The sequence below is a fragment of the Oncorhynchus clarkii genome, chromosome 28 (genome assembly GCF_045791955.1).
Source record: "Oncorhynchus clarkii lewisi isolate Uvic-CL-2024 chromosome 28, UVic_Ocla_1.0, whole genome shotgun sequence".
Classification (NCBI taxonomy): domain Eukaryota; kingdom Metazoa; phylum Chordata; class Actinopteri; order Salmoniformes; family Salmonidae; genus Oncorhynchus; species Oncorhynchus clarkii.
The window spans coordinates 15,055,088-15,199,266 of NC_092174.1; the positions used below are offsets into that span (position 1 = coordinate 15,055,088).

The following is a 144,179-nucleotide window of genomic DNA, read 5'->3' on the forward strand; positions in this document are numbered from 1 at the left end:
ACCACGTTCATCTGTACAAACAATAGTACACAAGTATAAACACCATGAGACCACGCAGCCGTCATACCATTCAGGAAGGAGAAGCGTTCTGTCTCCTAGAGATGAACGTACTTTGGTGCGAAAAGTGCAAATCAATCCCAGAACAACAGCAAAGGACCTTGTGAAGATGCTGCAGGAAACAGGTACAAAAGCATCTATATCCACAGTAAAACAAGTCCTATATCGACATAACCTGAAAGGCCGCTCAGCAAGGAAGAAGCCACTGCTCCAAAACAGCCATAAAAAAGCCAGACTACGGTTTGAAACTGCACATGGGGACAAAGATTGTACTTTGAAGAAATGTCCTCTGGTCTGATGAAACAAAAATAGAACTGTTTAGTCATAATGACCATCGTTATGATTGGAGGAAAAAGGGGAGGCTTGCAAGCCGAAGAACACCATCCCCACAGTGAAGCACGGGGGTGGCAGCATCATGTTGTGGGGGTGCTTTGCTGCAGGAGGGACTGGTGCACTTTACAAAATAGATGGACTCATTAGGAAGGAAAATTATGTGGATATATTGAAGAAACATCTCAAGACATCAGTTAGGAACAAGGAGAGCAAGGAGGCCTACAAACCTGACTCAGTCACACCAGCTCTGTCAAGAGGAATGGGCCAAAATTCACCCAACTTATTGTGGGAAGCTTGTGGAAGGCTACCTGAAACGTTTGACCCAAGTTAAACAATTTAAAGGCAATGCTACCAAATACTAATTGAGTGTATGTAAACTTCTGACCCACTGGGAATGTGATGAAAGAAATAAAAGCTGAAATAAATAATTATCTCTACTATTATTCTGACATTTCACATTCTTAAAATAAAGTGGTGATCCTAACTGAGCTAAGACAGGGAAGTTTTACTAGGATTAAATGTCAGGAATTGTGAAGAACTGAGTTTAAATGTATTTGGCTAAGGTGTATTTAATCTTCCGTCTTCAACTGTAGGTGTTCCTTTTGTCCAGGTGTGAAAGGGCAGTGTGGAGTGCAATAGAGATTGCATCATCTGTGGATCTGTTGGTGCGATATGCAAATTGGAGTGGGTCCAGGGTTTAAAGGATAATGGTGTTGATTTGAGCCATGACCAGCCTTTCAAAGCATTTCATAGCTCCAGATGTGAGTGCTACGGGTCGGTAGTCATTTAGGCAGGTTACCTTAGTGTTCTTGGACACAGGGACTATGGTGGTCTGCTTGAAACATGTATATATTACAGACTCAGACAGGGAGAGGTTGAAAATGTCATTGAAGACACTTGTAATTGGTCAGTGCATGCTCGGAGTACATGTCCTGGTAATCCGTCTGGCCCTGCGGCCTTGTGAAGGCTGCGGAGAGCGTGATCACACAGTCTTCCAGGAACAGCTGATACTCTCATGCATGGTTCAGTGTTACTTGCTTCGAAGCGAGAATATAAGTTATTTAGCTCGCTTCCGGGTTTGAGTCCTGCTCCTTGAAAGTGGCAGCTCTACCCTTTAGCTCAGTGCGAATGTTGCCTGTAATCCATGGCTTCTGATTTGGGTATGTACAAGCAGTCACTGTGGGGACGACATCCTCAATGCATTGATAAAGCCAGTGACAGATGTGGTGTACTCCTCAATGCCATCGGAAGAATCCCGGAACATATTCCAGTCTGTTTTAGCAAAGCAATCCTGTAGTTTAGCATTTGCTTCACCTGACCACTTTTTTATAGACCGTCACTGGTGCTTCCTGCTTTAATTTTTGCTTGTAAGCATGAATCAATCAAATTCTGTTTCCAGGTTTCATGGGTGAATCAAAAGCATCTAAACGTTGTTATGATGAGAGAATCATTCTTAAGAATGTGTGCAACTAAATTTAACTCAGTACATGTATTCAAACACTTTCTCACCTCATGGGAAGAATGTAATTTATTGACTTTCTCTATAAATACAGTTTACAGTTTTGATTGATTTGGACCCTGAGTCTCTATTGGGCCTTCAAGCTATAGGGAATCCCTACTTTTAAATACAGTTTATTTCTCAGATTTCACAGCCGTATATCTCCCAGGGCCCTAAGGCTAATAGGGGTTAATTTCTATGAAAAATACTGTTTCTCACTCTGGCCCTCACATTATAGAGATGTTTTAACTGAGAAATACATTAACTCTTTGGCCTTGGAGCTACAGGGAAGCTTTGCTGTGAAATACGGTTTCTTTCTGATTTCACAGCTACAGGAGAGAGGGACACTTTCTCTAAAACATCACATCAATCTAGGGAACCAAGACATTAAGAGGGGTTCATTTCCCTGAGATAGGCTGTTTTCTCACTCTGGCCCTAAAACTACAGGCATGCTGAATTTCACTGCTATAAATTCCCTCAGGGACTGTGTAGTGAAAGGCCCCTGGTTGGTTTTTCTCTGGGTTTTCACAGTTACAGGGGCTACTAAACTTCACAGTAAAATCTGGTGTCACTGTGAAGGCTTGAAGCGACAGTACTGGAGGACTACTTACTGTGTGTCTCTCTCTCTTTCAATTCAATTAAATTTAAAGGGATTTATTGGCATGGGAAACATAGGTATACATTGCCAAAGGAAGTGAAATAGATAATAAACAAAAGTGAAATTAACAATAAAAAGTGAACAGTAAACATTACACTCACTAAAGTTCCAAAGGAATAGAGAAATTTCAAATGTCATATCATGGCTATATACAGTGCCGTGCAAAAGTATTCATCCCCCTTGGCGTTTTTCCTGTTGTTGCATTACAACCTGTAATTTTTATTTGGATTTTATGTAATGGACTTCTCCAAAATATTCCAAGTTGGTGAAGTGAAATATAAAAATAACTTGTTTCAAAAAATTCAAAAAATAAATAAATGGAAAAGTGGTGCGTGCATATGTTTTCACCCCCTTTGCTATGAAGCCCCTTAATAAGATCTGGGGCCTTCAGAAGTCACATAATTAGTTAGATTTCAAACAGGTGTACTTCATTTAAGTGTCACATGATCTCAGTATACAGTTGAAGTCGGAAGTTTACATACACCTTAGCCAAATACATTTAAACTCAGTTTTTCACAATTCCTGACATTTAATCCACGTAACAATTCCCTGTCATAGGTCAGTTAGGATCATCACTTTATTTTAAGAATGTGAAATGTCAGAATATTAGAAGAGAGAATGATTTATTTCAGCTTTTATCTCTTTCATCACATTCCCAGTGGGTCAGAAGTTTACGTACACTCAATTAGTATTTGGTAGCATTGCCTTTAAATTGTTTAACTTGAGTCAAATGTTTCGGGTAGCCTTCCACAAGCTTCCCACAATAAGTTGGGTGAATGTTGGGCCATTCCTCCTGACAGAGCTGATGTGACTGAGTCTGGTTTGTAGGCCTCCTTGCTCACACACACTTTTTCAGTTCTGCCCACAAATCTTCTATAGGATTGAGGTCAGGACTTTGTGATGGCCACTCCAATACCTTGCCTTTGTTGTCCTTAAGCCATTTTGCCAAAACTTTGGAAGTATGCTTGGGGTCCTTGTCCATTTGGACAATGTCTTGAGATGCTTCAATATATCCACATCATTTTCCTCCTTATGATGCCATCTATTTTGTGAAGTGCACCAGTCCCTCCTGCAGCAAAGCACGCCCACAACATGATGCTGCCACCCCCGTGCTTCACGGTTGGGATGGTGTCCTTCAGCTTGTAAGCCTCCCCCTTTTTCCTCCAAACATAACGATGGTCATTATGGCCAAACAGTTCTATTTTTGTTTCATCAGACCAGAGGACATTTCTCCAAAGTACAATTTTTGTCCCCATGTGCAGTTTCAAACCATAGTCTGGCTTTTTTTATGGTGGTTTTGGAGCAGTGGCTTCTTCCTTGCTGAGCGGCCTTTCAGGTTATGTCGATATAGGACATGTTTTACTGTGGATATAGATACTTTTGTACCCGTTTCCTCCAGCATCTTCACAAGGTTCTTTGCTGTTGTTCTGGGATTCATTTTTCACTTTTCACACCAAAGTACGTTCATCTCTAGGAGACAGAATGCGTGACATCATCATTTTCTGGAATTTTCCAAGCTGTTTAAAGGCACAGTTAACTTAGTGTATGTAAACTTCTGACCCACTGGAATTGTAATACAGTGAAATAATCTGTCTGTAAACAATTGTTGGAAGAATAACTTGTGTAATGCACATAGTAGATTTCCTAACCTACTTGACAAAACTATATTTTGTTAACAAGACATTTGTGGAGTGGTTGAAAAACAAGTTTTAATGACTCCAACCTAAGTGTATGTAAACTTCTGACTTCAAGTGTATATACATACACCTGTTCTGAAAGGCCCAGAGTCTGCAACACCACTAAGCAAGGGGCACCACCAAGCAAGCAGCACCATGAAGACCAAGGAGATCTCCAAACAGGTCAGGTACAAAGCTGTGTAAAGTACAGATCAGGGTTGGGTTATAAGAAAATATCCAAAAATGTGAACATCCCAGGGAGCACCATTAAAGCCATTATTAAAAAAGGGAAAGAATATGGTACCACAACAAACCTACCAAGTGAGGGCCCCCACCAAAACTCATGGACAAGGCAAAGAGGGCATTAATCAGAGGCAACAAAGAGACCAAAGATAACCCTAAAGGAGCTGCAAAGCTCCACAGCGGAGATTGGAGCATCTGTCCATAGGACCACTTTAAGCCGTACACTCCACAGAGCTGGGCTTTACGGAAGAGTGGCCAGAGAAAAGCCATTGCTTCAAGAAAAAAATAGGCAAACAGGTTTGGTGCTCACCAAAATGCATATGGGAGAAAACATATTTAAGAATGTACTCTGGTCAGATGAGACTTAAATTGAGCTTTTTGGCCATCTAGGAAAACGGTAAGTCTGGCACAAACCCAACACCTTTCATCACCCAGAGAACATCATCCCAACAGTGAAGCATGGTGGTGGCAGCATCATGCTGTGGGATTGTTTTTCATCGGCATGTACTCAGGAACTGGTCAGAATCGAAGGAATGATGGATGGTACTAAATACAAGGAAATTCTTGAGGGAAACCTGTTTGTCTTCTAGAGTTTTGAGACTGGGACAGAGGTTCACCTTCCAGCATGACAATGACCCTAAGCATACTGCTAAAGCAACACTCAAGTGGTTTAAGGGGAAATAATACAATTTCTTGGAATGTCCTAGTCAAAGCCCAGACCTCAATCCAATTGAGAATCTGTGGTATGACTTAAAGATTATTGTACACCAGTGGAACCTATCCAACTTGAAGGAGCTGGAGCAGTTTTGCCTTGAAGAATGGGCAAAAATCCCAGTGGCAAGATGTGCCAAGCTTATAGAGACATTCCCCAAGAGACTTGCAGCTGTAATTGCTGCAAAAGGTGGCTCTACAAAGTATTGACGTTGGGGGGTGAATAGTTATGCACGCTCAAGTTCTGTTTTTTTGTCTTATTTCTTGTTTGTTTAACAATAAAAAATATTTTGAGTCTTCAAAGTGGTAGGCATGTTGTGTAAATCAAATGATACAAATCCCCCAAAAATCTATTTTAATTCCAGGTTTAAGGCAAAAAAATAGGAAAAATGCCAAGTGGAGTGAATACTTTCGCAAGCCACTGTACATTGTTGCAACAATGTGCAAATATTTAAAGTACAACAGGGAAAATAAATAATCATAAATATGGGTTGTATTTACAATGGTGTTTGTTCTTCACTGGTTGCCCTTTTCTTGTAACAACAGGTCACATATCTTGCTGCTGTGATGTCACACTGGTATTTCACCCAATACATATGGAAGTTTCTCTCTCTCTGTCTCTCTCTCTCTCTCTCTAGGACAGATGAGCAAACACCCATCAACGTGACCAGGATGAGTCGCCACCTTAGGCCGGATTCTAATGACAGTGTTGTGTCGTGGCATATCTTAAACCATAGCTTCGATTAGACAGCAGTAGTAAATTGTGTTGTTGTCGGGGATTGTATCATATCCCGAAGTGGGTTTGTACCCCTTGTGTATGATACTTTACCTTAACCTTCCCATAATGCTAGCTACATGAATGACACAGGAGAAGTCAAAGAGGGGTTTTCTATTGTGGTGTGAATACAGTATAGGAAAATATATACAGAGCATTCGGAAAGTATTCAGACCCCTTCACTTTTTCCAGATTTTGTTATTTTACAGCCTCATTCATAACGACAAAGCGTTATTTACATAACTATTCAGACCCTTTGCAATGAGACTCGAAACTGAGCTCAGGTGCATCCTGTTTCCATTGATCATCCTTGAGATGTTTCTACAACTTGATTTGAGTCCACCTGTGGTATATTCAATTGATTGGACATGATTTGGGAAGGAATACACCTGTCTATATAAGGTCCTACAGTTCACAGTGCATGTCAGAGCAAAAACCAAGCCATGAGGTCGAAGAAATTGTCTGTAGAGCTCTGAGACAGGATTGTTTCGAGGCTCTGGGGAAGGGTACCAAAAACATGTCTGCAGGATTGAAGGTCCCCTGGAAGAAGTTTGGAACCACCAAGACACTTCCTAGAGCTGGTCGCCCGGCCAAACTGAGCAATCGGGGGAGAAGGGCCTTGGTCAGGGAGGTGACCAAGAACCCGATGGTCACTCTGACAGAGCTCCAGAGTTCCTCTGTGGAAATGGGAGAAACTTCCAGAAGGACAACCATCTCTGTAGCACTCCACCAATCAGGCCTTTATGGTAGAGTGGTCAGACAGAAGCCACTCCTCAGTAAAAGGCACATGACAGCATGCTTGGAGTTTGCCAAAAGGCACCGAAAGGACTAAGACAATGAGAAACAAGATTCTCTGGTCTGATGAAACCAAGATTGAACTCTTTGGCCTGAATGCCAAGTGTCACGTCTGGGGGAAACCTGGCACTATCCCTACAGTGAAGCATGGGGGTGGCAGCATCATGCTGTGGGAATGTTTTTCAGCAGCAAGGACTGGGAAACTAGTCAAGATCAAGGGAAACATGAATGGAGCAAAGTACAGAGAGATCCTTGATGAGAACCTGCTCCAGAGTGCTCAGGACCTCAGACTGGGGCGAAGGTTCACCTTCCAACAGGGCAACAACCCTAAGCACACAACCAAGACATTGCAGGAACGGCTTCGGGACAAGTCTCTGAATGTCCTTGAGTGGCCCAGCCAGAGCCTGGACTTGAACCCGATCTAACATCTCTGGAGACCTAAAAATAGCTGTACAGCAACACTCCCCATCCAACCTGAGAAACTCCCCAAATACAGGTTTTCCAAGCTTGTAGCATCCCCAAGAAGACTCAAGGTTGTAATCGCTGCCAAAGGTGCTTCAACCAAGTACTGAGTAAAGGGTCTGAATACTTAAGTAAATGTGATATTTCAATTGTTTATTGTTTAAAAAAAACGTGTTTTGGCTTTGTGATTAAGGGGTTTGTTTGTAAATTGGTGAGGGGGAAAAAACAATGTAATCAATTTTAGAATAAGGCTGTAAAATAAAAAAATTGGGGAAAAGTCAAGAGGTCTGAATACTTTCTGAATGCACTGTAATGGTGGCTGTTGCGCTGTTGCTATCTCAGCAGGACCCATATAGAGCAGCCAGGTCCTGATGGTTGGTTCTCTGAGTGAGAGAGTGTGTGTATTATTGTTAATGTGTAAGTGTAGGGGGGGGGGTCTTATGTGTGTGAGTGTTTAACTGCACACAAGTGGTGTGTGTGTTTGCACATCAGTGGGTTTATGAATGTATGTGTGTGGTGTGAGTTTAAATTAGTCTATGTGTGTGTATCACTGCGTCTGAGTGTTAGTCCCAGAGTGTGTGTGCGAGTGTGTGTATTAGTGTGTCGCTGTGTGTGTGTGTGTGTGTGTGCAGTGACAGGAGCAGGGCTCTCTCTGTGACACTCATCATGCAGCCCGCGATTGATGCTCTGCCTCTCGCCCTCAATGTCACGCTCCACACATCCGTCTCCCGGGGAACTGGGTGGTGTGAGAGCATGTGACACTTTTAAATCCCCTCAGGTGGAGAGAAGGACATCTGCCCCCCCTCCATTCCCCTCCTCTTTTCTCTCCTTCCCCCCTACCAACCGGTGTCTCCAGCACAGGTTACCGCGATCAATCACGCTGCCGTGACGGTCAGGCTCTGGGTCGTCACGGCGACCGCAGATGGCTCTTTATCTGCAAGGAGCAGAGCCCCCGCCACCATGGAGACCAAAGCAGGAAGTGACACATCCAGTGGGCTGAATGAGGGTTCATCCGGCAGGTCTGCACTGTCAACAAACAGCCGTCTGGACTGATTGGGACTGCAGCCTGCAGCAGTGTCTGGTGAGAGGTGGGCCTCTGGGCAGCTCTAGGCCTCGAATAGCTATTTAGCCTGCCAAAAGACTGGACTGAACAGATCAGTGTTGGGTAGTAGTGAACTACATGTATTTTAACTAGTACTTTAACTACATTTTGAAATAGCTTGGTGCTAGTTAAACTCAATTCAAATATCGGTAGTGTTTTCAGTAGTTAATTACTTGTTTGCCAAGTAGCGATGTAGCTAACTACTGGAATTAATGGAACACACTACTTTTTTGCTAAAATTAAGTATGGGTGAAGTAGGCAATAATTTATTTTTCACCATCCGACCTGCCTAATTCTCACTGCCTTTTTCTCACCCATTCTGACTCCAGAGTGATCTGTACTTGCAATTTTCCACAAAGTAGTTTTGATGTAGTGAATTACTTTTTCAAAGTAACTTTAGTTTAGTAAACTATATATTTGTAAAGTGTAGCATAACTTCTTCCAGTGTGAAGTAATTGGTAGCTTGGTAAACTATATATTCAGAGTAGCTTCCCCAACAGTGGCAGATCTAGTCCTGGGGTATCTATTTTATTTTGTCTAGATGGGCTGGCTGGATCTAGTCCTGGAATGTCTACAGGTCTATCAGGCAGAAAGGTATATACAGTGTCTTCATGAAGTACATTTTGTTGTGTTACAGGTTGAATTTAAAATGGATAAAAATTACATTGTGTGCCACTGATCTACATACAATTCCATACAATGTAAAAGTGGAATAATTGTTTTAGAAATGTTTACAAATTAATACAAACCAAAAAGTAGAAATTTCTTGAGTCTAAGTATTCAACCCTTTTGTTATGACAAGCCTAAATACGTTCAGGAGTAAAAATGTGCTTAGTAAGTCACATAAGTTGTATGGACTCACTCTGTGTGCAATAATAGTGTTTAAAATGATTTTTAAATGACTACCTCATCTCTGTACCCCACACATACAATTAACTGTAAGGTTCCTCAGTCGAGCAGTGCATTTCAAGCACAGATTCAACCACAAAGACCAGGGAGGTTTTCCAATGGTTCGCAAAGGGAGGCAGCTGGGTAAAAATTAAAGAAGCAGACATTGAATATCCCTTTGAGCGTGGTGCAGTTATTAATAACATTTTGGATGGTGTATCAATTCACCTAGTCACTAGAAAAATACAGGTGCCCTTCCTCTCAGTTGTGGGAGAGGAAGGAAACCACTCAGGGATTTCACCATGAGGTCAATGGTGATTTTAAAGCAGTTACAGAGTTTCATTAAGCACACCTTCCTAATATTGAGTTGAACCCTCCCCTTTTCCCACAGAACAGCCTCAATTCATTGGGGCATGTACTCTACAAGGTGTCAAAAGTGTTCCACAGGGATGCTGGCCCATGTTGACTCCAATGCTTCCCACAGTTGTGTCAAGCTGGCTGGAGGTCCTTTGGGTGGTGGACCATTCTTGATACACACGGGAAATTGTTGAGCATGAAGAAGTTCTTGACACAAACCGGTGTGCCTACTACCATACCCTGTTCAAAGGCATTTACATTTTTTCTCTTGCCCATTCACCCTCTGACTGGCGCACACACACAATCCATGTCTCAATTGTTTCAATGCTTGAAAATCCTACTTTATTTAATTTTCTACCTCGTTTTCTCCACAATTTTGTGATATCCAATTGGTAGTTACAGTCTTGTCCCATCACTGCAATGATGGAACAACTCCAAAACACAATCCTGCCAAGCCGCACTTCTTCTTGACACACTGCTCACTAAACCTGGAAGTCAGCCGCACAATTGTGTCGGAGGAAACACCATACAGCTTGCAACCAAAGTCAGCTTGCAGGCGCCCGGCCCGCCATAAGGACATTTCTTGAGTCTAACTATTCAACCCTTTTGTTATGACAAGCCTAAATACGTTCAGGAGTAAAGGGTGATGGGACAAGGAAATCCTGGCCGACCAAACCCTCTCCTAACATGGGCGACGCTGGGCCAATTGTGCGCCGCCTCATGGGTCTCCCTGTCCGGCTGTGCGGTGCAGTGCCTTAGACCACTGCACCACTCGGGAGGCTAAAAAGCCTACTTTAACCTGTCTTCTCCCCTTCATCTACACTGATTGAAGTGAATTGAACAAGAGACATCAATAAGGGATCATAGCTTTCACCTGGAGTCACCTGGTCAGTCTGTCATGGAAAGAGCAAGTATTCTTTGTATACTGAGTATAGTTACTCCACAATACTAACATAAAGGACAGAGTGAAAAGAAGGAATTCTGCACAGAATAAAAAATATTCCAAAACATGCATCATGTTTGCAATAAGGCACTAAAGTAATACTGCATAAAATGTGACAAAAAAAACAACTTTTTGTCCTGCATGAAAAGCGTTATGTTTGGGGCAAATCCAACACATCACTGAGTACCACTCTTCATACACTGCTCAAAACAATTAAGGGAACACTAAAATAACACATCCTAGATCTGAATGAATGAAATATTCTTATTAAATACTTTTTTCTTTACATAGTTGAATGTGCTGAATCACAAAATCACAAAAAAATTATCAATGGAAATCAAATTTATCAACCCATGGAGGTCTGGATTTGGAGTCACACTCAAAATCAAAGTGGAAAACCACACTACAGGCTGATCCAACTTTGATGTAATGTCCTTAAAACAAGTCAAAATGAGGCTCAGTAGTGTGTGTGGCTTCCATGTGCCTGTATGACCTCCCTACAACGCCTGGGCATGCTCCTGATGAGGTGGCGGATGGTCTCCTGAGGGATCTCCTCCCAGGCCTGGACTAAAGCATCCGCCAACTCCTGGACAGTCTGTGGTGGCGTTGGTGGATGGAGCGAGACATGATGTCCCAATTGTGCTCAATTGGATTCAGGTCTGGGGAACGGGCGGGCCAGTCCATAGCATCAATGCCTTCCTCTTGCAGGAACTGCTGACACACTCCAGCCACATGAGGTCTAGCATTGCCTTGCAGTAGGAGGAACCCAGGGCCAACGGCACCAGCATATGGTCTCACAAGGGGTCTGAGGATCTCATCTCGGTACCTAATGGCAGTCAGGCTACTTCTGGCGAGCACATGGAGGGCTGTGCGGCCCCCCAAAGAAATGCCACCCCACACCATGACTGACCCACCGCCAAACCGGTCATGCTGGAGGATGTTGCAGGCAGCAGAACGTTCTCCACGGCGTCTCCAGACTGTCACATCTGTCACATGTGCTCAGTGTGAACCTGCTTTCATCTGTGAAGAGCACAGGGCGCCAGTGGCGAATTTGCCAATCTTGGTGTTCTCTGGCAAATGCCAAACGTCCTGCACGGTGTTGGGCTGTAAGCACAACCCCCACCTGTGGATGTCGGACCCTCATACCACCCTTATGGAGTCTGTTTCTGATCGTTTGAGCAGACACATGCACATTTGTGGCCTGCTGGAGGTAATTTTGCAGGGCTCTGGCAGTGCTCCTCCTTGCACAAAGGCGGAGGTAGCGGTCCTGCTGCTGGGTTGTTGCCCTCCTACGGCCTCCTCCACGTCTCCTGATGTACTGGCCTGTCTCCTGGTAGCGCCTCCATGCTCTGGACACTACGCTGACAGACACAGCTAACCTTCTTGCCACATCTCGCATTGATGTGCCATCCTGGATGAGCTGCACTACCTGAGCCACTTACGTGGGTTGTAGACTCCATCTCATGCTACCACTAGAGTGAAAGCACCGCCAGCATTCAAAAGTGACCAAAACATCAGCCAGGAAGCATAGGAACTGAGAAGTGGTCTGTGGTCCACACCTGCAGAACCACTCCTTTATTGGGGGTGTCTTGCTAAATGCCTGTAATTTCCACCTGTTGTCTATTCCATTTGCACAACAGCATGTGAAATTTATTGTCAATCAGTGTTGCTTCCTAAGTGGACAGTTTGATTTCACTGAAGTGTGATTGACTTGGAGTTACATTGTGTTGTTTAAGTGTTCCCTTTATTTTTTTGAGCAGTGTATTTTCAAGCATAGTGGTGGCTGCATCATGTTATGGGTAAGCACAGGCTAAGCACAGGCAAAATCCTAGAGGAAAAACTTAGTTCGGTGTGCTTTCCAACAGACACTAGGAGACAAATTCACCTCTTAGCAGGGCAATTACCTAAAACACAAGGCCAAATATACGCTGGAGTTGCTTACCAAGAAGACATTGAATGTTCCTGAGTTGCTTACTTAAAGTTTTACTTAAATCGTCTTGAAAATCTATGGTAAGTCTTAAAAATGGCTGTCTAGCAATTATCAACCAACTTGACAGAGCTAGACATTTTGTTGAATAATGGGCACATATTGTATAATCCCGGTGTGCAAAGCTCTTAAAGACTTACCCAGAAATTCACTACCAAATGTGATTCTAACATGTTGATTCAGGGGTTTGAATACTTATCTAATCAAGATATAGTGTTTGTTTTCCATTAGAATTTTAACAAATTGTTCTTCCATTTTGACATTACAGAGTATTTGGTGTAGATTGTTTACAAAACAATGACTATTAAAATCAAGTTGAATCCCACCTTGCAGCACAACAAAATGTGGAAAAAGTCAAGGGGTGTAAATACTCTGTGAAGGCACTGTTATACTGGTATCTTACCTAGGCTAGGGACAAGGCTAATGCCCTAGTACATTCTCCAGTCATTTGAAATAGTCTGAAAAACATGCAGACCAATGGAAAGGTGCAGATGTAGGCCCTCATGGTATCCAGACGTGTAGCAGTCAGACCTGTTGAGGCGACTGACAATATCGCCTCTTTAAGGATGCAAGCATACCCAAATGAACTCACAATTAGGATTAGTCTCAGACCAGCAAGCCAGCCTTCAAATCAAAGTTGATTTGTCGCATACAGAGATTGGCAATGTTAAACTGACCCTGTATTTAGCTTACTTACTTCTTGTGTTCTTATTTTTGTTTCTTGTGTTTTTGTTCTACCTTGTTATTTTTAGTACTACATTGATATTGATGACTGCATTGTTGTGTTTAGAGTTTGCAAGAAAAGCACTGCACTTGTACACGTGACATTAAAACTTAAAATACCTGAAATAAGGCACTTTGCTTGAATCTCGCTCCAGCATTGCAGTAAACGTCTAACAGTATAGACATTTCAGAACGAGCAATATTGGAAAGTTTGGGGTCACTTAGAAATGTCCTTGTTTTTGAAAGAAATTCACCTTTTTTGTCCATTTAAATAACATCAAATTGATCCGAAATACAGTGTAGACATTGTTAATGTTGTAAATGACTATTGTAGCTGGAAACGGCTGATTTTTAATTAAATATCTACATAGGCGTACAGAGGCCCATTATCAGCAACCATCACTCCTGTGTTCCAATGGCATGTTGTGTTAGCTAATCCAAGTTTAACATTTTAAACGGCTAATTGATCATTAGAAAGCCCTTTTGCAACTGTTGTGCTGATTAAAGAAGCAATAAATCTGGCCGCCTTTAGACTAGTTGAGTATCTGGAGCATCAGCATTTGATTACAGGCTCAAAATGGCCAGAAACAAATAACTTTCTTCTGAAACTCATCAGTCTATTCTTGTTCTGAGAAATGAAGGCTATTCCATGCGAGAAATTGTCAAGAAACTGAAGATCTCGTACAACGCTGTGTACTACACAGAACAGCAAAAACTGTCTCTAACCAGAACAGAAAGAGTGGGAAGCCCCGATGCACAACTGAGCAAGAGGACAAGTCCATTAGTGTCTAGTTTGAGAAACAGACAACTCACAAATCCTCAACCGGCAGCTTCATTAAATAGTACCTGCAAAACACCAGTCTCAATGTCAACAGTGAAGAGGTGACTCCGGGATGCTGGCCTTCTAGGCAGAGTTCCTTGTCCAGTGTCTGTGTTCTTTTGCCCATCTTAATCTTTTATTTTTATTGGCCAGTCTGAGATTTGGATTTGTTCTTAACTGACTTGCGTAGTTAAATTTAAAAAATGGAGGGTAATATTGAATGATATGAGAAGTACTGAAGTCCAGCTGTTATGATTGTTTTTATCTCAATATCAAATAATTTCCAGGTAACAATTAGGTACCTTACTGTAATAGTTTTCCATAAAAAAGGACAAAAGTAACAAAAATAGCTTTTTAGCAAAATACTATTTATCTCTGGGAGTGGTCTGAGTGGGTAGGGTAAAGGCACCAAAGCGATGGAGGGGCTAATGGGAAGGATATGTATTCTTAAAACTAGCTGTTGTTATTATTGGAACTCTTAGTTATTGGTCTATTAACATATCGCTTGGTGATGTCACCAGGCAAGCCAAAACTCCATACATCTGAAACCTGTTGAGGTCCTGTGTAGTTTGTATTGTCAACCAGCAACTATCAGGAAATAACCCTGATCACATTTTTTCACCCTTCTACAGTGTTAGTTTCATCAGCTGTAGTACAATATATTAAATACAGAGGAAACTTAATTTTGACTGCACTGGGCCTTAAAATGAAATAACAGATTTGATTTTACAACGCTATCTGCACTATTTAATCTGTCATTATTTCTCAATATCTTTATATAAAAACATCTAAGTACTGAATAATTACAATTTTTTTCCTGGTCAAGTGTCCCTGTCTAACACTGAATGCTTCCCCGACACAATGCATGCTGGGAAATCACGGGAGTCCTATGGATTTCACGACCCACTTCATCGAGAGCGCACGATTATGAGAGACGTCTATCAGGGGAAAACCAGTCACCCATCCATCCGCTTGAGTAAACACACAGGGTCTCCAACTCCCCACCATACAGGCTGCTCTCCGCCACACACACACAGCCACACACACACACACACACACACAGTCTGCCCCTCCTGTCAGTTTGGGTCACATCAGCAGGTCCATTGGGAGAGCTGCCATTTATGACTGCCCGAGTTAGCAGACCGACAGCCCCCAGTCTCTGGAAGCGCTGTAGTGTCTCCCACTAGCCCTACCCCTCCTCTCTCCTGTGCCTCCACCCCACTGGCCCTAGACCCCACCAGCCAACATATGCTTCCAATGGCCCAGTTGGTTGGGGCAGTGTTTTGTGCACAAATCATAGATTTGATTCCTGCATGAGCCACACATACAGAATAAAAAAAAAGGTTGAAAGCATTATCGGAACGACTATTTTATATAAGGCATGAGTTCGAACACTCCAGTAAGAATCCAAGTTGGTTACCCTTAGGACTCTCAATGACTGGTCAAATTCTAAAATGGCCTAACCACATCCGTTGGCTTCTTCACGGCCATAAAGATACACCTAATTAGGGTTGTATCAGATTGCTTTCACCTATAAATACCTTTCTGATCACAGTCAGAGGTGAGCTGGCATGCAGCCAAGGTAGACATCTCAGCAGGGGCCCCTCTTCTTCCCTCCTGAAGGGTAGGTTGGTGTGATTGCTCTAGTTTTCAGCCAAATTATTATGCTTATTGCGCAATGAAATATTTCTAAAATGTGATTAATTGTAGTGGATTTTATTGAATTGTTAGTAGATATCACATTTGGCAAAAATATGTCCATCTGCACTTAAAAAGCCTTTATTTTCCTATTCTGGGGGTAATAACTTCACCACCATGAATCAACCAAGGTCATTTAACACTCAAAATAGACATGTACATTTAACATCCAATTAAAAAAAACAAAAAAAAAACTGGTCAACAAGCACTCCGGGTTTGGTTTCCTAGGCGAATATCATGATTCACTTTTATTAAAAGCATCATAACTACAGTTCATCATACATGATGTAAAAAAGAAAAAAAAAGAAAAAAAAAGACAAAAGAAAACATTTACAACTTATGTCTGTAAACTTCAAGGCTAGTTAGAATTGAGGTAATGCATTTCAGCTTGGTGGCTAAAAGTAACAAAAAGCCCATTCAATAGTTCTAATAAAGGTACCTGATTATTTTACTCTTACACCAGTGCATCAACAGGGATAGTGTGAGACAAATTGATTGCAGTACTTTTTCATGTCATCGTTTATATGCGATTTAGTTTCTCTTTTTCACCGACACTTGTGGTTGTGTTTTAATGGGAGAGCGATGTTTGAGACATTCAAAAGCTGCCTTAGGTTATTGCTGTCTCCTTCCGCATTGTGGAAGAGAGGTCTCTCCCCTGCTTGGCTTTGTCAGTGTGTCAGACTAAAAACAGTCAGGAGAGTCAGGGCCATCAGTGTGTGAGACTGGAAAACAGTTTTTATAACGAGTGTGACTTGGAAGAGTCAGACAATATGGGTGTTAGTAGTAGTAGTAGTAGGCGGCAGAAAACTGGAACTGGGAAGAGTTTGACTGAGAAGGGTAACGGGGTCGTTTCATAGACTGGGAGAGGAACGGTGGGTGAGGGTAAGACCGTCCGATTGAGACGGGGAAGAGTCAGAGATTAGATTGTTAGTGTGTAAGATTACAGGAAGAAACAGTCAGGTGTGTGTAGACTTGTGTGGGAGATCATCAGTGTGAGAGACTGGGAACAGTCAGATTATTAGGCCATCTGATAGGTGAGGACTTCATCCTGCTCTTCAAGGCAGAACAGTAAAACAGCAAAAAAAAACAAGATCCTTTTCATCAGCAGCATATAGACGCTTAATGCCGTTAAATTGTACGCCAATGGAGAGTTACGAGATGCTACTTAATTTCACAATATCAAGAGAGTAAAAAAAAATCAAAAAAATACAGAAACAGAAAAGCAGCATAGCACTATTGGAACGATTCATTCCTATAATAATATTTCGGAGGAAATGTTCCATCTCATCTAGTATGCACTGTTCAGAGAGCACAAAGACCAAAAATAACACCCTTTTGACATCTGCAAAACTCTAGTTCAGTTTGCTTTTTCCCTGACTACGCTATTAACGCTACAGTGAGAGCCTTTTAGTTAAGTATACTCTCCCTGATTTTCATTTTTACCTGTAAAAGAAACAAAGACAAATAAAACAAAAAAACTAATTTGGATATCAAGTTGGTGTGTAAACGTGTCATGAGAGCACTGGGGGGGGGGGGGGGGGGGGGGTCAAAGGCCAGTTTAGTTTCAGTCACTCTTCTCAGGGGCATCCTCTCCTTCCTCCTCATCCTCGGCCGCTAGGTCTTGTGGCGAGTCAGCTTCCTCAGCCAATGCGGAGGCCTCGTCTTCTAGGGCAGACGACTCGGCCGTCTTCTCCAGGCTCTCTGCTGAGTCACTGTCGTCGGCTGTCTCTGGGTCTGCGGTAGATGCGGCAGGGCGGTCCGGGGCGGGGCCAGCCTGGCCGGGCTCCTTCTCCTGGCCCTGAGCTCCAGAAGCAGCCCCCATGGCTCCAGCCATAGCGTTCTGCAGGTCAGCCAGGGTGGTGGGGGGAAAGCCAGGCATAGTGAGACCTCCCAGGCCAGGGGGCAGGAACATGTAGGGGGAAAAGAGCCCAGGGGCCATGGTGGACAGCAGGAAGGGGTTGAAGGCAAGGGAGCTGGCCGACATTCCGGAGGCGGCCATTGCGGCAGCGGCTGCGTTCAGAGCCGCGGCGTCCCTGTTAGCCTCACTCGACTCCGCCTCCAACCCAGTGTCCTTCTCCTTGTCCTCATCCCCCTCTTCTCCGCCCTCCCCGTCGTCTCTCTTTGACGTCTCGTCCGAATCGCCCTCGTCATTGGTGCCGTTGGAGGCTGTAGCGGGCGTGGCTGCAGCCGAGGCAGCTGCCAGGTTATTTCCGAACAGGCCTCCCAGGCCAAACATGTTTGGCAGGCCGCCCATACCAGCCATACCAGGTAGCATGAGAGGCAGCATGGCTGAGGCGTGTTTAGAGTCAGACCCCCCCATGCCGGGGAAGCCCATGAGCTGTAGCTGAAGACTCTGGAAGCTCTGTAGGCCCTGCAGGCTGGTGAGGTCCATGCCTCCAAACAGGCCATTCATCAGCAGAGGGTTTAGGCCCCCGGATGATGCAGCCTGGGCCTGAGCTGCCGCAGCAGCCGCCGTCGCTTTGGCGATCTCCGATTTGGGGCGTCTCCCCCGACGACGGACGCCCTCCTCGCGCACCACGGGCCCAGTCAGGAGACGGTCGAACATGGCCTCAGGGAGGAAGCCCTGTGGAATAGGGGAAGAGACCGTGGATAGTTAGTCAAACAGCAATTTTGCAATTCGGCATTCATTTCTCCTCAAACATCAGTTTCCAACTGATAAGGTTAAAATCTAAAACAAGTGCTGATTGGAATCATTTGAGGGCTAACCGGGAGAATGACAAGAGACTCACCGATTGCTTGACAATGTCGGTCCAGTCAGGAGCGATGGCAAACTCTGGGTTCTCCAGGAGCCATCGGGGCAGTTCCTTCATGGGCGGCGCCATGGCTCCACCCATCTGGGAAAAAAAGAGGAACAAATTGTTTGACAAGATAGCAATACCTTCAGTTTTGCTATGAAAGGCCAAATTGAAACTGTTGCCAAATGGCGACCAATGCATTTGTGACAAAGCTAATTTGTACTGTACTGAAAAGAACCCCTACCTTTCTGCCGTTTCTCCGGTTGACCACGGGAACCCTCTCTTCTCCGGTGAGAGTGTTGATGTCGATCTTGTTGGGGTTTCGGCAGCGGTGCCGCTTCTGCTTGGGTTTGGGGAACTGGGAGGAGAGGAGCAATTCCTCACTCTTCTACAGAGAGACAGACAGTAGTGTGGACAGGGATTAGGAATCACAACAGGACCAGACATGAAATTCTTGAATACTTCATGATAGACACTATAACCGTTACGAATTAGAATAGCTAAATGTTATATTCTGTAACCATATTTTAAATCACTGAAGGGGATGGTGTAAGATCTGATTTAGGAAAGGGAACAGGGGGTTGAAGGTAGGGGATATGCTCATATTCCACACTGATGGGATAGTTCTACTGTATAGGGACATCTGGTAAACAACTAGACTGTATTCCAGTTTATTGAAGTACATACTGGTGTGTATGCAGTAGGCATGTCCATTGTGTACGTGGGGTGCTGTCTGAGCCAGTCCCTCAGGTCCTTGTCAGAGGGGGTACCAGGGTCCCCGTCCTCCATAGCGCTGACAGAGGGGACGCGGGCGGAGGCGCTGGGACTGGGAATGTTGTGGCGGTAGGAGCGCGGGGGCATCTGCACCCCCTCCACTGACGCTTTGGTCCCCTCGGAATCCTCCTATAGAGGGGGACGGGGGACGGGGTGAAGACCGGGAAAGGTTAACTCAACATTCATTACCATGTCAAGTTGAGCTATTCAAATTGTATCTAAAATGTTTGATTTTGTATGAAATTTGATCAAAGTCCTGTCAAACTTGTATTTAAATGTACGTTAGTCTAATTGAGATATCCCAGTCAAACTCGTGTTCATTTGACAATTTCTAAAACTGAATTCAGACTTTTTCCCGTTGAACCTGTTTTCTATCAGGTTCCTTATAACCATTTATTAAAAGGTCCAATGCTGTCCGAAACATGATTTCCTGTGTTTTAAATACATTTTCGCACTAAGGTTGGAATAATACTGAAATTGTTGAAAATTATGATAATGCCCTTTAAGTGTAAGACAACATTTCCCAAACGTGGTCCTGGGGACCACAAAGGGTGCACATTTTGGTTTTTGTTCTAGCACTACACAACAGATTCAAAAGAATCAAAGCTAGATGATTAGTCGAGTCAGCTGTGTAGTTCTAGGAAAAAAAAGGGGGATCCCGAGAACAGAGTTTGGGAAGCTCGGTAAGAGCTGCTTGAGTGGAGCTGAAGGGAGGGACTAAAAATAAAATCACTAACGTAAAATATACTGTGTCCGTAAAATGTATATAGGTTCAGAACGTTTGTGAAACGCAACAGTTGAAAAATATATGGCAAATAGAAATCAAAACTGGATGGTCTTCAGATAGATGGGAGGGGTTGAGGGTAACTGAAGGTGGGACTAAAAACAAACAAAAAGATGACCATTGTAAAATGTATATAAGCTGGAAGTAGAAGCCTAAGTGTTGCTGTCCATTAGTTTACTGCAATTAACACATGTGGAATCATGCATTAACCAAAAACATGTTAAACATATGAGATTCCTCTAAGTAAACCACCCTTTGACTTGATGACAGCTTTGCACACTCTTGGCATTCTCTCAACCAGCTTCATGAGGTTGTCACATGGAACGCATTTCAATTAACAGGTGTGCCTTGTTAAAAGTTAATTTGTGGAATTTTTCCTTCTTAATGCCTTTGGAGACAATCAGTTGTGTTGTGACAAGGTACGGGTGGTATACAGACGATAACCCTATTTGGTAAAAGACCAATTCCATAGTATGGCAAGAACAGCTCAAACAAGGAAAGATAAAACAGTCCATTACTTTAAGACATGGTCAGCCAATCAGGAAAATATCAAGAACGATGAAAGTTTCTTCAAGTGCAGTCTCAAAAACCATCAAGTGCTATGATGAAACTGGCTCGCATGAGTACCGCCACAGGAAAGGAAGCCCCAGAGTAAACTGAGGAAATCAGCAATTAACTGCACTTCAGATAACTGCTTCACAGAGTTCAAGTAACAGACATTTCAACATCAAATTGGTCAAATTGCTGCAAAGAAACCACTAAAGGACACCAATAAGAAGACTTGCTTGGGCCAAGAAACACAAGCAATGGACATTAAACCGGTGGACATCTGTAATTTGGTCTGATGAGTCCAAATTTGAGATTATTGGTTCCAAACTCAGTGTCTTTGAGACAGTAGTTGAACAGGTGATCGCCGCATGTGTGGTTCCGACCGTTAAGCATGGAAGAGGTGGTGTGATGGTACTTTACTGGTGACACTTATTTAGAATTCAAGGCACACTTAACCAGCAAGGCTACCACAGCATTCTGCAGCAATATGCCATCTTATCTGGTTTTCACTTAGTGGGACTATCATTTGTTTTTCAACAGGACAATGAACCAACACAACGCCAGGCTGTGTAAGAGCTATTTGACCAAGAAGGAGAGTGATGGAGTGCTGCATCAGATGACCTGGCCTCCACAATCACCCGACCTCAAGCCAATTGAGATGGTTTGGGATGATTTGGACTGCAAAGTGAAGGAAAAGCAGCCAACAAGTGCTCAGCATATGTGGGAACTCCTTCAAGACTGTTGGAAAAGCATTCCAGGTGAAGCTGGTTGAGAGAATGCCAAGAGTGTGAAAAGCTGTCAAGGCAAAAGGTGACTACTTTGAAGAATCTCAAATATAAAATACAACCAAACACTTTTTTGGTTACTACATGATTCCATGTGTTATTTCATAGTTTTGACATCTTCACTATTATTCTACAATGTAGAAAATAGTCAAAATAAAGAAAAACCCTTGAATGAGTACTGCATATATACATACACATCTCAATTTTTTAAAAAGAGCTGTTTTGGCCGGTAAATTAGTAAGACCAATAACAGTTCAAAACCGCTCTGCCAATAAGAGCTAGTTTTCAGTTCCCCCTTCCAACTCAGAACTCTCTCAGACAGTCCTAGCAAAATTGTTTGTTTCTTTTTGACCATTTTAATTTAACACAATCACAGAACCCATTTGATATTGCAATTTAAAAAACGCTGCATGGACCTTTAATAAATTAATAAAATGTGACTGTTAGTGACCATGCTGTGTACCGTGGCTCCTCTCTTGTTGTTGATAAACAGCAGCTCTAGCCCCTCCACATTTTTCCTGCGGCCTCGTCTCCTCCGGGTGGGCAGGTCAGCATCGGCCAATGAGCCATTGGCCCTATGTCTGGAAGGCGTGGCCGCCTGTAGCAGCTCCATCTGAGCCTTGAGGGTAGCAGAAGGCACCATGCTGCTACTGGAGTAGCCCGCCAGGGACGACGCTGCCTTGTGGTGATGCATGCCCTGGAGCAGAATAAGTCCCAATGATAAGCAATATGGAAACTTAAAGTCAATGTATAGACTAAAATGCAATGCCTGTAACAAAGAGGTTAATTTACATGGCAACTAATATGACCATAGTGCTTTACATACTTGATTCCTTTATATAAATAGATGTGATAAATATTAAAATGCTTTATTTCAGTGGGATCAATTTTACTCATACATATCAGGGAGACCAGAGGGGTATCATACGAAGCAAGCTAGATCTGCTCAGGGTTCTCTAAAGCGAACCAGCTTCAGTTCCCTTCACATTCCAGCTCAGGCTTCATCCGTACTACAATGGTGGGTATTGCTTGTCCGCCTGCCGATAATTCGAGCAGTCTCGTAACTGTGACGCATTTAGATTTGTCAATCATAATCAAGGAAAAGTTCTCTTGCGAATTCAGCAGGGTATGGTATGATGAGAAATATGCTTTTAGAAGTGAGGTCTTTATTTTATTACGTATCATTAACACCCCTAACACCCTAATTATCATTAACACGCTTATCAATGAATGAGCAACCCCCACCACTATCAATAAAATGATTTTACCGAAATAACACTTGTCATATAAAAGTCACTGTCCCTGTATAATACCAAATGCCTTTTGTCATTACTAAATAATGTGATAAATACTTTATTTTTTTTACAATACCAACAAAACATTTGATAATAAAAAAATAAAAAAATCAGTCTTCTTCCTCAAATGAAGAGGATGGCACTATCTTTGTGAGAGGGAGGGAATCCGTATTTAATTGGTCCTCAACTCACTGCTCAGACACTTCATTCAGGATAAATGAGTTAGTCATGAGTTACCCAGCCCTGGAATAGGTTAGTTCTGTAGGATTCATTGCCATAGAGATTTACCTGACTGAAAGGTGAGCCACATACATTGGTACGACTGGTTATCCTGAGTTGAACTCAAGAGTTGACCAGGGTTACCTCGCTAACTCGTCAAACCTGATCCGTAGGACACCACTCTGACCAAAAAGTGTAATTCAAAAAAATACAATGCAGTTGTAAAAAGTGATAGATATTTCTAAATTTAGAATTAATTCATAACATTCTAAAGACCCTACCTTGGTGAGGTCCATGGCCTGGCTCTGGGACTCAGGTTGGTGAGACTCTCTGAGCTGAGCCACCATATCCATCAGGTTCCTTCGTTTGGCGGCGCGCTCCGCCTCAATCTCCACCTTCCTCCGCCTGCGACGACGCTGCTTTGGCAACGACATGCTCAGAGCATCCTCCTTTACAGAGCGAGAGGGAAATATAGGGTTGAGAATTCAAGGTTTTACTGCTATCCTACAAAGCGCCACATGGGTTTGCACCTTCCCATCTCTCCGATTTGGTTCTGCCGTACATACCTACACGTACGGTCACAAAACGCAGGCCTCCTAATTGTCCCTAGAATTTCTAAGCAAACAGCAGGAGACAGGGCTTTCTCCTATAGCGCTCCATTTTTATGGAATGGTCTGCCTATCCATGTGAGAGACGCAGACTCGGTCTCAACCTTTAAGTCTTTATTGAAGACTCATCTCTTCAATAGGTCCTATGATTGAGTGTAGTCTGGCCCAGGGGTGACAAGGTGAAAGACAAGGCACTGGAGCGACGAACCGCCCTTGATGTCTCTACCTGACCGGCTTCCCCTCCACTGGGATTCTCTGCTTCAGACCCTATTACAGGGGCTGAGTCACTGGCTTACTAGTGCTCTTCCATGCCGTCCTTAGGAGGGGAGCGACACTTGAGTGGGTTGAGTTACAGACGTGATCTTCCTGTCCGGTTTTGCGCCCCCTCGGGCTTGTGTGGAAGAGATATGTGGTTTATACTCAGCCTTGTCTCAGTGTAGTAAATGGGTAGTCTGTTGATATCCCTCTAGTGGTGTAGGGGCTGTGCTTTGGAAAAGTGGGTGGGGTTATATCTTGCCTGGTTGGCCCCGTCTCAGTCACCAGTAGCTATGCTGCATTAGTCTATGTGCCCGGCGGGAGGGCTAGTGTCAGTTTTATATCTGATGTAATTCTCCTGTCTTATCTGGTGTCCTGTGTTAATTTAAGTAGGGTCCCTCTAATTCTCTCTACCCCCTCCTGGAGAACCTGAGTCCTAAGATCATGCCTCCAGACCACCTTGTCTGATGACTCTTTGCTGTCCCCAGTCCACTTGGTCGTGCTGCTGCAACATTTTCAACTGTTCTGCCTGCGGCTAGGACCCCTGACCTGTTCACCGGCTATGAAAAGCCAACTGACATTTACTCCTGAGGTACTGACCTGTTGCACCCTCTACAACCACTGATTATTATTTGACCCCGCGGGTCATCTATGAACAACCTGTCCTTAATGGCCATGTACTCTTATAAATCTCCACCTGGCACAGCCAGAAGAGGACTGGCCACCCCTTGGAACCTGGTTCCTCCAGGTTCCTTCCTAGGGAGTTATTCCTAGCCACTGTGCTTCTACATCTGCATTGCTTGCTGTTTGGGGTTTTAGGCTGGGTTTCTGTTTAGCACTTTACATCTTCTGATGTAAAAAGGGCTTTATAAATACACTGCTCAAAAAAAACAAAGGGAACACTTAAACACAATGTAACTCCAAGTCAATCACACTTCTGTGAAATCAAACTGTCCACTTAGGAAGCAACACTGATTGACAATACATTTCACATGTTGTTGTGCAAATGGAATAGACAACAGGTGGAAATGATAGGCAATTAGCAAGACACCCCCAATAAAGGAGTGGTTCTGCAGGTGGTGACCACTTCTCAGTTCCTATGCTTCCTGGCTGATGTTTTGGTCACTTTTGAATGCTGGCGGTGCTTTCACTCTAGTGGTAGCATGAGACGGAGTCTACAACCCACACAAGTGGCTCAGGTAGTGCAGCTCATCCAGGATGGCACATAAATGTGAGCTGTGGCAAGAAGGTTTGCTGTGTCTGTCAGCGTAGTGTCCAGAGCATGGCGGCACTACCAGGAGACAGGCCAGTACATCAGGAGACGTGGAGGAGGCCGCAGGAGGTTAACAACCCAGCAGCAGGACCGCTACCTCCACCTTTGTGCAAGGAGGAGCACTGCCAGAGCCCTGCAAAATTACCTCCAGCAGGCCACAAATGTGCATGTGTCTGCTCAAACGGTCAGAAACAGACTCCATGAGGGTGGTATGAGGGTCCGACATCCATAGGTGGGGGTTGTGCTTACAGCCCAACACCGTGCAGGACGTTTGGCATTTGCCAGAGAACACCAAGATTGGCAAATTCGCCACTGGCGCCCTGTGCTCTTCACAGATGAAAGCAGGTTCACACTGAGCACGTGACAGATGTGACAGTCTGGAGACGCCGTGGAGAACGTTCTGCTGCCTGCAACATCCTCCAGCATGACCGGTTTGTCGGTGGGTCAGTCATGGTGTGGGGTGGCATTTCTTTGGGGGGGGGCGCACAGCCCTCCATGTGCTCGCCAGAGGTAGCCTGACTGCCATTAGGTACCGAGATGAGATCCTCAGACCCCTTGTGAGACCATATGCTGGTGTGGTTGGCCCTGGGTTCCTCCTACTTCCAACCTCATGTGGCTGGAGTGTGTTAGCAGTTCCTGCAAGAGGAAGGCATTGATGCTATGGACTGGCCCGCCCGTTCCCCAGACCTGAATCCAATTGAGCACATCTGGGACGTCATGTCTCGCTCCATCCACCAACGCCACGTTGCACCACAGACTGTCCAGGAGTTGGCGGATGCTTTAGTCCAGGCCTGGGAGGAGATCCCTCAGGAGACCATCCGCCACCTCATCAGGAGCATGCCCAGGCGTTGTAGGGAGTGTGACTCCAAATCCAGACCTCCATGGGTTGATAAATTTGATTTCCATTGACAATTTGTGTGATTTTGTTGTTAGCACATTCAACTATGTAAAGATAAAAGTATTTAATAAGAATATTTCATTAATTCATTCAGATCTAGGATGTGTTATTTTAGTTCCCTTTATTTTTTTGAGCAGTGTACATTAGATTGAAAATCAATGTAGAAAATTGGGACACTGGTTTGAAAGTAAAATTAAGTTATTGAAGTAAATTATGTAGTAATAAGGGAATATTCATTTTCAGACCTCACCCTATATATCTGTATGAATACATTTCATTTTCCAAGACCAATCTGAGATGCATGTTATGTTAACCGGTATGTACAAACTAAATCTGTTGAGTGGGCGTTTTTAAATAATTATTTTTTTTACTACTTACGTTAACCTGTGGCGAGAGGGTGAGGTCTTCGCTGCCGCTGAAGCTCGTCTGAGCAGCCGCCACCATTGACAGCTCGGCCAGGCCCCGCCTCTGCAGGGGGCTTTCTGACGCCACGGGGCCAGGGTATCCAGGCAACAGGCCCGGGATGTCGAAGAACTGACGACGGTTGGCGGGCCACTTGCCCTTGATGACCGCCTCGCAGATGTTGTCCATGCGGTTGATCATTACGCGATCCTGGAAAGTAAAAATGGCGCACAGAGGAATGGGTTAATACAACTAGAGAAGTACTTTGATGATAGAGTGGGGTCCAACTTGAACAGGGCATATCGCTCCAGTTGTTCTCCATTTTATTTCTTTACGTAAACTGATGTGTTATTTCTTTAATACTGAACTGTTCAAGTACCTTATGTTTATAGTGTGTGCCTAGCAAAAGTATTCATCCCCCTCTGCGTTTTTCATATTTTGTTGCAACCTGTAATTTAAATGTATTTTCATGTAATGGACACACAAAAGTCCAATTTGGTGAAGTGGAAAAAAATAATTGTTTAAAAATATAAAATAAAAAAAACAGAAAAGTGGTGCATACATATGTATTCACCCCCTTTGCTATGAAGCCCCTAAATAAGATATGGTGCAATCAATTACCTTCAGAAGTCCCATAATTTGTTAAATATAGTCCACATGTGCAATCTAAGTTTCACATGATCTGTCACATGATCTGAGTATATATATATACACACACGTTCTGAAAGGCCCCAGAGTCTGCAACACCACTAAGCGAGGGGCACCACCAAGCAAGTGGCACCATGAAGACCAAGGAGCTCTCCAAACAGGTCAGGGACAAAGTTGTGGAGAAGTACAGATCAGAGTTGGGTCATAGAAAAATATCTGAAACTGAACATCCCACAGAGCACTATTAAATCCATTATTAAAAAATGGAAAGAATATGGCACCACAACAAACCTGCCAAAGGAGGGCCACCCACCAAAACTCACAGACCAGGCAAGGAGGGCAGTAATCAGAGAGGCACCAAAGATAACCCTGAAAGAGCTGCAAAACTCCAGAGGAGATAGGAGTATCTGTCCATAGGACCACTAAGCCGTACACTCCACAGAGCTGGGCTTTATGGAAGAGTGGTCAGAAAAAAGCTGTCTGGCACACAGCCAACACCTCACATCACCCCAAGAACACCATCCACACAGTGAAGTATGGTGGTGGCAGCATCATGCTGTGGGGATAATTTTCATCAGCAGGGACTGGGAAACTACAGGAATGATGGATAGTGCTAAATACTTGGAAATTCTTGAAGGGTTAAACTATTTTAGTCTTCCAGAGAATTGAGACTGGGACAGAGGTTCACCTTTCAGCAAGGCAATGACCCTAAGCATACTGCTAAAGCAACACTTGAGTGGTTTAAGGTGAAACATTTAAATGTCTTGGAATGGCCTAGTCAAAGCCCAGACCTCAATCCAATTGAGAATCTGTGGTATGACTTGATCGCGTAATGATCAACCGCATGGACAACATCTGCGAGGCGGTCATCAAGGGCAAGTGGCCCGCCAACCGTCGTCAGTTCTTCGACATCCCGGGCCTGTTGCCTGGATACCCTGGCCCCGTGGCGTCAGAAAGCCCCCTACATAATGTACATCTTATTGTACACCAGCAGAACCTATCCAACTTGAAGGAGCTGGAGCAGTTTTGCCCTGAAGAATGGGCAAAAATACCAGTGGCAAGATGTGCCAAGCTTATAGCGACATACCCCAAGAGACTTACAGCTGTAATTTCTGCATTTCTTATTTGTTTCACAATAAAAATATTTTGCATCTTCAAAGTGGTAGGCATGTTGTGTAAATCAAATGATAGAACCCCCCCAAAATCCATTTTAATTCCAGGGTGTAAGGCAATAAAATAGGAAAAATGCCAAGGGGGGTGAATACTCGCACAAACCACTGTATAGTGTGTGCCTATTATGGGGTATTGTGTGTCGATTGCGGAGAAAAAATATTTATTTAATCAATTTTAGAATAAGGCTGTAACGTAACAAAATGTCGAAAAAGTCAAGTGGTCAGAATGAATACTTTCCAAATGCACTCTACCTTTCATAATATTTCCCTTAAAGTTATTTGCCTACCTAATCTATTGTTGCTTCATTCTTACCTCATTTTCAACATTTGAATTAAATAAGTTTTGTTGTCCTTATCTTCATAATTCTAATGTTATCCTTGAATAATATATGACTAGATTCAGAAGGCTTTCACTTCTCTTCGTGATGATTGAATGTTACGGTCTGAATAATTGCAACAAAAAAAGTCAAGCAAGCTATTCTAGATGAGCTTTTCCTGGGATTCCAAGAGCTAAGAAGTGTTTTTTTAAGTAGAGGCCAGTGGCGCACAGGTGCTTGCGTGTTGCGCAAGAATCAGAAGATTTTTATGCATAACCCAACATTAATTATCTAAGGCTAATACGGCATTGAATTTATTACCTGAAAGAGGTTGGCTACGACATCTAGATTGATATATAGCCCTACATATATATAGCACAAATTTCTATTTTGGATGCAATTTGAATGGAGTCAAAGCAACAATATTCGAGTGATAAACTGTTTTAACTCTTAAAATAAAATAAAAATTGTAATCTTTACAATTAAAAAACAAGCCAGATGGAGATGGGTAACTTCGACGCACATTCAGTCTTTATATTACTGTGGCATAGGTCACAAGAAAAAAAGTTACCATGAGATGAAAGGTCTACATGCATTTTGAACTGCCGCTCCATACTGAGATGAGTCATCATGCAGAGATGCCAGATTTGGACCACACAATTTAACAGTTCCAATTAATGCCATGCTGTTCATATAAATCATTTATTACAATTTACCAGTTTCACAGTTATTTATACCAGTGAAAGGGAGTGGTAACTGGGTTCTTGGTAACCGAGTTCTTGTCATTCAACCCTAATCAGGTGTGACCGCTAAATTAAGTTATGACGCCGAAATGGAGTCAAGTCAAGACACTGGTGAGGATGACGAGCACACAGATGAGATTCCCCGAGACTGTTTGACAGTTTGTGCAGAAATTCTTTGGTTGAGCAAACCCAGTTTCATCAGCTGTCAGGGTGGCTTGTCTCAGACGATCCCGCAAGTGAAGAAGCCGGATGTGGAAGTCCTGGGCTGGCATGATTACACGTGGTCTTGGGTTGAGAGGCCAGGTGTATGTACTGCCAAATTCTCTAAAATGACGTTGGAGGCAGCTTATGGTAGAGAAAGGAACATTAATTTCTCTGGCAACAGTGCTGATTGAGATTCCTGCAGCCAGCAGGCCAATTACACACTCCCTCTCAACTTGCGACATCTGTGACAGTGTGTTTTGTTACAAAACTGCACATTTTATAGTGGCCTTTTGTCCCCAGCACAAGGTGCACCTGTGTATTGGTCATGCTGTTTAATCAGCTTTTTGATATGCTACACCTGTCAGGTGGATGGATTATCTTAGCAAAGGAGAAAATGCTCACTAACAGGAATGTAAACAAATTTGTGCACAACATTTTAGAGGAATAAGCTTTTTGTGAGTATAGAACATTTCTGGGATATTTTATTTCAGCTCGTGAAACATGGGACCAACACTTTACATGTTGCATTTATATAATTATTTGTTCAGTATATATTTCCCCACTAAATGAATATGAGCATGTATCTGTGAATTAATGTACATCTTTGTTCTACAAACCTTTGGCCAGAAAGAGAAGGAGAAGGTTCTTTGGATGGCTGAGGGTTCTCCATCCTCGGGGCAGAACCCATCACGGGTCTCGTCTCTGGCCGTGGTGCTCAGTGAGGCATTGCTCTCCTCGTCAAAGTTCTTCTGCTCAGAGGTGGCACCAACTGAAAAATGACGACAACGCTTGGTCAATTGCAGCCACAAGAGAATCTAGAAATGGCTTCATGTAGTGCTTTCTCAAAATTAGCAACAGCAGTATACGAGAAGGGTCATACAGTGAATCTTCAATTCAACACGAAGCAGCAAGCTTAAATAGACTACATACAGACATATGGTCGTTTCTAAATGCCAGCTAAAGCATTTACTGTGTTGGGGCTGGCTTCAACAGAGTAGTTAGTCATGCACTTGCATGGCCCAACGGTCTATAGTATAGACCTCTACACAGACCCACGGGTGTTGCATGAATTCACACCCTAAAATTGAATTTATCCTTGAGAAAAGCTATATTTTTAGCAATGGAGTTGGGAGTAAGACATACCTTCAGCTTGAGACGACTTCTCAGACTTGTCGTCTTCCTCCATCTTCTCCTCATCCTCCTCTTCGAGGCCTTTCTCAGCCACTGGATTGAGAGATTTGGGAGACTTGGCTGGACTCCCTTCTTTCTCCTTCTTGGTTTCCCGTTCTTCCGATGCGTTGGAAGACTCCGGTTTTTCCTGGAATTCTGGATTCTTGTCCTGGTCCCCGACGTCCTCATTGGGAGTGTCTTCTTTCTCAGGTCCGGCCTCCTTGGAAGACTCTCCGTCAGAATCACCGTTGACCTCCATTTTCTCCTCCTTCAGTTCTTGGTCTTCCTCGTCTTTTAGGTCATCTCCCTCCTCCTTAGCCTTCTCGTCCTTCAACTCCTTCTTGGGAGACACAGCCTTCTCTTCCTTCTCTCCCTCCATCTCGTCTTCCTTGCCTTCCTGCTCGTCTGGTTTCTCAGCTTTAGTACATGGAAGGTCGTTGTCACCTTCCTCTTTCACCTCCTTGCTTTCCACATCCTCTTTGACATGAGAGGGTTTCTCAGCAGCAGTCTGCTCAGAGGCAGTAGAGGGAGCTCCATCGCGGGGCGGCTGAGGCGCCCCAGCCGCTCCCCCCTTGGTGAACTTCCTGTGGGCCTCAAGGAAGCCCAAGGCTGGGTCGTTGAGGATGTGGTAGTCGGTGCGGCTCACACCGTGCTTGGAGGCGCCCAGGAGGAGGTCGCGGTCGTGCCTGCCGCAGTCCCACCACTCCGGCAGGTCAGAGCTGGGCTGGCAGAGGCGCAAGCGCTCGCCCAGCAGGGGGTGGGGCAACACCTGCTCGCGGATGCGGCGCAGCAGCTCGATGCGGTAAAGGGTGCGTGATGCCCGTTCCTCCGTGATGGGGTCAATGATCAGGGTGGGGTCTGGGAGCTCTGCCAGAGAGACAGAGGGAGGGGGGGGGGGGGGGGGGGGGTGAGGAGAGAGGAAAATAGTTGTTAATCTAGTCAGTCTTTCCAGGGAATGATCCTTTGCTTTAGCTTAAGTAAATGTAGGTATGGCTGAAGTTGTGTTCAAGAGCTCTCTGTAATTAAATGTGTGAGGGAATTTACCTGTGTCGGTCTTGACCTGCATGCGACACACCCGTTTGCACATGGCCACGAAGGAGAAGTAGTATTTCTCTAGGCTCTCGTCAGTCTTCTTGTCCAGACGGGCGAAGGCCCTAAACTGGGTCCAGTCAAAGCGCTGACGGGCCGTGTCATAGATCACGCCAAACGTGGACACCACGCGGTAAAAGTCGGCTTCCTCACGCCTGGTCCACCTGACGACGAGACACGGAAGGGTTAATCCAACAACCAATGGGATGGAAAGCAATGTATGAGTAGTGTATTGATTAGGAGACTGGAGCATTATGGGTACTGTAGTACATACATCATGTTACAAGTAGCGCTTCTCAAACAAGCACCAAACAATAATACAGGAAGTTGATAGAACTTCAAGAAACTCTTGACTGTACTGCCTTCCATACAGCCGGGTAAGAAACTGAAATTTTTATTATATACATATTGTTTATGGTGTATAATATATCCTAAGAAATCTGAATGGAAGTGTGCCTCGAAAATATCTAATCAACCAATCAAACTATTAATGTTTCTATACCTTTGACGCCTCTCTTTGAAGAAGGCCCCTCCTTCCGCCAGGAGAGCCGTCGCCTCGGGAATGAATGCTCCGCCCTTGGCCATATAAGGACTGCCCTCTGCCATGAAGGCTCCGCCCTCATGCATGTAGGCCCCTCCACCATCTGTGACCATGGAGAGTAGCTGTTCTCGGGGCCGCCGCCGGCGCCGGCCGTCGGGCCGGGCCATGGCCTCCTGGCGGAGCTGCTCACGTTTGTGCGTCCGCTGGTAGGCAGTGATGAGGCGGCGGAGTCTAGCGGTGAGGGCCGAAGCTGCCGGCCAGTACAGACGACCCGCCCCTCTGCTGCCTGCTCCATTCTCACCTGGTTTAGCTGTGAGGGGGAGGAGAAAAGGGTGGAATATTAGGACTAGGACAAAGAAGTTGAGATGGTTATGAAAAGCAATTTTGTTTTCTTTGGGTGCGTACATTGGTGGTTTGATATAAAAATAAATATATTTTGAACTAAGGATTGATGGATGGTGAATCATCAGACAGATTGCTAGTAAATAATACACTGTCAAGCTTTTTATTGAATTTATCCCAAAATTGTGGTCGACATAGTGCTACATCATGTGAAAGCAGAGATGGCCGCTCCACTTACATTCACCACTCTCAACGTCCATAGCTTCCTCTTTGTCATCAAGGGGAGAGTTAGTGAAGTCATCCATCTCATCTTTAAAGGGCATGCGGAGAGGCTTGTACTCTGGGTCCTCATCCTCTCTGTACACACAAAGAACCAGGGATGGAGGGATGAAGAGAGAGAAGAGAAATTAGTTTTAAACTTAAACAGAATCAAACAAAGGAGCAAGGGAAAAAGTGGTAGACAGCCAGGAAGAGAATATTGAGGGAAATTGGAGATGGGAGGTCAGGGAGGGAAAGGAAGATCGAGTGGAGAGAGGGAGACCAAGACAGGTCGAAAAACAAACAAATAGGAGGGAGAGACAGGAAGGAAGATGAGTTGGAGGGTGACGGGGACAGGAGGTTGATAAGAAAAAGAGGAGGAGGAAGAGGGGAAAAGAGGTGGTGGTGAATTTTGGTGGAGTGTCTTACCCCTCCGGACCATCTGCCATCATGTCCGCCCCCCTCTGCTCTGCAGCGATGGCCTTGGCGTCAGGCATGCCCACCCGCTCCAAGAAACACAGTGCAGGGTCGGCGCGCACCGAGTTATACTTCTCATAGCCTGGGATGGAGAGAGGGAGCGAGAGAGCACGATTGAGAAAGAAGGAGAGAGAGGTTGAATTACAGAGTTCTACTTTCCACATCCGGTGAAGAGAGAGGGAGCGGGTGAGAGATGATTTCATTGTGACTGGGAAACGACACGCACCAGGCCTAGAACATAGCAGACGTTGACTGACAATTTACAGTGGAAATACATATACACCTAGGCATTAATCATGATACACAGTAGCATCAATCCTGAAAGACTGAACAAAAAGCAAGAGAAGCCAAATTAAGTTTAAAACAAAAACCATCATTAAGTTCAGAATCACATCCTAAAAACGAACTGCCATCCATATATAGAGATGAAAAAAACAAAAACAGAAGGACAGACTCCAGGGTCCAGATGCAGACAGGGGGCAGTGCCTGTTGGAGCGTGTGTGAGCGCGCGTCTCACTGTGTGTGTGTGTGTTAATGTGTATAAGAAAATCTATGTGTCTAAGTGTGTGTGTGCCTATTTCAGTATGTGTGTGTATTTGCCCAAGTGTGTGTAGCAGAGAGAGAAAAGTGCCCGTTGGAGCTTTCCAAGCAGAACAGATTAGAGCCTGCAGATCCCACTGAGCACGGCGGGTGGGAGGAGGGGGAGACAGAGGGGGGCGGGGGGAAGAGGCACAGGCTGGAGCCCCCTCAACCGTGCCAGTTTGCAGACCAGACTATCCCCCCTTCTCCTCCACCCCTCAGCCCCCCCCCCCTCCCCAAAGCCCCCACCAGAACATCACATTTCAATTAGGATTTATGCGGTGACACATTGTTCCTAACCGCTGTTGCGCCCCGAGCCAAGCGCTAATCATGAGGGGGTTTATAGGCCATCACTCTTCCTTCTCACAGCCCTGGAGAGTGTGTGTGCCTGTACGGTGTGTGTACCAGACATGTGTGAGGGTTTGGTGTGTGCGCGCATGCGGGTGTATGTGCGTGTGTGTGTGACAGAGGAAGAGAGTAGCTTCCTCCCCCGGCCTCCCAAGTGAATGAGGATTATGATAAACTATAGGCTAGCTCTATTGTTTCCATGTGTGTTTGAGAGAGCACCCGTGTGTGAGAGTGTGTGTGCGCGCGCGCGTCAGGGCTGAGGCACAGCTCGGATCCATAATTGAATCAGAGAGGGTGGCAATTATGGAGAATAATGACAATTATCCCAAATTAATATGAATATTTATCACCATCAATACAATTGACACTTAAAATCGTTACAATTCTGGCTTGTTATCTTGTTTTGCACTGTAACACAAAAAAAGGTGGTTAAATCTAAACCAGCTAGCCCATAGCTAAAAGAGAACTAACCTCATGATAAAGTGCATCAACCAACTGTGGTTGATAGAACACTGGATAACCAGGGACTAGATGGAAGCTGCAACAAGTCTGTGCTCACACACACACAACCTACCTACACAGCCCATCTTCTCGGGCTGCTGGACATAGCCATCAATCAATCTCCTGACGTCTCACTGAGCCAGCTGTGCTCTGCGGTCGCTATGGGAACACCAATCAAGCCGAAGCAGCCAGAACTCGGGCGGTGTGCGTATGTGTGTGCGAGTACCGGACGGGTGGGGCTTACCGTGTTTGAAGACGCCGATGAGGAGCGATTTGTCCGACTCGCTGTCCCACCAATCGGCAGGGACCTCGGCGTGGAAAGGCTGAGGGATCCAGATATCCATTTCACTGTGGGCCCAGACCAAGGGGAGAGGAAGAGAGAACGAGGGGAAAATGAATTAACAGGGTCTAAAAATCGGCGTGTGTCCGTATTAGGCCCCATCTCCAGGCATCTGGGAGGAAATATGGTCATTAGCCACGCTGCTGGAACATCTCCACTGTGGCCCAAATGGAACCGTATTTCCTACATCGTGCCTCGACCAGAGCCAAAAGTAGTGCACTATATAGGAAATAGGGTGCCGTTTAGAAAGCAGCCCTCATCACTAAGGAGACCTAGGCAGAGCAGGCCTAACCTTATCACCACTAGCAGCCTGCCCTGATGCCTGCAACGCTATCACCACTAGCAGCCTGCCTGGCCTAATCCAATACAGACACACACACAGGCAAGCTGGCACTTATACACAGACACACACATACACAATAACTGGCACATATATGCGCACACACACACAATAACAGCATTGTAGCGATTCAGCGAAGAGCCTCAGACGCCATTGACATGTTGTGCACGTTTTCGGCATTATATATGCATGCACATCTGGGTGATGGGGTGAAACGAGGGGAGAGGGAGGGAGTGTGAAGATAAAGCAGGCAGGGGCTTGGGAGTGTTGGAGTGAGAGATAAAGGGATGGAGGGAGGAGACGGAAGGGAGTGGATGCCAACCTTGAGTCTGTTCCCTCTAGGATCCGGTCGGCTTGGTCACCGATGACTTCCTGTCGCAGATAGTAGAGCATACGGACCCTCAGGAGAACTCTGTGTGTGGGGGGAGACAGAAATAGGAAAGAAAGAAAAGGGAAGAGAGGGGGAGGGTAATAAAAGTGAAACTCTGGTCCCGTGCGCCAGCAGCAGTAGCTGGCTAGAGCGGCTAGCTGCGGCGGCGGATCTTTGGCACTGGCCGTTACCCATCCATCACGCTGCCAGGCCTGATTAGCCACGCCGCGCGCCAGCCCCTGCGCCTGACAGATGGCACCACATAATCGCCCCTGTGTGTGCCGCCTTTCACCCGCTTCCAACAGGTCTGCCTGGCACCTGGCCTGGCGCGGCGCCAGCCTCAACCCCAAAAAACCTGGCCGCCACAAAATCTCCCCGACAACAACAGAGTAGAAAGAAGAGTTGCGGCCAAGGAAGGAGGAGGGAAAGTAAATAGGACACTGGCTAGAACTAAACAAAAGGAGTGTGTGTGTGTGTTGTGTGCGGGGCTAGTTGGAGTGGAGCTATGGAACTCATGTGAAATAGGATTACCGAGGACTAATGGGTGTTCGATTTTTGGGAATTATAAAGAAACCACCAACTATCAACGGTGTGTTGGCCTGCTTATCTATGACAATATGATGGTGTGTGAGTAGGGGTTGTGTTTCCGTTAGGGGTTAAAGGTCAGAGGTTAGGGTAGACCAGTGTGTTCGAGACCACGTAAAGTGAGACCGGTTAAAAACAAATTTTTATTTACAATGACTGCCTACCCCGGCCAAAACGGACGACGCTGGGCCAATTGTGTGCCGCCCTATGGAACTCCCAATCATAGCCAGATGTGATACAGCCTGGAATCGAACCAGGGACTGTAGCGACGCCTCTTGCACTGAGATGCAGCGTCTTAGTCCGCGGAGCCACTCGGGAGCCTTCAGAAATTGAGAATGGTGAAAAATGCATGCCGAGGGAAAATAGTCACTCTACAAGTTGTTACTAACCCAAACACAGTAGGGAACAATGACGGCCTTCAGAGAATTTGTAAAATAATAAAATGTTCTGATTTTATCTCTTCAGTTGTTGTTGGAAAGGAAAGCGTGAACACTGAAGATGAGAAAAAGATCCAATAAGGATTTTTCTTTGGTGGTTTTTGGGGAGATAAATCTAGCTGGCTAAACTCCATCAGGGAATCATTTTGGAGTGACAGTGGACATTCAACCAATCACATGTTGATTTTTAATGGGTTGGACGTTTAACCAAAACTTACGGAAACGACTTCCTTCAAAGGCCAACAGGTCACTGCGCAATAGCGAGCAGTAGTTTTCCCACGATCTAGCTAGCTTTCGTTGTAGACTAGTTTGCAGCAGGTGCTATCGAAGAGGATGGTAATTTGTTGGTGAGTGGAACTGTGTTTTTATTTATTGCAGCTCGCAGCCATTTCTTTCAAAATAACTTCAGCGTGAAACGTTGTTGCATCTAAACTTAAGTTCACCGGTCACTTTGTGTGCTGTTTGTGAAAAAGACATTTGCAACAGGAAGTAATAGTTAACGCTTAATGGTTGTGTTTTTGTATTCTTATGATTGGGACCTACTGGCGTATTATGTCAGTGAATGTGCGCCATGTCCTTTAACATCATGCTGTGTGTGACTGCTGTCTATCGGCCCTATGTGTTTAACATAAACTGCACTCTCCTACATAGTGCGCTCTGGTATTAGTCGCTGTCCATCCGGCATCACGAGCTTGTCTCGCACATCCTTTGACGTGTCAGTGTTCTTGCTTTTGGTGATGTGTGATCGTGATGGCGTAAGGCTGTTTAAGCAGTGTGGTTGTGGGTAGCATTATCGGTGTGGGTGCTATCTGTGTGAGTGGCAGCCAGAAGCTCGACTCAGTTCTGTTTAATTCAGTTGGGTGCATTAAGTGATGGTATGATTTTTGAGTTGAGTTCATGTTGGAAGTTGCCACGTTTCACCACTGAGCAAACATGTCTATAATAGATTTTAAGACTGTTACAATTCCCCCCCTCCCCATCACTAATAGTGAGCGCGCAACTTGCAAATAATTCCCCTAACTTTTCCCTACTAGTGAATCAAGGAAATTCTGACAAGCGCAACAAGGTTTGAGGATATTTGTCAATGAAAGTAAAGAACAGTAATGTTACGAGTCAAGTAGGAGGCCCAGGTTTTAATAGGTGATAAGATCGTTTAATGAAAGGTGGGTATGTATATTTCACCTGGCGAAGCAGTTTAACGCGCTGACTAAATGGAAGCTGATTTTCTTACGCCACTAGTCTCGGGAAGAAATGACGAGTCCTCACTGTCCGACACAGTCAAAATGTATCAGACAAACATGGGGTCTCGAGACCGGACTTGAGCACAACGACACTGAGCTTGATCAATGGCTAATTTGTTCCTTTGGTGTTTGAAAAACGACAGCGTTGAGGTTAGGATTTAGGGGTGACTTACTTATTACAGTGGTGTTTGAGGTGTCTTTTGTAGCTGTCCTCCTGCAGTAGCAGGTCAGGGTTACAGCTGGCCAGCCACTCTGCCCTGGGGAGCTGGGGAGGGGCAGGCGGGGCTGGTTTCCCTTTCTTGCCCTTACGACCCCGTGGTACTGGAGTAGACAGACCTGCAGGAGAGAGAGGGGGGGGGGGGGGGGGGAATCACAACAAGTGTCAAAAACATTACAATTTAGGGTAATAGATTCATTAGTTCTCATTGAGATCCCTTTATAAAGAGAGACCTGGGTTTGACAAGTCAAGTACCAGCAAGGATTTTATCAATTATGACAATTAGTTATTTGAAATGGCCATCTGCAAACTAATTGATAACATTGAAATGGCAAGGAATTGGGCTAACTCTACGGTTCGTGTAACCAAATCAGATTCCAGTTTGCTTAGGCGGGAAACCAATGAGGATCAAGGTCAAATAAGTTATGTAAAGTCAGACTGAACCAGTTTGAGCCGGTTCTAGTCCAGCGCTAAACCAGACAAAGCATAAGGTTAAAGCAAGGTCATGTCAGGAGTTGTTGTGGAGGGAATAAGTGGGGGAGGGGTTGAGTGAGCGAGCGAGGGACGTTGGTGGTGGTACTGTGAAAAATCCTATGGAATTCAACGTATGTTTATTCACTACTCCTACTGGGGGCTATTGGGCAGGTCTTAAAGAGCAGCTGGTGAGGTTGCTACTGTGAGACAGTGGAAAGGTGGTGGTGTGTTCGTTACGTTTTTGGTTAAGCTAAGGTAATGCTGCAGTAAGGGTGCGTAGGGATACGTACCGGAATGGTTAGTGAGCGTGCGGCTCTGTCCGTCCTCGGTGGGCGTGATGAGGTCCCAGATGAAGCTCTTGATGTTCTCGTCGCCACGGTAGTGCAGCAGGCAGTAGGCCAGCAGGGCGCGGCAGATGGTCTCCACATCTTGCTCCCGCAGGGGCCGCTTGAAACGCCCATGGGACAGGATGTCTCCCCAGCGACCCCACCTAGCAGGGAGGGGGAGATCATCACAGGGAGAGGGGGAGATCATCACAGAGAGAGGGGAAGAAAAAGGGAGGGGAGAGAGAGGGATAGAAAGTGATAACGGAGAGGGGGGGAAAGAAAAAAGGAGAGCGGGAAAGAGAAAACAAGATTAAGGAAATTATAAGAAAAGAAGAATAGACGAACGAAGCAAGGAGAGAGAGAGGAGAAAGAGATGAGAATGATTTAGTCAGTGTCTCAAGTATTATCATTTATCCCGATGACTCACATTTACAATCTGGAGCTGGAAGGTTTTTTATTTCCATATTCCTCCCCCCACCCAAACTACTACAGTAAAGTTGAGGGGCAGGTATGAATGGGGCGGTGTTATGTCTGGCTCTCTGCCTTTCAACCAGGTTCCAATGTCACAACACGATCTGATTCCGTGACCCCATTCGCTCATGACCGCACATGCAACCGACAGCACATCTCATTACCGCGGGTGACCCAGAGTAGATATCTACTTGTGACAACCGAGCGAAGACTCTTGTCTCGCCCTAAAACGTTTCTACATGGCAGTGAGATAACCCCACTGACACCCAGACGATAGGAGTGCGTTTGTGGGTCGAGGGAGGCTGGGGCTGGTCTATGGAGGGAGATAGAGAGGGAGGGAGTCAATGGCAGCAGCGTCAGTTGAAATGAGTCCTCTCAGACGTGATGGCTCTAATTTGCCCTACAGCCCTGGGGTCTAGACAGTACAGTTGACTCGGTCGCATGTGAAAAACAAACCCCACTGCTGGTCAGACGTGGTGAGTGCATGCAGCCAGCCGTGATCTCTCCCTGCGGAGGGCAGCCGGGCACGGCGACTAATGAGTGTGTGTGTTTATACGTAAGTGCTGGGCCATTGTGTGTGATGTAGGTGCTGGTTGGTTGGTTCACTGTGTGGTTGTGTGTTGGGTCATTATAGGAGTGCACGCAAGATCGATCTGGGCTCGTGTGTGTGTGTAAGTATACAGGCATGTTTAATGGCCCCTTGCGTGTGGGAGCCTCAGATGGCTAAGTGTTAAATTACTCTACATGGGAGTGTGCAAGCAATAGCGCTCCGTGGGCGTCATTTCCCCCCAGACCACCGCAGCATGACCAGACCAGTCGCTTGTGACTGGTGTTTAGGCAAGCACACATCCTCAACCTCCTGAGCCTACAAAGGAGGGAAAGGAAAGATGAGATCGGTACCCTGGAAGCCAGACAAGATATGACATCTCTCAGGAATCAGGTGGACTTCCTGACCGAGAAGATGTAGAGGTGAAAGGATTGGATGAGTGATAATCAAGGGCTGTGGTAATATCCCTCTGGTGTGTTTGATAAATTTCTTACATCCATCTAACAGTCTGTAGTGTCTAGCTGTAGATATTGACCACTATGGTGAAAATCTTTCACCGAATTCCCCCCAGAAAAAAAAAACGATTACATTCTTTCAGATCTATCAGGGTTAGCCTTCCAAAGGGACTTGGGGCTTGGAGAACAGTCATCCCTTCCCTAACAAATGTCTAAGTCTTTCAGATGTCCACTCACCCATAAACCAGGAGGTTCTTCTCCACCCTAAAGCACTCGCTGCGGGGGTACCCTTGGGCTCGGTCCTGTGGCCGCCTGGGTTTAGTCAAGGGCTTCTCGTTCTCGCCGTCACTCTCCAGCTCGGAGAACTCCGCCAACTCGTCCTCCTTCATTGAGCTGTAGTGGCGTGTCTGCTTCCGTACCCTCGGCGTGTCAATCACCAGGGTGTTCTAAGAAAATTGTTATTTAAATCACACAAAATTAAATTGTGTCAAACCCCCCCAACCACATTTCCCTCCCTGTTAAAACGCTCAACACAGGTAACATGGTATTATTGACCTTATTACCAGTTTCCCTGCGGATAGAGATCGATATATTAGGTACAGTACACGTCAAAGGTTTGGACACCTACTCATTCAAGGGGTTTTCCTTATTCTTACTATGATAACAGAAGACATCAAAACTATGAAACACATGGAATCATGTATTATCCCCCATTTTTTTTTTTTAATCAAAATATATTTGAGATTCTTCAAAGTAGCCACTCTTTGCCTTGACAGCTTTGCACAATCTTGGCATTCTCTCAACCAGCTTCACCTGGAATGCTTATCCAACAGTCTTGAAGGAGTTTCCACATATGCTGAGCACTTGTTAGCTAAACTCCAAGCGGGCTGTCGTGCCTTTTACTGAGGAGTGGCTTCCGTCTGGACACACTACCATAAAGGCCTGATTGGTGGAGTGCTGCAGAGATGGTTGTCCGACTGGAAGGTTCTCCCATCTCCACAGAGGAACTCTGTCAAAGTGACCATCGGGTTCTTGGTCACCTCCCTGACCAAGGCCCATCTCCCCCGATTCCCCAGTTTGGCCGGGGGGCCAGCTCTAGAAAGAGTCTTGGTGGTTCCAAATTTCTTTATTTGAGAATAATGGAGGCCACTGTGTCTTGGGGACATTTTTTTGTTTCCCCTTCCGCAGATTTGTGCCTCGACACAATCCTGTCTCGGAGCTCTACAGACAATTCCTTCGACCTCATGGCTTGGATTTTGCTCTGGCATGATTGGATTTTGCTCTGACATGCCCGGTCAACTATGGGACATTATATACAGGTGTGCGCCTTTCCAAATCATGTTCAATTAATTGAATTTACCACAGGTGTACTCTAATCAATCATCTCACGGATGATACATGGAAATGGGATGCACCTGAGCTCCATTTTGAGTCTCATAGCAACGCATCTGAATACGTAAGTAAATAAGGTATGTTTGACATTTTTTTTATAAATTTGCAACAATTTCTAAAAACCTGTTTTCGCTTTGTCATTATGGGGTATTGCGTGTAGATTGATGAGGATTTTTATTTATTTAATTCATTCAAGAACAAGGCTGTAATGTAACATTTGGAGTCAAGGGGTCTGAATAGTTTCCGAAAGCATTGTTGTATACACACACACACACACACACACACACATATAAATATAAAAACTCATCCAGGGTGACTTGCAGAGATGACACGTCTGTTTATGCGGCTGGATTAAGTGCTATACTCTAGGGCCCTTGAGAGGGAGGAAAGAGCAAGAGCGGTGTGGGGTAGAGGCGGCGAGGAGAGGAAAAGGACTTGCTCTCTAGACTGACTAAGTGATGTCTCTGTTCCCCTCCGGCAGCAGCATAAGCTGCTTACTGCCTCTGGGTCCACCGAAGAGGGGAATGCGGGGTAATTAAGGAATAGAAAGAGATTCCCACAGCCACCGTTTTAAATGAGCTTCACTTAGCCCAGTTATGACTGGGGTGCCACGCATGGCTAGCCTGGGGGTAATAAGCCATATTAATTAACGCTTTAGATTAGTGTATGTATGAGGGAGATAATACTATTGAGCGCCGATACTTTAGCAAGTGGTGTCTAAAGGGAGGGGAAATGCTGGTGTGACCACCCCGGGCTGGGTTTCTCCCATTCCCATAGTAAATACTGCAACTGAGAATTCAGCCCCAGAAGCCAAACTGTCAACACAAATCGGTAGCCTCACTGTCCTCAAGTAGCCAGTTATTGTACAGTCCTTGAGACTGAAATACTGACCAAGCCAAGTCTCTGCCCTCCTAGGTCACCCCTGTCACACTACATTTCCCACAATTCAATTTCCTGAGGCTCACCCGTCCATTGATAGCATCCATGTCGAGCTCCGCCTTCTTGGCCCACTTCTGCCAGAAGTCTGGGTCCTCCAGGGAAATGTCCGTCCTATTCCCAGCGGCCACGAAGCTCGCCTGGGGAGAAAGGGAGAAGGAGAAACGGTACCAACAGCGAATCTCCTGAATGCGTTTTCTCCACCTTCTTTTAATCAAATGACACTTTTGATCTCAAAGAAGTGCTGCTGGGTTAGCTCCCACTGACACTGCACAGCTTGGTTCTGAACGAGCCTGGCTCTAGTGTTAATGACCATAGAAATAGAATTACTAATAGAATGGGGCGACGGTCCACCCAGGCCCATAGACTTGAAAAGGTAAATCTGTTCTAGTAATTCAATTCCTATGGTAATGACTACTGGATTGAATGAGGGAGCTAAGAATACATAGGAAACAGCGTATTGAAGCTACCTTGGCGAAGGTGGACCCCTTGCCCTCGGACTCAATGGTGATGGTCTGGGTTCGTCTCTGGAGGATCTGGTCAATGTCTTCCTCGCAAAACTTCGAGCCCTCGTCCTCCTCGTCCATCAGAGCTCCGTAAGCTCCTTTGCGGAGGAGGTCCTCCACTTCCTTCTTAGACAGCTGCTGCACCTGAGGTGGTAGAGTACATTTGAGGGTTTAGATCACGGAGCTCGGCACATCAGAATTTTACCTTTATTAAGGTAATGAAGTACGGTTAAGAAGACCATCTTTCAAAAAAGACAGATGAGCAACCTTCTATTGCTGCATATATAATTTAGACTATAACAAGATGTCCTCAAGCCTGGTCTTGCTATTTGACTGTGTGAGAACCGTGTGAGTGTCGTACCCCGTTGGCTGCGTTCTCTCGGCCACTCATGGATTGCAGCACAGCCTTGTCAAGGCCCAGCTTGAGGCTGGCCTTGTCAAACATCTCCCTCTCATAGGAGTTCCTAGTGATCAGTCTGTAGATCTTCACTGCCTTGCTCTGGCCAATCCTGTGGCATCTGGCTTGGGCCTGAGAGAGAGGAAAAGAGAAAGAGGTATGGAGAGAAAAAAAAAACCACACGCTTAGATTCCAAAAAGCATAGATCAACTGATAATAAACGAAGTCATGGAGCTGTGTACCAGTGTGATAACATCTTGTCTGCCCTGTTTTGGAATGTTCACTCCTGTCTGTGCCCTGTGTTTTGTTTAATTTGCAAACCTGTGTACTGCATTTTGACTAGTGTCTGTCTACTGTATTTAACAGCACTGTATTGACCTGTGCAGTTATTTGAGTTGTGACCACAGTATTCTCAAAGATAAAAAAAAAAAAATTGCATCTTCAACTATCAAACTTAGTAGTGAGACTATTTCCAAGTCCAGCCCAGTGTTTATACCTGTAAGTCATTCTGGGGGTTCCAGTCCGAGTCAAAGATGATGCAGGTGTCTGCAGCAGTCAGGTTGATGCCCAGGCCCCCGGCCCGGGTACACAGCAGGAAGACAAAGCGGTCGGAGTCCGGTCGAGAGAAGCGGTCGATCGCAGCCTGCCGGAGGTTACCCCTCACGCGGCCATCGATACGCTCGTACGGGTACCTAGTCGGATGGAGACGGTCATGGTGAGCGTCAACACAGTCATACTAAAACAACCCACGTTTCTGACTGTCATCGATGTGCTCCTACAGACTACTAGTAATGTGTGTGTGTGTATCTATATACACACACAGCATAAATTATGATGTTCAAATGCATCAACTATTCGAAGATAAAACACGGCCAAGATTTTAAAAAATAAAAGCGGGCTGCATCTGGCACATGGGCAACCAGTTTCAGACCCCTGGGTTAGGGGACTGAAGAGAACATCTAAAACAGTCAGATTCGCACCGTTTCTGGATGAGGTAGTCCTCCAAGATGTCCAGGCAGCGCACCATCTGGGAGAAGACGAGGACCCTGTGTCCTCCGGCCTTCAGCTTGGGCAGCAGCTTGTCGATCAGCACCAGCTTGCCCGCCGCCTGGATCATGGCCTGCAGGTGGAACTGGGCCATCTCAGCGTGGTGGTTCTCGCGGAAGTCCTCCAGGATCTTCTCCTCTGCACCTAGAACATAAGAGGCATCAGAATCATTCAAAGCAGCATGACTAAACCCAGTCAGTTCACAAACAAACCCAAGCCAAGTAGGTGGGGCACAGGACGCCAAATTAACATCCAGAGGGTCCAAAATATACACATTCTAAGCCAAACGATTTTAGAATGAGTGTGATCTGCGTTAGTGTGTGTTCAGTACCATTGATGAGGTAGGGGTGGTTGCAGCACTTCCTCAGCTCCATCATGGTGTTGAGCAGGTTGGGGACCTGAGCCCCTCCGCCTCCCCATGCACCACCACCACCTCCCGGTCCCCCTTTAGACAGAAAGGAGAAGTTCTTCTCCAGAATGGCCCGGTAGTACTTCTTCTGGATGTTGGTCAGCTCCACCTGAGAACAGGGGATAGGAACGAAATCAGTCAGCAAGACATCATAATACGGCAGTAGTAATCTAACAGAGAAGGTAACATGGCTTGCACGTTGAAAGAATTGACGTTAAGATAATTCCATTCAAGTACAAGGAAATCTCACTATTTGACCATGAGAAACGCACTCAAACACACACCTCGATGATGGTCTCCTCCTTGGGGGCCAGGTTCTTCTCCACATCCTCCTTGAGACGTCGCAGCATCATGGGCTTCAGGATGGCCTGTAGCTTCTGGACCTGCTCCTCAGTCTTGAGGTCGCCAAACTCCTGCATGAAGGTGTTCTCTGAGGGGAAGCGTTCAGGCTCCAGGAAGTTGAGCAGACTGAAGAGCTCCTCCACAGTGTTCTGCAAGGGCGTTCCGGTCAGCAGCACCTTGTGCTCCTTCCCAGGGGGAGAGGGGGGAGTATTTAGTCATTACTGTACTTAGTTCCTTCCAGTTGGTCTTTATATATATGTTTTGTTTTATTACTCCTGTGATAGGAGAGGAGGAAAGCGGAAACATATTGTCCCATTAATGTCCATGAAATATTAGCATTTCATCAATAAGTTGCTTATTTTCCAACAGTTCCAATGGCAAGTAGTCTTTGTATCCACATGTGGTTGTATTGTGCATTTTTTAAATTTTATTTTTATTGTCAAATAAATCATACATCTCAACTAGACATTTCTCTCAGTTTCAACTCACCATGTCCATCATCTTGAGTCCCTCGAGCAGTTTGCAGTTCCTGTTTTTGAGGCGGTGAGCTTCGTCGATGACCACACAGCGCCACGGGACGCTGCGCAGCTCCGGGCAGTCCGTCAGGATCATCTCAAACGTGGTGATGACTGCATGAAATTTGTACGCTCCCTTTATCACACGACCCTGAGGACGGAGGGAGAAGAGAGCGAGGGAGAGGAAGGAGTGTTATGGTGAACATTAGATTTTCCTGCCCACGCGACTCAATCAGGGAAAACTCAGGACCCTGGTTATAAGATTACATGGTCTGCCGAGGTACTGGTGGTCTGGAGGTCCTGGTGGTCTGTGGCGGTACTGCAGATGGTCCGCAAATTTTATAATGATTTTATCTTTTTTTGTTGCCAAAAATAAAAAGTTGGGAGTATTAAAGGTATTGTAATAAATTTTACATTACTTTTCACAATGCTAATTGTAATAATAATAATAATAATAATAATAATAATAATAATAGCCTTTAATCTGTTACATTTACAGATAAAATTGACTCAATTTGGCCGGCAAGATATTTTGGTACAAATTCCATAACTCTGCGAACTTTCGACAGTGATGTGGTGTTCACCGGATCAGAAAAGACGGTGAACCGCTGGGTTAACACATTTAAAATAGTTATTGGAGTAGGGTACGGTCACATTTCGGTCACTGTAGTCTTTATTCGGTCTGGTAAGGTCAGTGTGGCTCTCTGGTTAATGAGGTCAAGTACCTGACCGTCTATCTAAAAGTACTTACTGTGGGATTATTCTTAGATTAGGGTGAAGAACCTAGTGTACCGTACTATATTCTCACTTAGGCCTAAGCGTGTTGTGAGGTCATGTTTGTTATGCAATGCTAAAGTTGTGATAGAATAAGGTCATGTTGTGCTTGGGATTATCGTTACATTAAGGTCTCGTTACCTGTGCGTCTGGCCTTAATGGTCATGTTACGGTCAGGTTAAATTACGGTATGGTCACGCATACGCGCCGCAGGAGTTCATCTCGTAGGCCTGGATGGTCTTATAGTTGTGCTGTGGTTAGGTCATGGTTAAAGTACGGCCACGTTACGGTCAAGACATACCTGCGCGTCACGGTAGTTCATCTCGTAGGCCTGGATGGTCTTGCGGCTGGCCTGGCTGCCATGGTAGACGATGACGTTGAGTTCGGTCCAGGTGCGGAACTCCCTCTCCCAGTTTGGAATGGTGGAGAGGGGGGCGATGACCAGGAAGGGCCCGTGGATCCCCTTCAGGTAGATCTCATAGAGGAATGTGATTGACTGGATGGTCTTGCCCAGGCCCATTTCATCTGCTAGGATGCAGTTCCGTCTGGGAGGGGGAGAAACATATTATGAACATGATGAAAGGGAGTCCTCAGTGACCATTAGCGGTAGTGAGTCCTCAGTGACCATTAGCGGTAGTGAGTCCTCAGTGACCATTAGCGGTAGTGAGTCCTCAGTGACCATTAGCGGTAGTGAGTCCTCAGTGACCATTAGCGGCAGTGAGTCCTCAGTGACCATTAGCGGCAGTGAGTCCTCAGTGACCATTAGCGGCAGTGAGTCCTCAGTGACCATTAGCGGCAGTGAGTCCTCAGTGACCATTAGCGGCAGTGAGTCCTCAGTGACCATTAGCGGCAGTGAGTCCTCAGTGACCATTAGCGGCAGTGAGTCCTCAGTGACCATTAGCGGCAGTGAGTCCTCAGTGACCATTAGCGGCAGTGAGTCCTCAGTGACCATTAGCGGCAGTGAGTCCTCAGTGACCATTAGCGGCAGTGAGTCCTCAGTGACCATTAGCGGCAGTGAGTCCTCAGTGACCATTAGCGGCAGTGAGTCCTCAGTGACCATTAGCGGCAGTGAGTCCTCAGTGACCATTAGCGGCAGTGAGTCCTCAGTGACCATTAGCGGCAGTGAGTCCTCAGTGACCATTAGCGGCAGTGAGTCCTCAGTGACCATTAGCGGCAGTGAGTCCTCAGTGACCATTAGCGGCAGTGAGTCCTCAGTGACCATTAGCGGCAGTGAGTCCTCAGTGACCATTAGCGGCAGTGAGTCCTCAGTGACCATTAGCGGCAGTGAGTCCTCAGTGACCATTAGCGGCAGTGAGTCCTCAGTGACCATTAGCGGCAGTGAGTCCTCAGTGACCATTAGCGGCAGTGAGTCCTCAGTGACCATTAGCGGCAGTGAGTCCTCAGTGACCATTAGCGGCAGTGAGTCCTCAGTGACCATTAGCGGTAGTGAGTTCTCAGTGACCATTAGCGGTAGTGAGTTATCTAAATGTGCAGTTAAGAGGAAAGAAAGGAGAGAAAACAATGCAATGAATGAGATGTAACCGGGATAGCGTCTCAAATGACACGCTATTGACTATATAGTGCCCTGCCTTTGGCCAAGTAGTCCACTATATGGGCAATAGTGTGTCCTTCACTCTGTTCACTCCATTAGTGAGTGAGTAATCTAATGAACAGTTAAGCTAACCCGGTTAGGGCAGATCAATGACATTCAAATTAAGGAGTGAGTGTGTGTGGAAGCTTTTCTATAGTGTTATACTGATATATTGGGGTAGGCAGGCTACACTGGTGACGGATCTGTGTGTGTGTGTGTGTGTGTGTGTGTGTGTGTGGTGAAGGGGTGTCAGTGTGTGCGTGCAGTAGTGTGTCCTGTGCAGCAGCGGTAGATCACACATTAATGATTAGTGTGAGAAAAGCACAGCTTGGGTACACACATGTCCCTATAACACATGGGTTGGAGGACACCCTATGGGGAATGGATGTGTTGATTGTATTCACGCATGTTCGGTGACATGTTTAAGTATTATCCATGCGAATGTGTTGGATAAACATAGCATCTACACTACATGACCAAAAGTATGTGGACACCTATTCATCGAAAATTTCATTCCAATATGGAGTTGGTCCCCCCTTTGCTGCTATAACAGCCTTCACTCTTCTGGGAAGGCTTTCCACTAGATGTTGGAACATTGCTGTGGGGACTTGCTTCCATTCAGCCACAAGAGTATTAGTGAGGTCGGGCACTGATGTTGAGCACTGATGTTGAGCGATAAGGCCCTTGCACGCAGTCAGCATTTTAATTCATCCCAAAAGCATTTGATGGGGTTGAGGTCAGGGGTCTGTGCAGGCCAGTCAAGTTCTTCCACACCGATCTTGACAAACTATTTCTGTATGGACCTTGCTTTGTGCACGGGGGCATTGTCATGCTGAAACAGGAAAGGGCCTTCCCCAAACTGTTGCCACAAAGTTGAAAGCATAGAATTGTATAGAAAGTCATTAAATGCTGTAGTGTAGAACTGCAACTAAGGGGCCTAGCCTGAACCATGAAAAACAGCCCCAGACCATTATACCTCCTCCACCAAACTTTCCAGCTGGCACTATGCATTGCGGCAGGTAGTGTTCACCTGGCATCCACCAAACCCAGATTCATCCGTTGAATTGCCAGATGGGGAAGCGTGATTCATCATTCCAGAGAATGTGTGTCTGGTGCTCCAGAATCCAATGGCAGCGAGCTTTACACCACTCCAGCTGACGTTTGGCATTGCGCATGGTGATCGTAGGCTTGTGTGAGGCTGCTGAGCCATGGAAACTCTGTAGCGAGACTTGCAACCAAGGACAGACAATTTTTACGTTCTACGCGCTTCAGCACTCGGCAGTTCCGTTCTGTGAGCTTATGTGGCCTACCACTTCACGGCTGAGCCGATGTTGCTCCTAGATGTTTCCACTTCACAATAACATCACTTACAGTTGACTGGGGCAGCTCTAGCAGGGCAGAAATTTGACGAACTGCATTGTTGTAAAAGTGGCATCCTATGACGATGCCACATTGAAAGTCACTGAGCTCTTCAGTAAGGTAATTCTATTGCCAATGTTTATCTATGGAGATTGCATGGCTGTGTCTTCGATTTTATACACCTGTGAGCAACGGGTGTGGGTGAAATAGCAAAATCCACTAATTTGAAGGGATGTCCACATACTCAATTACATACAAAGTATTTGTTATTGAGTACCTGTGGGGTTTTTTAAAATCACATTTTAGACTCGATATCATGTATATTATACTACTGTTAAATAATAAACGTTGTATAATAGGCGGTCATACAGATACATCATACAGCTTAGCACACACAGAGAGCGTTATAGTACTTCTCCTTACGTATTGTACCAGTTGAAGAGCAGCCAGTTCACTCCCTCCAGCTGGTATTCCCTGAGTGCGTTGTCGTTTTTATAATCCCTGGAACTCTCGGATTTCTGCCAGCCGTCAGTGGGAGGTCGCTCCTGTTTCAAATAAAAGCCTGCCGTTAGTGGTTTCCGTGCGACTGCAGGAGCGTGGCCTTGCTGGCTCTGAGTTAAATGTCCGGGACCATAATAAAAATGTAAGAAAAAGGTAGCAGGAGAGTCTGTAGTGTGGAAGTGTGTGTGGAGATTTTTAATACTCACCACGCGCTTTGTCTCGGGCTGGCGGGCCGAGACGGCCTCGTACTCCTCGATCTTGGCCAGGTCGATGTCGGCCTTCAGCTCCCACGTGCTGTCCTCATAGGGCAGGGAGCACCACTTCACCAGGTACAGGTTAACAGGCTGGGGAAAGAGGAGAGTTAGAGAGAGGGTTAGCGTGTCTTTCTGTGACTCCAACATGAAAGGAAAGGGCAACCAACGTTTGGTCTGAACTTAAAAGGAACGTTCAGCCAATGAACTTCAAAACAAGGATAAGTCAAGGACATAACCAAACCTATCCAACTTTGGAGGCCATTTAAAGGCCATAGAGAACAGGTAGAAAAGAAAGAGAAGGAACAAACCTCGCCGTTCTCATCTGTGCTCTCCGACTCGTCCAGGACCCGGTCCACCTCAACATAGTCCGGGTTGAAAGGCTCGTCATCCATCTGCAGGAGGGAGGGAATGAGAGAAGGTTAGCTTCTGACCATTATGATGGCAGATGAAGATGGCAGGAAGAGTGAAGAGCAGAGAAAGTCTAACATTCACCCAACCAAATAACCGTATGTTATTGAATCCTCTGAAGTTGAAAGTAGGAGGAAAGAAACCGATTGTACAACGCGTGTTAAAACGGACACAAAATGGCAGCCAAACAGTGGGGAAGATAACGGTGCGGGACTGACCTCTGTTACGAAGGTGGCGAGGGCCTGCTTGGCCCTGAACCGCTTGACCTTCTGGTGGATCCTTTTGTCCTTCTCCAGCTCCTCCAGGTCTGCCCAGCGACAGTGCAGGTAGGAGCTACACAGAGAGGGAGAAATACACAGTTACACACACGCCATAAACCATGACACAAACACCATAACAGACATGCCATGATATACACACCATATACCAGACACACACACACTACCAAAAATGAGCTAATCTAGAGAATTAGAGCATTATATTATAATCTTAATCCAAACGGTAGTCCTGTGGTTTACAGAGCGTGTAATAGATATGTTTTATTACGATGCCATTTATCCTCCCCCAAAAGCTTGAGGTAAACAAATGACACGGTGAACTAAGGCCCCTGTATCGTAGTGTGTCGGTACTTTGGTCACTCACAAACTCTTGAACTTCACATAGAATTCTTCCACTTCCATTTCCTCTCCCGATTCCACCTGTGAAAAAACAACCAAGACGGAAATATCTGTGTCAGCGGTTGTGGATTACAGTTGGGAGATAGGAGTGTGACTTTTGGGTTAAGATGCAAAGTTTGTCCTTGAGCGTAATTCGCTGATTTAAAAAAAACTAAATCCAGGCCCCCGTTTTCTCTAACATATTAGTAAAGTCTAACAATTGTATCTCGGTACAGAGTTCTCTGTACTGTAGTGGAGAAGAGAACTGACAATAGCCCACCACCCCCATTAAAGACCAACCATCTCTACTGTGTGGTGCTGAGGATGACTCATGAATCACTTCTATGCACACACAGCCACACTACACGCACACGGTTCCATTCACAGAGAGCTGACCCGAGGCCTGGCTTCCTGCCAAAACCACAGCGCTACGACAGACGCCAAACTAGCATTTCCTCAGGCAGAGTGTGTGCGTGCTCGCAAGGTGGGGGGGTAACCCATTCGCAGCTGCCTTACTTCGAGTCCCAGCCGCCAGCCAGCCTGCACGAGTGTTCGTATTGTTTTTGGCAGAGGTGAACTAAGCTTTGTTTTGGAGCAGCTTTTGAAATGGAATGAAGAAACACACACCCCGAAGACAGACAGACACACAACTCCCTCACACACACACCCTGTCTGGAGTGTAATGTACCACATAAAACCAGCCGGTCTTGGGGGAACACAAAGCGCTAGACAGCCTTATACTTCAATTCCCTACACCGTCACTACTGCAGGAGCGTAGCCCCTTCACTGCCAACAAGGGATACAGTCACAATGGAAGTATCTAGACTTTAATGCAAAAGAGACTCAAGGCTTATGTCAACTCCAGGGTTGCGAACGTCTGGTCTAATCAAATCAAGGGGCCAGAGAGTCCAGAGACCCAAGTCCACACAACTCTAACCGGCTTCATTCCACACCCCCGCTAGACTGGTCTATGAAGCGGCTGTCTAGGAGGGAGGATGAGCGCGAGTATAATCTGTTTAGAGCTGGTCGAGCAGCGGTTGTTAAGATGACGCCTGTGCAGGGGTGCCGGTACCCATTTTCTCTCCAGAGACGCAGCTGTGAGTGCGCACGAGCCTCACCTCTTTCTTCCCCATGCGCATGGCCATGATCTTCTCCACCACAGGCCCCTCCGTCTCCACCACCTCCTACAGTCACACAGATGGAACAACGTTAGCAGGCCTAAGTAATGGAGGGCAGGGAGCACAAATCTATCCGCAGACGAAACAGAGAGATGATCTGACACACGTTGGCTCTCAGTCTGACAAGCTCCTTCTGACATACACATGCCAGAGCACCTCGCTCTGCCTCTCCGTTGGTGCTGACCTGCTGTTCAGAGTTGTTGGAGGGGGACTTGGGAGCCGGGGAGTCTCCATCATGGTCCTCATCCGAGATCCTGAATTCCAGTTCCTCGGTGTAGCGCTTTCTCTTCACCTGACGACTGGAGCGACGCTTCTATAGAGATGGGAGAGGTCAGAGAGAAGGACGAGGGAGAGAGGAAGGTGATAAGTGAACAATTGTACTTTACAGTACTGCGCTAGCCCGACAATCCCAAAAACAGAATAACCATAATAGAAACGAGATTGACAAAATAAAACCAGGGTGGAAATTGAGGTGAATTCTATGGGTGTTTTTTAAAACATTTGTATTCTATTGCGGATATGATCAATCAAGTAAAAAAATATATTTAAAAAAATTCTAGCTTCCACAATCCGCAAGCCCAGTCGAACCGAGGTACCCAGCCACACAGCCACACTCTAGCGCAGGGCAGGCCCTCTCTTCTGCGCTCCTAACGGGCTAAATCGTGCCGGCTGCAATCATGGTATTACATCTGTCAGGCCGTGCCTACTGTTTAAGAGTGGTGGAAATTGGACAATGCCTGAGTGTCAGACGGCTGGGTCACCTGGATGTTTGGGTTGGTGAAGTCCTTTGCAGCTAACAGCTCCCATTTGCCTGGCTCAGAGCAGGGTAGTGTGTTTATGTTTGAGTGAGCATCTCACATTAAGATATTTTTTATTGTATTCACTCCTGAAAAACACCGGGACCAGATGAAGTTAATAATTTAACACCAGGGCCTGTGGCTGAACGCCCGGTAGATCAGGGCCCATCTAGGATATAGGGTCCCACTTGGGATGCATACATAAGACTTAATCTGGCCCCTTTTGTTCAGCCATCATCCATACGGCTGTATTATTAAATCCATATTAAGACCAGAATGAAGTCAATAAATTAGCATGGGGGTTATTTGGTAGCTTCTAACAGGGTTGACATTGTTGGAAAGTGTGCGTTTGTCTGTCTGTACTGTACCACTGATGTTACTCTGTATGAACAACTGACGTTACTGTGTGTGTGTGTGTGTGTGTGTGTGTACCTGGACACCGTCGTCATCCTCCTCATCAGAGGGAGGTGGGGGTGACTTCTCCACATCGGAGTTGACCGACACTGACGGTTCTCTCTTCCTCTTGGTCTCCTTCACACTGCTGCCACTGCCCTCTGCTGCCTCCACCTTCTTAGTGCTGGAGGAAGAAGGGATGAAGAGGGATGAGGAGAAGGATGAAAGAGAGCGACAGGAGAGGAAGGGGGGATAATGAGAATAATTAAATGAAGAGATGAGTGAGAGGAGATGGATAATAAAGAGAAAGATGAGTGAGTCTGAACCCCATCTCCTATCACCACCACTGTGTATTGCACATAAAAAGACATTGCCGCCAGCTTTCGGTCATCTGGGTCTCTGATAGTCTAAAGTCAACATTGGCAAAAGTATAATTACCTTCACAACATGAGGGACAACCTCTTATCATAATCTGCTCCCAATATCAAGGCTGTTACCATAGCATAAGAACCTTAGGAGACCATTTTCATGACCGTTGGAACAATCAACAAATCACCCTGTACACAACAAGGAGAACTCAGCAGATGAACCGGTGGTTTCAAAGTTGATGTTCGATACACAAGAAGATGGATGTCATCTGGGATTTCTAGTAAGTAACCATCTTGGAGAGGCCATGTTTTGAATTAACAGTTTGAGGTCCTTTCCTCGAGGCTGGAGGACAGAGGGTTAAAACATGAAAGAGAAGAGGGGGAGAGAAGGGAGGGAGGGAGAGAAGGGGTGTTGTCTCCTCTCTTTCCACTGTGTGTACTACACACACACACACACACACACACAGAGCTCCGCGGCTGCCACAGATTACACAAAGCCCAGGGGGTGGGCAGTCAACCCCCCTCTTGCCTTTCTCTCTCTCCCTCCCTCCCTCCCCTCTAGGGCCCCCCTCTCCTTTCATTTGCACGCCAAGAGCAATCACATCACCCTGGTAACCGGCGGTCACATGACCCGCACCTGTTCCTTTGGCTGGACGCCACCGGCTGGAGCCATCTGCTCTACTCAGTCAGTCTCCCTCTCTCTTCTCCTTTTCTTCTTTCCCTCGATCACGCCTCTCCTCTAAAGCTTCTCCTTGCTTTCTCTTCCCCTCCCCGGCCTCTCCATCTCCTACCTTGGCCTCCCCGGCCTCTCCTCCTCCGTGGCCTCTCCTCCTCCGTGGCCTCCCCTCCCTTGCTTCTCCCCCTTTCTCTCATCTTGTTTAGAAGGGTAATTGTTTAGAAGGGTAATTATACTGAGACTCCAATTTTTCTATTTAAAATGTAAGCCAAACAAAACCATTTGATTTCAAAGTTGAACAAACCATCCAACTTTATGACGAAATACAACTTAAGAATTTACACAGAAAATGTAGCAAGAACACATTTACTTGACCGGCGCAGATGCAAAATTTGTTAACAGAATGCTGTCATTCTGTTACCAAATTTTGCATCTGCACTGTTCAAGTAAATGTGTTCCTGTGTAAATTGTTTAAGTAGTCCTTGTGCATAGAGTTGTATGCTTCGTTAAACTACATTTTAAAAGTGAAAAATCTGTGTCATACGTACATAACTGTTGAATTGCCCATAAGCTTCCCCATCTCTTTCCCCCTCCCAATCGTCCACAGATTTACTCTATTTTCCCTCTGTCCATTCTCCACTCATTCTTCTGGGCCAGCTCCTCCGAAGTCCATCATTTACCCTCAGACGCCATCTTCCTTTCTCATTCTACCGGGCCATCTTAGTGACCAGTTTCATCATCCCTTCTTTCAATCTCTCTTTTCCCCTTCCCTCTCTTCTCCCTTTGGTCGGCCTTTCAATCTCTTCTCCTGCTTCTGTCTTTCTACCCCTCCATCAAGTCTCCAGTCCTTCCCTCACCACTCATCGTCTCATTCACTCAATTTTCACGACCATCTCCCCATCTTCTTCACCCCCCCCCCCCCCCGCCCCATCAGTCTCCTACTCTATCTCATCCTCCAGTCACAAGGTATTGTGGGCAGGGTTCAAGGAAGGGCTCTGGGGCTGTGTGTGTATGCACCCAGGGGAGGAGGGAGGTAGTGAGGCAGAAACACAGAGGGCTAACACCGCTAACCAACGCTGTTATAGATACAGCACAAGGGCAACAAAACATGACGTTTCATAAGATGGCGTGTGTAGTACCAAAATACCAGTCTGCCATGATGGTGTTGTAACTGCATTAACAAGCAGGATTTGTTCCAACTGCACCACTGAAATGAATCTGGTCTCTGGGGTGTACTGAATGGCATTTAGGCATGTGGTCCTCCAGCAGTGGTGTGTGTGTGACTTTGCTCAGTGTGTGTGCGTGTGATGGTCCATGCTGACAGCGAGGAGACGGGAGGAGGAGAGGGAATAGAGTGAGGAGAAGGTCGGAGGAGGGAGGGAGGGAGAGTTATAGGACACCTGCCGTCCGCTGGTGAGATGAGTCATACACAGCTGGACCCCCTGACACTTTCTCCCCGGGCCCACACACACACACAGCTTTAGCATACTTGCAAAGGCCAATGAATGCACACAGGAGTACCCACACACGCACACGGCTTCAGCAGAGCGCCGGCAATAACTCTATGGAGACATTAATAAGGGAAGGTTCTCAGTCATGTGACTGGCTTGGAAGGGGAGGTGCCTCGATGCAGAGCGAGTAGGCAGCAGATTAAGATAAATGGTCCGGTGTGTTGAGAGTGAGGAAGGCCCTTCTGTCCTTTCAGTATGAAGGAGACGTTGTGGTATCACACGTTTCGAGGGTTAACACAGTCTGTTTGTATTAAGGGAGAGCCACAAACACGCTCAATGTGATGTGCTGCACGTGTGCTTCCCTCTTCCTGACGGCTGTGTGTACAGCAAACAAATCTGCCAGCACACACACCCCATGTTGCACACACACGGGTGTGGCAGCGAGAGGAGCAACGACGCAGGAGAGGGTGTAGCTATTAATAGCGCCGCTCTCTCCCAGGATGACCGAGCACAGAAACACAAGGTCAAAAGACAGCCTTCTGCCTGCCAGCCACTGGCTCACTCTCTCCTGAAGCCCCTCACTCCATCCATGTCAGTGATGATGGCTAGGGAAGCAGGGGACAGAAAATGAGCACATGGACTCGAGCCAAACTGAGTATCTCTACACAGTGCAAAAGGAGAGGTCTGCTCAGTTTCAGCTGTACTCATGACTTATTCAGATATGGCTTTCGCCTATCCTATCATGAAAGGTACTTTAACCTAACCAGTGTATCAAAACACATAGGATTTTTAGGGTGTTTATCTAAAATCAAAAAGTGCAACTAAAGGTTGAGAAAGCCACTTTAGACCAGAGAAATTCAGACATGGAGGTTCCCTCTGTGTGCTCAGAGAGCAACCCTCTGTGGACAGATGAAATGGCCATTGGCCAAGACCAAGTTAGACAGTGTCGGTCTGGGCAGGCAGATCTAGGATCAGTTCTATTGCTCCCACCTCATGGTTGAGGCCAGGGTTGGGGTGGAGGACGTCTGATCTCTGATCTGGACAGAGTAGAAAACTTCTGCCTGAAGACTGGGAGAATGTTTAGTCCACCATTACAGGGTGGAGGTTGAGTGAATGAGCTGCCACCATTATCATGCTAAATTAACCCATTGGCCTAGCCATCACAAAATGGAGGAAGGTTATGAAGAATGGTGCTCTCACAATACCAGACTGACTGATACAAGGATTAGTATCAAGATAGTCAATAATAAAATAACACCAAAACCATACCACAGCAAAAAAAACTAATGAGTATTGGCTAAAGTTACTGAATAACCACTGGGCTTTATTTTATTTATTTTTAACAATGTTGATAACTAGTATAACAAAAATAACAAAAGAACATTTCTATTCTATTTTCAATTTATTAAAAAAAATTAAACACCATATTAAATAGGAAGAAACTTACCATACCATATGAGAATAATTGTACAATTACATCTAAAGTGTTTTAAAATGTAATTTGATATATCGCGGGGTTAATTTGCTCATCTATGACCATAATATATCACTTAAGATAACATTATTTGTGACAGCTAAATCATTCAATGTATTAAATGAACAGTTTAATTCCAAAACGACAAACACTTAAGTTAATTTCTGAAGCATCTATATTGTTGTAGTCTAGACGTCACACATATACAATGGACTTTACACGGCACACTACGATTCCCAGAGTGTATTTCAACTCCCAGGGTGCAATGCCCCACCCAGTGCAGTTGGCTGTCTAATGGTAGAAAGCCCAGACAAACACGAAGTCGGACTAACGTTAACTATAACAGCAATATATGTAAGGTGTGAGTGCATTTCACATGACTTTTGGGATGTAATCATATTGTAATTTGTTTGTCGTTTTGCAACTAAACCTCCCTTGCACTGCACTGCTTTTAACACCTTTCGCAGTTGTTTCGGGAGGCTTGCCCTCATCGGTTGTGTAAGCAAAGTATTCCCATAGTTCACTTTTGGAGCCAGTTTTGTCAACAAGCTGCGGGTGTGGAGGTATGTTCGTTAGAAGCCAATGCTGTCGGCATTTGCCCTCTCCTCTCGTTTGCTTCTCAAAAGTGGCTTGCACTGTGTCGGCTGCATATGCAAGTAGCCTGGCTAGCTTGCTAGTAGCGCCGTGAGAAGATCGACAAATTACTAGACATATGGCTTGACAGGATTGAGTCTATGACGTGAGACATTTGAAAGAAGTACCTTTGAAAGAACAAATTCTAGTACCAACCTGTTTTTCATGTTCTAGTATCGAAAACATCTGTACATTTAGGTATACCGTGCAACACTAGTGGAGAAGGGAGTTGGCCCCAATTGATTGGAGCTCATTTAGCTCCCAGAGACAAAAGCCTTTTTGCAGGGCTTCCTTCCGGTGCTGGAGTCAGGCATGGTGGCTAAATGAGGCCGCATGGCCTTGATTACCATTAGCGGCCATTTTACGCCACAAGATTACCTCCTCCCCCTCTAGGAGCACACACACACAAACAGAAACACACTCACTTCCCTCTACCACACAGCCAGACATGAATCTTTTTTCCTTCCCCCAACCGCTCGCTTCCTCTCACACACACACACACACCTCCCCCTCTGCTGACCCCTGCTCCGGTGCTGGGCCGCAGATGCGGGGGCTGACTGGCGGCTCTAGCCCCTCCCTCTTCCTCTGGATGAAAGGGGCCAAGCGGCAGGAGGAGTGACAGTACTGCGGAGTAGGGGAAGAGAGGGGGATGAGGGCAGCGGGATAGAGGAAGGAGGGGTGGGGGGGGGCTCTGCTGACACATTCCTCAGGCAGCTCATGTTACTACCTCCACAATGAAAAGGCCAGATCGCTCACTGGCTCTGCCCACCTGCTTTGCATTTCCACCCAAGGAGGCAGAGAGCGAGAGGAGAGAGAGAGAGGAGGTAGACCGAGACACGGGGTCTTTAGCATGCTAAGGGCTCCTGAAGCCGTGTGATAGACAGAGAGAAGAGAGAGGGAGAGAGAAGCCAACAGCGTCTGAGACATGGTGTTGAGATGGACAGACCAGGTAACATGAAGGAACTCCTCCATCCATCTCCAGCCCTAGTTGAATCACTCAGGTTCACGCAATTTCTACCTCATAGGTTAAGTTGACTGGAGATTTTGTTAGGTCATGACTGAATGCTAAAGGCCAACCAACATGTTCCCACTAAAGCATGAGGATGGAAGGTTCCCATCGCTGTGTAAGCCAACGCTCCAAAGCTCTCAGCTTGGTTTGGCAGCAACTTGGTGTGCTACTACTGCTGCCGCTAACGTCAATAGATGGCTGCTTCACAATTCACAATGTACACTCACAAACCCATGGACACTCCACCACACCAGCGGCATAGCTAGTTCACCGAGTCGAATGATCACATAACCAACCAGTGCCCCTTCCCGACATGTGCCAAGACACCGGACGTCACTCCTTGTCCACCTGGGTGTTCACAAACTTAGGGTCGTGACCGGTGTTTCCCACTGACTGGTCACGTGATTGAAGAGCAAGGTTTATCCAACTAAGTACTAAAAGCATAAATACTGACCTGAACACAGACTGAAATCAGCAAGGCGTTCAATAACAGTAGTTAGAGAGCAGCTTATGTAGAGGTATGTGCCTTGCATAGATGTAGCCTATCATCTAAATGTAGTGCTGCTATTAATAGTTAAGCCTCTACTAGAGTGATGTAGCCTACATTCAGATCAGGTAATGCAGATGTAACCTACCTGTGCTTCTTGGGCATCTTGGCCTTAGGGGTGGTGCTCCTGGCCTTCTTCTCCTTGGGCTCTTTGGGGGTCTTGGGCATTTTCGGAGTCTTGGGTGGCTTGGGTTCTTTAGGCTCCTTGTCCTTTGGTTTCTTCTTGGTCTTCTTATCCGCCGCCGGCGATTCCTCCAGGGCGCCTGTCAGAGGGTCAACCTCAGCCCCGCAGCTGTCCCCGACGTCCGGCTTCCTCTCCTCGTCACCTTCCTCCATAACTCCTTTCTTCTTCTTCTTCTTCTTCTGCTTCTTCTCCCCCTCGCCACCCTTCTCCCCCTCTCCACCCTTCTCAATCACGTTGGCTTTCTTCTTCTTCTTCTTTTTTGGCTTCTGCTCTGTGTCCGTGGGCTGCTGGTCACGGTAGGCTGGCTGGAGGTTCGCCCCAGAGGCGGATGTCCTGTCGGAAGCTGTCGTCACGGATGATGGATCTGAAGGGGAATGCTGCCAGGAGAAGAGACGGAATAAGATCAGTAAATATTTTCAGCAGCAGCGGAAAACAAAAATGCTGATCACATAACGACTCTTTAGGGTTGAAACAGTTTTTGTAAAAGATGTGAACAAAAAGATGTCTTCCACAAGTTGCCCCAACCATTACACCTGCCGTTACCCACCGTAGTCATTACCTCTATCCCAGTACGGCTATTGCTATCTTAATACTTTTCTTAAAGCTTCTACCCCCAAGCCATAAGACTGCTAAATAGTTAGCCCAACAGCTAGCTAGCTACCTCTTTGTATACTAACATATGCTGCTGCTACTATTTATTATCTATCCTCTTGTTTAGTCACTTGATCCCCAGTTAGATTATTTGGGTTGAATGCATTAACAGAATAAAACATTAATAAAAGTCCCATGATGCTAGTGACTGCTTACCAATTATTATTTCACATGACTTTAATAAAATATTCCAGTTGTGTATATTACATTTGTTTTATTTGATGACTATTATTTCATGCCAAGACAACTCATCGAGCTGCTGCCTATGTGGCCTGACACTACTTTCTAGTTCTTCAAAGGCAGGCAGGCATACTTTGACAGCTTAATACAAATTGATCACAATACCCTCATGATCATGCATTCTTCTCTCTTCCGTAGGAGGCGTAAAATAAAAACAGACCGGACAAGTAGATGCGCAATGGATTATGGTCATTGTAGTTAATTACCACATTCAATGCACTAAACTAGGTAGAAAATTGGCTTGTTGGAAACTACGTCGCACAGTTCGGGCGGGATGTGATGCATCTCAAAATAAATTGTGCAATGTGCACATTGAGATCACAGAAAAGAAAAAAATATATACGGAACAAAAATATAAATGCAACAATTTCAAGGATTTGACTGTTAGTTCATTTAAGGAAGCAGTCATTTGAAATAAGTTCATTAGGCCCTAATCAATGGATTTCACGACTGGGTATACAGATATACATCTGTTGGTCACCGATACTTAAAAAGGTAGTGCGACATCTGCATATAAGGCTGTTGATTGTGGGCTGTTGAATGCTATCCCACCCATATTCAATGGCGGTGCGAAGTTGCTGGATATTGGCAAGAACTGGAACCCGCTGTCGTACATGTTGATCCAGAGCATACCAAACATGCACAATGGGTGACATTTCTGGTGAGTATGAAGGCTATGAAAACAATTGGGACAATTTCAGCTTCCTGGAACTGTACAGATCCATGCAACATGGGGCTGTGCATTATGCTGAAACATGAGGTGATGGCGACAGATGAATGGCATGACAATGGGCCTCAGGATCCCGTCACGGTATCTAAGTGCATTCAAATTTCCATTGATAAAACGCAATTGCGCTTGTTCATAGTTTATGCCTGCCCATACCATAACCGCACCATGGGGCCCTCTGTTCACAACGTTGACATCAGCAAATCGCTCGTCCACACGACACCATACAAGTGGTCTGCGGGTGTGAGGCCGGTTGGACATACTGCCAAATTCCCTAAAATGACTTGAGGCGGCTTATGGAACATTCAATTCTCTGGCAACAGCTCTGGTGGACATTCCTGTAGTCAGAATGCCAATTGCACGCTCCCTCAAAACTTGAGACATCTGTGGCATTGTGTTGTATGACAAAACTGCACATGTTAGTGGCCTTTTATTGTCCACAGCACAAGGTGCACAAGGTGTATAATGATCATGCTGTTTAATCAGCTTCTTGATATAGGTGGATGGATTATCTTGGCAAAGGAGAAATGCTCATTAACAGGGATGTGAACAAATTTGTCCACAACATTTGAAAGAAACAAGCTATTTGTGCTTATGGAACATTTCTGGGAACTTTTTTCCAGCAACACTTTACATGTTGCGTTTATGCCTTTGTTCAGTGTAATTGAACCGACGTTGACCAATTAGTTTAATTCCGGCTAAATCGCTCAGCACTAACCCCCACTATTTGTACACATCTATTTCAATTACCTCAAACCCCAGCACATCGACTCCATACTGGTACCCTGTATATGTATATAGCCTAGTTATCGTTACTCATTGCGTAATTATTCCTTGTCTTATTTTCCAATTTTTACCCCTCTGCATTTTGGGAAGGGCCCGTAATAAAGAGTCGCACTGTTAGTTTACACCCGTTGCTTACGAACCATGTGACAAATACAAATTGTATTTATTCTTTAGTTCAGCATGGAGACAATCGACTAAATCTAAACCTATAGGTCTATAGAGAAAGAGCACATCTACAACAGCCTTAGAGACAATATATGCAATTTATCCAGGCTGTTGGCTCTAATCTGAATTCTATTGCTAAAGAGTCTGGGGCTAGGTCTAATCTAGCCTCTATTCCTAAAGAGAGAGGCACTTGGTAATTCTAGTCTAGCCTCTATTCCTGTAGAGACAGAAGTAGCTTTCCTCTCCCCTGCTCTCTATCCCCAGTAGAGCTGGGCTGACAGGAAACACGTTGGCAGCTGTTTGGGGCTTCCAGCTGCCCGCAGTCCCAGTAGCAGATGGGGCGAAGGCATTATGACACGAATAAATTATATCCATACTTCAAAAAAATGGGGGGGGGGAAGAGTGCATTTATGGACATAAGCGAATTTACTGCAATATGCCACAGCTCTTGCCGAAGGAGTCTTCGAAAACATCCCCCTTGTCTGAGCTGGTTGGAGTGTGCGCAAGTATTTTCACTAAAGAGAGTAGAAAGAAAGGAAGGAAATTCAGACGAATGAAAGATGAGGTCCCGTTTGTACCGTGCTCGTTTTATCTGGGAGGCCTGCAGATCGCTCAGAGACCAAATTAAAAAAAAAACTTTAGGAAACCACAACTGCGGCTGTCAAATGCAAATTTCCTGTAAACAAGCGAATAGACAGATTGGGTGCATGGTGCATGCCAAACATCACCAAGGTCACAGAGAATGCGTTTATGCCCATCCCCAAACAGAGGTGTGCAGAAGACAGGCTGGCCATAGAAATAGAGAGAGGCGAGAGAGGGCTTGGACTGCTGCTTTAATGGATAAACGTCTCCCTTGCCCAGCTTCCCCGATAATCAATCACATGAATGACAATGGGCCTGGTGCACGCACACACTCACTGCATTGCTAATGTGACAGCAGCAGTGCAGAATACGATACGGACGGTATTGGGTTTCATCTCTCGGAGGGGAAGAGTGATGTGCCGGTTATTCTGGCAGCCAAAGTGCTCTCTCTCTGAGCTAAATACTCCCTGAAGGAGCAGAGCAGAGGGCGGCCACTGCTGCCGAGTGGCTGTGGTCCTTCACCACAACACCTCCAGGGTGAACGACGCCATCGCGATGCTACAAATATGGTCCTTCATTTTTCATATTTCAGTATTCCTTGAAGGAAGCATAAAATATGGACAACGATGGCATTAGAAACAGTCAACTGTATTGTCACAGGTGATGGAGAACCACCATCTGGGGTTTGTCAATTCCTTGCAACTAGCAGACCACTGCTCACAGGCTACGGTTAGAAACCCCTGGGACCACCTGTCTTTCAGCCCTGTGCAAATCAGTGTTAGGGTCAGTTTAATTTCAATCCAGAATATTTCTTTACCATGTCGGTTGTTCAATTCTGATGCCAATTCTGATGCCAATTTGACACTTAAAACAGGCCTGTGGCCTAAGGGTGTAAAATACCCTAGATGTCAATCAACCAATGTTTTGTTGTGGTTTTGAGAAAGGGTGGGGGGGGGGTAGCTTGAGTCTTTTGGAGTTCAAGCACTTGAGGGACAGGGCTGGATATCCTAAAATGGGCCTTACCATCACTGGGGGATAAGTTGGTGATCCAACAGCCCCAAAGAATAAGGCCTTTGACTAAGTTACTTTAATATTATTTTTTTTACGGTTTGTTGATGCCAACCAAAAATAACATCCACTGTGTTAGCCAGGAGGTAACCAGGTGCAGAATTCCTACAACAGCTGAAATTGAAAAGGCAGAATGACTCCAAGGACACCTTTTCTTATTCAAAAGTACTCTTGAATTCGTCTTTCAGTCTATCCCCTTGAAAACAAAACGGACTAGAGGGAGCTGAAGTGAAGTGATAAACGTGCCAGCTCCAGCAGTCATGGGAGAAGCCCACATTTGTAAACATTAACTCTGTCAAACAGGTCCAGTTAGCTAGCATCTGCTGATTAAATCTATGGGCTTTTTAAACTCGTCCATTCTCCAAATGGGATCATAATGGACGAAATGCTACTGAAGAATGGAATCCATACTTGTAGCCTTCAACACGTGCAGGTGAAGCTTATGGCCTTCCTAATGCACTTTTATAACAAAATAAATATATCTGGCACCGCCAAAATGCAAAGCAATATTTTCCAACTCTGTAGGTACAAGGCAGGCAGATACATTCATAATATTCCAGGTAGCTTGGTAATCCAATGTTTCCCACATTGCTTTGACAGAAGGGGAAATGATGAATCAGAGTCGTCTCCACAGACTTTGCTCTGCTGTCTCGACTGATGAAAAAGGCATGGTGTCGTTCGGTTGGAAAAGTTGATGCCGCCTGCTCTGGATGACGCTAGGAGCGGGAGACACAGAACACCGATACCGTCAGACCAAGCAGCAATAGTTTCCTCGGGCCTATAGTGATATTTACATGGGTGACTCTTTCTTTAGAGCATGATTGGTTCTGCTTGCTATATAGAAGAAAGTTCATGGAGCCAGTATCCATCAGCTCAGCAACCGTGGCCGACTTAAAGAATAGGTAACCCGCGTGGACTAGACATGGATTGGGCCGATATACGATTAAATCAAATAGTGAAATTTGACAGTGACAATATATTGTGCATGACTATCAATTTGAACTTTACAAATCCAAACTGCAGTTTTAGCAGTTAGGCTGTATCAATATGTTTAATTACTTTAAATTAATCAACTAATACCCTGACTACACCGCTCACAACGTTGCGAGCGTCGCAAAATAAATGTAGGAATACATGTTATTCAATTATTGTACCCACACTGCTGGCGCGCCCCAACGAGCATCTGCGTTGCCAAGGGCTAAAATAGAAGTTATTCCTATTTCTGACGCAGATCACGCTGCAAGTCCTGCCTCTCCCATCTCCTCGTTGGTTTACAGAAGCAGGTACCATCTCCTCATTGGTTATACCCAAATGGTGATTGAAAGCCTAACTTTTGCCGGTTGTTGTGGCAATACTATGAAAGTGTAGATGCCAATCACCATACAAGTTCAAAGATGAAAAAAAGGAGTCGGTTGACATTTTTATGTGTGGATTAATTGTCGGAGTAGAGGACCTTGTGCATTTCAGGTCAAATAACAACTCAATGTTTATATCCCAGGACAAATTAGCTAGCAACAGCAAAGCTAGCTAAATAGGACAAATTAGCTAGCAAGTGCAAGCTAACTAGCTAAATTGCCATACGTGTTTAATGCTTTGACCTGTCCCCAAATTAATGGCATTGATTCAGTTTGTTTTGATATTTTAAACCTGCGTATCATGATTGTGTTTGGTGTAGGGGGATAAAATAAACGTATGCACGATAGCGCAGCCGGTTTGGGTTCCATATAAGCCTTATTTTTTCAACATACTAAGATTATTTCATGAGAATGCAACTATTTTAAATTAGGACAGCAATTTTACAGTCTGGAATTACCTAGTTATTAACAGTACAAAATAATTATCAGATTGAGGTCTCCCCAAATATCTCCCACCCCTACTAGTGACCCATAAAAGGGTTCTACACTAACTTTTTCCCACTGGTGCTTTGAGTTGAACAGGAAGAAAACAGCACAACAATCCCAACCCATTATTACTCCACCACCAAGGCATCATACAAAGATATCACAGAAAAGTAAAGACAAAAAAATGTAAAATGGAAAAGAAAAAAACCTGTATCACAATATGGCCACTAGATCAGACATGACTTTTGTAGGGCGCCCAAGCAAAGTGCACCAAACCTTTTCTAGAGGCAGAGATGACATCACCTCCTTAACCCACTGCATAAAGGAAGTTGGCATTTCAGACTACCAGAAAAAGACGACAAGGCAGAGAGCTAGCAGTGAGGCAACTGCTGTTGCATTTGCCTGATGCGTGGTAACATTCTGATCTAGGGGAAGTACTCCAAAATTAGTTGAACAGGTTGGGGTTAATAGTCACATACAGCAGCAGTCAAAAGTTTGGACACCTACACAAGGGTTTCTCCTTATTTTTACTATATTGTAGAATAGTGAAGACATCAAAACCATGAAATAACCCACGGAATAACCAAAAAAGGGTTCAACAAATCAAAATATATTTTATATTTGAGATTCGAAGTAGCCACCCTTGGCCTTGATGGAAGCGATGCACATTCTTGGCATTCTCTCAACCAGCTTTATGAGGAATACTTTTCCAACAGTCTTGAAGTTCCCACATATGCTGAGCACTGGTTGGCTGCTTTTCCTTCACTCTGCGGTCCAAATCATTCCAAACCATCTTAACTCACTCTCCTTGGTCAAATAGCCCTTACACAGCATGAAGGTGTATTTTGGTTCATTGTCTTGAAAAACAAAATGATTGTCCAACTAAGCCCAAACCAGATGGGATGGCGTATCACTGCAGAATGTCCGTGGTAACTATGCTGGTTAAGTGTGGCTTGAATTCTAAATCAATCACAGACAGAGTCACCAGCAAAGCACCACCACACTACCTCACCACCTCCTCCATGCTTCATGGTGAGAACCACACATGAGATCATCCGTTCACATACTCTGCATCTCACAAAGACACGTTGGAACCAAAAATCTCAAATTTGGACTTAGCCCAAAAGGACAGATTTCTACCGGTCTCATGTCCATTGCTCGTCTTTCTTCGACCAAGCAAGTGTCTTCTTAGTGTCCTTTAGTAGTGGTTTCTTTGCAGCAATTCAACCTGATTCACGCAGTGTCCTTTGACCAGCTGATGTTGAGATATGTCTGTTACTCGAACTCTGAAGCATTTTTTGGGGCTGTAATTTCTGAGGCAGGTAATGCTAATGAACATATCCTCTGCAGCAGAGGTAATTCTGGGTCTTCCATTCCTGTGGCAGTCCTCATGAGAGCCAGTTTCATCATAGCACTTAAAAATCAGTCAATACGGAAAATTTCAAGAACTTCAAGTACAGTCGCAAAAACCATCATGTCTTAAAGTAACGGACTGTCGTTTCTCTTTGCTTATTTATGCTGTTCTTGCCATAATATGGACTTGTGGTTTAACAAATAGGGCTACCTTCGGTATACCACCACTACCTTTTCACAACTGAATGCCTCAAAAACGAAGGAAAGAAATTCCACAAATGATCAACGCACACCTGTTAATTGAAATGCATTCCAGGTGACTACCTCATTAAGCTGGTTGAGAGAATGCCAAGAGTGTGCAAACCTGTCATCAAGGCAAAGGGTGGCTATTTGAAGAATCTAATATAAAATATATATTTTTAATTGTTTAACCTTTTTGGGATAGGGGGCAGCATTTTCACTGCCTCCTACTCTGTCCCAGATGCTAATATATGCATATTATTATTAGTATTGGATAGAAAACACTGAAGTTTCTAAAACTGTTTGAATGATGTCTGTGCGTATAACAGAACTCATGTGGCAGGCAGGTGAAAATCTGAGAAAAATCCAACCAGGAAGTGGGAAATCTGAGGTTTGCAGTCTTTCCAATTCAGCCCCCATTGAAGATACAGGGTGATATTAGTTATCTTTCACTTCCCAAAGCTTCCACTAGATGTCAACAGTATTTAGAACCTGTTTTGAAGATTCTACTCTAAAGGAGGGGCTCATAAGAGCTCTTTGAGTGAGTGGTCTGGCGCGCTCACGTGAAAGGTTGCTACTTTCCACTTCATTTGTACAGACAAAGGAATTGTCTGGTTGGAACATTAATGAAGTTAAATACATCCTAAAGATTGATTCCATACTTAGGTTGGCATGTTTCACGGGCTGTAACGGAACTTTTTGAACGTTTTGTCCGACGTTCGGCGCGACCTGGGCGTGCTTTTGGATTTGTTTACCAAATGCCCTAACAAAAGAAGATATTTGGACATAACTGATGGACATTATCGAACAAATCAAACATTTATGGTGGAACTGGGATTCCTGGGAGTGCATTCTGATGAAGATCAAAGGTAAGTGAATATTTAAAATGCTATTTCTGAGTAATGTTGACTACCCAATATGGCGGGTATCTTTTGGGCTGCTTTGTTGTCTAAAGGCTGTACTCAGATTATTGCACGGTTTGATTTGTTCGATATCTCAGTAAAGTTTTTTTGAAATCTGACACAGCGGTTGCATTAACTTCTTATGGCTGGGGGGCAGTATTGAGTAGCTTGGATGAATAAGGTGCCTAAAGTAAACGGCCTGCTCCTCAGTCTCAGTTGCTAATATATGCATTTTATTATTGGATAGAAAACACTAAAGTTTCTAAAACTGTTTGAATGATTTGAGTATAACAGAACTCATATGGCAGGCAAAAATCCTGAATTGAAATCAAAACAGAAAGTCAGAAATCTGAGCTTTGTGTGTATTCACCAGAGTCCCCAATGAAATCCCTTTGAGGTATTAATGATGTTGCACAATAGAAATTATAATGATACTTCTATGGTGTTGTGGGAGTGAATGATAGCAGAATCAGTTAGGTGTCTGGCAGTCAGCCATTTTCTGATCATGCTTATTCCTTGTGGTAGTCACTTACGTTCCATTGCTCACGAAGACAAGGAGTACTCTGGTTGGAACTTTATTGAAGCTATATGTTAAAAACATCCTAACGATTTTTTCTGTAATCAGTTTGAAATGTTTCTTCGACCGGTAATATAACTTTTTGTCCGATATAACGCTGACCAGAGAATGAGAGTTTGGATATGTATACCAAACGCACTAACATAAATAAGACATTTTCGAACAAAAAGCTTGCCACCCATGTCTTGCTCCCATGGAGATTTTGTATTTGCCCAGGAAGGCAGATAAATGTTCTGTATTATGTCCTATAATCTGGAAATTGTGCCCTTCAGATACATGTTAAGATCTGAGCACCACTCAACTGGACAATTAGAGGGCTCGAGTGGAAATGAAGGGAAATTATTTTTAGCAAAGTAGAAAGTAGTGGGAACATTATGGTCAACCCTCAGAATATCAAATGAGACAAATGTGTTATCAACAAATAGGTCACTAATAAACACCAGACCATTCCTATGCCAGAACTGAAAAAACGGTGTCAATCTGCGATGATGAACAGACAATTAGAACATAAAATGGGGAGAAGCAAATTGCATGTTTCAGGCTAAAGTGATTTCGGAATTGGGACGAGATTTTAAGGAAGTTCTTGACAAAATAATTTAAAATATGGAGTGCAGAGGTTCATTGGCATTGGGGAGCACAACAACAAGACAGGAGAAGTTGGAAGGCTTGACTATCTCCATGGTAGCCCAAGTTGGACCATCCTTGTTTTCAAATGTAGAAACCCAACAAACATTTAGACAGTGCATTCAGAAAATATTCAGACTCCTTGACTGTTTCCATATTTTGTAATGTTACAGCCTCATTCTAAAATTTATTAAATTGCTTTTCCACACATCTACATACAATTCCACATAATGACAAAGCAAAAAGAGGTTTAGAAATATTTGCTAATATACATATAAAACTGAAATCTCACACTTACATAAGTATTTCAGACCCTTTACTCAATGCGTTGTTGAAGCAACTTTGGCAGTGATTACATCCTTGAATCTTCTTGGGTATGACGCTACAAGCTTGGCATACCTGTATTTGAAGAGTTTCTCCCATTCTTCTCTGCAGATCCTCTCAAGCTCTGTTGGATGGGGAGCTTTGCTGCACAGCTATTTTCAGGTCTCTCCAGAGATGTTCGATCGGTTTCAAGTCCGGGCTCTGGCTTGGCCACACAAGGACATTCAGAGACATCCCGAAGCCACTCCTACGTTGTCCTGTTCTGCCTGCGGCTATGGAACCCTGACCTGTTCGCCGGACGTGCTACCTGTCCCAGACCTGCTGTTTTCAACTCTCTAGAAACAGCAGGAGCAGTAGAGATACTCTTAATGATCGGCTATGAAAAGCCACCTGACATTTACTCCCGAGGTGCTGACTTGCTGCACCCTCGAGAACTACTGTGATTATTATTATTTGACCATGCTGGTCATTTATGAACATTTGAACATCTTGGCCATGTTCTGTTATAATCTCCACCCGGCACAGCCAGAAGAGGACAGGCCATCCCTTATAGCCTGGTTCCTCTCGGTTTCTCCCTAGGTTTTGAGATTTTCCTAGCCACCGTGCTTCTACACCTGCATTGCTTGCTGTTTGGGGTTTTGGGCTGGGTTTCTGTACAGCACTTTGAGATATTAACTGATGTAAGAAGGGCTATATAAATACATTTGATTTGTTGGAAGGTGAACCTTCACCACATCCTGAGGTCCTGAGCACTCTGGAGTAGGTTTTTAATCTAGGATCTCTGTACTTTGCAACATTCATCTTTCCCTTGATTCTGACGAGTCCCCCAGTCCCTGCCTCTGAAAAACATTCTGACAGCATGATGATGCCACCACGCTTCGCCTTAGGGATGGTGCCAGGTTCCCTCCAGACAAGACGCTTGGCATTCAGGCCAAAGAGTTCAAACTTGGTTTTATCAGACCAGAGAATCTTGATTATCGCCACTACCATAAAGGCCTGATTGGTGGAGTGCTGCAGAGAAGGTTGTCCTTCTAGAAGTTTCTCCAATCTCGACAGAGGAACTCTGGAGCTCTGTTAGAGTAACCATCGGGTTCTTCGTCACCTCCCTGACCAAGGCCCTTCTCCCCCGATTGCTCAGTTTGGCCAGGCGGCCAGGTCTAGGAAGAGTCTTGGTGGTTCCAAATCATGTCCAATCAATTGAATTTACCACAGGTGGAGTCCAATAAAGTTGTAGAAACATCTCAAGGATGATAAATGGAAAGAGGAGGCACCCGAGCTCAATTTCAAGTCTCACAGAAAAGGGTCTGAATACTTAAGTATTTTTTATTTTTATTATTAGCCAAAATGACCAAAAAACAATTATCGTTGTGTCATTATGGGGTAGTGTGTAGTGTGAAGATCCATTTAATAATAAGACTAACGTAAGACAGAGGCGGAAAGGGTCTGAATACTTTCTGAATTAACTGTAGGCTAATTAGGCTATATCATTTTGACAATTTAATTACATTTACTTTAGGGGAACCTTAGCTTATGACGCACCGCCTTTGTCTGTAGCGCACTTGTGATTGAGTTTAAAACAAAATGGTCACTGGATTGCTTCTTTAAAAAAGTGTATTGTTTTAAATTGCATTTCCATCCACACAAAGACTGTCAGCAATGCTAACGAATGCCTAACAGCTACACAAAGTGGTAGACCTACAGGACCATATGCGCACTTCAGAAAGTTGGTTTATGTTTGGTCAATTGCACATCACTGTTTGAATAAATCATAATAAAAAAAATCATGAAGGTACAAAAATATATTTAAAAAACACACTTTATGACCAATTAAAAATGTTTGTCGCACTGCCAAGTCAAACGGCCGCAGACACGACTGTTCTGGTCGCGATATCGGACCCTGCATAACCATATTACAGCAGCCAGGGCAGACACGGCTGGGAGCTAAAGGAGCTGCTGACTGTCAGGAACCCTATTACCATATTAGAGAGTAGTGATGCAGAGTTGAAAGCTGAAGCGCCAGACACTGCTACTGCGAACGGGGGGGGGGGGGGGGGGATCAGATCCACCACAGGAACAATAACGCCATCATGGTCTTGACGTCCTCGGGCGCATTTCCCTCAGCCAGCCTAACATAACGGGGTTACGTTCTTGTAGCCAGGGACTGAAGCAATGCTATGAGGCTTAACTGTGTGCCTAACAACTAGGTCATTCGCGTTGGGCAAATTAACTCTGACATCTTAAATGTCAACCACAAAACTCCCTAATAGGAGTCCCCGGTACCAGGGGGATGGGGCGAGGGGGCCACTGCTGGTAAAGGGGAAGAGGAGGAGTGGAGAGTGGTGATGGTGTGGATGAGGAAGAGGACTAATAGAGATGCTAAGTGTTGGATGTGTGTGCTGCCACAGGGCGGCCATTGTATGTGAATGGGTTAGCAGGGAAAGAGGCTTTGAGCACAAAACAAGCTAATGGAAGCCAGGACACACACACAGCAAACTATTGAGAGCTGGTAACCTCCACTCCCCACTGGCTCCCCCCTATCCTCCCCTGCCCCCCTTTCCCCTCTTCTCTCTCTCCCGACAGGGCACATCCTGCTGTACACCATTAACTCACGCATGAGTCCTTCGAGACAGACAAGGCAAACACACAGAGAGTAGAGAGAGAAAAGAGCGAGACATGGAAAACAACAGGATAGGGTGCAGGGATAGAGGGGGAAAGAGTAAAAGATAGAGGGGCAGAAAACGAGAGAGAGAATTAAACAAACAAGAGAGGGAAGTGAGGATGGAATAGAGAGCAGAGCGGGCGGAAAGAGAGCAGACGGGGAGGAGAGAGATGCTTAGAGAGCAGGAAGGGAGTATTCCCCCTCAGAGAGAGGGGGTGGGGATGGGAGGGGGTTAGGAGATTAGTACTGTGGCGCCTGGGTCTTGGGGAGGGCCAGGATATGCAGTGGAGAGGAAACAAACCGCTGTAAAAATCCATTTCCCACACACACCTCAAAACTCCCATTCAACCTCCACCCAGAGCACCACTGAGTTTTTAAATGTCACAGACCCCCCCCCCCCCCCCCCACACACACACAAATACCCCACGCACATGAAAACAAACCCACAAAAAAACCCACATCAAAGGGAACTCACCTGAATGTGAGGCACTTTCTGGGGGGTTGGAGGCGACTGGTGTGGCGGTGGCGCCCAGGGTGGCTGGTTGGGTGGAGAGTTCTGGTGGTGGGGGCCGGCCAGGTGCGTCTGGGCCTGCGACGGGGGCAAAGCAGCCTGGGCGGGGTGCACCTGCTGCAGCTGCTGGAAGGCTATGGGAGGAGGCTGCAGCTGCTGCCCAGGTCTGGGAGCCTGTTGCTGGAGAGGGAGCAGCCGCTGATCCTGGGGTCCGGTAGGCTCACCGTGGGCCATGGGACCTGGAGGTCTCACCTGGCCGAGTGGGACTCGCTGGTTAGGGGGCATGCCGGGGTAGAGCTGCTGGCCCGGGGGCATGTGGGGGTGCTGCTGCGGGTGTGAAGGGTGCTGAGTGTGGTGTTGCAGGTGGGGGTGTGGCTGCTGAGCACCCATGGGAGTGGGGTTTCTCTGAGGGGGGGCCATGGGGTTAGGGGGCTGGAGTGGGACTCCTGGGTAGCCCCCTACCTCTGGAGCCAGGCCGGCACTCGGGGGGCGGCCCTGTTGAGGCGGAGGTGTGCCCCCAGGGGTTCCCATGCCCCTCATTGGGGACATGGAGGGGGGAGAGCCGTAGGATCCCTGAGGCGGTGTGGGGAGGTGGGGCTGCTGTTGGGGGGTGGCCTGGGCCTGAGAGGGGTGCATGGGCTGGGAAGGGTGCATGGGCTGTCCGGTGATTTGGTTGGGGTGGACAGGCTGCTGGTGTACCTGGGGGCCCGTGTAGCGCTGTGGGGGTCCACCTACGTTGGGGTAGCGCTGGACCTGGGCTGGCCCCATGGCGTTACTGTTGTTGCTGGTGCTGCTCAGGCTCATGACGGGACTCATCCCTGCACTGCCGGCTAATCCCTGATTAAGGTTGCCGTACTGGGAGTATGGGGGGTATTGCCCTGAGCTGGTTACAGCACCAGGGGGTGCTGCCTGGCCGTGCATGTTGAACCCCATGTTCTGGTGGGGCCTCCCGGCCAGGACCTGCTGCTGGCGAGAGGGGCTGTGGGGGAAGCGAGGGGTGTGGGAGGCCATGGGTTCCTGGCTGGGCCGGTGGAGGAACTGCTGGGCAGGCGGTTGCGGGTGCTGCTGTGGAGGCTGCTGTTGCTGGGCTGGGTGGCGCATGGGGGGACCTGTCATGCTAGGGTTCTGCTGGAGCCCCACAAGGCCCATGTAGTGGCTGGGCTCCTGGCCCATACCTTGGGGAAAGTGGTTGATCCTAGGGGGCGTCTGGGTCTGACCAGAGTGGCCCTGCATGGTCGCATAGTCGGCTCGGCCCATGTAGGGGCCCATCTGGTGGCCGTGGCCCTGGGGCCCTGAGGGGCCGTGTTGTTGGTGGGAGGGGGCCTGGGTGGCGGCCTGTTGCTGCTGGAATGGAGGCAGTCCCTGCCCGGGGCCAGCCTGGGGGCCCCACACGGCTCCTCCGTCAGGGAATGGCTGGCCGCGCCCGTCACCCTGCGCCCCGGAATAGACGTGGTGCCCCCCTCCAGGTTGTTGGGGATTGTTGTGGTAGCGCGAATGTGGGGACGCCATGCCGTTGACGGCCGGCCCGTTGCCCAACATCCGGCCCTGCTGCTGCTCGTAGCCCGCGAAGGGGTCGTATGGGTGGCCCATCTTTGGCTGTCCGGGAACTGCCTGCGAGGGGTGGTGGAGGGAGTTGGAGGAGAGCGAACCGTAGCCCTGGTGCTCGTGGGGCATCTGCTGCCCCATGGGGTTGGGCTGGCCCTGGGGGAAGCCACAGTCCCCCAGGCCCTCCAGCCCGTCCGAGAACAGGTTGGCGTCGTCCCCGAACAGGCTCAACATCCCTGGGTCGGCCATGGCTGCTGGGGACCTGGCGGCTGGGGGGAGCGGAGCTCCAGGGAATCTGCGCTCACACAGAGGTGGATGTCCTCAAAGCCGCTAATCCGCTAACTAATCTGCAGCATGTCACTCCATATTTCCCTAATTCTCTCAGAGAATGAGAACGCAGTGTCAGGCAAAGCCAGGTTATGGGACCTGGAGGGAGGGAGAGAGGAGAGCGGTAGGAAGAGGACAGAAGGGGAAGAGAGAGATAGGAACATTAGAATCAGCTATATCAGGTCAATTGTGCAACGCCACTCCTGTTCTTTAACCTCCTAACTGAAATAGATTTCTTAAGTGGCACATGTTTAGCAGTTTAATCAGTTGTAAACGCCCCCCCCCCCCACCCTTTCATCCCCATCCCCCACCCCACCTCTGCTTCCATTTACTTTCAAACAAAAGATTTTCTTCCAACACACACACACACCAAGCCTAAACTCATTCATTCTTTAGAATGGGTTGTTGGTTGGAAAAGAACAAAGGCCTGGGCAGAAGCAGGGGTGTTTAAACAGCAGCAGCTGCCAGATCAGCCCAGCAGATGTGAGAATACAAGGAGGGGAGCCACCTGCTCAAGCGTGTGTGTGTTTTGTTGGGCAGAGGAGAGAGAGGGGCAAAGTGAGTGTGTAAGAGTGAGTGCATACATGTATATTTTGTGTGTGTTTCTGGGTGCATCGCCAGTGAGTGGGGCTGCACAAATAAATAAAAAAATATTAATACAAATCGCAATACTGACATGTGCAACATCCATACCACCAGAAGCAGCGACATTTTGAAATTCCACAGCCGGCTCGTGCCTTTTCTAAACTTTAGATTTATTGCTCAAGTTGACGGAGTTCTCGCTCAAAACTGCCCAATCCCATACACACAAGACCCACCCCCGTCACTCCAGCAGGCAGTTCCTGGTGCTCGAGCTGCACTCTGCATGCACTGACTAAACAGTGAGCAGTCAACTGATTTTGAAACAATAACTCAGTTTTCCACTTTGCTTCTTTATACAAATCCACGTTTCTATTTTATACTATTTGTTTGTGTAACTTTCTCTCTGCAAAACTCTAGTTGGTTGGTCTTAGCAAGCTGCAAATGTGCCTAGAAAACATGTTAGACCCTTAAGGTAATCACTAACTAGCTGGCTAGCTAAATCCACTTATCTTGCTGGCAAACCTTTGCTCTTATACAGGTACCAGTGGTGAAATACATCTGCACTGCTTGTGCAGCTTGTTCTTAAATGAGAGGGGGAAAGGCAAGATAAATTTACATCTTTGAATGTACCCATCTATTTAATCTCAATTAGGGTCCCCTGGGAAACACTGAAAAACAATTTGGTTCCCTACTCCGTCACAACCATCTCCCTTACTTACATTGTCATGCCAAACAAAACTGTATTCCCACTGTATTCTAACCACAAAACTAGAATGATCATTCTAATTTTATGGTTCCAAAAGTTTAGCCAAGTATAAAATAGCAATATTTTGTAGTTATTATTATTCATTTTTTTAAACGCAATTATATTTTACGCCTATATCGTGTATCCCCTAATCATGCGTGTCCTCAGCCTGCGCGTCCGCTGAGCTCTAATCAGATGAGCTGGCGGTATTATGGAGGTGTGAGATAAACCAGGCTGAAAGGAGAGCTAGCAAAGGGATTGGGTGTCCAACTCAACACGTGACGTGTGTTTATGTGTGGGCATGTGTGGGTTAGGCTTGAGGCGGAGTAGGGCCCTATGAAAGCAGCGTTACGGAGTCCAGACATTAAAACGGAATTCAACAATATTACATTTATTGATTTTAGTAGGAAATAAAGTGAATCTATTGGACTTATTAGAAAAAGCATTAATTTACCCAAGTAAATCACAAGAAAATGAGTCAGTGATTTGTATTTTCATGGAACTTTCTAAAGTTTGTGATGATGGTAATAACCTTCTTCTGGTAGAGATGGAAAAGGCTTTCCCGAAAACCTCACTTAAATGTTAACGCCAAAGTAACCTATGCCTACCTGGCAGAATGCCATCATGATTTGCGTCAATCCAGTGGCCATTTGTTTTGCAAACTCTGCAATCACATGAGCGTTACAGCAACACCGCTTAACCAAACAATGGCTCTTCCTGGTGTGCACTTGCATTACATTTCCCAGACCTCTGAAATAGTCTCCTGATGTGGTTTTAAAAATGTTGTGGACTTTAAAAAATAAATAAATAGAACATTCAAGGTTGTGATTTTGAGCCCTAAGAAAAAAAGTGGAAAACCGACCCCTGGAAAAATTAGAACTAAATCAGGCAAAAAAATTGGGTCCTAGTGTAAGCTTGAGTATGTGAAGAGGATAGTGTAGGCTTGTGTGTGTGTGTGTGTGTGTGTGTGTGTGTGAGTACTTATTATGTAGATTGGGTGCACGAGTGGGGAGGAGGAATGTGTCCCCGAAACTTCAACACTTCACTTCCCCCACTAGAGAATCCCCTCCTCCTCCCTCTGCCCCTCCCCCAACTTTCCTCTTTCTTTCAAGCGTCTCCACATGGTTGCTAGCATCAGCCCCACGCACTACTACCACTGACCTTTCTAGTCAATGAGCAGAGGGGAAGCAATTTCCTGCTAAACAGCAACTCTTCAAAAAGGCTACATTAGCATACTGGTAAGCCTTCGCAAAACAATTCAGAAACTGAATTTCCCCTTCTCAAACTCAAAAAGGAAAGACATCGCAAAGGGAAGGAAGAGAATGATGCTCGCAAGTTGCAACACAACAAACTTGCTTTAGCAACAACCGCAAAGGGAATTCAAATAAAAACTTGCTGGGCAACTCACTAGATGAAGAAAGAACAAACTGTAACAGATCTCTAAGACAAACCACAACACAGCGGGGAGTGTTGACACAGAGAGAGCGCGTGCACACGCGAGAGAGAGAGAGAAAGAGTGAGTGACGAAACATGATTGAGTAGGAAGCGTGCGTAATGTCACATCCGTAGTTAGCCACCAATGTGGCGGAGAGTGGAGTGGCGTGACATGCCTGGAGCTGTCAGACTTCCTGTTTATTGTGGCGAATAGACTCACACTCCACGGCCGCCATGTAGGCCTATGCAGTAACAAAGATATAGTAACAGATATTAGGGCTGTGACGGTCATGGAATTTTGGATAACGATAATTGAGCAGACAAAATTACAGCAGGAACCATAATAACTGTCAGAATAGCAAAACTTTATTTTTTATTAAGCATCGTTTCTCGTCTCCTGACTGCACGTGCTGCCACAGTAGTAGAATGAATCAAACGGGAGTCCCATTTCAAGTCAATGATGGCATATTGCGAGTGTACCATAGGAGCAAAGCAGGAAGTAACATTTTCTAAAACGTGCTGTGATATACCGATTCAACTCAACTGACGTTACAAAAAACATTACAGTGAATGAGCTATATCAGTTAACATAACCTGAATGACAAGTCTACATTACCATAGACATTGCTTCACAATACCAGGCAGCCATTGCGGGTGTCCTAAGCATGTGACAAATGGACAATGTTTCTTTATAACGCCATTTTGTTATTGGTTCTCTGTTAAAACGATAAAATGCACAAAATTCCATGTGAATTCACACAGCTGCCAGCAACTGTTAGGTTGTCACAATGCGTCCCTTTCAGATGGTCAAGCATTGCACCTGTACTACCATTACTGTACCTCAATTCCACCTCGCAAAGTTTGCATTTCTTTCTCATTTAACTTCTCATAGTAATGCCATAAAGGACTTTGTGGCTGTTGCTTGTCTTGCTCTGCCATTTTTCCAACTGGTGGAGAGAAGACTCCAAAATAATTGATTACTCGACTCACATTTCTGGAGTCTCTAGAAATCAACTCCTAAGATTCAGTATTTTTGGAACGGAGGAGACTGATCAGTTGCCATACTTCCGAGAACACAAACACTTGCATCTTTCGTAGACGAGGGACGGAGAAAGAGGGGAGAAGCACAGTATAGGCAGGTCGGCCAACTAGGCAGACAGAGTCGGAACCATGAACAAGGCCCATTTAACCTGTTTGGGGTAGGGGGCAGTATTTTCACGTCCGGATGAAAAGTGCGCCCAAAGTAAACTGCCTGCTACTCAGGCCCAGAAGATAGGATATGCATATAATTTGGATAGAAAACTCTAAAGTTTCTAAAACTGTTAAAATGTATGTCTGAGTATAACAGAACTTATTTGGCAGGCGAAACACCGAGGACAAACCATCCAGGATTTTTTTTTTTTTAGGTGACCAGGTTTTCCATGGGAATCTAGATTTCTGAGGCATCTGGTTGCAGTTCTTAGGGCTTCCACTAGATGTCAACAGTCTTTAGAAATTGGTTGATGTTTTTCTTTTGTGTAATGAAGAAGTATGCCTACTCAGAACTAGGATTGAGTGTAGTGTACTGTTGTGTTTGGGGCGCGCGAAAGCGCCACTTTCATTTTATCCGCTATTGAACACAGTTTATTCCGTCAGAAATTTTATCGATAATTTACGTTATAAAATACCTAAAGTTGTATTAGGAAAGTTGTTTGAAATGTTTGGACCAAGATTGCAGGTAACTTATTAGATAATGTTTAGTCATGTTGGGCGAGTTGGAACCGTTGTTTTTCTGAATGAAACGCGCCAAATAAATGGACATTCTGGAGATTTAATGACAGAAATAATCAAACAAAAGGAGCATTTGTGATGTTTATGGGACATATTGGAGTGCCAACAGAAGATCTTCAAAGTCATGAATTATATCGTTATTTCTGAGTTGTCGCGCCTGGCGGGTTGAAATATGATTGTCATGTGTTTGATGGGGCATTGTCCTTAGATAATAGCATGGTTTGCTTTCGCAGTAAAGCCTTTTTGAAATCTGACACTGTGGCTGGATTAAGCTTTAATTTGGTGTATCGCACTTGTGATTGTATGAAAGTAAAAATAAAAGAAATTGCTCTGCAATTTCACTGGATGTTCTCGAAACGTTCAGCTAGCGGAACCCCCAGCCGTAACAGGCTAACAGCAATCAAGAGATGTATATCACAATGAAATGCTGTATCTTGCAATGGTTCACAACATCAGTAAAGCAGGGCCTATCCTCAATGAATTGGCTACGATATTCTACACACAACAGACTGAACACACACCCGCATCATTAGCCAAAAGAAAGAGCAGGCGAGGCAGTGTGAGGGACAGCAAGGAGTGGGCAAGTAGTAAGAAATGTGCACATAGGTCTGGGTAATCTGTATCTCGCAAGGTCTTGTATGCCTCGCAGATTCACCAAAGTAGCCTAAAGTTAAGACATTTTTATTTAAATAATAGGAGAGGAACAGGCTAGGTTACAATATGATAACTGCACTGTGATCTAAGCTGATATATATTTACGGTTATTTTCCAGTCTTCATGCATAACCGTCAGTTATAAGGTACTTGAGCCAGCCCTATGAGCTAAAATACAACATAGACTAGTAATCTTACAACATTTGAATTATAGGCTACACATAGTTTTTTCTTAAATCTACGCAAGTGATTGAACATTGCTTCTAAACCGTCATATAGGCCTACAGCAGACTACGACATATTACACCAGTCTTCATCTACAGAGTCAACTACAATTATACTCCCACCATCATGCTCTTTAACTTGCCCTGTGTTGTTTATTTCAGCCACACAGTAGAAGCACAGCGAACATGAAGCAGTAGGTAAATGGCCATAGCAATCAACTACACTCACAAATTAATTTAAAAAGTCACTTGGGCCCGCGAGGGAAACACTCAAAAACGAGAGAAAGAGGACGTTCAAAATAAAATGATTGGGAAACTATTCCGTGCTTTGGCCTACATTTCACCAGATTGAGCCTTGTTATGATTTAAACGTCCCAGAATGAGAGCTGAGGGCTCCAGTGTGGCGGGCCTGTGGGCCCTGTGTCGCCGTGACAGCACTAGCCACTTTTATCACCTCACAGCTACGGCTAAGAGCAGGAAGAGGAGTTGCCCTGCTTTCTCTCCTCCTGGCCCATAAATCACCTCTCCTCCCATTAAGCAGCTCAGCTCCTCCAGCACAGAGAGAGCTCCCACAGCCTCCCTATGACATTGCACCGTGGGGGAGGAGATGACCGTGTGTGTGCATGGGGAGGAGTGTGTGCGCCCATGTGCAGGGTGGTGAGAAGGGTTGGTGTGTGAGTGTGTAGGGAAGTAGGATAGTGGGGGGAGCGAGGTGCGCAGCGGGGCCATGCCAAAAGCTGCAAATTTGAATCCCTGTGATCAGATTTGGCGTCTAAGCCGGAGGGCTGACCGTTCACCTAATTCCCTCTAGAGTGACAGATGTGGCTCAGTGCCAGGGCCATCTCTATGTCTCTCCCTTCCTCTCGCTCTCTCTGGTAGGAGGGCTACGCCCAGGTGTGTGCGTGTCAGAGGGAGGGGCTTAGGTGTGTTAGTGAGCGGGAGAGAGAACAAGCTATAGGAAGAGTAGAAGACGGAGCAAGCGAGAGGTGGAGTGGGAGAGAGTTCAATCCGCAGGCTGGGTGCCGACCAATGTGTGTTTGGTGACGTGCGAGTGTGCGGTCAGGCATGCCCTGATGCAGGAGAGACGACGAGTTACCTGCCCGTACAAACACAGAGCCAGACCACCACAGCCATCCTTCAATATCAGACCTGCACATTCCCACCACCACTTGCTCTCTCTTGGGGTTAGACTACGTGTTGTCGACTCATCACTAGGGATGTGAAAAAAAAATGTCTTACCGTTAAAACACTTTTTTGCGGTTCTGTTAAACGATAAGAAAAATGCATAGAATTCCACGTGAATTCACAATGCAGCTGCGCTAATGCCAGTGACAATTTGGGCCTCACAGTGTGTCCCTTTCAGATGGTTAACATGCAGACTAGACATGGCACGCGCCTGCATGTTGATTTTGTCCATCCATACCAGACCAGCACACATTGGTTGAAATATCAAAACAAACTATTAAATTTGGGGATATATATATATATATATATATATATATATATATATAAAAAAATACATTTTCATTGACATTAAGCTAGCTTGCTTTTGCTAGCTAATATGTCCTGGGATAAAAACATTGGGTTGTTTTACCTGAAATGCAAAATGTTATTTTCTCTGAATCTTTGTAGAATTTTGACCCATTTTGAGTCACAAAATCAGGTGTACTCTAATCCAACAATTAATACACAGATAAAAGGGGAAACCTAGTTAGTTTCTAGTAATCTCTCCTCCATAGAGAAATAGTAAAAATAAAGAAAAGCCCTGGAATGAGTAGGTGTCCAAACTTTTGATTGGTACTCTCATTTTTGGTTTTGCACATTCACAAGCAAATCTGAACGAGACACATTGTGCAAATGTACAAAGTTAAAACGCATGCTTGTCTGAAGGCAGAACAGTACAGGCTTTGGAGCAGCATGTGTACACGCTGTGTCTGTGTGGAGTCGAGTCGGTAGGGCAACGGTCTGCATGCATTGCACGGAGAAGATGGGGAAGGAGCAGACGGGTCAAGAACTGAGAGGAGAAAAAACACAAGGAAATCAAAAGATCGCAATGGCAGCTGTACAGAAAACTCATCCAAAAGGGCTATGAAGTTTTCAAACAAAGCAGGAAAAAATAAAAAACCTCAACGAAGACCTAAAATGCTTCTTATTGTAATTTATGCTCGGCTTCAGACGAATTCTGTGCTTCAGTTGCACTTCACTTGGAGGACAATTGACAAACGGGCATTCTGTCAGCAGTCAACACTCGGACTGGTGTGTACCTACTTTTTTTTCAGGTACTTCTCCTCTGAGTAGCCAGTCCACTTCTCTCCAGTATGATGCAAGATCAACTTCAAGCAAAACATAAGGAAATGTAGCCAGTTACATTCTTTCTATGAAAAACATTACAAATGATGTCCATGCATCGTTATGCAAAAATACCTTGCCTTTTCATTGTAAGCTCTTTTACTTGTGTGGCTGCCAGACAAATAGCGTTGCACTTCTGTTGTCATCTGATGAAAATGAATAAATTTTCTGCACTAATGTATTGTCTGTGAATGGAAACTATTGTTGCATGTCCCTGATTACTACTGAAAAAAATATAATACTCGACTTTCAATAAACTGCACACCCCTTCTCAATACACATCTGGAATCACCTTCTCCCGCTTTGTCCTATTGTTCTAATTACAAACACAACTGGTTCAACTTTTTGGGGGATCTACAGTAAGCCTCAATGTAAAATAATGTGACAGGTGAAATGAAGAATGCGATCTGCTTTATCTTCTAACGTATTTGACAAGTTGACTGCTGGTATTTACTTAAGTAGCTACAAATAATTTTTTTTAACTAGTTACCGGTACCCGTATACGGTATACCACCCAAGCCTTCAACAAAACATCTTTCATAGCGAGCTAGTGAGAAACGAAAGGGATGGGCACAGTATAGGCGGTTGGCCACAAAGACATAAGCCTAGTGCACGGTTCTATCGGCAATCAAAAGCATTCTCTCGCAATGGAATGATGTATCTCGCAATTTTTTGGGCTTGCGAGGTCTCGCAAATTCAGTAATCATCAACGAATAGGCTAAGATAGAGATGAGCAAGATGCAACACTTTGCTCTCACACAGTGCAAGTGCACAAGTTCACTTCACGCTGTCCACACGCGTGGTGGTAGCCAGGGCACCAAAACAGTGGAGAATTTTTGCCTCGAGCTTCACTCTTAGGGTCTTCACAGTTAAACTTTTTTGTAAAAATAGCCTCGGCTACACATATACTTTAATGTAAACTTGTCGCATTTCGACCGCACACACTTGCCCGACAGTTGCTAGCCTCTAAGCAGGGCAGTGTAAACAGAAGGGTCTCATTTAACCACACAAAGAAAAGTATGAAAAAGATAGAATTGAGTACCTTGAAATAGTAACCTCCTGTTACATTCTGAAAATGTTGCCATACTTTTAAATCTCATGGCAGGTTTTTTGCTTGACTGCACTGAGCACCAATTTTATTTTACCTCATAATGACTTCGTTGATATAGATCAAACTAAGCCTGTTTTTTTTCCAAGTTAAGCGCTCTAAGGCTACCGCATTAAAGTTATGGTTCAACTAAAGATTAGAATTTGGCTATAGCCAGCACATATTTGATGCAGAAATTATATGTTGTTTAGCTAGCTAGTTAGCTTGCTAACGTTAAATAACTGTGTAGCCTGTATAATAATAATAATAATAATAATAATGACACTGATAACATTACTGTACTTTTACATTTGTATATCATTATTGATATGCTAACGTTATTTGATCATGAAGCATGTTCGTTAGGCTAGCTGGAGTTAACTGTGTATTGTCAGCTCATTTAATTTGTACAGACGAAAAAATTAACTAATTGACTGCACATGGTTGTGGATTGTTGCATTATTGAAGAGTGTAATATGGTTTGGTTGCATTACTCCATATTGTAAGGTTGTAAGGAAGAAAGGTTGCTCAGATTTAACAATCATTTGTGCTTACTTGCTAGTGTCTACTGTGATATTTAAGGTCAATTTGAGCGGTGGACAAAGAATTTAGTGTTACCCGCCGCAACGAAAGGTAAGGCAATGACGTAATGTGAATTGAAAAGTAGAAATCTTTGGCCACTCTGCTCCTCAGACGCCATCTCTCGTAGTGGGAATAGGGAGGAAATTGACCCACTATGCAGTTTACTTTGCACCTACTTCCTATGGCTGAGTCAATATTTAAATTACACTATTTTCCCAGGCCTTTATATCCTATCTTCTAGTAATGCTATGACACAGAAAAATGTATTGTGATAAATGAATCACCATGCAGTTTGTGGAAAAATAATAAAATTGACTTTTTTTTAAAGATCCCAATTTCGTTTAAATGCTCACATCCATACTCAGGCCTACTTTAAAAAAAAAATGTTTTAACACTGCTAGTCGACAGCTCTGTGTCAGTAACTACCATTACACGCGAAACTAGTTACAAAATGGACTGTAGCAAGCTTAAAATGCAACAGAATAGAGGGACTAGTTATTTCTCCCTCTACTCTCTTGATGGTTGGAAATGACACTTTTTTTCAGGAAATCCCCAAAACGTAAACAGGAGGCATTTCCTGTGGGCCACATACTAGGCCTGGTTGGGAGGCCATGTCACATACAACAACAATAAAAATTTTACTTTATCACCAACAGTCAATGCATCATAATAATTGCCTTTCATTAGAAATACTATCAGAACATGGCCTGGCACGTGGATGGTAGGCAGACCGTGTGGGGGAGGGAAGTTGTAAAGTTGATTGTGTGACCATAGGTCTTTCATAAGAGGTACTCTACTGTTCTGGTTTGAAGGCTGGCTCTCTCAACTGCTCTGCTGCTATTGACAAGAGCACCAGAGTGAAACACACAGACAAGCTTATAGGGGGAGGACTTCAATTCAAATCAGAAAAAACAAACACCACAAGTATCAATCTGCACCGTGTCATGGTTGGAAACTTCCTGAATTGTTTGTTTCATATGCAAAAGGTCTGATTAAAGTCATCACAGATTAGTGAAGACAGAAGTTTCCAAAAATGATCTTGTCCACGCCTTTCAACCAAGCCAAAATAATTTATTGAGATGCTCCGGAGCAAATTTCTGCCACTCAATTTCACAAGACTACAGAAGCACGGGAATACTTCACAAACATCCTAAGTTAATAATGGCGTATGTTCTTTATCTTTAATGATAACACAAATTAGGTCAAATGTGAGAGTAGTTAGCAAGCTTAACTAAGAGAATAGTTTCACTTCGGGGTGTCTGAACTAGTTGTTAGAGGGGCTGTGTCCTCAAGAAATCACCATGCTACAAGAAGAACGCCTGGTTTGTTGTTTGTTGGCTACTGGCTGGACCTCTGCTTGGCTAGACGTATACTTATCGAATGACACTAAGTCATTTTCACTTGACATGTTGAAAATAACAAAAACAATTTGAAGACAAGTGTAACCTCACAGATCAGTTAGAAGACAAATTACTTCTGAAGTGTCCTAACCAAACTGTAAACATTTCTAGGTGAATTGTCGTAATCAACCGTCTGCGCTTTTCTTTGTAGATTCAAAGAAGAGTGAAGTTCAATTGAATAAACACTGCCAGTCTAACCACACTTACTCAAAAACCAAAAGTTATGGTCACAGAGGTCTTATAATATGAATAAAAGGCCCTAAAGAGCTCTTAATTTCTGGGTCCCACTAATCCAAGGCTATGTGATTCAGCAGTGGCCTTAAGAGCCTTGTGGACTGCCATGGTATGGTAAAACCACCTGTGGTGTCTCCCTCCCTGAACCCTAGCCCCAGAGTACAGGCAGTGCATCAGGTCCCAGCAAGGGGCTAGCTCTCCAGAGGCACACCACCAGCATTCCTTTTATCTACCCCACCCCCTCCCAGGGCCCCCTCCTTACCTAACCCACTGCAAACTCCCTCCCACCACCTACCCCACAAGAGGCATGAGCCTGAGCATAATTTATACCTCTGCTCCACTGGGGGAGAGGGGGGGGGGTGAACATGCTGATGTGCAGATGGGGAAGAGGGCATGGGATGTGTCTGTTGTGGGTAGCTAACAGCACAAAGAGTGTTTGAATGTGACTGGATGTGAGCAGTGGGGCGATCGAGTAGGGAGGCAGGGGGGGCCTGAGGGGCGAGCAATATGCTTGGGCTGGGATTTGAGTGAGGGGGCAGGAGGGGCTACGGGAATCTGGTTGTTTTACGCACGGCTGCCTTGTTAATGGACTTTATTTTTTCTTTACAGTAGGGAGGGGGAAACAGGAAGGAGTTCTGTTTATGCAATCTGCTCTCTGCTTTAAATACGTGGGCTTAATATCTCCCCCCCAAAAAATGTCACTGTCCAAATCAGGGACCTTTTGTGATCAAACATGGGGCAAAGGAGGAGTAAGAGTGGTTGTATGCATGTACACGTGAAAGGTAGAAACAGTCGGCATGGGGAATAGAAGAGGCTGTCAGTGATATATTCAGCAGAACTTTGACCTTGACTCCAAGGAAACCACAACGCCTTCCTCTTTGGCACTCCTCGTCTGACTGGCTACCCAACAGCTGAGGTACCTGCTGCAGGGTCAGCCGGGGTAAAAGCCCCTTTGTGTCAGCCTGTTGCAGGCCTGGGGCAGGAGGGGGAGAAAGAGGAGTTTTAACTTCCTGTCAAGGATGTCTGGCCCAGGAGAAGAAAAAATATAAAGATGGGGAAGAGAAAAGTAAGGTTGGGCGGAATGCAGGTTCATATACAGTCATAACTTGACGTCAAAAAGTAACTTCTGCAGATGATATCCTTCTCCTCCCCGTGGTGTTGGAAGAGGCTGTACTGGGAGGAGGATGCATCAACACCCTGGAAAGATGGTGGTGCACTCCCTCATAACACTTTGAGTGATAAATAGCTGTACTTTAGCTGAGTTTTGTTTGCAAACCTAGGATCATGTGCAATTACAGGTTATTCGTATAAAAAAAAAAATAGGCCAGATCATACTAAATTTGTTCCAATAAAAATGTTACAGTTATGTTGAGATGACATTTGAGCAATTAACTGGTGCCACAAATAACATGTGCAATGCTAGTCTTAATATGGTACATTTGACAGTTTACAAGACAAACAGTTAAAAAACCCAGAACCTCCATTTATCCCTCCGTTTTCCAAGAATCAATTGCAGGAATCCCGGGGCCTCCCAGAGGAGCTAAATAATTTCCCATGCTGAAAAGTATTCAGACAGTCAGCGGCTGGGTGGGAGGTGGTAGTCTAGACTTACCTATGCACAGGAGAAAGCTGGAAGGCCGGAGCCTCCAGTCAGGGTTACTGGTTTTAAGACACTCCCTCAGGGAAGATGATTTCTGTCAGTGTCTGTCCTGATGCACTTCTGACTGAACGAAGGCCTACACATTGTTCCCAACACCCTGATCAACAGTCAGGTATTTTCATCATTTAAAATGGTTACGGTTGGCATCAGGGTTCAAGGTAAACTGACCCCAGATCTTCTGGTTAAGGGCGTGAGGGACAGGAAGAGGATTACCCTGGGTCAGGATGGGAGGGGGGCGGGGGACTGTGTGCCTCACTTCCTCTTCCACTGCTACTCTGTGTACACTGTAGAGGCTGCATTCACTTCCCACTCCAGTGGTGGGACTCAATTGTCATGAACTGTGCATCCTTTTCTGCTGGTGCACTGATATCACTGGACAGGTGAAAGCGATCCCTTGTTGGTCTTCTGCCGTATTGCTTTCACCCATCATTTGAAATTGATGAAGGAAGGACCTACTTAGACTAAGTCTATAAAAGGTCTGTAAATCTCCTCTAGGCTATATTGAGATTCATTATCTCTCAGATCTTAACACTTAACCACTATACTGAATCTCGGCTGTGACTGTGCCGTTGTTTGAATGAGGGGATAGTATTGTTGCCTGGCTACCCAAGCGCCTTGCTCTCCACAATTGGTCTGGATCCGAGTCCCTTCGACAATTTCTAGAACACAAGTGCATTCTAACCATTCTGATTGGTCCCAGAGCCAGAACACAGGTGGGTAAAGCTGCGTTTGGAAAATTGGTCATTGGCTTTGATACTCTGGTTAAAGATTGTCCAATCACGTATGACTTTGTTTTGTACAACACCCCTAATTTTAACATCGCCACACAGATGACAACGATGGCAGTCTCTGACTGAAGTATGTTGTGAACAGAGCAGCGGAAGAATTCCAGTTGATTAGTCAGGCAAATAGCACTGAGGGAAATGGCAATTCAATGAATGAATGGGATAGACAGAGGGGAAAAAGCCTCTACTTCAGCCATATTAACTAGATGGAGCGACTGCTGTATGAAAATGAGCCATCTAGAAATACATGGTCGACAAAGCTTCCTCGCATGAGCCATACAATGATGATTAGAGTGAATAACAATGCATCTTATCAGCTGTGGCCAATCTATAATATGTTCTGTTTAGAAGGAAGGAACTGTGACACACAAACAAGGCTTAGGGTCTGGCTAGTCTACACTTCAGATAGAAGCAGCATCTCAAATATTCCCTTCAAGAAGAGTGGCCCATAAGGCCCGGACTATGGGAGGTAGAAAGGTAGTGCAAGAGAGGGGGGGACAGCGGGGGCTGCTTTTACAGGCACAACAGGCCACCACAACACTTCTGCAAACCCCGGACCTGGAGAGGAGTGGCAGAGAGGAGCAGAGCGGCGGGGCATGACAGAACTATGCTCAACTTCTTCCACTGAGAGGAGCAACTGCCGCCACATAACTTAACAAAATGGCAGCCATAACAATAAGTGGTCAGATCAGATCCACACAGACAGTGCCCATTGTATTGGGCACTGAGAGAGTACCTCTGACACTGGGGATCAGATGAGAATGCCGAGACATGATTAGGACTGCAGTTCCAGGTCAAGGTGTTAGCCAATAGGAGCAAGGCAGGAAAGAAAGATGGGACTACACAGCAGGTGTGTTTCTGACACACATTACTGTAACTCAATAAATCCTGGTTTGAATTCGAATGAAACTACATTAGGTCTACATTTAGAGATTTGTGTGCCACTCAAACTGCTGTGGCATCAATCAGACTGATTTAGTGGATATGGAGGAGAATGAAGTACCTTTCCTTTTACACATGGGCTTATATATGAAATGATAACCATTTATTTCCCCACAAATCTGCCAAAATATCATTATTGACTCCTTTCAAGTGAGAACTTTTCTAAGGATAGCGTGCCAGCTAACTGCCTCTTCAAACGGTGCCTCTGAGCAACTTAAAATTGTCATAACAGTACTTTACCAATTAAGTCCCGGTAGTAGTTTGAATAATATATAATAACATATGCCAGGGACCATCAACTAGACTTAGCAGTGGGTCCTTTTTTTCTTGAGCGGATGGTCGGAACATAATTACAAATAATTTGTTGACAGCAAACTAACCGCAAGAAGCTCAAACAGATATATTTGACTAAAACAATTTCTAACCTTGATTACATTTGTATAAGTTCACATGTGAATATATTATGCACTGGAAAACTTGCACAACTGCCTCCCATTAAGCATTGTTACCCATACCTCCACGGCCCTTGATTGAAAACACAAACAGTGCACAACACTAATTAGCTAGCCTTTTCACACCGGTTACATAAAGACGCCTTGGACAGGCCACAGCTTCCCAGCGTGCATTGCTCTACTCATCAAAGCGGGTTGACGAAAACTAAGCTAATTTTTACAGCAGAAAAAAATAGGTCACTGTACACAAGGCCACCCCAGTGTTCATTGTCAATGGGGCAACAGTCTTAAATGGTCAAAATGGCTACATTGAATTTGTATTTTTCTCAACTATCTCCCACCTTACATTTTAAGTTTAGTTTCTCGGGGCTGGTCTTTAGGGATCCACAGTGTATGCTGGTTAGGGTCCTGTAGTTACATATGCGGCTAAGATCGGTGACTGGGTTTTGCATCTTAAAATAACAAAAACATGATTGGGATTTAAGAGCATTGTTTATACGCAATGCACGACACTTCTAGGCTTCAAATCTGATCTTGAATACTTCTGGTCAAACCACAGGTTCCAGACAAAAGATAGAGATGAACCTGCATAATATCATTCAAATGTTCTCACAGGGAGAAGAGATATCTTTCGAAGTACACTTGGAGCAGAAATTCCAAGTTCATCATCCTACAAATGAGCTTGAACTAATACATGGCCCTGAAAGAAAATTAACCATTTTGTTTTCGGTATACATTTAAAATAAATGTTTAGAGCTAATAAACTGCTTTATGATAAAGATTTGTCAAAAACAGTTAACTAGTAGTGGGGTATAAAGAACTCCATTGCACTGGTGCCACTGCCAAAAACTTTTGTTCAACAGAACCCCACCGCACTACACCCGGCCCCTTCATAAAGTCAACGCAGCTATACAAGTCCGTCGGAAAGCAGTACCTCACAACCACAAGACAATGCAGACTATGGGAGAAGCCACAATACTGAATAACATCTGTCCCGCCCGCCATACCCGGGGCCTCTTATCTGTTGGCGGAGTGGGCCGACATACATTAGAAGCTGCCATCTTAGGTTAGAGACTACGCAAAAGGTGGGGGTAGTACTTCGGTGATATTTCATGGGATTCTCGATTATCAATTAACGTAGCTTGTTCGTTCAACAAAACATCGTTATTTACTATGCGAATAGTTTTCGTTAAATATCTATTCGTTCTTGTTCTATTATAAAGGGTTGAAAGTAGACACTGGCAACACGCATTATGCGAACTCTGATTACAACATAATGGAGAGGGAGAGCAACACGGTCGGGAAAATGTTGGAAAATAATGCCAGCTTGTATTTAGAAATTCAGCCACCCACAATACAGCAGCAGGTGTTTTAAAATCGAAAAATGCTGGATGAACAGAGAGTAACAAGTTAAGAAAGTTCTCCATAATACTGTAGCTACACATCTCTTGATAAACAAGCCCTCTTATCAAACTTTAAAACGCGGAAACAAACTGCAACCGGTTTACTTGCTGTTGAACAAAGTGGCATTCGCCATCAAAGTAGCCCATTAGCACATGATTAGCCTCTGGGCTAGCAGCAAGACAATGAAGGCTATGATACAGTGGTCAAATGTTGGCTACAAGCACAACTTCACTATCAGCAATGGGCCACCTCCAACTAGCTAGCAGCAGGCTAATTAAGCTACATTATTAAGCACGTTTTGGACGGAAACGCACCGCTAACTTCGGGTTATTCCCTTCAAAATACGAAATTCTCTCTAACCATCGAAGCCGAAACTCAGTGTTTTGATTAAAGCACATGTACTTTAACAATTATATGGATATATCAGGGCGAAAATGTAGAAGGCTAACTAAACAGGGATGACCATCTGGCCTCAAGCAACCCCCTGTCCATCGTCCTATAAAACACGGCGGACAGGCTACTTTTCACCCCGTCGTTATCAAGTTAAATCCCATGCGAATACTCAATTTATGAAGTACAAGTTTAACTATAGTCAAAATCCGATTGTGTGGTTTGCAATAACAAATTGCCTGTTTGTCACAGTGCATCCAGGGAATCTCCCCCGCGCTAGCAATCTATACTAAGGTTACTCACTCATTCATCTCGGCCACTGACTCACCTCTACGTTCGAGCCACCTCGTGTCTCACTAGCTAGCGCAACACACAATTAGCTAACCCAAGCTAACGAACACTCACTCTTGCCTATTGTATTACAAAGGAAAAAGTCACAATTCAACATTACTAAACTCAAGTTGTTCACATTCGTCTGTGCTTACTGAGAGGGCTCACCGTGTTGGCGAATATTCTTCACTTGGTGAAAAAACTCAGGACTCACTCCGCTCAGTGCAGCGGGTTTCGAGCTAAACTTGCTAACTGTAGTTAGCATTTTAACATGGTAATTTACGGACGTTCAATGACTTGTTCTAAATGAGAGAGGGGGAACACAATTCCCTTTTCAGAATAAGTTTTCCACAAAGTTGTTGACTAAATAGACGTCCCAACTACCAAACCAACTTCCATGGTATATTAAAAGTCGATTGTAAGTGGGATCTAGTTTTCAAACATTACTATAAAATGGTTATTTACAGGTAAGAGTAACACACAACTAGCTCATTTACCATGTGAACAAACTGAACTGAGGGAGTACGGAATCCAACCATTTAAAAAGAGCATTGCTCGCTTACCCAACTAGCTTGGTCAGTTCAGGGTTTCGCAAATTAACTCCCGTAGTAGCTATCTCCAGTAAATTCCTTTCTGGTCCGTTTATAAATAAATTCAAGTTATTTTATAAATTTTCGGCGTGTCGTTATCCCTTCCTCACCGACTCTGCCTCTCTCCTTTGTGTTAATTTCCCTCAAATCGAGTTTAATCCGATCGATCCCGGCGGTCGCGTTCTCGAGTCCTCTCCTCCAGACATTCGCTCACCTTCTACGGGTAGGGGGCGCGTTCATGGCTCCAATGGATAAACATGCGTGCGCGTGATGACCCTACTGGGCTGTGACGAATATGCACTTTATTATTCATTTATTGTAGACGCTATTAAATATATACCTTTTCATTTCTTATTTCGGCGTAGGGTTGTAGGAGTTATTCATACATTTAGTGGTAATTTTGTAAATCATTTCCCGTGTACAGATGCTAATAAAAGCGTGGCAGAGCAGAGTTGTGTAACGAGTAAGAAAACATGTGTCGTGGATTCAAGTTGCTTCTCAAATGATAAACCCTATCACTTTTCAGGGGATAATAAAATATATATATATATTTTAAATCTGTTTCAACCTGAAATGATGGACCTTGAAAAGCTCACCACGAGTTTAAGACAAGCGTTCTCAAATGAAATGGATCTGTACCACCTGCAATGAGTGGATTATTTTTTTTTATTTGTGCATGGTGCATCAGTTCGACCCCCGAGAATTTAGTTTCCTTATTCCATGTCAACTGCAGATTAATAATTATGATAATTCGAGAAGGACATCATACACATTTACGATTCATATTTACATATTTGCTCTTCTACCGAGGGAGCATATTATTCTACTTGGTCCCTTGGGCACGCGCAAGGCCAACCCGAGGCCCTATGGTTTTCAGAGTAGTTTCAGACCTTTTACCACAGTAAAAAGCTAAACATGTGCAACCAATTGCGATAGAAATATATCAAGGTGAAGAAATACGCCTTTCACACAATCACACTTTTGTGAAGGTCTCTTCCTTGATGCGTTGCACACTACCTTACATACGAATCATCAGGCAAGTAACCCGGATGTCCCTTGCGCGGCCATTCATTTGCTTATCATAACAATCTGCCCCACAAGACTTGTGTATTTGAAGGCGCACGCACTCCCTTTCTGTATGCCCAATGTCCTCTCAAAACCACTGTTTACGCTTGTAAATACGTTTTTTGCACAGCATTTAATAGTTTGTCTTTAAAAATACATGTAGTTTGTGCTTGTGGGTATAATTTGCCTGTGAGAAGGCCATCTTGATTTCACATCTACTGTGAAGGTCACTACTCTAATTGCATTCACTAAAATCAAACTTTCATTTTCGAAATGGTTCATAAAATTAAATGCAGGCATACTACCGCTACCATTTCAGACAGTTCACTAATCTGTTCAACACAAGCTTTTCACATTTTATTCCTTTACTGCTTTGAAAAGTAGGTCATGAGATGTGTTCACCTTTAACATAAACTGTCACTGTGCATGACCACCAACAAAAGCCCATTTCAAGTTACATCCAAATGTTGGGCGATATAATGGGGATGAATAAAACAATTATCTCATGAACTGTCTACAATCCATTTCCACCTGAAACTAATTTGCTGTACTGTAAGCCTATTTGAGAAACGGCAGGGTAGCCTAGTGGTTAAAGCATTGGACTAGTAACCGGAAGGTTGCAAGGTCAAATCCCCGAGCTGACAAGGTACAAATCTGTTGTTCTGCCCACTGTTCCTAAGTCGTCATTGAAAATAAGAATTTGTTCTTAACTGACTTGCCTAGTTAAATAAAAGGTTTAAAAAACAGCGCAGTGTTACTTTCAGATTGGTGGTGAAATAATTTATATTTTCAGTAAGAAATGTTCAGTAATAACCACATAGAAGGCCAAGAGATGAAAATATTTGAATTGCACCCGATTGGTTGCCTATACCTGAGAAGCATGCAATGTAGAGCAGAGAAGTGTGTTGTAAAACCAGTTGAATTGGTACTGGCTGCATGTGGCCCCCCTTTAGTTCATGTTGATATTAGGGAGAGGGCGCGGTGATCATTTGGGAACGAAGCCTGCAATTCCAAAACTCCACACAGCTCTGAGGACATGCATTCTTTGTGTTTCACTTTATATATATTGAGAAATCAAAGCTACAATACAGTATGGATCCATATATAATAGTTTCATTCATATACCAACACAGACACAGAAAATAACTATAGGGGATCAGAGGCAAAATATCAATTCTAAAAAGGAAATTACAAAACGTACATTTTAAACATAGCAATTTTTTCCCCCCCAGATGACAATCAAATGATATTTAAGCTTTGAATGTTTTATTATAGTTTGTGATAGCAGTTTTTCATTTTTAAGAAGAACCAACACAGCAAATAAATGTCGAGGGGGTCACATAGATACTCCAGGTTTGGCTTTTCCCGCACCCCTCTGACGACAGACGAGATGTTCACCATAATATCTACTAATAGAACGAACAGTCAAAGAAAGCAAGGCTGTACACAGTCACTCACACACACCTACAGGAAAACGCTGCTCTGCACCGACGCTCCACAGCGGACTGCATGAAAAACAAATTCCCGAAGAGAAAAAAAATATATATGCAGGCTTGTATGTATAGACATACGCAGGTTGTTTGTGTGTAAGGACACATGTATGCATTTAAGCATGCATGTACTGTCTAAATCTGTGTATGTATACATTTAGAGTATGCAATGTGTGTTTTAATGTAAGAATGTGTCTATGAGCAAAATGAAGTTACTGGAATGATTCCGCCGCAACCTGGTTGTGTTTCTCATTTTCTTCTGCTTTCCCAATCTTTCCGTTAAGGCAAACAGCTGAGATCTCTTATCCAAGCAGAGGTGATCAAATTCTGGTATTTGTGGTTTTTGAACACAGGTAAACACAAAATGTTGCCATTAAAATAGATGCAGAATATTGAGCCAAAGTTTCTATACACAGTCATAGCAGATCTAGGGCACAGATAGAGGGGAGGGGCAAGGCAGGTGGCAGGACAAAAAGTAAATTAAGTAAAATATGATCTTAAAATGGTGTCAAAGCAGGGTTTTTTTTTTTTTTTTTGCAATACTGTTGCAGTTTCAAGCTCTATTCGTACAGTATAGATGTTCCCAGCAAATTCAAAGAATTCTAGCTTGGTCAACATACACTAAAGCAAGAAAGGATAACTGTAACTATATATACACACAGAATGTGACTGATAAATAGAGATTTAAAAAGAGTCCTGCTTTTTTTCCCTTTTCTTCTTTTAACTTCACTTTAGACATGGCCGCTACTTCCGACACAGCTGTTTCTTTTATTTCAAACTTCGAGTTCACCCCACTTCCCCAAAGCTTTCTTTCTCCCACATGAAACCGATTAAAATACTATCGATGACCAACATTGTAGTGTTAAATACAATTAAGCTTTTAAGTCAAAAGGGCACAAAAAAATCCTTACTTGGGAGTGAAAAAAAAGAGACATTATCCACAACTGTCTGACAGATGTACAGATAGATATGATGAGTCCCAATCCTAAAGCACCCTGCCTGTTTTAACACAACAGTAACAACCTATCAATCTACAACCAAGACAGGCTCCAATGCTCTTATACAGGGGCATGTTTTGCACCAGGACCAGGGTACTTTAATGTGTTTTGCTTGGTATTTTTGACTGACAGACACCTAGTACACGATTAGACTCTCCATTGGCAAGGCTGTGGGGAGGGGTTAAGAAAATGTTAGTGAGCCCGACCAGTCCAGTAGAAACACAAGGGGCGGGGCAAGGTGGGGTGGTATGGGACAGAGGGGCGAGGGGTGTTCAGCAGCATCCCCCTCCGGCCTGTTGACCCCCCTGGCTACCGGAGAGAGTGGAGTTGGTGGTAGCGTGCTGGGGCCCGATCTTAATACCGTTAGCCTGCCGAGACAAAACCACAACACAATGCAACCGGTTAGTGGATTCAGGCAGTCAGGAAAATGGATCGTGATGGTCAGGTGTGATTTTATGATTCAAGTTTGAGTGTTTGTGTTTTTATGGGGTGGATGAATTGGACATCATAACAAGCAATATCAATGGTGACAAATTCTCTTTGGCTCACAGTCACAGTCCTTTGTGTGGGAGAGGTGTACACACACACGGGCACACTCAGCAGCAGCCAGCGGCACTTTCATCCATCGCACTGCTTTCATCTCCCCAGCCCTTCAGTGGCTGAAGAGAGCGCAGAGCGGCGGAAAGGCAGCACTCCACTGTGAGCCTAGGCTGCTGTGGTTTTCAGCAGTAGTAGTAGCTCTTAAGGAAACTCTGCATAGCTCTAAATCAGATTTATAGTGTTAAGGGAGGAGGAGGTGGTGGGGGTTTCTCACTACGTTTGCCAGTGAGCGTCAGGGATTCTAGCCAGGGCTTCCCCCTTCGTCAGTCAGCTGATGCGGTTTGGACCGTGTGCCTGGCCTCGTTTTTTCTCTCTTCCCCTCTCTTTTTTTACTCTTTCCTACTACTCTAATAAAAAGCATACCCAATGGCTGCTCAGGGGCTCGCCTCCTTCAGGCTGGCTGTAACCTTGTGGGATGTGAGGAATTTATGCGCTGGCCAGTAGCCAGGGCTAGCGGAGTGAGGCAAGGAGGGAGAGAGGGAGGGAGAAACGGAAGAACACACAGTGGAAGTTTTGCTTGGCAGACTGGAACCTGCTCTGCTTCATCTCTCTCTGAAGGAGGGAGAGAAGGAATGTGGACTGCTGCAAATAAGCCTCTGCCTCGAAAATTTGAAGTGCCGAGAAGGACGCATCGTCTCGCAGAACTATGTGGCTACGTAATAGGTTTAGCTAGCTAACACAATGGCTTTCTGGCCTTCAAAATGACCTTTGTTAGATAGGACAATATCCAACGGCTGTTCTGTAAAGGTGTTCTCCTTATTTACGGCCTCTTCACTCGGTTTACGACGTGGACTTAGGGCACTGCAAAAGGAGCAAGGGTGTTTGACCACTTGCCCATACCTCAGTTGATGACTTATAATGGAAAAGATAAGCTGTCAAGAAGATGGTATTTGTCAAAGTAGCAGTGTACAAAATGGACACTAAACGCATTTCTCTATCATGTCAAATTACCTCATTGTTGATGTCGAAGACACCCTCCTGAATCTTCTCGTATATCTCCTTCGCTGTGTTGATGAATGCCTAAAAAGGAGACATAGCCAAATTTGTACAGGATCAGAGCTTACATTCACACAACAAACTAGACGTGACACTTAGATTAAAGAAACCAAGCCTCGCCCCAATCAAACCATATAAACTCTGCAAAAAAAATAAACTTTTTCAGGACACAGTCTTTGAAAGATTAATAAAAATCCAAATAACTTCACAGATCTTCATTGTAAAGGGTTTAAACACCGTTTCCCATGCTTGTTCAATGACTCAAACAATTAATGAACATGCACCTGTGGAACGGTCATTAAGACACTAACAGCTTACAGACCGTAGGCAATTAAGGTCAGAGTTATGGAAACTTAGGATACTAAACAGGCCTTTCTACTGACTCTGAAAAACACCAAAAGAAAGATGCCCAGGGTCCCTTGCTCATCTGCGTGAACGTGCCTTAGGCATGCTGCAAGGAGGCATAAGGACTACATGTGTGGCCAGGGCAATAAATTGCAATGTCCGTACTGTGAGACGCCAAAAGACAGCGCTACAGGGAAACAGGACGGACAGCTTGTAGGCCTGTTTCAAGGCAAATCCTCATACAGACATCACCGGCAACAACGTCGCCTACGGCCAGAAACCCACCGTTGCTGGACCAGACAGGACTGGCAAAAAGTGCTCTTCACTGACGAGGTGCGGTTTTGTCTCACCAGGGGTGATGGTCGAATTCACATTTATCGTCGAAGGAATGAGAGTTACACCGAGGCCTGTACTCTGGAGTGGGATCGAGTTGGAGGTGGAGGGTCCGTCATGGTCTGGGGCGGTGTGTCACAGCATCATCGGACTGAGCTTGTTGTCATTGCAGGCAATCTCAACACTGTGCGTTACAGGGAAGACATCCTCCTCCCTCATGTGGTACCCTTCCTGCAGGTTCACCCTGACAGGACCCTCCAGCATGACAATGCCACCAGCCATACTGCTCGTTCTGTGCGTGATTTCCCTGAAGACAGGAATGTCAGTGTTCTACCATGGCCAGAGAAGAGCCTGGATCTCAACCCCATTGAGCACGTCTGGGACCTGTTGGATCGGAGGGTGAGGGCTAGGGCCATTCCCCCCAGAAATGTCTGGGAACTTGCAGGTGCCTTGGTGGAAGAGCGGGGTGACATCTCTGGCAAATCTGGTAAAGTCCATGAGGAGGAGATTCACTGCAGCACTTAATGCAGCTGGTGGCCACACCAGATTGACTGTTACCTTTGTTCAGGGACACATTACTCAATTTCTGTTAGTCACAGGTCTGTGGAACTTGTTCAGTTTATGTCTCAGTTGTTGAATCTTATGTTCATATAAAACGCAGTTGACAGTGAGAGGACTTTTCTTTTTTTGCTGAGATATATGGGCCTCGTTGACTGAATAAGCTCTAAAGAGTGGGATATACAGGAGTTTAGGATGAGAGGCATTAGCACATGAGGCTCTGGCTTGTTGCCACAGAAAATCAATCTACAGCACTCCACTGTAAGAACAACGCGAGCAGACGTATAAACAGAGAAATCATCAACTGTAATGACGGATTGGGCCTGTACGATCGGTTTCTTTCAGTTCATTCAAAGACCATTGCATTGGGAGTTCTAGCCTGAATTTACACCCTAGTTTAGGCCGTATAATCATAACCTTACGTACACCTCAAAAACGAGCCTAGGGCAGGGCCCCCCTCTACAGTAAATTCTGACTGAAATTCATATTTGAGTGAGTGAGGCCTGCTGCGGAATCTGAAAACAAATGTCCACCTTGGCTCAGGAGGCCCGGCCTGGTCCTGTCTCTCTACCTTCCCTGCCTCTTCATGCATTAACATATTAAACAGCAACAGATGTTTCCCTCCGCCTGAGGCAGAGCGCCCCCACCTGGCCATAGAGACCCAGGGCATAACCCAGGGACCCAGCATTAGCCTCAGCACAGGCAGAGAGCACATCGCTCTTCACAGTGCTTACCGTAGGGTCAATGGAATATAAAATAACGTCCACCCACCCACCATGCCTTCTAAAAGATGAGGCATGATTGGCTTTCAGCTGTCGTGGCGGACAGGGGAGCGGTGGAGGGGGAGGGGAGGTTATGAATATGGATGAGCTATAAGTGGGCGATGTACACGTCACGTCGCGGAGAGGGAGATGGAGGAGGAGAGGTATCGGGAGGATTCAGGGGACACTAATGAGACAAATTAATCATACCAGGGGTTTCTGCAGCAGGGAAGGGGGAAAGGCGGCAGAGGGGGAGGGGGGGGGTTCTATAAACCAGTCTCTCCATTCCTTAACTCCTCAGAAAGAGAGTCTGGCTACCCAGCACACTGGAGAACAGACGTGCATGTGTGCGTTGGTGTGTGTGTATTTGTCTGAGCAAGAAAGGGGGGGTATATTAATGGGCAAACGTGTGAGTGTGAGAAAATGTTGACAACACACACACAATAAATAGCACAGTGTGAGCAGGAGGTACCTCTTCTACGTTGGATGCAGTCTTGGCGGAGGTCTCCATGAAGATGAGGCCGTGCTCTCTGGCGAAGGCCTCTCCCTCCTCCTTCTTCACCTCTCTCCTGGACTCCAGGTCACTATGGGGACAACAAAAACACTTGATATATACAGTACCATAGACCTGCGTTACACTAGTACGGTCTTGTGTTTTGCACCAAATGATCTGCTAATTCATTCTGTCACTTTTGCCAGTTAAGAGATATGTCATCTAACTAGAGGAGACAAGAGCACACACAGGGAGCAGGGGCTGTGAAACTGGGTGGGCGCATTTCAATTGTCAAAAACGACTACTTCTCCCTTTTTCCTTTCCTTCATCAGCAATTGTATCAAAAAATTGACCCGGTGAAAGCAAATTACAGTCAAGCATCCACCATTTTGATTTGACATCGTCAATAGATCTGAAAGTGTAGGTTAAGAAGAGGAAATTAGGAAAGGGTGACATTTCAGACTTTTGAGGCACACCCAGTTTAGCCATGACAACCATGACAGGGTTGTTCGGTAACCATGAGTGACAGGGAGATGACTCTGACCTCTTGTTCCCAATGAGCATGATGACCATGTTGGAGTTGGAATGTTGGCGAGCATCCTCTAACCAGGTTGTTAAGTGGTTGAAGGTGTCCCTTCTGTAATAAAAGGAACATTGGAGCAACACTGAGCATAAGAACACAATACATGGTCCTTTCCTAGTAAACTAATACATACAAATGTAATTCATTAGGTGAATGTAGGTCCCTTTTGGAACAACAAAAGTGGATCTACATGAGCAAAATAAAAAGACATTGGCGGGAGAAAATGCATTCAATTAAACACCCAATGTATTATACAAACATCAATCTCAGTCGCTCTAACTACGGTTAAACTGAATTAGCTGGATAAGATATTACTTTTCCTTTCCTCCTAAACAAATGTATTTAAAATACATAAATGTCCTTTTTTTTTTTTTTTTAATCGGTCAAGAGCAACAGTCATGACCTGAATCCTAAGGGAGGACCTTGGGTGAGGAAAGTTGACTTAGTTACCACAGTGGTCCTAGTGTTTATATAGAATGATAAGGCCTGGGGAGAAAATGGCCGCAAGACTGACCTTGTGATGTCGTACACTAGCAGGGCGCCGGCTGCCCCTCTGTAGTAGGACCGAGTGATTGAGCGGAAGGATTCTTGGCCGGCCTGAGAAAAACATATATATATATATTTTTTAAACATGCACACAAAGAGATATAGTACACACAGAGACGCTCAGTTAAAGTAAAGACAGAGCTCAGCACTGAAGCATAGTAACCTATAGTTAAAAGGGTACAAAGAAGAGCCAGCAGTAGCACCAAACAGTGGAAGCAGTAGTAGCAGGGTTAGGCTCTTTTACGTTTGCGTCGTCTAGCGACGATTGTTTGATAGCCATTGTCGATGGTGATAACATCGTGATGTCACAAACGATGGTTTAGCATATTTGAATTTGACTGCATCTCCGGAGTCCGCCAGCGCACAACAGCGCAGCGAACACACAGCAGGGCAAAACAGCAGTAGTAAGTATAAATATGAATATAGTATCAACTCTTAAAAGGAGTCTTACTCCAAGTGCTCAAGGCTGTGTTAGGACAGACAAAATGCTACGGTGTCTGGTACCCTATATTACTAGGGTCAGGGGCTCTTCTGAGCCAAGGTTCTGAAAAACTCCTAGCTCTAGCAATGTTTTACTCCTCCAGCCCAGGCTTCCTAGTCCCTACCCCACTCCTCCAGCCCAGGCTTCCTAGTCCCTACCCCACTCCTCCAGTCCAGGCTTCCTAGTCCCTACCCCACTCCTCCAGTCCAGGCTTCCTAGTCCCTACCCCAATCCTCCATTCCAGGCTTCCTAGTCCCTACCCCACTCCTCCAGTCCAGGCTTCCTAGTCCCTACCCCACTCCTCCATTCCAGGCTTCCTAGTCCCTACCCCACTCCTCCAGTCCAGGCTTCCTAGTCCCTACCCCACTCCTCCAGTCCAGGCTTCCTAGTCCCTACCCCACTCCTCCAGTCCAGGCTTCCCAGGGTCTTTCCCTAATCCATACACATTCCTAACACAATAGAAATTCTCAACTGGAGCGCCATTATTCCAAAACCAAGCTTCCTGGTTTTCCCTCTGCAGCTAGGCAGAGCACAGGCAAGCCCCTGTCACAGTGTACAAAAGGCTCCTGTCTTTCTCTACGTCCCATCCCTGACTGACTGACTGACTGACTCCTCACAAACAAGGGGCCCACTGTGTTCCACACAGCCCATAACATAACATGCTACAACTTTGGCCAATCACAACTCCCCGTTCTCTCACCACAGTCAGTGGTTGGTTTGTACAGCAGGCAGGCAGGCAGACAAGACCTGTCTGTAGATTCCATTGTCAGTGTTTGATAAGGTGGCTTCCCTCTTCCCTGGATAGCTGCTGAAGACTGAATCTGGATCTTCTCTACCTCTTCTGTTCTGTTTTCTTCTGGCCTGGCAGCAGGTGAGTGCGAGCCAGGCAGCCAATGCCCCAGCACATTTGAATTCAATAAGGCCCAGTCAGTCCCTCCGTTCGTCCGTGGCAACAGTCCCCCGAGGCAGCTGCTAACATTGGAGCTAATGGAGGCCATTGTGAATAAATGATGAATGACACTTTTATGCCTGCCATCTGCCAGAGCTCAAAGGTTACAGGAAGGCCAGAAATGCAGATTTTGTCTATTACATCACCACCAGGGCAGGCAGTGCCTCCCGGCTCCTCCTCCTGTGCACACACACAGGGACACCCACACACTGATAAGGCTACACGGCCAGTACACACACCCTGTGTTTGATTGTGACTCTGTCTTGGCAGGGTGGACATGTGGTGGTCTGGGATGTAGGCTAAACCACAAATAATTCTAATGGAAGGGATAGTCATAGTGGTGTGTTGAAAATACCCATAAGCCTTTTATGTTCGAACCCGGGTCTCCAGATATTACATTTACGTCACTTAGCAGACGCTCTTATCCTGTGCGACTTACAAGAGCAATTAGGGTTACATGCCTTGCTCAAGGGCACATCGGCAGATTTTTCACCTGGTCGGCTCGGGGATTCAAACCAGCGACCTTTTGGTTAGTGACTGGTCCAACGCTCTTGAATTTCTGCTGAATTACAGCCTTACCCTTTTCATCAACCAAAAAGTTACCATGTGGCCTAGAAAGTACACAGCAGCAGCAGGCACTACATCGGTGGCCCAGAAGGCCTCTCTAGGGCCTAGGACTCTACTACCACCACCCCCACCATCCATCAGCATTACTGCTGTGTGATTCTATTCTTATTAGTAGGGCTGTGTCTCCCCCTTACAGGCCAACATACATACTACACCAGATCATCTCCTGCAGCGTTCATATTTTCTCAGCACTGCACAGGGACTCACCAGAAGGGCACAATGAGAAACCTGAATTATCACTTCACACGTCAACCTTCACATCTAAAACACCATTCAAAAACTCTAAATACTAAATGTCACAAGGACATAGCTGAGAGTCTATTTGAAAAGAGGGTGAAACGTGTCAACAGCCAACTGACATAACGCTGTTGTGTAGGCGCAATCATTCTTTCCTTTGCAACATGTCCATGCTGACACATGCATATCAGAGGGGACGGGGACTGGGGGGGGGGGGGAAGAGCTAGTCCTGCTGTACAAGAGTCCATTAGGGAGATACCCCATATTGGATCTAATATTTAAGACTATTTTAATGCTGTATGTGTTGAAGAGTTCAGAGAAAAAAAAACAGACTTGTCTTGTTAGACTTGGTGGGTTATATTGGGTGAATTACACACTGAGTGGGTGCCACTCATCATACGACATGGATGTGATCGTCACTAGGTGGAAAACCTTCACTTTGATAAGATACATTAGCACAAAAACAGTATTCATACATTAATGATTACAGTTTACTCCATAAGTTCAATTCAGATAAAGTTCAAATTCCATTTAACTGAAACAGGACAGTATAATACTGGCTACATTTAGGGAGTCAAATAAATAATAATAAAACACTGACACTGAGTTTAAAAAAAAAGGAAAATAGCGTTGCGTCATCTAGGCTGGACGCGGTGCGAGAATTAAGGCTAACTGACAGGCTCACCGCTGAACTCGTCATCGGACATAAAACAATAGAGTTAAGGCTGATATCGATTGAGACATTACATATTTTACTATACGCTTTTCATTAATGCGAAATTCCTGTTATTTTTCGAAAATCTCACACAAAAACAAGAGTATGTCTGAAATGTCAACGGAACACTGAGCGTAGCGCAAGCCTTTTACAATTAATTCCACTCATGCCATGTTATTTTTGCGACCCGCGGAAACAACTTTGCAGACGACCTCCACATGTAAAAAATCCTCAAAAGTTGCTGCGAGAAAGCGGCACCGCTCTGTCAACAGACCTTGTACTTATTATCGGACGCATTAGGTTACAAAATCCGACTTTTTGGATATAATGTTAGTGAATCATATTTGTCTTGGTAAATGTGTTTATAACATACGTGAAATGACCAAAGCGTTTGTTAAGCCACTCTGGGCAGACATCAATACATTCTTCTTAATCGTTCCTGACAACTGGATGCTATCACAAACAGTCCCAAGGCGTCACATAACGTTAATTTCAGTTGCACAACGTTTTGAAATATAGTGCTACACTGTGCCCTAATGAATACCACTAATGAGTCAACTGTATTCAGGTAAAATCACATCTGTTAATGTGGTACGGGGCAGGCATCTTACCGTGTCCCAGATCTGCAGCTTGATCTGTTTACCGTCTATAGTGATCATCCGCGCCCCAAACTCCACACCTGGGAAAGACAACCACCAGGTTACACAGTCAGTCTACAACTCTGTTGATCCTGGAGTTTTTCCACAGCCAAGTGATCGGAGCAGAACATTTTTTTTTATGAACGGGCCCCTAGTTCTACGCTATTATTTCATGGTCAGAAAAAAGTCCTGGTCTTAACCATAAGCTAGATATCAGCTTCCACCACAAATACACCCTGGCTAAAAGCCTATGGTATATCGAGGTTACAGCAGAGATTGTCTGATCTACTACACTAGCAGACACTGGTCAAACTAGTACACATTAAATCATATTAAAATGCTAATACATCTCGCTCTCTCCTAACATCTCTCCAACACATCTCCCTCATCTTTACAGGTTAGACCAGAGGCGAGGGATGAAAATCCTTAAGAAATGAATGAATACGCTGAGGGGATCTGAGCGGAATGCTGAGATGATTTGATTGAGGTCCCTCCAGTGCATCTAGGCAGTGCAGAAGCAGGATACATTTTAAATCGCAGTCGGTCATTAAACGTTATAATGAATAATGACATGTGATATAAAGGAGTCTTACCGATAGTGAGGTCATGCACCGGCTGAAACCGCTTGTCTGTGAACTGTAATAATAGGCATGATTTCCCAACACCTGCAAAACAAACATGCACGGTTAAACAGAGGCACACATACATGAACAAAAAGGGGCTCTGTCTGCATAGGGGAAATTCTACAGTAAGGAAATTACGCAGACTCATGTTTTTCCATCTAGAAGTGTCCAAGTTTAACAAAAACCATACAACTCTAAGCACAATTATTTGTTTTTTGCACTTAACCCCTATTTCTCCTTAATATCCAACTGGTAGTTACCATCTTGTCCCATCGCTGCAACTCCCCTACCGACTCGGGAGAGGCGAAGGTCGAGAGCCTTGCGTCCTCAGAAACACGACCCAGCCATGCCCCACTGCTTCCTGACACACTGCTTGCTCAATCCGGGAGCCAGCCGCACCAATGTGTCGGAGGAAACACCATACAACTGGATACCGGATGCGCGTGCATGCACCCGGCCCGCTACAAGGAGTCGCTAGAGCGCGATGGGACAAGGACATCCTGGCCAGTGAAAGGCCAGTGAAAGAGGTGTTGGCTTTGGGGATGACCAGTGAAATATACCTGCTAGAGCACGTGCTACTGTTGGGTGTTGCTATGGTGACCGGTGAGATGAGATGAGACAAGGCGGAGTTTTACCTAGCAAAGACTTCGATGACCTGAAGCCAGTGGGTTTGGTGACAAATATGTAGCGAGGACCAGCCAACGAGAGCATACAGGTCGCAGTGGTGGGTAGTATATGGGGCTTTAGTGACAAAACGGATGGCACTGTGATTGACTGCATCCAATTTGCTGAGTAGAGAGTTGGGAGGCTAATTTGTAAATGACACCGCCGAAGTCAAGGATTGGTAGGATAGTCAGTTTTACGAGGGTATGTTTGGCAGCATGAGTGAAGGAGGCTTTGTTGCGAAATAGAAAGTTGATTCTAGATTTAATGTTGGATTGGAGATGCTTAATGTGAGTCTGGAAGGAGAGTTTATAGTCTAGCTAGACACCTAGGTATTTATAGTTATCCACATATTCTGAACTGTCCAGAGTAGTGACGCTAGTCGGGCGGGGGCGAGCAGCGATCGGTTGAAGAGCACGCATTTCTTTTTACTAGCATTTAAGAGCAGTAGGAGGCCACAGGAGTGTTGTATGGCGTTCATGCTCTTTTGGAGGTTTGTTAGCACAGTGTCCAAAGGGCCAGATGTATACGGAATGGTGCCGTCTGCGTAGGCAGGGTAGGATGGATATAGGTCTAACAGTTTGGTCTAGACCCCTTTACAGAGGGGGATGACCGCGGCCGCTTTCCAATCAATTGCAATACATATCGTATCGGCACCTAAGTATCGTGATTTTGTATTGTGAAGTCCCTGAATCTCTTTAATTTGACGTTAGACATCAGAGTAATAGAAAGAGAGTAAATGCCCTACAGCCCTCTGACTACACCCACACAACAGTAGAGAAGCTCAGTCAGTCTGGCTGGAGCCTCGCTCTAGTTAGCATATCAAGAGGCTTCTGGCACGTGGCTGGTCAAACAAGTAGAATTCTGTCATGCGTTTCTGGAGTTGATAGTGGATGCTTTAAACCACTGATTCAGGGTCAGATATTATTTCATGCCCTCAATGGTTCAGTTTGGGAGTGGGATAGTGTTATCTGATCTTAGATCTGGGGTTAAGAAGAGCGATCTATTCCAAGATTTCTTCAGAAGGATCTATATCAGAGGCCATGTCAACATGATGAGGACGCTCTTGATATGGATAAAATGGCCGGCCCTAATGTCAACCCACAAAATGTCAAATGCCACGACTCATGAGGTTGTTAGGTGTGACGAAACCAAGATATTCCTAAGTAGCAATGACCATAATGAATTCAAAAATGTGGCTAAATCAACTTTTCACAAATTAGACTCAAGGCCTAAATATAACGTGTGACGTGCTCCTGTGAGAGAAAATAATCAAACGTGACCGTGAAACACACCGCCACACAGTGGAGGGGGGACCTGTGAAAACCTGTGTGCTGCACCACATGGTTACAACGCAAACAGGTAGGGCCGGGACGATACCAGTATCGTGATACTCGTTAGTATTGTGGATTTAACTTCTTTAGGAAAACATACCTAATGTTGGAAACAAACGTCATTATGTTGTCATCCAGATTCACATTCATTTATTTTCCAAGCTATAGCACACAATATTTTACATACAGCAGGTTCGAGACCAAAGAGTTGTCTGGTACGTATTTTCATTTTTTGCAGTGGAAAACATATTACGATGATACTGGACACCAGAGAAGGCTTTCATTAGTGTTTCTATGGGTTACCACTGCCATTGCTAAGCAGGGGAGCCAGGGTGATGGAAGACACCATGAGAATGATGTACAGAAACAACAAAGCAAAGTCACCACAACATTACCATGCACCTGCTAGCCAATCAGGCTCCAGCTCTGAATAGATGTGTGCATGTGGTTCTTTAATGGTCAGGTCATCATTAAAAACAAACAGTGGTACTGCAAGTTCAATTAGACCGGCCTGCCAAATCAAAGATTAGCCTAAGCAAGCTGTAGGCTAATTACTATGTTGGAAATAATGAGATGAGCGTATCATACTTTGAGGTGTGATTCTATCTAGTGTTCTGTGGTGCATATGGTTCTTTGAAAACAGCTGTTGCTTTTTCATGATAGGCCTATATTTTATTTAACCTTTAACTAGTCATTGTAAACTAATTATTATTTACAATGACGGCCTACCCTGGCCAAACCCTAACGACGCTGGACCAATTGTGCACCGCCCTATGGGACTCCCAATCACGGCTGGTTGTGATACAGCCTGGAAACAAACCAGGGTGTATAGTGACCCCTCTAGCACTGAGATGCAGTGCCTTATACCGCTGCGCCACTTGGGAGCCCCCTATATGCTAAGAAGCATTTAATTGTACCATGTGTATTCTGTGCATATGACAAATAAAATGTCACTCATTGAAATACAGCAATTGATTTGGCACTGATGTGAAAATAAACTGTTTCCATTTCATCCAGGTGAAAATACTAGGTTATGCAGGCTGAGAAAAACATTCATCTTTTTGGACAGAAGGGGATTCTCCACCGTCACCTCATCTAGCCTAGTAAACAACAACAGGATATATCTAACAGCTCCAACAGCTGGGATAGCCATCCCTAAACTGCAGTCATGTAGAATGGTAATGAGCAATACGATAGCTTGGGATGGCCCACAGTGAAGCTAGCGGATGACAGGTCTGTGGTGTTGCAACTGGACTGTTTACTGCTAGGCTTAGTATCAGAGGCAGAGAGGACAGCAAGAGCGATATCTGCTCCCAGCATGCTCTGTCTTTCAGAGAGGGAAAACTCCCATTTATAGATGCTTAGTGATTGAGCGGTGTAATTTGGAGTTTCTGACTGAGAAAAAAGTTGTCTAAGGTCTAGGCGTAAAATGACTTTTGCACAGAAAGCGACATGGGCCTAGGCTACTTAAAGTGGACAGAACATAAAGCTGGGACCTACCAAAAAAATGGCACCATCCATACCCATCACTTATCGCAGACATCTTAGACATTTTCATACTAGAGAAATGTGAAGTTTGAAATGAAATAAGTTCGCTAATATGGATGATTGTTAATGGGACAATTGACAGCTACAACCACCAAACCAATAGTAATAGTTTAAAGGATGTGGTGCACATTGTTATAAAAGTATTGTTCTATTTATCGTTATCGTATTAATCCAGGCAATTTACACATGACCAAAAGTATGTGGACACCTGCTCGTCAAACATCTCATTCCAAAATCATGGGCATTAATATGGAGTTGGTCCACCCTTTGCTGGTATAACAGCCTCCACTCTTCTGGAAAGGCTTTCCACTAGATGTTGGAACATTGCTGCGCGCGACTTGCTTCCATTCAGCCACAAGCATTAGTGAGGTCAGGCACTGATGTTGGGTGATTAGGCCTGGCTTGCAGTCGACGTTCCAATTCATCTCAATTGGGTTTATAGTCAGGGGTCTGTGCAGGCAAGTTCTTCCACACCGACTGTATGGACCTCGCTTTGTTCACAGGGGCATTGTTGGAAGCACAGAATAATCTAGAATGTCATTGTAGGCTGTGGCGTTAAGATTTCCCTTTACTGGAACTAAGCGGCCAAGCCCGAACCATGAAAAACAGCCCCAGACCATTATTTCTCCTCCACCAAACTTTACAGCTGCACTATGCAATCAGGCAGGTAGCATTTTCCTGGCATCCAGCAAACCCAGATTAATCTGTTGTACTGCCAGATGGTGAAGCATGATTCATCACTCCAGAACACACATTTCCACTGCTCCAGAGAGCAATGGCGCCGAGCTTTACACCACTCCAGCTGATGGCATTACGCATGGCAATCTTAAGCTTGAGTGCGACTGCTCGGCCATGGAAATCCATTTCACGAAGCTCCCGACGAACCGTTACTGTCCTGCCATTGCTTCCAGGGGTAGTTTGGAATCCTGTAGTGAGTGTTGCAACCCGAGGACATACAATTTCTACGTGCTTTAGTACTCGGCGGGCCAATTCTGTGAGCTTGTGAGGCCTACCACTTTGCGGCTGAACTGTTGTTGCTCCTAGATATTTCCACTTCACAATAACACTTACAGTTGACCGGGCAGCTCTAGCAGGGTAGACATTTGACAACAGGATTTATTGGAAAGGTGGCATCCTATGACATTACCACGTTGAAAGTCACTGTGCTCTTCAGTAAGGCCATTCTACTGCCAATGTTTGTCTACGGAAATTGCATGGCTGTGTGCTATATTTTATACACCTGTCAGCATAAGGTGTGACTGAAATAGAAGAATCCACGAATTTGAAGGTGTGTCCACATACTTTTGTATATATAGCATATCGCAATATGGATTTTTGTCCATATCGCCCAGCTCTTACAGAACATTCTTATATAGTCTTCCCCAATAGTAACACACGTGCCTAAATTATAACTATACCACCCAACTAATCTCACGTTACATGACAGGCATTACTGATTCTGATCAACTTCTTCATTACACAAATGGGGAATGTGAATTCTTAGTCCATGACAGCAATAGTATTTTGAAGTTGGGCTTGGAGTTTTTTTTCTGTGAACTAAAAACTCATGGCCCTAGTTTCTGGTCAGGAAATTCTAGTAATGAGTAATTACACTAATAAACGTAAGGAGTTGGCCTAACTCTCCTAGATTTAGTCGAGTCTGGAAAATAATAAACGGAAAGATTTGTACTACCCCTAAATGCTAACTGCTGAGTTGTGTGTTGGTAATGGCATCTCATGTTTTGAAACAACCATCATATACTGTCAGCAAATACTTAAAGTCAAATTCTGCCCTTTCATCTTAGAGAAATGCAGGGGCTCAAGCTGGTAAATCTGTTATTGGCTTCCCTGGGTGCAGGATACACTTCCCTGATACTTTTAAACAGAGTAAAACAGTAGGTTGTTACTTTTAAAGACCTCATACACCCTTGAATGTACAGGCCTTAGTGATCAATCAGTAAAGAGATGGAAGTCATAGCATCACTCCCTGTGGACTTGAGACACCAAAATGGTTACAGGTACACTTAACGTCAGGTGGACCAGCTACATGTGTTTATTTCTCAGCATCATCATAGACTGACATTCTCTCTATCCAGAGGTTACCTTTAACTCTCAGTATATCTTCTGCCCTGGGCAAAATGCTGAGCTATTAGGCTATTTCAGCAAGGATCAGGGTTGAGCTGTTAAGCAACATATTCAAAATAACACTGATCTAACCAAATAAGACGAAGACGCACATAGCGAAAGTTAGTAGCACTGTTATTGATAAACAAGTACCTACGTTGCCTGCTAAATCAACCTACGGGAAGATTATATATGCTTGCTTTGGCAGCTTCCACGATATTCCTTCGGTTACCGTTCTAGCAACAACGAATGACAACAAACTGTGTAACATTATTGACACAATACCCGTGTAGGAGTACATTATGTCAGTTAAACACGACCATGAAAGCCTAGACCGCTACTGTAAAACCCTAGCCATGGAGGCGGCCGTAGGAAACCGTACCAAAACTCTGTAAAACGCCATTTCGAGGGAGAGAGGACTTGTGGCCTTGTTTTGTGGTTCAGAGATATACGTTACAAGCTCGCAAAAAAAAAAACAGAAAGCCCAAACCATTGATGTGATTGAGTCCAAAGGGGCTGACATGGTCAGTGCAAGCACCCATGTCGTTTAAGTGCTGTCAAATTAGATAACGTTAACTGTTGTTGATGTCGCTGTAAAGAGCTAACGTTAGATACAGCTAGCTAACCAACGACATTAGCCTAGGCTAGTTAGCATTGCTAGCTTAGCACCCCTCTCACAATGCACAGCGGAAAGACAATAGGCCGTCAGCTTGTTGGTGTTTTCAACAGTTGCTAAATTAGCACACTAGCTGACCACAAATTGTGCGATGTGGTGGAAAATAATGTTTTCTATTTCACGTTAAAGACAAGTTAATGACATACTATTAACGCTGTTAGCAAGCGAGAAATAGATATGTCATCCCACCCCTTGCGTCTCCGCTTTTACCACGTCACTGGACTCTCCACCACTGCGGAAATAAAAGATAGCGGTTAACGTTAGCTGTCGTTAGCAATCTTTGCTACCAGTGAATACTTACCCGTGTCTCCGATAATGATGTATTTGAAGAGGTACGCATATGCCATGGCCACTGGGTCCTGTGTCAACCTGCCTCGGCCGTTTGCTGTGTCTTCGCTACTTGAAACTATGAAAATTGTCTATGTAACCGTCTCGGTAATCGTTATTGCTTTGCCTTGCTAGCCTTCTTTCTCTCTTCAAAGGGAAGGAACAATAAACACTTCCAAGCTTCTGCTGACGACGTCATATGTTCCGCCCTCGCCACGCACGCAAGAAAATAAAAAAAAAAGATTATTTTGCCCCCGGAAGTCCGTCATCTTGCCCTCACCACCTAGTTCTTCTTTTTCTTCTTCTTCTTTGGTATAATGGCGTTACCATAACCATTTGCCACTAACAGTTTTTTATTAAATATTATGTCACTTAGAAGACTCTTATTTTTATCACATTTTAAAATGTGTATCTTCAAAGTGGTAGGCATGTTGTGTAAATCAAATGATACAAACCCCCCAAAAATCTATTTTAATTCCAGGTTGTAAGGCAATAAAATAGGAAAAATGCCAAGTGGGGTGAATACTTTCGCAAGCCACTGTATTACCTCAATTACCTAGATTAACGCACATTGACTCTGTACCGGTGCCCCCTGTATAAAGCCTTGTAACTTCATTGTATTGTTGCTCTTTAGTTATTTGCTATTTCTTTTTTTAATGTTTAATTATTATTTATTTATTGTTTACTTCAGTTTATTTAGTAAATACTTTCTGAACACTTATTTTGATGATGATGAAGTCCAGGTGTGCGTAATGCTGGGGAGCAGGTGTGCATAATGATGGGGAGCTGGTGTGCGTAATGAAGATTACCAGAGCGGGTGGTTTAGTAGACTGGTGACGTGCCATGGAAACGCATGGGGAAAGGGCCGTGGGGGAAAGATCCAGTCTCCTCATTGCCTCCCAGCAAAATTTGTATAATTTAGTATAATGTATAGTATAGTATAATGCTTGTATGGATGTCAACCCCAATACGTTTACAGTGCATTCGGAAAGTATTCAGACCCCTTGACTTTTTCCACATTTTGTTACTTTACAGCCTTATTCTACAATGGATTAAAAAATAATTTTCCCTCATCAATCTACACACAATACCCCATAATGACAAAGGGGAAAAGTTTTTTTTTGAAATGTGGGCAAATTTATAAAAAAAATATATAAAAAAACAGAAATACCTTATTTACATAAGTATTCAGACCCTTTGCTGTGTGACTCGAAATTGAGCTCAGGTGCATCCTGTTTCCATTGATCATCCTTGAGATGTTTCTACAACTTGAATGGAGTCCACCGGTGGTAAATTCAATTGATTGGACATGATTTGGAAAGGCACACACCTGTCTATATAAGGTCCCACAGTTGACAGTATATTCAGAGCAAAAACCAAGACATGACGTCGAAGGAATTGTCCATAGACCTCCGAGGCAGGATTGTGTCGAGGCACAGATCTGGAGAAGGGTACCAAAACATTTCTGCAGCATTGAAGGTCCCCAAGAACACAGTGGCCTCCAACATTCTTAAATGGAAGAAGTTTGGAACCACCAAGAAGATTCCTAGAGCTGGCCGCCTTGCCAAACTGAGCAATAGGGAAAGAAGGGCCTTGGTCAGGGAGGTGACCAAGAACCCGTTGTTCACTCTGACAGAGCTCCAAAGTTTTTCTGTGGAGATGGGAAAACCTTCCAGAAGGACAACTATCTCTGGAGCACTTCACCTATCAGGCCTTTATCATAAAGTGGCCAGACAGAAGCCACTCCTCAGTAAAAGGCACATGACAGGTTCAGCTTTCAAAAGGATAATGACCCTAAGCCAATACAATGCAGGAGTATTCTTCGCAGGATTGGCTTCGGGACAAGTAGCCCAGCCAGAGCCCGGACTTGAACCCGATCAAACATCTATTGATGCGTCGGTCTCCATCCAACTTGACAGAGCTTGAGAGGATCTGCAGAGAAGAATAGGAGAAACTCCCCAAATACAGGTATGTCAAGTTGTAGTGTCATACCCAAGAAGACTCAAGGCTGTAATTGCTGCCAAAGGTGCTTCAACAAAGTACTGACTAAAGGGTCTGAGTACTTATGTAAATATGATATTTAAGTTTAGTTTTAATACATTTGCAAAATAATTTATGAACCAGTGTTTGCTTTGTCATTATGTGGTATTGTGTGTTGATTGATGATAATTTTAAAAAACAATACATTTTAGAATAAGGCTGTAATGTAACAAAAAGTGGAAAAAGTCAAGGGGTTTGAATACTTTCCTGAATGTACTGTATGTCATCATTACCAATCAACTGAATTACAGTAAAAAATCACTTTGGCTACCACTACCGATTTCTGTGTGCTAGCTATGCTTGCCAGCTTATAATAAAATCGTTTTTCATGTGTACTTTTAACAGACCTTAGATTTATTTCAAAGTGCATTCACCCTATCGCTTAGACCTATCCAGTTGTTTCAAATCTACAGAAGTGCCTAGGGAGAAGGGGTTAGGGGTTGCTTCTCAACAGAGCCTATATAGTATGATAACATATTGTAACGTTTTGGTGTTCGGCTGTTTGACATTGCACCTTGCATCATAAATAACTTCTCATGATTATTTGTAAGTCAGTCAGTCACCCATAAGTCACCCATAAGTCAATCAGTCACCCAGTTACCCATAATACATCATGGATTTGATGCTCTGGAACACAGCCTTTTTCTTGAGGCAAGCCAAAGTTCGGTAGCCAAAGTCCACGTCACTTCATTGGTGATTGGTCAACAGTAGGGATTCTACAACGAAGTGTTTGTCATTCAACGATAGACGACTAATTTTCACTGAAATACTGCTCCAAACATCTTAGTGAGATGCAAAATTGTGCAACTAAGACCTCGGCAAAAACATTAAAATTAATAACAGATTTCTTCAGTTATCTTAGATTAATTCTCACTATTCTGAGGAAGTGTACTGGCTACGGCATCTCAAGAGGAACAAACAGTAATATTGTCAATTTTTTCTTGTTTTTCAATCAAAGGTATTTGTATATTTTAAGGGAGTATGCAAGCACAGGCGTTCACTTTGCCTAGCCGAGTTCTGGTAGGAGCAAACCAAACCTATGTATGTGTACAGCTTTAATGGGCAGGGCGGATTGGCCATCTGGCAATTCAGGCAAATGCCAGATTGGCTGTACCATTTTATTTGTTGGGTGGGGTGTTGAAAATTTTTAAAATTTGGGGTTTTTAAACATAAAAAAAGAAAACAATGAAAAATATGACATAGCCTGCATCCCATGAGCCTGTTAATATAGTGGCCCAGTTTTCTGATTGGCTCAGCTAAGGTCATGCAAACTCACATTCATCCTCTGTTATCAGTTAGACAGCCAAGATCATGGATTGTAAAAAAAAGTGCCTATAAACTTAGAAAGAGCACATTCTACGTTGTCACCTCACTCAACTTCCCATGATTCGGTCAAACAGTAAAGTGCATTATCCTCATAATTCCTGTAAATAAAGTGTCTTCCCTGCCGTTGCGCATGTGCCCTCGCTGAGGCCTGTTACTGTGATGAATGAATTTTATGAATTAATTTTAATAAAGCCCTATGAAATACTTTCCAAGATGATAACTCATGATTTGGGTCTGACCAAATCACAGGCTGCTGCCACCACGGGAAACTGTTAGCCTGCAGCCCTGTTAAAAGTAATTAACACTTAGGCTAAGTGTTGATTCAGGGGAACACATATGACAGGCATTCATTTGCAATATAGCATAAGTAGTTATCTTGGTGTTTATAACGCAGACAGACAGAACAAGAAGAAGCACAGAGTGACCCCAGAGAAGATAGACAGCACAAGAGGTCGGCAAACAAAATGACTAGAGCAGAAGCACCATTATAGTGGTGAGTTGTATCTCCAGTGGTGTTTTTACGTATTGTATTTGTTTTAAACAGCTGGTTAAAAGGAGGACCATGTTTTGCCAGTCACTAGTATAGAACTGGTTGAGAAACGCTGTACCGACAATGTTATATGTCAGCATTATTGCATGTGTGTAAGTATGGTGTGTAGGGTCAGGGTGTGTGTTTGGGAATGGGGTGTGTGTGTGTGTATGACTGGGGGTGAGTTGGTGGCGGGTGCAGTGATGTGGAATGGTGTGGATAAAATGCTAGGGCCGAATTATTGTCCCAGTCCACCCCTGTTAATGGGACAGTGGTTAGGGCATTTGTAATCGGTGCTGGTGGCCTACGTTCAAGACCCACTATGGGAGTGTGATGAAGAGGCTTTGCGCCGACATCGCACTGTGACTAGTTCCCTGTTTTGTTCAAGTTTATAGCCAAAGTATTTCCGTATAACAAACACCTGTGCTTACACTTCTGGGTAGCCTCCACTGCGAATAGTTTCTGCGCTCAAAACAACTGGGAACTCGGAAAAATACGAGCTCCGACTTGGATAATCGATTTGAACTGTCATCCAACTCGGAATTTCAACTCAGGAACTCTGACCTCTTTCTAGAGCTCCGACCTGAAGATCACTGACGTCATGATTTGACCTTGTATTTTTCAGAGTTCTCAGTTCTCAGTTGTACGTGTAAACGTCATCACGTTTACACGTCTTACTCTGATATTTAAGAAGTCTGTTGCAGACCTTGAGGAGGAAGGGGCTGTTTTGAGCTAGAGTTGTACATACTGAGTGACCTTTGAAATAATCATATTTTTTTGGTGGAGATTTTCACTGTAAATAGTTGTTCTTGGAGATGGACTCCTTCGCTTGGTGCAAAAAAATGTAAATATAAAACTAATGTGATGGAAAATGTTATGTTGTAGCTTTTCTTCTTACCAATTTCTGTGTTCTGTGTTTGTGCTTTTCTGATAATCATTTTCTGTGTTCATGCAAGTGACTGATTGAACGAACCCTCACTATCAGTATCTGCAATTTGGCCAGACCCTTGTTTTGAGAATGAAAGATACAGTGCCTTGCGAAAGTATTCGGCCCCCTTGAACTTTGCGACCTTTTTCCACATTTCAGGCTTCAAACATAAAGATATAAAACTGTATTTTTTTGTGAAGAATCAACAACAAGTGGTGCACAATCATGAAGTGGAACGACATTTATTGGATATTTCAAACTTCTTTAACAAATCAAAAACTGAAAAATTGGCCGTGCAAAATTATTCAGCCCCTTTACTTTCAGTGCAGCAAACTCTCTCCAGAAGTTCAGTGAGGATCTCTGAATGATCCAATGTTGACCTAAATGACTAATGATGATAAATACAATCCACCTGTGTGTAATCAAGTCTCCGTATAAATGCACCTGCACTGTGATAGTCTCAGAGGTCCGTTAAAAGCGCAGAGAGCATCATGAAGAACAAGGAACACACCAGGCAGGTCCGAGATACTGTTGTGAAGAAGTTTAAAGCCGGATTTGGATACAAAAAGATTTCCCAAGCTTTAAACATCCCAAGGAGCACTGTGCAAGCGATAATATTGAAATGGAAGGAGTATCAGACCACTGCAAATCTACCAAGACCTGGCCGTCCCTCTAAACTTTCAGCTCATACAAGGAGAAGACTGATCAGAGATGCAGCCAAGAGGCCCATGATCACTCTGGATGAACTGCAGAGATCTACAGCTGAGGTGGGAGACTCTGTCCATAGGACAACAATCAGTCGTATATTGCACAAATCTGGCCTTTATGGAAGAGTGGCAAGAAGAAAGCCATTTCTTAAAGATATCCATAAAAAGTGTTGTTTAAAGTTTGCCACAAGCCACCTGGGAGACACACCAAACATGTGGAAGAAGGTGCTCTGGTCAGATGAAACCAAAATGGAACTTTTTGGCAACAATGCAAAACGTTATGTTTGGCGTAAAAGCAACACAGCTCACACCATCCCCACTGTCAAACATGGTGGTGGCAGCATCATGGTTTGGGCCTGCTTTTCTTCAGCAGGGACAGGGAAGATGGTTAAAATAGATGGGAAGATGGATGGAGCCAAATACAGGACCATTCTGGAAGAAAACCTGATGGAGTCTGCAAAAGACCTGAGACTGGGACGGAGATTTGTCTTCCAACAAGACAATGATCCAAAACATAAAGCAAAATCTACAATGGAATGGTTCAAAAATAAACATATCCAGGTGTTAGAATGGCCAAGTCAAAGTCCAGACCTGAATCCAATCGAGAATCTGTGGAAAGAACTGAAAACTGCTGTTCACAAATGCTCTTCATCCAACCTCACTGAGCTCGAGCTGTTTTGCAAGGAGGAATGGGAAAAAATGTCAGTCTCTCGATGTGCAAAACTGATAGAGACATACCCCAAGCGACTTACAGCTGTAATCGCAGCAAAAGGTGGCGCAACAAAGTATTAACTTAAGGGGGCTGAATAATTTTGCACGCCCAATTTTTCAGTTTTTGATTTGTTAAAAAAGTTTGAAATATCCAATAAATGTCGTTCCACTTCATGATTGTGTCCCACTTGTTGTTGATTCTTCACAAAAAAATACAGTTTTATATCTTTATGTTTGAAGCCTGAAATGTGGCAAAAGGTCGCAAAGTTCAAGGGGGCCGAATACTTTCGCAAGGCACTGTATCTCAGTTTCAAGGTCTCAGCTTAGAGAGAAGATGCCTCATGAGGTGTTGGCCTGGCACATGCGTGACCCAGTATTGGGTGAAGCAAACGTTAATGATGAATTAATTATGAATGAATAAGCTAAATAATGCAAATATAAGTTGTCTGTATATAAGGGATCTAACGGGACTGCCCCGGGGGGAGCTCATGACAGACGTTCACTATGGTGCATCAGGTTTGTTGGAACCGCTCCAGTTTACTATGAATAAATTATGATTCATTTCAGATTGACTTTGAGTGTCCCATGTGTGGAATTTCCATGACACTAAGAACTCTGTTGTCCTGCGCTTCCCTGACATCTCCCCAGGCCCTCAACATTCTACTTTTCTACATTTGGTGGCAGCAGTGGTCCCAGGCCAGCAGGGGGCCACCTAGAATGAGAAGAAGGTTAGCACCAGGAGCACGCTGACGGAGTCGGCTGAATCAGGAGAACAGCCGGAGCAGGAGTTCCGTGAGGATGAAGAAGAGTATGGGAATCCAGAGGGAGAAAAGGAGAATGATGGTGGCGCAAGGAACGGGGCAGGGCCAGGCATGGAGCCTAGGCCACCAGAAATTGCGGATCTGGGTCAGTCTCTACGGGCCTTCATGTGGAACCAGCATGAGAGGAAGCACCAAGTGAAGGAGTCCATTTCCAAAAACAACTATTTACAGTTGTTTGTAACTTTTTTGTACATATTGTTTCTGCCACCATGTCTTATGACAGAAAATAGCTTTTTTGACAGCAGAACAGCGAATGCTCACCTCCGACTGGACAAAGATTTTTTTCTTTAATGATTTGGAGGTGAAAGATTTACACCTCCTCCCGGACCAGGCCCAAATCCCCATCATTCGCATGAAGAGGAGATGTCGATACAGAGGCCGCAGATTTGGGTGCTTGGTGAGAATTTGTTGGTGAGTGGATAATCCGCCGTTACCATCCATGATAAGCTGTAGACCACACTATTTACCAAGAGAGTTTTCATCTATATTTCTCGTATCTGTCTATTTACCATCACAAACCGATGCAGGCACTAAGACCGCACTCAACGAGCTGTAAGGCCATAAGAAAACAAGCGAATGCTCACCCAGAAGCGGATTCATCTGATGGCATTGAGGAGAATATGACATCAGTCACCGGCTTAATCAATAATCACATTGACGACATCGTCCCCACAGTGACACTACGCACGTACGTACACAGCCTAACCAGAAGCCATGGATTACAGGCAACATCTGCACTGAGCTAAAGGCTAGAGCAGCTGCTTTCCAGGAGCGGGACACTAATCCAGACGCTCTATGAGAAATCCCGCTATGCCCTCTGACAAACCATCAGGCAAGCGTCCAAACAGGACTAAGATTGAATCCTACTACACCGTCTCTGCTCATCGGATGTAGCAGGGCTTTCAAACTATTACGGATTACAAAGGGAAACCCAGCCGCAAACTGCCCAGTGACACAAGCCTACCAGACAGAAGAAAGCTAAATGCCTTCTATGCTCGCTTCGAGCCAAATAACACTGAACCATGCATGAGAGCACCAGCTGTTCTGGACGACTGTTTGATCACGCTCTCCGTAGCTTATGTGGGTAAGACCTTTAAACAGGTCAATATTCACAAGGCCGCAGGGCCAAACAGATTACCAGGACGCTTGCGCAGAGCATGCGCTGATCAACTGGCAAGTGTCTTCACTGGTATTTTCAACCTGTCCCTGGTACATCATCACTAACAAAGGATCATGATCCAAACACACCAAGACAGTTGTGAAGAGGGCATCACAATGCCTATTCCCCCTCAGGAGACTGAAACGATATGGCATGGGTCCTCAGATCCTCAAAAGGTTCTGCTGTTGGAATCAAGAGCATCCTTACTGGTTGCATTACCGCTTCGTATGGCAACTTCTCGGCATCCGACCACAAGGCACTATAGAGGGTAGTGCACACTGCCCTATACATCACTGGGGCCAAGCTTCCTGCCATCCAGGACCTCTATACAAGGCGGTGTCAGAGGAAGGCCTTACAAATTGTCTAAGACTCCAGCCACCCTAGTCATAGACTGTTCACTCAGCTACCGCACGGCAAGCGGTACCTTCAGCAGCCTCCTCTGCTACTCCAGATATTTCACTCTTATTCTATACCTGTTGTCTACAAAACATGTGACAAATAAAATTGGAATTGATATGATTTGATGTCACTGTACAGAACAATCCCTAGCTGATGGTAGGAGCATCTCGCTCTGATACTCTGTAACAACCCAAACTACCCCAAAAGGTATAATAGCCTTACACTCACATTCATGCTATCACAACTCATTCTATCAACATAGTAATGTTTATTTTGACATCATGTATTGTTACCACTACCATTTAGCATAAGGTTTAAACTTTATTTTAATTTTATACTCATTCTCCTAAAACATAGGCCGTCTGAAATGCATTTCCCAGAATGCACTGCATCAAACACTACAGTATGGAAGAGAACAATATAACAATATAACAATTTCATGACAAAGAAAAATAATGTTTTAGTTATCTTTGAGTTATAATCAAACACATTAAACGGTCTGTGTATTCTATGCATACATGGTCTGTGTATTCCTTTCATATTTCACTTCTCAGTTGAAAAGATTTGAAATGGTTTTAATTAAATTACACTTCCTTTCATTCAAATTCAATTCAAATTAAGCTTCCTTTGAGATGTGGCCAATTCATTTTTTGGGTCAATTCCGAATTAATAAAATTCAAACAATCAATTTTAATTGAATCTGAGTTGGCCTCACCCCACAGGTGTGTCAATTGGCCCCCGATGATATCAAAGCAGGACAGAACTTATAGTGTGCATTGTCCCATGAAACGTCGTAACCATATATAATCAGTGAACAGAGGCATAGAAAACATTGACCTAATGAAATACTGAGTGTGTGTATATTATAATATTTACTGTAACAAACTAAAATGACCAATTGAAAATGATTGAACTAATTTCATACAACATTACAAATAAAGAGATACAAAAGAGTTACATATTTTTTCTAAAGAATGTAACTCAGGTTTTCCCAAACTCGGACCTGGGGACCCCAAGGTGAATCAGCTGAATCAAGCATCAATCTTCGATCATTTGAATCAGCTGTGTAGTGTTTGGTCAAAAACCTAACCGCTGGTGGAACTCATCATTTATAGTCAATCATACTCAGCAAGATAAGTGTTCTGCAAGATCCTTTAGTGTCCACTAGAGGGCAGTGTCGTTATTGATTTGCGATCCAAATTGAAAAGGAGCCTTAGACAGGAGTTGGACCTGTCATATTCCACCGGCTGAAGAAGAATAAAAAATACCTGCAGCAATAATGGAATTCTAACAGAATTCTTAGCTATAATAATACTATACTATAATACTAATAGACATAGTGAGTATATATGAATGACCAATAATGACTTAAGAAATTGTAGACAAATTAGGCCTGAATGGAAAAATGGTTCTTATAAATCAACAAAGAATATGAGAAAAATATGCAATAATATAAAACTTTATGAAAAAGTCAAGATTAGAAAAGAAATAAAAGTAGACCAGTGTCAACTATGTTCATGATTTATTTGCTGCTGAACAGGGTTATTATGCTAAAAGTCATGCTATTTAAAACCCAATTGTTATAGCATCATGTCTGGTCCTCTGGGATCAAAATGACCTCATTAGGAATATTCTGACAGAGTGCGTTATGCAATGTATTCAATTTAGGAAATGAGAAATGAGGGTCAAGGTGGTTTCCTTTTGCAGAATATAAAGCAATTAATCAGTCTTAAACCCTTTGGACAAATTCCACACTTTGGGACAGGAATAAGACCCAGCGGGATATATTATATCGTGCCAGAACAGTACTGGTCAGTTCTACTCTGTAAGCTCTATTGAGAATGACAATAGACTTTGTATCTATTGAGAAATACATTATTGGTTTACTATTTGCCGATAGAAAAAAACTAAAAACCTAGCCAGTAAAGGACTTTCAAATTCTAAAGGGGGGTTCACATGAAATATTTGACACCAATATTACATAAACCTTATATTTTCCGAGGATATTGTCAATCTGTTGTCTTTGAAAAAAGAAATGCAAAAAATGAACCCGTAATCTCTGAGGTAAAACAAATCTGGAAAACTAGATCACAGTCTAATAATGAAATGCTGACTGGCACTTTCTTCACCTCAAAAACATCAGGATCATAATATCTGTTCCTAACAGTAACCCCTCTGAAAAGCTCTCCGCCTCTCCCGCCTCTCATGGGGAGTAGTGTTTTCACTACCACTCCCCGTTTCCTTCACCCTTCACCCCAGGCAGAAATATAATTCTGACCTTCCTGCGCCCCCCCCCCCCGTCCCCCGTCCCCTTTACACCATTGTGAAATTCTGTGCTGTAAAAGGTGCTCCAAATGAGATTTGCACAGGCACTTGACTCATCCAATCCAAGCTTACTCTGTATGTGTGGGGGTGGGGACCCTGTGGGCTGCTGGTGCTTAGAGAGAGTTGTGAAACTCTTAGCTGCTTGCACTGTGGGAGAGTCTACACTGCAGCCTGGATTCACAGAGAGAGAGAGAGAGAGAGAGAGTTGGAACAATCACTCTCTCCTATGTGATGGACTGACCCCCCCTTCATCAGTATTTGGCGCTGAACCGCTGTACCAGCCTGTACTGCAGCACCTCACTGAAGACAGGCTCTCAAAGTCACTGGCATCTGACTGAAAACCCTCCCTACCACACAAAGAAAGGAAGGAAGGAAGAAAACAATAAGAAGACAGATTAAAAAGACAGATAAGAACAAAAGCCAGAGTGTGACTTCAAATCAAAGCAAGTGTGTTAAGTGAGAAGACTTGTTCCATACTGCCACAGCCATGGCAGACAGTGTGATTGAGGAGTCAGACTACTACCCTGGGAAGGATGAATTGGACTGGGGATATCAAGAAGGTAAGAGATTTGGAGCTTTTAGTATACACTTTGTTTCCTTTCACTCTTTTTTCCTCGCGCAAAACAGAGCTCAGAAAAATAACATGTTCTTCTTGATATGGGAATGCAGTACTCTCTTCACAGATATAAACAGATATATACTCTTCTCTCTGTTTCTCTCTCTCTCTCTCTCTCTCTCTCACTCTCTCACATACAGTAGGTAAAGAACTTAAAGAAGGTAGGGTCATTTGATCAATGCACTCCTTTTTGGGGTAACTTGATCATGCAAATTAGCTGTCTCGAACTGAACTTGAGATTCTGGAGTCACACCAATGATTTGGTATTCTAAGAGAGTAGTGGTCTAGCTACCAGCTTTACCAGCTCCTGTCCAGGGCTCCATTGTGTGCTTTGTGTGTCTCAAATTTGCCTCTGGGCTCTTGGGGTAATAGTCAAGGTTTCCAGTAACTGGGAAAAGAACACGAGAGATTGTAACATCTAAGTCAAGAGCTGACCTTTTAGTGACTCTAATAGTCATATTGTCATTGGTGTTGACTTGAGAAAACATTTGTTTATCTTGTTGGTAGGGGATAAAGTCATCCGGGACTTGTCTGTAGTGGTAACACATTAGCCGCTTCATTTACTAACTCCTGGCCTGGCTTCAGAAAGCATGTCTTTTGTGCTATGTGCTCCCTCTGCGATTCAAAGCCATGGTTTCATCATCTTAATTACAAGGCTACGTACTTGTGTCGGAGGTCAGACAGTTCAGAGTGGGTCTGTATTTAGATTGGGTCAGTGATGTATGAAGGGAGAGCTTTGATCCCGTTTATGTCCCCCATCATGGGACTAGAGGGAGAGACACTGTAGAATCAAATCAAGTGTATTTGTCACATGCGCCGAATACAACAGGACCTTACAGTGAAATGCTTACTTACAGGCTCTAACCAATAGTGCAAAAAAGGTATTAGGTGAACAATAGGTAGGTAAAGAAATAAAACAACAGTATAAAGACAGGCTATATACAGTAGTGAGGCTATAACAGTAGCGAGGCTACATACAGTAGTGAGGCTATAACAGTAGCGAGGCTATAAAAGTATCGAGGCTACATACAGACACCGGTTACTCAGGCTGATTGAGGTAGTATGTACATGTAGATATGGTTAAAGTGACTATGCATATATGATGAACAGAGAGTAGGAGTAGCGTAAAAGAGGGGTTGGTGGGTGGTGGGACACAATGCAGATAGCCCGGTTCGCCAATGTGCGGGAGAAGTGGTTGGTCGGCCCAATTGAGGTAGTATCTACATGAGTGTATACAGTGGGGCAAAAAAGTATTTAGTCAACCACCAATTGTGCAAGTTCTCCCACTTAAAAAGATGAGAGAGACCTGTAATTTTCATCATAGGTACACTTCAACTAGGACAGACAAAATGAGAAAAAAAATCCAGAAAATCACATTGTAGGATTTTTAATGAATTTATTTGCAAATTACGGTGGAAAATAAGTATTTGGTCAATAACAAAAGTTTATCTCAATACTTTGTTATATACCCTTTCTTGGCAATGACAGAGGTCAAACGTTTTCTGTAAGTCTTCACAAGGTTTTCACACACTGTTGCTGGTATTTTGGCCCATTCCTCCATGCAGATCTCCTCTAGAGCAGTGATGTTTTGGGGCTGTTGCTGGTCAACACGGACTTTCAACTCCCTCCAAAGATTTTCTATGGGGTTGAGATCTGGAGACTGGCTAGGCCACTCCAGGACCTTGAAATGCTTCTTACGAAGCCACTCCTTCATAGCACGGGCGGTGTGTTTGGGATCATTGTCATGCTGAAAGACCCAGCCACGTTTCATCTTCAATGCCCTTGCTGATGGAAGGAGGTTTTCACTCAAATCTCAAATCTCAAATCTCACGATAGAACCTTTTGAGGATCTGAGGACCCATGACAAATCTTTTTAGTTTCCTGAGGCTTTGTCGTGCCCTCTTCACGTCTGTCTTGGTGTGTTTGGACCATTCTAGTTTGTTGTTGATGTGGACACTGTCGTGTCTTTGGCTATGCCGGATTAAGTGATTCGACATGCTATTCTACAAAATAATTTTTCCGTAATTAACATTACCTGATTGAGCTAATCATGTAAATGTAATTAACTAGAGAGTCGGGCACCACAAAATAATATTTATAGAGCTGTTCTCTTCCGAATAAACTCTTAAAGACCTAGTAATATTTTACATCAATAGCAGTCAATATTAATCGTCATCTTAATTCAGTCTCATCTGAAAGTTGTAAATTCTTGGCTATCTGCACGAACCCTGGCTGACAAGTTGATTCAGCAATACAAAATTGGGTTTAATTATTTATTTACTAAATACCTAACTAATCACACAGAATTACACATACACATATTTAAATCATAACTTGATTACAAATTACGTCATAAAGGAAAACATCCCTAGCGGGCAGAACAGATATGACTGCTGGTTACACAAAAGAAAAGGGCTGGGTTTGAGTGAAAGAACGGGAAGACTGAGGAACAAAGGGCGAAGCTGTGCTATCGTAAATGCAGTATCTTATGCATTCTAAATTACCGCCCATTTGGAAAAGTAAAATGCAATAAATATTTACTCTGAGCTGCGCTTCGGTTGGTAGGTGGTAGATGGAAGGCCGTGTTGCCCAACCGAGTTGTTTGTTCTTTGAAGAATGTCTCTGCTGGTAAATTGAATACGTTGTAGTAACGTCGTTGTGTGATAGACGGGATACTCTGTCTGTTCCTTCCTAACCCTCATTTGCATCTGCTGTTGCTAACTCAAAGGCTAGGAGGTATCACTTCTGTAGTGAATAAGAGTTCAAAGTTCATACCATTCGCAACCGAAGCTCACGCTGATGTTGGCTTCATTCTGTAGTTATTATTTGAACCATTCTGACATCGGACCGTCGTCCTCACGTCCTCAGAAGGAGGTTATATTGTCGTCAAGGCATTATATAGGAAGGGAGAGGAGGGCGTGTTTGAAAAGTTTTATAGCCCATGTCCCTTCACAGGGGCGGGCCACTGATTGAGCAGAGCCCTAGCTTATGAAAACCCAAATCTCACATTTTAGAAGCTAAAATCACATTTCAACCCATCACGAATATTTTCATATTCAAACATTTAAATTGAACAACAATTCCATGTGAATCCGATAACTCTTATGTGTAGACTTTCCACTGTAGAGTTTATGTCATCTTATCATTGATGAGAATGTCTCAGATGACCACCGAACTGACATCATATTCATTAAGTACCACCGCATATGTTCAATTGGTCGGGTTACCAGAATATAGTTCATTTCCCCCCACCTTCTGATGTTCCCAGAATCTCTATGTTAACCAAGGGTTTTGCAAATGTAACATCAGTAGGGTAGAGAGAGGAAAAGGGGGGGAAGAGGTATTTATGACTGTCATAAACCTACCCCCAGGCCAACATCATGACAATACCAAGGAACTTGAAGCTCTTAACCTGCTCCACTACAGCCCCGTCGATGAGAATGGGGGCGTGCTCAGTCCTCCTTTTCCTGTAGTCCACAATCATCTCCTTAGTCTTGGTTACGTTGAGGGATAGGTTGTTATTCTGGCATCACCTGGCCAGGTCTCTGACCTCCTCCCTATAGGCTGTCTCGTCGTTGTTGGTGATCAGGCCTACCACTGTTGTGTCGTCTGCAAACTTAATGATGGTGTTGGAGTCATGCCTGGCCTTGCAGTCGTGGGTGAACAGGGAGTACAGGAGGGGACTGAGCACGCACCCCTGGGGAGCTCCAGTGTTGAGGATCAGCGTGGCAGATGTGTTGCTACTTACCCTCACCACCTGGGGGCAGCCTGTCAGGAAGTCCAGGATCCAGTGTTGTCCAGGATCCATAATGGTGTTGATGTGAGCCATTACCAACCTTTCAAAGCACTTCATGGCTACGGATGGGAGTGCTACGGGTCTGTAGTCATTTAGGCAGGTTGCCTTTGTGTTCTTGGGCACAGGGACTATGGTGGTCTGCTTGAAACATGTTGGTATTACAGACTGAATCAGTTACATGTTGAAAATGTCAGGGAAGACACTTGCCAGTTGGTCAGCACATGCCCGAAGCACACGTCTTGGTAATCCGCCTGGCCCTGCAGCCTTGTGAATGTTGACCTGTTTAAAGGTCTTACTCACGTCAGCTATGGAGAGCGTGAACACACAGTCATCTGGAACAGCTGATGCTCTCATGGATGCCTTAGTGTTGCTTGCCTAGAAGCGAGCATAGAAGTGATTTAGCTCGTATGGTAGGCTCGTGTCACTGGGCAGCTCTGCAAGAAGATTTGATCTCATCTGATTCGATTAATTGCATTTTGCACTCTCTCTGCACATACAGCAGTGATATGAAATAACTATGAAATAATTCAGGGCATGGTATGGAAAGACCAGAGACCAGAGACAGCTAGCTAACAGAGTGCTCTTACAGTGTGAAAAGATGTGAGAATATGATAATGAGGATTTTTTTCACAAACCATTTACACACAGAATGGAGAGATGTGGGACTAACAGTGTGTAATAAATAGAGGGGAAAAAAGAGAGATATATAACAGTGAGAAAGAAAGTGTGAGAGGTGGGAAGAAGCACAAACTAGAGCGTCCTTGTGTCCCTCTGGTGACAGTTATTCTTGATACCGACTCCCCAACTGCTCAGCGCAGTGACACTGAGGAATTGGTGAACTCTTTAACTCCAGTGTGTGTGGTTGCGTGTGCATGCGTGTGTCTCTCTGTGTGTGTGTGTGTGTGTGCATGTGCACACATTAGTGCGTCCTGACTTATACACTTTGTTTATGCTGCTTGCGTATTCAAAGGCTGGATTTACACTACACTAGACATACGCACTGCATGAAGGCCTCTGCATGGAGATCTCAGTGCATGCCAGAGCCCAGAAGTTGTAACTTTACGCAAGCATCAGTGACGTTGAGTGTAAGTCTAAGTTGTGCGTGTGTTCAGGTGTAGAGTGGGGTTTGCTGTTCCCTGATGCCAATGGGGAGTACCAGTCACCCATCAACCTGAACTCCCGGGAGGCGCGTTATGACCCTTTGCTCCTGGACGTGGGGCTAACACCCAACTACGTTGTGTGTCGGGACTGTGAGGTCATCAACGATGGACACACCGTACGCATCATGCTGAGGTCCAAATCAGGTGCAGAACACACATCCAAAAAGTTCATTTAACATTACCATGGTACACAAAAACAATTCATGGGTGGAATTTATGTCAACCCTCCACTATAGTAATGATCTTGAATGCACTTTTTCAACGATCTTAGCCGTGACCCCTGAAAGGTGAGTCAATGACTGTGTGCTGCAAGGGACATACACATACACTTCAGAGTTGAATCAGAATTCAAGCCTACGTTCAAAATGCAAGATCATCTGATGTGGTCTGCATTTCCTGTGTCTGCTCTCCCATGATGCTCTGGGTTTCCTGTCTGCAGTGGTAACTGGTGGACCGTTGCAAATTGATCATGAGTACGAGCTGCATGAGGTGCGCTTCCACTGGGGCAAAGAGAACCAGCGGGGCTCAGAACACACAGTCAACTTTAAGGCCTTCCCCATGGAGGTATGGGTCTCGGCCAAACATGCACACACACACACACACACACACACACACACTGTCCGCTTCAAGACCCTGACCATGTTTATTTAAATTGGAGGCCACTGTTACAAATCAAATCAAATTTTATTTGTCACATACACATGTTTAGCAGATATTGTTGCGGGTGTAGCAAAATGCTTGTGCTTCTAGTTCTGACAGTTCAGCAATATCTAACAAGTAATATCTAACAATTTCACAACATATACCCAATACACACAAATCTAAGTAAAGGAATGGAATTAAGAATATATAAATATTTGGTCGAGCAATATCAGAGCGGCATAGACTAAGATACAGTAGAAAAGTACAGAATGCAGTATATACAGTTGAAGTCGGAGGTTTACATACACTTAGGATGGAGTCATTACAACTCGTTATTCAACCACTCCACAAATAGTTTTGGCAAGTTGGTTAGGACATCTACTTTGTGCATGACACAGGTAATTTTTCCAACAATTGTTTACAGACAGATTATTTCACTTATAATTCACTGTATCACATTTCCAGTGGGTCAGACGTTTACATGCACTAAGTTGACTGTATCTTTAAACATCTTGGAAAATTCCAGAAAATTATGTCATGGCTTTAAAAGCTTCTAATAGGCTAATTGACATCATTTGAGTCAATTGGAGATGTACCTGTGGATGTATTTCAAGGCCTTCGGTCTCAAAGTAGACTTTGATCTGAAGCCATTCTTGTAATTATTGTGACTTTTGCCATTGTAGTTGTTTGTAAGCTTGTGTAGTCTAAAATGAATTTATGATCGTATGCTATCCATTTGTTTTTTGTATGCTGTTCTTTGTATGCCATTTTAATATTTGAGATTTAACCAATGATATTAGACCACACTTGGCCATGATTACAGACACCTGTGTGTCTTTTGACACTATATAAACGAGTCATCCCGCAGTGTTTGTGATTATACCCTGATGAAGACAGCTTGGCTGTCGAAACGTTGGATATTACATTTTTGCATCTGAGCTCCTAAGAGTGTGCGGCTCTCCTTTATTTTCAAGTTTTCTACTCCACTAGCCAGCACCTCGCCTAAATAGGTGTGCATTTATTTTTCTTCTAGATTGTATTTCAAGGCGTACCTTCAAACTCAGTGCCTCTTTGCTTGACATCATGGGAAAAATCAAAAGAAATCAGCCAAGACCTCATCTGCACAAACAATAGTACGCAAGTATAAACACCATGTTACCACGCAGCCGTCATACCGCTCAGTAAGGAGACGCGTTCTGTCTGCTAGAGATTAATGTACTTTGGTGTGAAAGTGCAAAAGTGCAAATCAACAACAGCAAATGACATTGTGAAGATACTGGAGGAAACAGTTACAAAAGTATCTATATCCACAGTAAAACAAGTCCTATATAGACATAACCTGAAAGACCGCTCAGCAAGGAAGAAGCCACTGCTCCAAAACCGCCATAAAATAGCCAGACTACGGTTTGCAACTGCACATGGGGACAAAGATCGTACTTTTTGGAGAAATGTCCTCTGGTCTGATGAAACAAAAATAGAACTGTTTGGCCATGATGACAATCGTTATGTTTGAAGGAAAAAGGAGGAGGCTTGCAAGCCATTGAACACCATCCCAACTGTGAAGCACGGGGGTGGCAGCATCATGTTGTGGGGGTGCTTTGCTGCAGGAGGGACTGGTGTGCTTCAAAAATAAATGGCATCATGAGGGAGGAAAATTATGTGGATATATTGGAGCATCTCAAGACACCAGTCAGGAAGTTAAAGCTTGTTCGCAAATGGGTCTTCCAAATGGACAATGACCCCAAGCATACTTCCAAAGTTGTGGCAAAATGGCTTAAGGACAACAAAGTCAAGGTATTGGAGCGGGCATCACATAGCCCTGACCTCAATCCTATAGAACAGGGGTGTCAAACTCATTCATTGGAGGGCCTACTGTCTGCAGGTTTTTGTTTTTTCCTTTCAATTAAGCCCTAAACAACCAGGTGTGGGGAGTTCCTTACTAATTAGTGATCTTAATTCATCAATTAAGTACAAGGAAGAAGCAAAAACCTGCAGACACTCGGCCCTCTGTGGAATGAGTTTGACACCTGTCCTATAGAACATTTTGTGGACAGAACTGAAAAAGCATGTGCGAGCAAGGAGGCCTAGAAACCTAACTCTGTTACACCAGCTCTGTCAGGAGGAATGGGCCAAAATTCACCCAAATTATTGCGGGAAGCTTGTGGAAGGCTACGCGAAATGTTGGACCCAAGTTAATCAATTTAAAGGCAATGCTACCAAATACCAATTGAGTGCATGTAAACTTCTGACCCACTGGGAATGTGATGAAAGAAATAAAAGCTGAAATAAATCATTCTCTCTACTACTATTCTGACATTTCACATTCTTAAAATAAAGTGGTGATCCTAACTGACCTAAACAGGGAATTGTTACGTGGATTAAAAGTCAGGAATTGTGAAAAACTGAGTTTAGGTGTATGTAAACTTCCGACTTCAACTGTACATATGAAATGAGTAACGCAAGATATGTAAACATTATTAAAGTGACCAATGATTTCAGTCTGTGTATGTAGGCATCAGCCTCTCTGTGCTAGTGATGGCTATTTAACAGTCTGATGGCCTTGAGAACGAGGGACTTGCTATGTTCACATAAAAACAGGTTACTTCGGGTCAGGGCTTTTAAAGCTCATTACTTTGTTTCATATATTTACACATCACTCAGGCCATTGACGCGTTTGAAAGGGCCTGAAGAGGTTATGCCACTGGTGGTTTGGCTTTATAAGCTTTCCTCTCTATCAAAGGTGTTTTGTGCTCTATTTCAAACTGTAGAGTGCCCTTATGTCCCTTACACCTGCTTTGTCTCGGCCCTGTCTTCTGCAGCCTCCCTCTGCCCATCGTTCTTTCATTTACTTTCTTTCATTTTCTATCCTTACCTGAATATCTTTCTTTCTTTACTTTCTTTGGTTAATATTTTTTTTGTGATCAGCTTCACTATATATAATATGGTACAATACAATACATGTGCTTCCCCCCCCAGCTCCATCTGATCCACTGGAACACAACCTTGTTCAGCAGTGTGGAGGAAGCCCTGGGTAAGACGAACGGAGTTCTCATCATCGCTCTGTTTGTGCAGGTATTGTTTGCTTTGGTCTCAGTCTATAGTCACATGAGAATCCCCTCTTCTCATGCTCTCTATGGTTTTGTTAGGCACTTGGTTTATTATTACTGTATTTTGTACCATATCATATTCATATCAGCTTTGACACTAAATATACTTTTTTTATTGTACTGAGAAAAACCACCACATTGAAATAACCATGATAACGTTTGACTGATATGAACTAGCTTGAGGCAATGACTGAAAATATGAGTGGACAAACACTTAGTGGTGTAAAGTAACTAAGTAAAAATATTTTCGAAGTACTACTTACTACTACTTTAGTACTTACTACTACGAAGTACTACTACTTTACTGTTTAGATTTTTGACAACTTTTGCTTTTACTTCACTTCATTCTTTAAAAGGATCTGACCCCCCCCCCCCCCATTTTCATCTAAAATGACATACCCAAATCTAACTGTCTGTAGGTCCTGAGGCAAGGATATGCATATTCTTGATACCATTTGAAACACTTTGACGTTTGTGGAAATATGAAATTAGTGTAGGAGAATACACACATTAGATCTGGTAAAGCATAATACACTGATTCTGTAGAGGTTAAGATAATATGTACTTTTTACTCCCATACATTTTCTCTGACACCCAAAAGTCCTTGTTACACTTTGAATGCTTAGCAGGACAGGAAAATTGTTTAATTCACACACTTATCACACTTATCAAGAGAACACGTTGTCATCCCTACTGCCTCTGATCAGGCGGACTTACAAAACACAAATGCTTCGGTTATGAATGATGTCTAAGTGTTGGAGTGTATCCGTAAATTTACTAATAAATACAATTGTGCAGTCTGGTTTGGGATACTTTGGGATTTTGGCAATAAAGCCCTTTATTTACTTCCCCAGAGTCAGATTAACTTGTGAATACCATCCGTATGTCTCTGCGAGCGATTTGAAGGAAGTTGCTAACTAGCACTAGCACAATTGCTAACTAGCGTTAGCGCATTGACTGGAAGTTAGCAGATACCCATAGACTTCCAGTCATTGAGCTAATGTTAGTTAGCACTGGCTCGTGAAACTAACTCTACCTTCCTTCATACAGGACACCGAGACATAAAAATGGTAACCACAAGTTCATCTGACTCTGGGGAAGTAGATAATGGGCCTAATTGCCCAAATCTCAAAGTATCCTTTAATATAAGGAATTTGAAAGTATTTATTGCATTTACTTTTGACACTTAAGTATATTTTAGCATTGAGTTTTACTTTTGATAAGTATATTTAAAGCCAGATACTTCTAGACTTTTACTGAAGTAGTATTTTACTGGGTGACTTTCACTTTTAGTTTAGTCATTTTTATTAAAGTATCTTTACTTTTACTCAAGTATGATAATTGAGTACTTTTCCACCATTTTCACATCCTTTCAGGATGCTCCAAACACGTCAACAGCACCCTGTTAAGATGCGCTAACATCATAACATTACATTGATCTGTTAGGACCATCTTTCATGACTTCTTTTTGACTTGATGCCATTGACATTGTTTCCTTCAGATAGGGAAGGAGCATCTGGGGTTGAAGGCCATAACAGAAGTGCTGCAGGACCTACAATACAAGGTAAGATCTTGGCACCCACATGGTTGACCAAGTCATATTGTTATGGTGATGATGTTATGGTTATGAGTTGTCATGGTGATGAGAGGGCAGAGGTTATGAGAAATTACTGACATGACCTAAAGGGGTAGATACCCAATGCTTAACTGAGAGATCGAGGAAGACATACAATACATAGACAATCAAACTTGGCAGTTAACAGAAAATCAGTAGAGGTGCAACGATTGGAGCAGGCAGCAATTGATTAATGTATTGATTTTTCAAGTAAACCTGATGCAATCAATGCTCCAGATTGACTTGAAACCGTCTGAAACATTTCAGATTAGACAGGTGAAGTGTTGATGCAGAATGTGAAGAAGGAGCTCCAGTAGTAAAGACGATCTGCAATAATACAGTCATGACAAACATGGTGGTGAAATAAACAGTGCATTACAAACGAAGCAGGTCAACAAATATTTGAGTGTGTTGACCTATCTGTATAGGGGAAGACCAAGATCATACCGTGCTTCAATCCCAACACACTACTTCCTGGTGAGTCCTTCTTCTAATTGTGTATGATTCCTGCTTGCGTGTATGGTGTGACACAGTATTGGATGAGGACATGGTATGTGTTTGTTACCCCCTCCAGACCCTCTCCTGAGAGACTACTGGGTGTATGAGGGCTCCCTGACCACCCCTCCATGTAGTGAGAGCGTCACCTGGATCCTGTACCGCTACCCACTCACCATCTCACAGTTACAGGTAGGCCATCTGACACAATGGTCTGGCTCAATTAATCAATCAAATGTATTTTATACAGCCCATTTTACATCAGCAGTTTTCACAAAGTGATTTACAGATACCCATCCTAAAACCCCAAAGAGCAAGCAATGCAGATGCAGAAGCACAATTGCTAGGGAAAACTCCCTACTCTGTTGAAAATCCCAACTGTAGACCAGCAGAATTTTCAAGCTGGTCAGTGCTGGTCTGACCAGTATGGTCTAGCTGGCCGAACAGAATGGTCTAGCTGTCAAACTGGTCTGACCAGCATGGTCTAGCAAGCAAAACCACAACCATAAAGATCATATTTTCCAGCATGCTCTATTGCAGTTCCCTGTGTTTTTTTTTTCTTACCCCTTTTTCATGGTATCCAATTGGTAGTTATAGTCTTGTCTTGGAGAGGCGAAGGTCGAGAGCTGTACGTCCTCCGAAACACGACCCATCTAAGCCACACTGCCCACTTAACCTGGAAGCCAGCCGTTACCAATATGTTGGAGGAAACACCGTACACCTGGCGACCGTGTCAGCGTGCGTGCGCCCGGCCCGCCACAGGAATCGCTTGAGCTCGATGGGACTAGCACATCCCAGCCGGCCAAACCCTCCCCTAACCCGGACGACGCTTGGCCAATTGTGGGCTGCCTCATGGGTCTCCCGGTCGCGGCCAGCTGCGACAGAGCCTGGACTCGAACTAGGATCTCTAGTGGCACAGCTTGTAACTGTGATGCAGTGTCTTAGACTACTGCACCACTCAGGAGGCCCTGCAGTTTGATATTTTTAATTGTTTGTTTCAATATCTGCGTTTTTGCATGACTGATTAATTCATCTTATGCAACACAAAGATAAATTCAATTTTTCTCAAGTAAACCAATCTGAATAAGTAGTTGGAATTAGTAGTCTGAATTCAGATTGTGGATGGATGAACACTCATAATGTGACTTCCAGTCCTGATGTGGCCACTTTATTAGGGAAGAACTAGGCCTTCATTTGTGATATATGTAATGTATTGTCTTAAGTGATTAAACCTGCAATATATAACTTTTTGGGTAACCTAAAAGTTACATAGAAATGTGTGTGTTAGATCTGTCATTCTCATTGAAAGGAAGTAAGAAGTTCTATGTGGGTGCTATTTATATGCCTGCCATCCTTCGGTTTTGTATACCAGCCTCAAACAACTGAAAATTCAATATTTTTGGTTATGAAAAATATATTTCACAGTAGATGGTAAAATTATTCTTACTAGTTTTGTCACATAAACAGAAATGAGGGAAACTATTAGAATTTTAGCAACCAGGAAATGGTGGAGCGATTTCGTCATAGTGCATCTTTAAGCACTTTGATGCTTGTTTTGTTGGTAACCAGCATATGCTGGTACTTATGATGATATGCTGGTTGCCAGCATCACCAGCATACCAGTATAAGCTGGTCATCAGCTTATACTGGTATGAAGGCTGGTCACCAGCAAAACCAGCACTAGTCACCAGCATATGCTGGTCTATGCTGTTTTTTTCAGCAGGAACCTAGTAAGAAACTATCTAGAGAGATACCAGACCTTTTCTGTCTGTACTGGGTGATGCTTTTAGAGTACATGTGGCCATTAAGGCCAGATCATTTTTCAAGACCTTCAAACATTCATAGATGACCAGCAGGGGCAAATAATAAAGAATGTATTAATGTTGGCTTCTAGACCCTTGCCCCAGGTCTTACCCCTAGGTCTTATCCCTTCACATGTCAATGGTGATGGCACCTGCTAGCCCTCCAAGTGGCCATATTGCTTTAATACCAAGTGTTATTCAAACCAGCTCTACTTCCATAGATCTTGAGGTTGCTCTAGCTACCTGCATTGAAGTGTGTGTTCTGCTAGAAGGTAAAATACAGTGTTGTGATTGATTTGGCACTTATAAGCCCATATTTATGAAGCAAGGTCCCAACCTCTGATTCAACAGCATTGCACAATACAGTTTGTCCTCCAAGTCAGCACACTTTCTACAGAGGCTTTGATTCTGAGCAAGCCTTTCATGTAAAGGCCAGACACCTCCCTTTGAAAGGACGGAAAGGTTATGGTGGAGAGCAAAGGCATGAATTGAAATATCAAAAAGCTAAAAAACAGAGCGATTAATGAATTGTTCATACGTATTGAGCGGCCAATTATTCACATACAGTAAATAACACAGGACAGCTCATAGAGATCCTGTAATTCAGTGTTCTATCAACTCTGGAGGGCAGTTCCCCAATATGCAGCCTGTTTAGGAACACCTTTAAACCTGTGCTGTGATGGTAGATCATTGTTCAATGGAATATTCTATATAGATTTTCCCATCTCCCAGCTGTAGCATTGCTTTATAACAGTTGACTATTGACTTTGAAAAGTACTATATGTTCCTTATGTGTACCATCTAAGGAAGCCAGAACAAATAAAACGCCTTTCACTACATTTTATTGATAGTAAATGAGTCATCAGTATTGATCGATTAATCTGATAATGGTTGTTAATGGCTCTGTTTATGTAGACAGCTCTATGAAACTCTACTGTTGTCAAGGCTTAGTTGGCTGTGCCTCCATAAAATCCTGTATTACTGAATCCATCTGTCTTGTTTGTTTCGGGCAAACACTATCCTCCTGCATTGGCAAAGTCTGACTGACCATCCAACCAGATAACTATTAGCTTAGGGCTAGGTGTCCAGTCCAGTACCCAATGAAAATCTTAACGGAGAACGTCTGTCATTTTACTGCTACACACACAAGACCAGACTCAGCTGGAAAGAGGTCTGTAAAATAGACCAGGACAGGAAGAAATTAGCTCTTAGCCTAAGCATACAGTAGAATGCCAACATGTACAGAACACTGAAAACACTAAATAAGATCAGATATAAGATATACAGTGCATTCGGAAAGCATTCAGACCCCTTGACTTTTTCTACAATTTGTCACGATACAGTCTTACTCTAAAATCGATTCAATTATTTTTTCCCCTCATCAATCTGCACACAATACCCCATAATGACAGTGAAAACAGGTTTATAGAAATGTTAGCAAATTTATACAAAAACAGAAATACATTATTTTCATAAGTATTCAGACCCTTTTTTATGAGGCTCTAAACTGAGCTCAGGTGCATCCTGTTTCCATTGATCATCCTTGAGATGTTTCTACAACTTGAATGGAGTCCACCTGTGGTGATTTGGAAAGGCACACACTTGTCTATATAAGGTCCCATAGTTGACAGTGCATGTCAAAGCAAAAACCAAGCCATAAGATGGACCAAGAACACAGTGGCCTCCAACATTCTTAAATGTAAGAAGTTAGGAACCACCAAGACGCTTCCTAGAGCTGGCCGCCCGGCCAAACTGAGCAATCGGGGGAGAAGGCCCTTGGTCAGGGAGGTGACCAAGAACCCGATGGTCACTCTGACAGAGCTCCAGAGTTCATCTGTGGAGATGGGCAAACCTTCCAGAAGGACAACTATCTCTGCAGCAATCCACCAACCAGGCTTTTATAGTAGTGGCCAGACAGAAGCCACTCCTCAGTAAAAGGCACATGAAGGCCCACTTGGAGTTTGCCAAAAGTCACCCGAAAGACACTCAGACCATGAGAAACAAGATTCTCGGGTCTGATGAAACCAAGATTGAACTCTTAGGCCTGAATGCCAAGTGTCACATCTGGAGGAAACCTGGCAACATCCCTACGGTGAAGCATGGTGGTGGCAGCATCATGCTATGGGGATGTTTTTCAGTGGCAGGGACTGGGAGACTAGTCAGGATCGAGGACTAGATGAACAGAGCCAAGTACAGAGCGATCCTTGATGAAAACCTGCTCCAGAGTTCTCAGGACCTCAGACTGTGGCCAAGGATCACCTTCCAACAGGACAATGATCCTAAGCACACAGCCAAGACAACGCAGGAGTGGCTTTGGGACAAGTGGCTTTGGGACAAGTCTCTTGAGTGGCCCAGCCAGAGCCTGGACTTGAACCGATCGAACATTTCTGGACAGACCTCAAAATATCTGTGCAGTGACGCTCCCCATCCAACCTGACAGAGCTTGAGAGGATCTGCAGAGAAGAATGGGAGAAACTCCCCAAATACAGGTGTGCCAAGCTTGTAGCGTCATACCCAACAAGACTGTAATCGCTGCCAAAGGTTCTTCAACAAAGTACTGAGTAAAGGGTCTGAATACTAATGTAAATGTCATATTTCCTTTTTATTACATTTTTTATAAATTCACAAAAAAATCTAATCTATTTATGCTTTGTCATTGTGGGTATTGTGTGAAGTTTGATGACGGATAAAAACAATTTAATCAATTTTAGAATTTATAGAATTAAAGTAACAAAATGTGAAAAAAGTGAAGGAGTCTGAATACTTTCTGAATGCACTCTACTTTATTAGTCCACACAAGATGGACATATGCATTATGTTTTTATCCACATTAGGTTTGTAAAGGCTGGAGCAGAGGGCAACCGCAGTGCAGCTAGACAGAACATTGATCGAAACTAGACGGAATACTTATCTTAATTAATCCATCACCACTCTTTACCTTCGCCATTCTTTTCATCAACTCTCCCAGATAGAGGAGTTCAGGAGGCTCAGGTCCCATCTGAAAGGTGCTGATCTACCTGAGGGGAACGACGGGATGTTGGGAGACAACTTCCGCCCCTCTCAGCCCCTCAGCGACAGGACCGTCCGGGCTGCCTTCCAGTGACACCCCCCTTCCCTCCACGGGGGATCTTTAGCTCCACGTTTAACAGGTAAATGTCAACCATCTAAATACCAAGTACATCGTTTTTAAATACACTACATTACCAAAAGTATGTGGACACCTGCTTGTCGAACATCTCATTCCAAAATCATGGAGTTGGTCTCCCCTTTACTGCTATAACAGCCACCACTCTTCTGGGAAGGCTTTCCACTAGATGTTGGAACATTGCTGCGGGGACTTGCTTCCATTCAGCCACAAGATAATTAGTGAGGTCGGGCACTGTCGGCGTTCCAATTTATCCAAAGGTATTCAATGGAGTTGAGATCAGAGTTCTGTGCAGACCAGTCAAGTTCTTCCACAACAAACTATTTCTGTATGGACCTCGCTTTGTGCACAGGGGCATTGTCCTGCTGAAACAGGAAAGGGCCTTCCCCAAAGTGTTGCCACAAAGTTGGAAGCACAGAATGGTCTAGAATATCATTGTAAGCTGTAGTGTTAAGATTTCCCTTCACTGGAACTAAGGGGCCTAGCCCGAACCATGACAAACAGCCCCAGACCATTTTTCCTCTTCCACCAAACTTTACAGTTGGCACTATGCATTGGGGCAGGTAGCCTTCTCCTGGCATCCATCAAACCCAGATTTGTCTGTTGCAGCGTTTCCACTGCTCCAGAGCTTTACTCCACTCCAGCTGACGCTTGGTATTGCGCATGGTGATCTTAGGCTTGTGTGTGGCTGCTTGGCCACGGAAACCCATTTTATGAAGCTCCCAATGAACAGTTATTGTGCTGACATTGCTTCCAGATGCAGTTTGGAACTCGGTAATGAGTGTTGCAACGGAGGGCAGACGATTTTTAAGCACTACGCACTTCAGCACTCTCCGGGCCCATTCTCTGAGCTTTTGTGGCCTACCACTTTGTGGCTGAGTTGTTGTTGCTGCTTACAGTTGACCGGGGCAGCTCTAGCAGGGCAGCAATTTGATAAAATGACTTGTTAGAAAGCCGGCATCCTATGACAGTGTCACGTTGAATGTCACTAAGCTCTTCAGTAAAGCCATTCTACTGCCAATGTTTGTCTATGGAGATTGCATGGCTGTGTGCTCAATTTTATACACCTGTCAGCAACAGGTGTGGCTGATATAGCCAAGTCCACTAATTTGAAGGTGTCTACATACTTTTGTGTATATAGAGTGTACTTTATATATGTATAGATATTTTAAAAAGTGTTTTTGACATCTGTGGGACTACTAGATACCATCGCTCTTCACAACCACAAACCAGGTTCAAACCTGACGGGAAGTCATTTATACCACAACAACAAAAATAACCATGTTTCAAATGAAATCGGAGCTATATTGTCATGCCCTGGAAGTCATAGTTTAATGGAAATAGGCAAGGCATTTCCCAGAGGTAAAATAATAATGGCACCACTAAACACAGGAGCAGTGTCAGAGCTACAGTGCCTTGCGAAAGTATTCGGCCCCCTTGAACTTTGCGACCTTTTGCCACATTTCAGGCTTCAAACATAAAGATATAAAACTGTATTTTTTGTGAAGAATCAACAACAAGTGGGACACAATCATGAAGTGGAACGACATTTATTGGATATTTCAAACTTTTTTAACAAATCAAAAACTGAAAAATTGGGCGTGCAAAATTATTCAGCCCCTTTACTTTCAGTGCAGCAAACTCTCTCCAGAAGTTCAGTGAGGATCTCTGAATGATCCAATGTTGACCTAAATGACTAATGATGATAAATACAATCCACCTGTGTGTAATCAAGTCTCCGTATAAATGCAGCTGCACTGTGATAGTCTCAGAGGTCCGTTAAAAGCGCAGAGAGCATCATGAAGAACAAGGAACACACCAGGCAGGTCCGAGATACTGTTGTGAAGAAGTTTAAAGCCGGATTTGGATACAAAAAGATTTCCCAGGCTTTAAACATCCCAAGGAGCACTGTGCAAGCGATAATATTGAAATGGAAGGAGTATCAGACCACTGCAAATCTACCAAGACCTGGCCGTCCCTCTAAACTTTCAGCTCATACAAGGAGAAGACTGATCAGAGATGCAGCCAAGAGGCCCATTATCACTCTGGATGAACTGCAGAGATCTACAGCTGAGGTGGGAGACTCTGTCCATAGGACAACAATCAGTCGTATATTGCACAAATCTGGCCTTTATGGAAGAGTGGCAAGAAGAAAGCCATTTCTTAAAGATATCCATAAAAAGTGTTGTTTAAAGTTTGCCACAAGCCACCTGGGAGACACACCAAACATGTGGAAGAAGGTGCTCTGGTCAGATGAAACCAAAATGGAACTTTTTGGCAACAATGCAAAACGTTATGTTTGGCGTAAAAGCAACACAGCTCATCACCCTGAACACACCATCCCCACTGTCAAACATGGTGGTGGCAGCATCATGGTTTGGGCCTGCTTTTCTTCAGCAGGGACAGGGAAGATGGTTCAAATTGATGGGAAGATGGATGGAGCCAAATACAGGACCATTCTGGAAGAAAACCTGATGGAGTCTGCAAAAGACCTGAGACTGGGACGGAGATTTGTCTTCCAACAAGACAATGATCCAAAACATAAAGCAAAATCTACAATGGAATGGTTCAAAAATAAACATATCCAGGTGTTAGAATGGCCAAGTCAAAGTCCAGACCTGAATCCAATCGAGAATCTGTGGAAAGAACTGAAAACTGCTGTTCACAAATGCTCTCCATCCAACCTCACTGAGCTGTTTTGCAAGGAGGAATGGGAAAAAATGTCAGTCTCTCGATGTGCAAAACTGATAGAGACATACCCCAAGCGACTTACAGCTGTAATCGCAGCAAAAGGTGACGCTACAAAGTATTAACTTAAAGGGGCTGAATAATTTTGCACGCCCAATTTTTCAGTTTTTGATTTGTTAAAAAAGTTTGAAATATCCAATAAATGTCGTTCCACTTCATGATTGTGTCCCACTTGTTGTTGATTCTTCACAAAAAAAATACAGTTTTATATCTTTATGTTTGAAGCCTGAAATGTGGCAAAAGGTCGCAAAGTTCAAGGGGGCCGAATACTTTCGCAAGGCACTGTATAGTAATAATGAGCTAACTCAGTTCTTCTACTAATCTAGGACTAGCTGTGGCGTTGTGTGTGTGTGTGGAGCGGAGGGATATCTATTTTAGAGCTCGCATTGGGAACACCTGCGAAACAACTGGAAAAGTACTCATTTTGAGTGGCTGGATTTGGATGTGCTCAACCGAGGGCACAGGGACAAAGTGTGGCTTGGCCTCAACTGCATTGCGCAAATACTGTAAGTGAAAGAACATGACTGTATCAGAGAGCCAAGGGACACTTGTTTGGTAGTTTGACAGATGTTTTAGTAGCTACTGGCTAAGTATAACAAACTGTGTGGAAGTGGTTGTACGATAGTTGAGTAAAAGTAAGGATACGTTAATAGAAAATGACTCAAGTAAAAAAGTCACATAGTAAAATACTACTTGAGTAAACGTCTAAAAGTATCTGGTTTTAAATGTACTTATCACGCCCTGACCTTAGAGAGCTTTTTATGTCTCTATGTTGGTTTGGTCAGGGTGTGATTTAGGTGGGAATTCTATGTTCATTTTTCTATGTTTTGTATTTCTTTGTTTTGGCCGGGTATGGTTCTCAATCAGGGACAGCTGTCTATCGTTGTCTCTGATTGGGAACCATACATAGGTAGCTTTTTCCCACCTGTGTTTGGTGGGTAGTTGTTTTCTGTTTAGTGTTCGGCACCTGACAGGACTGTTTCGGGTTTCGTTTCTCACTTTGTTATTTTGTTCTTGTGTTCAGTGTTAATAAAAATCATGAACACTTACCACGCTGCGCTTTGGTCCGATCCTTCTTCATCAGACGACCGTTACAGTACTTAACTACAGTGGTGGAAAAAGTACTCATATCATACTTGAGAAAAAGTGAAAGTAAATGGAAAACTCAAATTCCTTATAGTAAGCAAAGTAGATAGCACAATTTTCTTGTTTTTGTTAATTTACGGACAGACCGGGGCACACTCCAACACTCAGACATAAATGACAAACAGTATTTGTGTCTAGTGAGTCCGCCAGATCAGAGGCAGTAGGGATGACAACACGTTATATTGATGTGTGTGAATTGCATCA

The 144,179-nt window shown here is 44.3% G+C and overlaps 3 protein-coding genes across 6 annotated transcripts in view; 1 reads left to right on the forward strand and 2 right to left on the reverse strand.

Annotated features, from left to right (window-relative positions):
* Positions 1-15,779: 15,779 nt before the first annotated feature.
* Positions 15,780-93,267, reverse strand: LOC139386501 (chromodomain helicase DNA binding protein 7). Its single transcript, XM_071132074.1, has 38 exons — positions 93,022-93,267; positions 73,528-75,534; positions 60,218-60,690; positions 54,011-54,155; positions 52,966-53,094; positions 52,722-52,787; positions 51,590-51,645; positions 51,166-51,280; positions 50,848-50,931; positions 50,492-50,629; positions 50,208-50,329; positions 47,136-47,379; positions 46,035-46,211; positions 45,488-45,730; positions 45,126-45,312; positions 44,728-44,938; positions 44,244-44,439; positions 43,712-43,879; positions 43,315-43,494; positions 42,874-42,984; positions 40,754-40,962; positions 39,008-39,207; positions 38,200-38,362; positions 35,716-35,805; positions 34,958-35,061; positions 33,238-33,367; positions 32,789-32,907; positions 32,170-32,518; positions 31,623-31,831; positions 30,552-31,445; positions 30,026-30,177; positions 26,301-26,534; positions 23,170-23,337; positions 21,838-22,071; positions 19,170-19,385; positions 18,727-18,870; positions 18,477-18,581; positions 15,780-18,310 (listed from the first exon to the last, which is right to left on the reverse strand). The coding sequence occupies exons 2-38, from the start codon at positions 75,355-75,357 to the stop codon at positions 17,291-17,293; spliced, it is 9,615 nt and encodes a 3,204-aa protein (XP_070988175.1). The 5' UTR covers positions 75,358-75,534; positions 93,022-93,267; the 3' UTR covers positions 15,780-17,290.
* A 2,074-nt stretch (positions 93,268-95,341) lies between these two features.
* LOC139387603 (ras-related protein Rab-2A-like) lies at positions 95,342-113,014 on the reverse strand. The gene is made up of 8 exons (XM_071133970.1): positions 112,733-113,014; positions 106,057-106,128; positions 105,437-105,504; positions 101,785-101,867; positions 101,232-101,324; positions 100,667-100,778; positions 98,153-98,221; positions 95,342-96,969 (listed from the first exon to the last, which is right to left on the reverse strand). The coding sequence occupies exons 1-8, from the start codon at positions 112,776-112,778 to the stop codon at positions 96,874-96,876; spliced, it is 639 nt and encodes a 212-aa protein (XP_070990071.1). The 5' UTR covers positions 112,779-113,014; the 3' UTR covers positions 95,342-96,873.
* A 10,842-nt stretch (positions 113,015-123,856) lies between these two features.
* Positions 123,857-144,179, forward strand: part of LOC139387459 (carbonic anhydrase-related protein-like) — a 24,018-nt gene continuing 3,695 nt past the window's right edge. Inside the window, exons 1-9 of one of the 4 annotated variants that reach the window (XM_071133649.1) lie at positions 123,857-124,263; positions 129,228-129,419; positions 129,715-129,839; positions 132,894-132,989; positions 134,526-134,588; positions 135,068-135,116; positions 135,214-135,326; positions 139,905-140,085; positions 143,188-143,878. In XM_071133649.1, the coding sequence (XP_070989750.1) occupies positions 124,191-124,263; positions 129,228-129,419; positions 129,715-129,839; positions 132,894-132,989; positions 134,526-134,588; positions 135,068-135,116; positions 135,214-135,326; positions 139,905-140,039 (846 nt within the window). In that variant the 5' untranslated portion in view covers positions 123,857-124,190 and the 3' untranslated portion in view covers positions 140,040-140,085; positions 143,188-143,878. Of the gene's footprint in view, positions 124,264-124,459; positions 124,481-129,227; positions 129,420-129,714; positions 129,840-132,893; positions 132,990-134,525; positions 134,589-135,067; positions 135,117-135,213; positions 135,327-139,904; positions 140,086-143,155; positions 143,879-144,179 lie in introns of those variants that run through there. The other 3 variants (XM_071133645.1, XM_071133648.1, XM_071133646.1) reach the window with 3 other exon arrangements.

Coding starts and splice junctions, on each gene's coding strand:
- LOC139386501 (XM_071132074.1), bottom strand. CDS start 75,357: ATGGCCGACCCAGGGATGTTGAGCCTGTTCGGGGACGACGCCAACCTG. Junction 54,156..60,217: donor AAGATGCCCAAGAAGCACAG/GTAGGTTACATC, acceptor TTCTTCCTCCAG/CACTAAGAAGGTGGAGGCAG. Junction 32,908..33,237: donor ATGGCAGATGGTCCGGAGGG/GTAAGACACTCC, acceptor TTGTGTGTACAG/AGAGGATGAGGACCCAGAGT.
- LOC139387603 (XM_071133970.1), bottom strand. CDS start 112,778: ATGGCATATGCGTACCTCTTCAAATACATCATTATCGGAGACACGG. Junction 105,505..106,056: donor GGTGCATGACCTCACTATCG/GTAAGACTCCTT, acceptor TGTCTTTCCCAG/GTGTGGAGTTTGGGGCGCGG. Junction 101,325..101,784: donor CTAGTGTACGACATCACAAG/GTCAGTCTTGCG, acceptor CTTTTATTACAG/AAGGGACACCTTCAACCACT.